At 38.3% G+C, this 144,179-nt stretch overlaps 1 protein-coding gene across 1 annotated transcript; it reads right to left on the bottom strand.

Moving 5' to 3' along the window:
• Nucleotides 1–41,521: 41,521 nt before the first annotated feature.
• Nucleotides 41,522–114,381, bottom strand: LOC149143404 (photosynthetic NDH subunit of subcomplex B 3, chloroplastic-like). Its single transcript, XM_089449592.1, has 4 exons — nucleotides 114,329–114,381; nucleotides 49,400–49,462; nucleotides 49,014–49,076; nucleotides 41,522–41,622 (listed from the first exon to the last, which is right to left on the bottom strand). Exons 1-4 carry the CDS (start codon nucleotides 114,371–114,373, stop codon nucleotides 41,584–41,586), a joined length of 210 nt encoding a protein of 69 aa, XP_089305718.1. The 5' UTR covers nucleotides 114,374–114,381; the 3' UTR covers nucleotides 41,522–41,583.
• Between the last annotated feature and the right edge of the window lie 29,798 nt (nucleotides 114,382–144,179).

Genomic DNA, 144,179 nt, shown 5'->3' with positions numbered 1-144,179 from the left:
GTAAAATTCCTTATGTTTGGCAAAGCGGACATAACTCATTATCTTCCTCATACGAACTCGTTTTTTAGTGAAATGAGTTGCGTTGGTATCATTTCGTTGAGACAGATGGGGTTGTTCAGGTTTTGAGCGATTCCTCCCCACTAAAATCCTTTTGGACCCCAAAAGATACCATCAATTGTTTAGCAGGTGAGGGTACAACTCCCTCAACTTCTTGATCTACAACCATTTGGATTTAGAAGGATATTGTCCCTTGAGTCTCACTCTAAGGTATTTGACATTCCCTCTGTTCGAAGTTTTGGTTCCTCTGTCAAGTATGAGATCTTGCTGAAGTTCATCAAGATATTCTGGCGAGAAATCATCTATTGATGGCAGCTAAACATGCTCTCCTTGATCATCAATCAAAGGAGACTCAAACAATCTCAAATTCTCAACATTAACAACAGAGTATATTTGAATATAAGGAGGCAAATCTAGCTTAAATGCATTGTTACCAATCTTTTCCAGAATTTTAAAAGGACCATAATGGATTGGCTTAAGATTTTTACCTTCCCCTTGAAGTCTCTCTTTTCTAATATATAACCAAACTTCATTGCCAACTTCAAATTTATGATCGACACGGTGTTTGTCATGCCTTGCCTTGTAGTTGTTTTGACTTCTTTCAAGTTGTTCCTGTATTGTGTGATGTATCAACTGAATTTGCTCAATGAACTTCCTTTCCTTATCGATGTCGCTATGACCATCGATGGTGACATATTTCTCAAAGATGAAGTCCAATGGAGATTTTGGCAAGTACCCAAAACATGCCTCAAATAGCAATGTGTTTGTGGACGATTGCTTTGCCCCATTGTATGCATGATGTATGTAATGCAACTATTCATCCCACAACTTGGGATGTTTGCTGAAATATCCTCTAAGAAGATGAATGATTGTCTTATTGACCACCTTGGTTTTTCCATCTGTTTGTGGATGAAAGGTTGTACTCTTCTTCAACTTAGTGTCCATCATGTCCCACAAATTTGACCAAAAATTCCCAACAAATCGAGAATCTCGATCACTTACAATGGAAGTAAGAAGACCAAAATGAACCCAAATATTTTGGAAGAAAGGATGAGTTGTTTGTTCAGCTGTAATTTTATTTTTACATGGCGTTAGAATACACATCTTTCTAAACCTATCTACAACTACATACAAGTAATCATGACCTTTCCTTGACAATGGAAGACCTCCTACAAAATCCATTGAGATACTCTCCCATGGACGTGAAGGTATCAGAAGTGGAGTGTACAATCCTAGTTTCCTATTGCTAGGCTTACTTGTTGCACATAAATAACATCCTCTAATGAAATGAGATACATTATCAAACATGTGTGGCCAATAACAATACCTTTGGAGATTCGCTACTATCTTGCCTACACCAAAGTGTCCAGCAATCAATGAAGTGTGTGCCTCCCTTATGATATTGTTTCTTTCTCCCTGTGGAATACATAACTTGCCCAAGTGATACAACAAACTGTTATGTACATGGTAATATAACTCTTCAATTTGGTTTCCTTGCCTCAAGCTTGCATACACATCTCGAAAGTCATTATCATATGCATATTGCTCAATGTAACTTTCATGCAAAATAGAATTGTGCTTGATTATAGCAAATGAATTTCCAATAGGCCTAGAAAGCATATCAACTACCTTATTGTAGATTCCCTTTTTGTACTTGATAACCAAATGAAAATGTTGTAGAAAACCCATCCATCTGAAGTGTCATGATTGTTGTAACTTTGACTGTGACTGTAAGTACTGCAATGGTCGATGGTCGATATGGATAATGGTCTCCTTCCCCATCAAGTAGTGTTTCCATTTTTTGACACTTTGTACCAATGCGTAAAGTTCTTTGTCATAAATGGAATAGTTAGTCACATCTCCATTAAAAATTTCAGAATGAAATGAAATGGGCTTACGACGATGCATAAGAACTGCTCCCATGGTGTAATCACTAGCATCATTTTGAATCTCAAATGGATGTCTAAGATCCGGAAGAGCCAATACCAATGTTGAACTGATCTTTTTCTTTAAAGCATCAAATTCTTTCTGTTGTACATCTCCCCAATGGAAGACTTTCTTGACACTAGTCAATGCATGTAGTGGTGCTGCAATGGAAGAAAAATTAGCAATAAATTTCCTCCAATATTGTGCTGCCCCTAGAAAGCTTCTTACCTCTGTAACTGTATTGGGCTTGGGCCAATTCAGAATTACCTCAACCTTAGAGGGGTCTATCTTCAGCTCACCTCCTCCAACAATGTGTCCCAAATACACTAAAGAAGTCTTTCCAAATTCACACTTCGACATCTTTAAAAACAATTGTTATTTTCTCAAGACATCAAGTACTTTGTTCACATGCATGACATGTTCATCTCTAGATTTGTTGAATATGAGAATATCATCTAATTAAACAATCACAAAGTCATTTAGAAATGGTATCAATACATCATTCATTAAACTCTCATAAAAGTAGCTGGAGCATTTGTAATACCGAAAGGCATAACAAGCCACTCAAACAATCCTTGTTTAGTTTTAAATGCAGTTTTCCAAATGTCCTCTTCAGTTATTCTAACTTAATGATAACAACTTCGTAAGTCTAACTTAGTGAAATACTTTGCATACCTCAATTGATCAAGAAAATCATCAATTCTTGGGAGTGGATAACGATTCTTTACCGTGATTTTGTTCAGTGCACAAAAATCCACACACATGCGCCAAGTCTCATCCTTCTTTGACATCAAGACAATGGGTGAACCACATGGCGAAGTAGATGGGCGTATGATACCTTTGTTCAACAATGCTTGAATTTTCTTCTTGATTTCCATGCTCTCCATAATCAACATGCGATACATGCCTTTGTTTGAAAGTGGAACATCCTGTTGCAGTTGTATCTCATCTTGAATTCCCCTCTTGGGAGGTAACCCCTTTGGTTCCTGAAACATCTCGACATGCTTTCTTACCACATCAAACAACTCAGATTTTAATTTTTCATCAAAACATTCAAAAGATTCATAATAAATATCGTTATTTTTCTTGATCATGAGAAGCAAATTTTTTTTACTTACATTCACCAGTCTCTTCATCTGTCTTGCATTAACCAAAGAAATGTTTAACTTTTTGCGATGGTCTCTCACAATGTACTCCACCCCATTCTTGAGCAACAAATATTTTTTTTTCATGACGATAAAATACTACTTTCCTATCATACAAATAAGGACTTCCCAAAATGATTCCTGATATGTCAAGTGGAACTACATCTAACTCAACTTCATCAATGAACTTTTCAGTAATGGCAAACTTGAATAAGCATTTCCTTGTAACCTGTAAATTTGCATTATTGACTATCCAACCCAATGGATATGGATTATGATGAGGTACAGTTTCAAGGTTAATCTTTTTGACCAAGTCTTCTGAAATTAAGTTTGATTGTGACCCACTATCAAATAATACATCAATATTTGTATGATTTGAAATTACCCTTACATGGAACAATTCTATTCTTGATTCTTCATTTGGAGTGTTGTTCTGACTATGTGAGGAACTAGTGCTTGCAACAACTTCTTTTCCTTTTGTAACCATGGCTGAAATCTTGGTCTCATCACCAGAATTTGATCCAAGATCATGTTGTGTGGTAGCAGTCATCTTTTGTTTTCCCTTATTGTTTGGTTTCTTAGGCCTTAGTTTGGGATGTAATTTCCAACAATGTGTTTCATCATGCCCAGATTTGGAACAATGTTGGCATATAGCTTTTTCCCTTTCTTTCTTCACACTTGCATTCTTATTTCCCTTCCATTTTCCTCCCTTCTCTTTCTCCTTACCTTTGAATGGATTCCTCTTACTACCCTCCTCTTGAATGTTCTTTCCCCTTGCTTCAAGGTGTGTGGCTTTCACACACACCTCATCCAAATTTCTTGGATTGAACATAAGGATAGTATGTTTTAAGTAGGAATGTAAACCCCCAATATATTTCAACAGTGTATCTTGGGAATTCAAGTTTACTCCTAACAACAAATCCCTCTTTCTAAACTCCTGGGTATAGTCTTGAACTATTTGGCCCTTGAGTTGCCTAAATATTTTCCAACTCATAATGGTCTTTTGCATATAGGCTAAAGGATAAAATTGTCTTTCAATTGCAGAAACAAATTCAACCCAAGAAATGGATATCTTACCATGAATTCACATTCCCTCGTGAGTATTTGCTTCCCACCAAACTAATGTTGCTCCTTCTAACCTCAGTGACTGGATTTTTATGTCATCTTCTTGAAGTTTCTAAATTCTGCAATAAACCTCCAATTTTCGAATCCAATTGTCTAACTTTTCTGCATTCACCTCACCATTGTACATGGGAAGTTCAAATTTGATGTCCAATTTGAGTAAGGGAGTTTTTCCTTTTGGGGTTTGTGAATGAGTATGAGCAGTTTTGGTGGTGGAAGTGGAAGATGATGTTGTCTGATGATGAAGATGATGAGGAATATGATGAAGATGGTGGAGATGGAGGAGGCTTTCCTCCATTACCCTTTGAATCCTTCTTGTCATCTTTTTTTTTATCTTCTAAGCTTCCCTCTCCATGTGGAGGCTTAGAACTCTCTCCAACCATTCTAGTATTCATCTCTTCATAGAAGACTCTAAACATGTCAGTTAAGTCATATAAATATTTCTTGAATGCTTCCTCTTATGAAAGACCTTCTATCTCTCCTGCTTCAGACATGATGGCTTTGGATTCAAGCTCAACTTCTGGTACTGCTTATACCTCCTCAATCTCAATTGAAGGTAAAAATTGAGGTTTTTCAAGTGCAGATGGAATTGGAACTTTGGGTGGAGATTGTGGCCTTGTGGCTCTCCTTCTTCTAGGCATTACCTCAGGAATTGCAACCAATAGTTTCCCTTCTCTTCTCTGCAACTTTAACCTTGTAAGCATCACAAATTTGCAACCATTAAAACCCTACTTGCACAAAACTCAAGCAATCAAGAAAATAACATTTTCTTTGATACCAACTTGATTTGTTGTTGAATGTTAGTTTTGTTGTGCTAATTTCAACTTCATATTTATAGACAAATGCTTGACAATTGCTTCATGTGCATAAGTTCCCTTATGGTGTTTGTGAATGAAAACAGGTAAATTTTATCATGTTTTATGCTAAGTTCATGAGCAAAATAACATGAAAAACAAGTGTTGAACAACAACAATCAAATGTACAGCAAACCATCAATTTGAACACTTAACACAGTGTTTTGATGAAGGAGTTCACCCCTCCTGGGCTACATCTCCTTGGTTTAGCTTCCATGGCTTAGGCCTCTGTATTAGCTCAATAATGGAAAATTTGTTGTTTACAATGCTCTACTGCTTCTAAAACCTACTTCAATGTGTTCAGAATATCCAAATTAGCTAGGAACACCTTTTCCTAACCTCAATTTGGTCGAATTTTTCTCCAGTTATGGTCAAAATTGTTTTCCCTAGTAAACCTCCTCTAAAATTGGGGGAACTCCAATTAGCCCCGCTAAAACTGGAGGAATCTACGAATTTGGAGGGACCACCAAAGGTCCGTTGAATTAAACTAGAGGTTAATTAATCGTTAACTACAAATTAATTAAGCACTAATCTGGGATTAGCACAAATCCCCGCAGTCATGTAAAACTGTTAGCTGGCAGCTCAAGCAGAGGAGGCCACATGTGGCATTGAATGTCATGGTTATGGTCTTCGTAGCTGCTAGTGGTTTCTACTAACCGTTAAAATTGGCGGTTATGTTATGTGTGTTCACATGGAGGGGGATGGCTCCCTCCTAACCCCCAAACTGTTGGCAATTACAAAATAAATATATGTTGAAACCATTATGTTGTAAGAACCACTAGTGTGGCTCAACGGTAAGACTTGGAGTTTGTTGGGGTGAGGTCTTAGGTTTGACCCCACTGACCTACCCATCATTTTTCCATACTGCATGCCGATAGCCAGCCTTTGGGGAGGGACGCGTGGTGGCCTCTGGGCTTGCCACTTGTCCCCTCCTCATTGGTCCACCTTTGACGAATTAAAACATGCCACATCACATCCAAAAACCAACCACAATATAACACTTGGTGAAACCTGATAGGAAGTTAACCAAGCTGACCCTACCCAGTCACCTTCCACATCAGCAGTACGGACTGCTGAATGTGTAGTGACTGTACATTTTTTTGCAAAATTTCTTCTGTTTGGCAAAGCAGACAAAACTCATTATCTTCCTCATACGAACTCGGTTTTCAGTGAAACAATTTGCATTGGGATCATTTCGTCGAGACAGACATGGTAGTTCAGGTTTCGAGCGATTCTGGGAAATTTGATTTTTTGAGTTAAATACTAAGCACCTAATCACCTGTTCGAGTAGCTTTCATCTACTTCGAGAGAGATCACTTCCCATTTTGATTAAGATGTTACCCACCATTTTGGGTGATATCCTTAGGAGAAAAATATTCTCCAAGATGTTCCTCAACCAACAACCAACAACCCCTTGCAGCCACTAACTAGCTCATTGTGTCGTTTCTCTACCACTTGAGCCGACCATGTGATCCCTCACCCATCTATCGTAATCATATGTTTGAAGGTGGGCCTCCCAAACATAAAGGTATGCCTTGTCATTAGTTAGTTGAGTATAGTAGTTTGCTTGTCATGGACACTTCTAGGCATGGATTAATGGGGGGATTTAATGGAAAGAGTGGGCTTGGTCTGTGTTGTAGTCCCCTATACCTCTTTTGGATGTTAACCTTGGACCCCGGTCTCGTGGGATATATTTTATTGACCCTTGGGCTTTAGGGATGGTACTACATGGGAAAGCCTCATTTTGGTTGTTTGGTCCCACTCCCTCATCCATATATATTATCCCCCTTCAACTCTTTATAACCCCATTCATCATTTCTCCCACCTAGGTCCACATAGGGTTAACATGCCCTTCCCCTTTCCTGCACCTTGGGTCAGGCCTAGAATGATGCCCCAGAGGTTGATGCACCTGAAAATAAAGCTAAATGCATAATTGGCCACATTCAACAAGAAGATCTACCACAAAATGCAAAATATTGTCGGGACAAACACATTTAGCATGTGGGCAAAATCCAATACATGAGCTCTACCCCATCATCATGGTCATCACCCTGGTTCCTATGAGCCCTAGATGAGCCTCATTTATCATTCAGGAAACCATGATTGTCCCAACCCCTATTGGGAAATGAAATGCCCTACCTTAAAGGGGATGCCCACTGCTATATCTCACACATCATGCTCTTATCCCTTAAGCCCCAAGCAGTCGATGAAAGAAAAATCATAAAATGCAAAGGGCATATAAAGAAGGGTGGAAAAATCAAGGTTGGGGCACCTCATGTACCACGATTGCTCCCTCCTATACATTATATACCCAAGTGTGGGCTTCCCTTGTATTAGCTACCCTTGTACCCCAACATGTCACCTAGGCCTAACCCTTTTATTCCCTAACTCATTCATCTATTTATCACATGCCACAACCTTTTAAGAGATGTACCTTGGACCAAGGCTATGGGGGAGCCCCCCCCCCCCCCCTCGAACCCACTCCCGAAGTGTGCTCCCTTTAGGAGAGACCAAAGGATTGAAATTTCCGCTCCCTAGCCTTTTTTGCAAAAAATAAATTGCAAAAACATTCCAAATGTAATTTTTTTCAAAGAAACAATAAGTTTTTAGTGGGGCAGCCTAATGATCAAGCCTATGGCCATAGTATTGATATGCGATTCATGGTAATGTTAAAGTGACATTCTCCTTAATATTCATTTTCATCATTTTACTTATTTTTTTAACATTACCATGAAATGATTCAGGGTGTTTGAGAGTGGTTCTGACCTCATTAGATTTCATATGGAGAAAGTAGAATTTTAGATCTAATTCAAAATCCAACATACTTATCAGTTTTTCAGGATTTCAAGATTTGTGGGGCTCGCAATGTTTCCATTGAATTTTGGCATGTATTAGGGTATCGAACTTGTATTTAATCAAAAGCACCAATCCCTTTATGTACCTTAATGTTAGTGACATTGGTTGTCGAACTCCTCTATCATGACCCTACTAAAAATTCACCCATCACTCAAACAAAATATTGACATGACATGTTATGTTTTTTCTATCTTATGTTAATGCTGAGAGGGTGACATTAATGAGAAAGATCCCTATACAGATCCAGAGGTAATGAAAAAGAGATATCAATGCCTAGAGAGTGATATTAATGACAAAGATCTTGATTTTCCAATAAGACTAAAAAATTAGACATTTCTTGTGGTGGCAAGAGGCCCAAGCATTAGCAATAGATAATAGATTTACTTGTCTTTTCTAGTTTCTAGTAGTTTTTATAACTATTGACTCTTTCATATTTATTATGATATTTTTCATAAACAATATATGACAATTTAAGTTTGAAGTTTGAAGTTGGCAATTATAACTCATTGGTAATGAATTATGAATACAATGCTTCGAGAAATTTGAAAGTTGTTTCATTTCATTTCATTTTATAAAATTTCATTTCATGTTAGAATTTTTATATAATTTTGGTAATCAATGATGATAAATGTTATGCATTGAATTTTGAAATCTTGAAACTTTAAGATTGATGAATCATGAGACTTGATATGTTGTATGTTACTAACTTAGGGACGTGGTTGATGAAGATTATAGCTTCTAGATGATTGATATTGTATGGTTGAATCTAAGTTTTTATGATTTTTATATCTAATTCATCATTATACATGCTTTTTTTGAAATATATGCATCAAAATATATAAACATATATATTATATAAAAATTCGCTCTTGAACCAGGAGATTTTGAAAATGTCGCTCCTCGCTCCCACTCCCTCTCCCAACTTTTTGTCATACTATCCCTTTTAGAAGTAGAAACCAGCTAATAGGAGTGACTTGGTTAACCTCATTCGGAGCTTGGAGAAATTAGCACATGCCAAAGCCCACTATGGAAGGGCATGCTATTATGAAGTCCCCAACTCATGTCCATGGTTTGTAAGCTCTTTAACTCAATTTCCTTTGTGACGTGTTGTACTGGAAGGCTAGGATACACATTGGATCTTATGTGGGATTGAAGATGGTCTCCATTTTGGGTTTGGTCTCCCTATACGGGGTCCTAACCTTCCATAGGGCTACATTGGGACATATAAGGTGTGTGTTGAGAGCTACGAGCCTTCACAACAATAGACAACACTCCATGGATCCCCAGAGATGTTCATAGATTGCTTAAGATTCACTTATTGGACGAGGAAGATGCACATAGTTCACCTTTTCCTATCCAGCCCCACATTTGTACCATGCACTTGGTAGATGAACCAAGACTTGTATGTTGATGTGGCATCACCTACACCATCATCTGAGCCCTTACATATGGGCTATAGGCATCTTCGACTTCCTTGGATACCCATGAGGTCACTTGTGTGCCCTCACACCCATTGGGAGCACCATAGGTTTAGTATGTGGAAAACAAGGAGCCAACTCCTTGTCAATCACTTTTGGAAGTCTTATTCATCATTATGGCACTTATGGACTTCAGCATGCTTCTTATAGAGCCTAACAATATGTATTATTGATCATTCGACCTCTTGAGAGGCTTGTTATTTTGTTTATGAGCCATTTTGGTGGGTTTGTCACCAAAAGTTAGTTATTTGCACATTTTTTTATTTTTATTTTAGGGGCTCATGTAGGCTGAAATAACTAAATCGAATTCATTAGGAGTGTATAAATACAAACGGTGAGAGTTGATTTTTCATCATCACTTGGTTTGGACTTGTATCTCTCTTGACATTTTCGTTATTCCTTCTTAGTGGACAAAATTTTGGAGCGTGGATGAATTTTGATGTATGGATTGTCCTTTCTTGTCCTGGAGCTTCTTGATTGGAAATTTTATTGGTGGTTGGATATATTCTCTTACATATAAGTAGAAATTTAATGTTATTTATTCTTTTACTTTGTTACATACATTATTGATGAGAATTTCGCTATACTAGGGCTTGTTTTTGCATGCATTTACTGCGAAATTGTGGAATTATGTTTCTATATATCATATATCTATGTATGTGCCATGTATGTTAAACGAATCCTCCTAGGGATAATTATATTGTTGAATTTATCTTGACAAGCCACTTCACCTTGCTAAACAAAGTATAAAAGCTTTTAATGTCACTCTCCTTTTTCCCTAATGACAAGCGAAGTTGATCTTAGAACCTCCTTGACCTAGAAACAAAGTTTATCTTCATATTCTTCTTGACTCCAATCTCCCCAAAGGATTAGGCAATGGTCTACCATAAGGTGATCACTTAAAGAAACATTTTTCTTCACCTCTCCTTATTTACTTTAGGTCTAGCCACATTAGGGTGCCTAGGGAATCATTTTCCTAACAAACCACCCATAGAAAAACTTCAATCTCTCAGCCTCAACTGCATTGGTGTCTCTCCTGGGCCTCCTCCAAATTTGAGGAAATTTTGATGGTGGGGTTGTGAGATATTTTAAGCCCTAGCCTCGAGATTGGTTTTTGTCCTAAGTTTCCCTAGGCTAGTTCCTCATAGGGATCATGTTGCACCTTTGAGTGAAAATCACTTCTTTGATCCCTTTCTCCTCCTTGTTTAGGTCAAGTCTATCATTGGTTGCTAGAATCCTTCCACTGGGTCCCATGTGGTCCCATACCTTTGAAAAGTCAACTCTTCAAAAAGCACTTGGAAAATCAAGTTCAACAAGGATTTTAGGGATTTCGAAGCTCCTATACCATTCACACTCCTTAAACCTAGCCCTTAAATCCTCATCCCCTTCTCCTAGAAAGTCATGTACCTTGCTTAAAATGCAAGCAAGTCACATTCTTGAACCTCCCCTAGGAAAGGGTCCTTGAGATCATTTCACACCCATCTTAGTTTATCTACCCTTTACAAGTGATTATTCATACATCGAGTCTCCTCTCATCGATGAAATTTTGTAAAGAGTAGGAAGCTTTAGCTGTGGTGATAGTGGGCTTCAGTTTCATTGGTTCTCTTGACCTAGCAAGTGCCTCTAGGACCCCTTGCTAGTTTGAGTAGTAACAAGCCCTAAAGCTAATGGTCGTTAAAGGAGATCCCACAAGACTAGGATACAAGGCTAACCACTGAATTGAGTATAGGAGACAAGGGTACAAACCTATCCCACTCTTTCTGCCAAGCCCCACCAACAATCCATGTCGACAAGGGTTCATGATAAGAAAAAAAGCTACTCAACTAAACCAATTAAAAGTCATACCTTTGGGGTCGAGAGGCCCACCTTCAAACATATGATCATAACAGATGGGCGAAGGTCCACATGGTTGGCTCATGTGGCGGAGATAGTGGCACATCCATCTATCTGGTGGCTGCAAGGGGTTGATGGATGTCAGCTGAGGACCATCTTGGAGAAAAAAATTCTCCTAGGGATATCACCCACAAAGTGGTGGGTAATAGTATCGCCCTGAATATGGCCACTAGAAAATGATAATGGTAGACAATGATGTATGCTTTCCTATTTGATGAAACCTTTTCTTTAGAGAATTTTTTCAACTTGAGAACATCTATGACAGTCATTATGAATACCTCCCTATTTAAGAGGGAGTGTTGACTTTGTAAATATGGTCGGTCTTCATAATGTATATTTTACCACTTCTTGTTCTTGTATCTATTATTTTAAAACATATTTTAAATGCTAGAATCAAAAGAAAATGTATTTTGAGTCAAAGTCAAATTGCAAATTTTAAAAGAAGAAAATTTGAATTTTTGAATCATAATTTTTGGCTCTAAAAGTTGTTAAGTCGGCCAAAAACATGCCCATTTGACCATTTGACCCAAAAAATCACTATATAAAGGAAGCTTGACATCATTTCTCCACAACCAATTTGCATCTCTTTCATAAGAAAGTTTCTGGGAAAGTAAGCAAAGGACATGGAGGAATAAGAGGATGAAAAAGGACGAATTCATCTATGTTATCTCTCTCTTCTAGCTCACAAATGTGGATATTCTCTCTTTATAGTTCGCATAATTCTAGGTAATTATATTGCAGGGGGTCGAAATTTTGGGTAGTTGCAGGGGTCAAGATTTTGGGGTGATTAGTAGCTGCAGGAGGGATAAAATTCTAGATCGGATTAGGCAGAGCGAAGTTTTGGATCGGGTTGGGAGGATTGACATGGAGGGATCAACCAGGTGTGACTATAGTTCTATGTGTGTCTCTTGTTGAAAAGAATAATTTATCTATTCAAAAGGAGGGTTTTCCATTTAGTGGGTTTTCCCAAGGAAAATCTTGTCTCCTATAAGTGCATTTTGATCTCTATTGTTCTTGTATGGTTGAATTTCTGAAGTATAATTACTAAATAATATATTGAAATAATTTAAAAGAAGTTCAACATCAAAATTAATTATCAGTATTTCAAAAATATTGTGCTAGTCTATCTTGCACTTAGAAAATTAATAGAGAACAGGTTGGGTTTTCCAACAAATACTCAATGTCTTCTCTATGAAGGTAAGTACCTTCAAGACCTTTCCTAGCTGTAAAACTAATGTATTTCAAGAAACTCCTCTATAGTCTTGAATCTGAGGTTGTGTGGGGGCGCCTCAGGATCAAGGAACCCTGGAAGTTTTGTATCCTATAATGATGTGGTGCATGGCTCAAACCCAACAAATGCGCCACAGTACAACCTAGGACCTTACATCGTGAATAAATTCCAATAAGCACCTCCCATAGAAGTAAATTTAAAAGAGTTTAATCAACTTTTTTCTTTTCTCCAATCTTGAGTTGTGATATGCATATTCAATGGGTTTTGACCTAGATCTAATGCTTTACATTAGTGTGTTTTCACAAATTGGACCTACAACTATGATATCTACCTGTGCTCCAAAGGATTCTTTATTGTTCAATTCGATACTCGAGAAGATCGGGAGAGAGTATTGAAAGATGGGCTCTAGTTTTGGGGAAGAGTTGGGCTCTTCATCACCCCTTGGTTCCCTAATTTTGACTCCACAACAATGACGGTAACAACAATGCCAGTATGGGTGAGGATTTCAAATCTCCCCTTTCCTTTTTGGCACCATAAATTTCTTGAAGATATTGGAAATACTTTGGGTTTTTTTTAAAAACACTCTAAAAGAATAGAAAAGGGATTTTTTACCTTCGCCAAGATTTGTGGGAAATAGGCCTAAGAAAAGGTATTCCAGATCATATACAATTGAAATATAAAACCTTTCAATGGACCCAAATGTTGGATTATGAAAATACGACATTTAGATGTCACTCATGCTACCAATCAAGACACCTATAGGACACATGCCCCTAGGCAAAAAAATACCCAAAAAGGAAAAGAGGGCAGACTTGCAAAACAAAAGGATGGTAGCCTTTTGATCCCTATCACAAGGAGGATGAAGGGGAAACAACCGAGAACCCACCTAACCAAGAAGAAGGGAGAACAAGGGTTGGAAATGCCACTCATCCGCAATTAGGCACAAAATCAACAACGATCCATGAACCATGACAACGGGAAATTGTGGCACACAAAGAGGAAGGGATGGCAGGCTCAAAGAGAGTGCATGTGTCAAAAATCTCTAATTTAGATAAATAATCCCCTCAAGAGACAATAGTGAGTGATCTAGAAGTGGTTCCAGTGGAAACCCACCTAGGTGGATGACAAAAGGTGCAGAGAAAGAAGGGGAAGAAAGAGAATTTAAGCGACTACTATAACGCATAACCTATCTTGGTCTCTTGTATTATTATTATTAGTTTTTAGTTTTTAGTTCTACATATGCTCAACAACTGAGAGGTTGCTCTTATTGATTGTGGATAACATCTAAAATGTAATTTTGTTCTTTTTTTAAAAGTTGAATAAAATCACAGGTTTTTTTTCTTAGGAAAAAAAATTAACTATAATATGTAATTTATACTAACTAACTAAAAAAAACTTTGATTGATGTCACCATTCCAACCAATTTTTGATATTTTCAAATAAAAAAAGTATGATTCCAGCACCCTGTCGGGATGCGATAAAGGATGCATGTGGCCCAGGAGTGTTGGCAACCATTGAGTGCGGCGAGGCAGCGAACTGAGTTAGAATACGACAATGACAAATGGACGCAAACAAGCAAGCTAGGCAGATACAAACAACAACAACAAATGGACGTAGACAAGCGAGGTAGGTAGATACAAACGACAACAACAGGATAGGAGGTTCATGCAATGGTGGAAATGATTGGCAAGGTCAGCAAGGAACTGATGCGATGACAACTAGGTACGAGACAATGGATTTACGGCAGTTGGAGAATCAGGAAGTAGCACAGAAGGTGGTAGGTGAGGGACGCTATTACCTATGCGCCCTCCCCTCCACCTTAGCTACTATCACGTGGCTGCCACTCCCGCTTGTACGACACCTGCCCGACGTGTTGCGCCATGTGTTGTGGTGGGTGTCAACCTTCATAAATCTAATTTGGACTCATTCCTCCGCTTGCTTCCGCCTGTTTTCCACGATGTCTGTTCTGCTCCGTGTGTTTTTGTTCAGGTCTGGTGTTTGGGCGAAGCGCTCCGCCGACGATGGTGCTAGACAACTCCATTACCTGTGCGCCTTGCCTGCCACTGTTGACCTGCTAACCCGACTAGTTTACTTGCACGCCCTCGTTAACTGAAGAGGGTTTCTACTGTTCTTGTTTCGTTTTGCTTACCAGTGTTGTTCGCTCTGGACCATCGAGGGTTTACAGATACCTTGGTGGTTGTTTCATTCGCGCAACCTGTTGTTTGGGAAGGAGCCAGTACCAATTTCTAGCCAATTTGAGGTCGAATGTAAATTTACAGGTTTTTATGGTTTTGTTTCACATTGTCTTTGAATATTGATGCCATTGCCTAATTTCCTACTTTTTTCATGTTTTCCAAGTCGGTTGCAGGTCTGGAAAGCTCTGGAGAAGTTTTGGAGATGGAATACGCTTGGACATGGCTTCAACGTCTATCTGGTAGGAAAAATCCTACCAGCCAATGCCACTGTGTTTTTCAACACCTCACCTTTCTGTTGGAATTTTTGTTATTTTTTCTCTTGGAGTTTCAGTCGCTTTGCATTCGGTCAGTCTCTCATTGCATTTCAAAGGTTTTTGTAGCTTTTGCAGGTTTAGGGTTTTGAGGGTTTTGTAGATTTTGCAGGTTTATAATTTTGTGTGTCTTTAGGTGTTTTCTTAACTTTCAATTATTTTCATTATGGTTTTGTGTGCATTGGCTTTCCTGCAAAAAGTTGAAGGTCTTGTTTTTGGAGGTTAGTTTGTATGCTGAAATTGTCATACTATGGATTAATCTGGTGTTTATTATCAATTCATTTAAGGTTTTATGATGAAACCTTTTATTCGAGAGTGGTTACAAGTTTGTGTCTCTGAAGTTTTTTGAAGAAACATGCATTTTATTCTCTTATTATAGCCTATATGGAGTATGATTATTATTGAATATGTATATCTATGAGTGACAAATAAGAAAGTTTCAGGATTGATGGAGGACTAAAGCAATGGATGATTTTATGTTGGTTGTATGTTGTAGTGTCCCTTAGGGTTGAAAAGAGCACATGACAAAAATTGTATTCCAACTAGTATCACAGTATTCTTTCAATTTCTGCGACAGAGATGATATTGAATTCAACAAACAGTGTAACCAATATTGATTCTACCAACGGCTCATACATATTACAAACAAACCAAGTCAACAATTACAAGTCCATGATCCCTTACAATAGGATACTATAGTTAATTCACCATCAGTTCCTGGCACCTGCTGCCCCTATACTACTGATCTAACCTTACAGCCAGCTAGGGTCCTGCCTTGGATTTGACCTTCTTGTTTTAGCCCCACTCAGCTGGTTCCTCCAATTTGATGCAGCCTCTTTTTGTTCTGCTAACAGCACCTTGACATTGGCTGCCACAGGCCTATAGGTTCCTTTGTGGCCTAAGTGCTCCATTGTTGTCTCCAACGGTGTTTCCAATTGCGCTACTATAGGGAATATTTCCCATGCTTCATTGCTTCTCAGATATACCGACTTGTTGCCTCTCAAAGGGGAATTTCGGTCCTTAGGAGTACTATGCTGCCCATACCAGAACTTAGGAGGTCTTGCTGCCACTATTTCATCTTCAGACAGATCTGTGATCCTCAACAAAACTAAGAAATGATTTCACTACCTCATATTTGACCTTAGGTGTGAGCGACTGCCATTAAGAACCCTTCAGAGGTGGCCTGTTGTCACAATGGGGTTTATTCAAGCTCTTACTATCACAAAGGGATAAAATAGACTTAGACCTAACCTCAGGGAACTTCACTGCCAAAGATTTAACCTTATAAACAATTGCGCTGCCACAATAAAGACTCCTTCAAGGTGGGTTGTTGCCTCAGGTAGGGTTTCAGGGCTATTTCGCTGTCCAGTTTTCACTTGTTGTCCCTCGCTGCCCCTGGAAAAACCTTGAACAGGCCTACACTGTGACAGATTAGCCCTTCGCTGCCCAAACTTTCCTTTGTTGTCCCGCATTGTCCCAAAAGAGCCTTGAACTTTTTAATGGATTTGAACTTGCAAGCAACACACTCATCAGATTGATTATGCTTACACAATTGTGTTTATGCATCTCAATTAGATAACTGTTACATGATGTGGTAGAGAACGTGCTTGCAGCAAACTACCTTTAGCCATAGAATACTTTTTCCGTCCTAACCTTGGGGAGTTCATTCTAGTGATCTCTAGCCATCTTAGATGCCATTAAATAGATTGGTGTGGATCTGCTTTCTTTTTATGGTTAGAAATGTTGGGGTATGTAGGGTTTATGGTGCCAATTATTTTCAATGACAGTGTATGCATGGATGTATAGAGGGCCATTTTGGCCCCTCTTATGGACAATATTATAATGAACACTTGTTCATTTTTTCTCATGTTCACTATTGGAGCCATTTCTTGTGGCCTTGTGTTTTTGTCTGCAGGGGATGAATGTTGACCATTTCCTGCGTATTTCTATTTCAGTGGCTCTGAATCTTTGTTTTTCTACACTTTTGGTCTATGCTATGAGTAACAAATGACCAATTTAATTGAAAATTTGTGTTGAATTTACATCAAGGAGGTAGTCCATTCAGGCTTTTACACTTGTTATGTTTTGTTAGGTCTGTTAGTTTTAATTTTTTCTAGTATATTTGGGTTTTCAAATGCTATGTATATTTTCTGTGGTAATTTTGCATTCAAATATTTTGATTTCTTTCACTCGTATTTCTGGTATTGGTTAATTTTTTCAATGATCTTACTATATTGTAAATAATGAAGTTGATTGACTTGTTTCAGATTTTTTCTCAACAGAAATCAGGGTTTTTTTGTGTGTACTATTTGAAGAGACGCAAGATTTTTCCAAAGGAAAAAACTACAATTTTCATTCACTTGTAATGGTTCAAACTTACTTTTTGTAGACACATTTCTGTTGTGTCTTCTTGATGTTTATGATTATCAATTCAGTGATATTTTTTCATAGCTTCCAGAGAGGATTTTTATACAATGTTCAGCCAAAAAAGACGAGTGAATAGACTCCTTTCATAATGCTGTGTGCAACCAAACAGCATATGGAGAGTTCAAAATGTATAGTAGAAAATGAAAGGGATGCAAGTAGTCAATTATCTTCCTTCCCGTGCAAGGAAACCCCTGTAAGGTCTGTGATAATACTTGTAGTTGTTGGCTTCTCTCTGTTCCAAGATATGCCATGTCCCTTGGTCCAAAATGCAATGTTTCTACTAGATTTCTCCATGATTTTATCTTAGATGGTTATTGCTCTGGACATGCTAAGTTATGTGTTTCCTTCCTAAAATTTAAGTTCTATACCTTTAACTTTGATCATTTGTTGTATTTTGTGAAGTATGCAGTTTCTAATGGTATCAATAGGGGTTTAGGGGGTTTTATTAAATTGTTGCATGGATAATTGTTTTATTTTTGGTACTTTTCTAAGTGAGTTATTTCCGATTAGGTAATTATCTCATTTGTGCAATGTGTTTATAATTGTCTTTGTGCTTGCAAATGTGAAATTCTGGTATTGTTATCTCGCTTACTGATTTTACTAAGCAATGTTTCTACAATGTTTATTGTAGCCATGTGTCTCTTTTATCTTAAAGTAATCTGCATTTGTAACTTAGTTAATCAATCAATAGATTTCTCAGAGGTTGGCTGGGTGCATTAGTTGTATTACCCATTTGTATTATGTTTTAATTATAGGTATTATGTGCATTATTTGTTGTTTCATCATGAAGTATTGCTACAATCTCATGAAATGTAAACTAAAAATGTTGTCATTGTTTCACTTGTGTAAATCATTTGGTGTGTAGATGCATAACAGAAAATCCCATTTGCATTCTCAGGTAAGATTTCTACATTATAATAGACTATAGATGTTCCTTCTAAAATGGATTTTGGTTACAATGTTGCACACAATATGAAATAAAACAACCTAGGTTGTAAGCCAAAATGTTTCTGTGACAAGAAAAAGATACAATCCATCCAAAATCCACATCATAATGTGGTTACAACCAAAAACATATGACACCCCTATTCTTTATGGCCTTGAGAATCTTGAGTGCCAAAACTCCCCGAGTTACCTTCTTGAGCCAGGTAGGTTGGCCTACCTAAAAAGGGTTGATTAGGAAATGGTTGATTTCTTCCATATGATTGAGTCCAATTTTCAGCTTCCAACCATGGAGGAATTGAGTACCCATACCTCACATTTGCACTACTAACCCTTGCCTTAAGTGGAGGTGTGTAATGAGCATACATATAATTGACACCTCCTTTGGTAGGAATAAGGCAAGTGGGTAAACCCTCAGTGTGATAGTAAGGCACTTGAATGTTTATGAGGTCTTGGAATAATGGTGTATTATCTGCAATATGGTCCAATGAGTTTGAAATAATCCCAGTTTCATCAGCTATGCTTGCATCATTGTCAACCATACTGATCATCCCTCATTCCATTTCAAGCATTTGTTGTGTCTTTCTTGATTCCTTTTCCTGTCTTGCCATTTATTTTTGTTGGTCCTTAACTTGCCTTGCTTTATGTCTTTCAAGCCTTTCATCTGCTCGACATTGTGCTGCAACAATCCTTGCTGCCTTCTTCTCCTTGACTAGATCCTTCTTTTTCTGTTTTAATTCCTGCATTTCAAATTTCTTTTTTTTTTCAGACTCAACTAACAGGTTTATATAGTTCTTTGAGGTGAGTAACTGTGAGCTTCAGGCCAAACGAAGACTACTCGGTGTACCTTGCCTTTTTTTTCATTGATACTCTCTCTATTGGTAGCTTTAGGAACCGACCAAGTATCTTCTCCACCCCTCCCACCTGCATGTCATTGCTTGGTACTTCCCTTTCATTATCTGAGACAATTGATTGAACTATATCATTATCTTCATTTGATGCCTCATTATGTGCTACATATTCTTCCATTGATCTTTTCTCCACAAGAAAATGAACAATTTAACTGTTCAATTCTGCTGGTTGTGAGGGCATGTTCATGATTTGTTCATTAGTTGTTGAGATACTATGTGCATTCATATTATTCATTTCTTCTGCCAGCCATGACGGTGGGGTTACTTGGCTTGGCAATGTCAATTGGTCATTGTCAACTACATGTTCAACAATGTCATTAACAATATCAACAGAAGGAGTTTCATGTTCTTAAGTTGGTGGAACGATCTCCATGTTATTCGAATTCAAGCTTCTGTGATCCATATCATATTGTATAAGAATTTTTCGGAAGAAATCACATTGAAGATTTTGGTCGATGAGTTTCGAACCAGCGAGTGTGGTTCATCTTCGGGACACGATGAAGAATAGCTCTAGGAAGAGGATTAAATAGATAAACAAGTCAACCTAACAGCTAGAAGATAACGGCTCCCTACACCTCTTCAGAAAAGCAAGATATGTCTTCATCTTAGCAACCTGCATGCACGCTCGTTCAGATAAATGAACTTTAGTATTAATGGCCCTTCCATGCAGGGTATTGATATTCGAATTCAAGCTTCTGTGATCCATATCATACTGTATAAGAATTTTTCGGAAGAAATCACATTGAAGATCATGTTACTGCGAAATTTTTCATGATTATACTATGTTTCACATACAGTTTCATCATATTCATCATATAAGTTTCCTTGAGAGAGGAAATCATATTACCAACTGCAACCACATCATCTTGGTCATCTACTTCTTGCACTTCAAGACCTATTTGGGCATTCCCTTCTTCCTGGCCATCCACACAAAACGCTTGGCTACAACTAGTATCATGCATAAGAGCACCATAATTCAGTTGCCATATTCATGTCCTCCTAAAGCTAACCTTGATATTTGATGGTGTCAAATCCCTTTTAAAAGCTTTACTTGCAAGCTCTGCTAGCTCGAACCTTTTCACCTCAACCCCTAGATTCTTTTCCATCCATGCAGCACGCTCCGACCTGAAATAGTGCTTGAAAGGGCCAAACACACTAACATCAAGGGGTTGTAATATGTGAGTGGTATGAGCGGGAAATGTCAACAGGTCGATGCCTAAATTGTTTGCTTCCTCAATTGTTTGTACAGCCATGTGTCTCCCATGGCCATCTAATATCAATAGGTATCTATTATTAGGCGAGACATCACCTGGTACCGATGCAGCAAAGTGAAAAAGCTAACTTAAAAACAGTTCTTTAGTCATCCATGCATGGGGATGTGCAGCGATGCATGCACCTGGTTCACAGTTCTGTATATAGTTTTTCAGTTGATTTTTACCTTTGAATAGATAAAATCCTGGGATTGAAGTACCAATTGCATTGACACAACATAAAATAGTTATCCACTCCTTACTCTTAGGAAAAACCTTTGGCACATTTCGGCTCCCTCTCTTGGCAATTACCTACATGCCACAATTCCTCCCTACCTGTAAACATGTTTCATCACAGTTCTATATATGGTCTGCTCCATAAGAATGTTTATCGTAAGCACTAGAAAGTATGTCATAGAACTTCTGCACAACTGCAGGGCACAAATTTAATGCTTTGTCTCTATCAAGGCCCTCAGCAATACACAATACAAGTTCTGGATGCCTTTTCTTAAACCCAAACCACCATGATTTACTAGGAAACCCATCTTTGAATGGGTTTGGCCTCCCTTGACAGATTCGAGTTGTATCAACTCTAGCCCATGTCCCAATTGGGCCATCTCTTTACACCACTCAACCACCTCGGCCTCCTCCTCCTTAGTCATAACTGTAAGAGGCCCTCTACGTTTTGTATGAGTCGGTCCAATTAATGTATTGATGAGGGAGGAATACCATGTTTTTTTGCAGATGCTTGAACTGAGTATCCATTAAACTCTATGTCGTCAATTGCAACTAAAATTTCTTGTTTTTTCCATCCTCTTATAGCGCTGATATTTTTAGTTGAACTTTCCCCTTGGACTGTTGTTGACGGTGGTTCTATGGGTGATGTTGTGATAACATCAGTTTTAGTCACATGGTCATCCTCAACAACATTCCTTGGGGCATTGTTGACATTGACATCACCTGTCCTATCCTCATCAGACGATGGGCATCGCAGTTGTGCACCCCTTGTCACTCTCCTGCCACTTCTCCTTGTACGAGCAACATAACTAACTTTTGCCATAGATGCAACAACCTGTAGAATTATTGCATGCATTTAGATAAGAATATTTGTAAATTATGCTTTCATACAAGGCAAAAATACTTCTGCTTTATTATAGGAAATTATCAACATGTATGTTAGTATCCTTGAAAAATCAAATATACATAATCATTTTGTTGTATGTCTTCAAAATTATCAGCGATTGTTGTTTTGATAACTTGTCTTTACACTTAAAATACCATGACTGTATTGATTGGTTTTGTTATGCATTTCCCAACAGTGCCTCTTGTTCGGTTTGACTACTTAAAATATCATTTTGTTGTTTTGATAACTTGTCTTTACAGTTAAGATACCATGAGAAGATCTGGTAGTTACTGTTGTTTGAATTAATTTGTTTAGACTCATGTTTGTTATCGCAATTGAATTCATTCACGGCCCCCGTTGTCTCACCAAGTGGACTTGCATAATGCCTTCTAGGTCTGTTCTAGGTCTGTTCTTCGATCTTCAAGAAGACTCTTTGTGGGTTCACAAAATACATAGAGAGACTCTTTGTTGTTACTAACTCCTTGATTAGGATTTCAGCTTTCATGCCCAGCATTTGAGTTAATGTCTTAAGGAGCTTGGTCCTGGGAATGCTTATGATTTTTGAAGAAATGAAGCCAAAGCAGGACTTCTCCTTGATCAGGATTTCGACTTTCATGCCAGCATTTGATTTAATGTCTCAAGGAGCTTGGTCCTGGGAATAGCCATGATTTTTTGATGTGTTATGCTTATGATTTTTTGATGTGTTACACTGCTCTAGTATTGATTTGATATTTCAAACATATATATTTCATTCAGAGCAACTTTAATCTCTTTGTCAATTGCAGAATAATTGTTTTATGCATCTTCCCATGTTCGTGAAATAAACTAGGTGATTTCTTATTTAGGCTTAGCATTTTTATTTCTCACATGTTTTAGTACTACTCCCCATCCAATATTGCTTGCATATATTTCCACAAGTTTGGGTAAACCATCATCTACGATATGTAAAATTGGAAGTTTTTTAACCTTTGTTTTGATGTTTTACACCACTCTGGTATGTACAAGAGTCCATGGAGGAGGATCCTTTTTGAGCCTATCATTTAAAAAAATTCTATCATTATCATAGTCCTTGTAGAAGTGGCCCACATAGTTCAAACTACCTAGAAATTTTTGGATTTGTGTTTTGTTTGTGATCTTGTTAGGGAAATTGTCAGTAAATTCTCCAGCATGTTGTAGTATCAATTGACCATTTAAGATTGTATGACCAAGAAACCTGATTGAGGTTTTAAATTATTCCATCTTCTTTTTTGAGACAACCAATCCATCAACCTAAAATCTTGAATTTATTCCATTATTAATTTAATGTCTCATAGATAGTTCACACGGGGTGGACTATTGTTGTATTGTCTTGACAATGAGACACTTCTTCCATTCTCTTGTGTATTCAAGCCTCTAACAATGCTTCTAGCTAACATGTGGATTTTATACAATGCACTCAAATTTTCTTCATTAATTTCGATTGTTTGGACATGCATGCCACCAATAAGCAATGCTCACTGCATGCCTTACATTTATCACTAGCCTCAAATTTCCTCCCACTACAACCTATCCCTCTTAACATTCATTATCTAATTTTTTTTCTATAAGGATGCACTTCTCCATAAATGGATCTCTGGTCCTCAAGGAGTTATCATTGGCCAAACCAAGCATGGCATTTAATTTGACCAAGGCTCCAACTTGAGACCCCTTGAAGCACTCTTGATCACAAATTGGCACCATAACAATTTTTTCCTCATGTCACTTACAGTTGAAATTTCTAGTCATGTAAACATTCATTTCAACTACAACTCTTATTTGTATCTTGTCTCCATATATAAGAGAGGCCATGCCTTTTTCTCAAATCAGGAAAGCATATTATCAATTTGTAAAGTTTTGAGTAATTATTGACCTCATATATCAAATTAGATAAAGTGAATAGGAGTAATGAGGGTGCAGTTAGATAGAAATATAGGTTGTTGTTTGGTAGAGGGTGCATGCATGTGTCACCTTCAGTGAACTAGAGTGTTGCTTTTGTAGGTCTTCAGATCAGCCTCCCATTCAGTTCAACATCTAGTTAAGTTCTAAGTTCAATTCAGTTCTAGTTCACCATGTGTGATCTATCAAGGGGAGGGTGCTGCTATCTATTTTATTAGATTGTGCTTGTATAATAGTTTCCAATTATGCATGCTTGACTTCTTCCAGTTGAGGTGCGCTTATTTGGTGTTTAGAATAGGGTTAGGGCTTGACCAGGTCACCTTCAGTTCTTCATGCATGTGAGTAACTGCATTGTACCTTCCCTCATATTCTCATTCTCTAAGATGTAGGGCACATTACTTTGTTGTTGGGATGTTTTATGTTTTGAGCTATACTATTATAATTTACTACTTTTCAGATCTAATAAAACAACCAAGCAGATTTGATAGATTTGTCTTCCATGTATTTTCTGTTAGCAACATGTGCTTGTAGATTAGCATATTTGAAGATTGTTATTTTGATAGGGTTTTAGTTTTAAAGTTAACAGAGGATCTAGTTATCATTTTAGGATCTAAACAATGTAAACTTTGAAATAGGAACTATAAACTCAAAACGGGAACTCTGACTAAAAAAACCCCGTAAAAACATAAAAAACAATGCTAAAAACGAAAAGTGTTGATGCTGGAATAACACCTTTTTTTCTAGGGTAAATTTTCAACATATTTTAAAAATGGTGGTGAAAAACAATTTTTTGTGCAAAAATTGTCCAAAAAACACCCTCAAAACGAAAAGTGTTGATGTTCGAATAACAATTTTTTTCAATGGTAAATTTTCTACAAAAAACACCCTCAAAACGAAAAGTATTGACGTTGGAGTAACACTTTTTTTCAAGGGTAAAATTTCAACATTTCTAATGGTGTAAAAGATTTTATCATGACTCCGAAAAACATTAAAAGTTCAAAAGAATAATGAAAACATAAAATAAAATAAAAAATTAAAACAATGAAAGAAAACAAAACAAAACAAAAAGTTAAAAAAATTAACAAAACATAAATTAAAATATATACTAAAAACAAAGCATAATATATATATATATATATATATATATATGAGAAAATAAATAAATAAATCATAAAATGTTAAAAAAAACAAAATTAACCTATAAAATATAAGAATTAAAAAACTTAAAAATTATAAACAAATAAATAGTAAGAAAAAACATATTAAAAAAAATGGATAAAAAAATTATCTGGTAAACCATTAAAAAAAAAAAAAATGGAAAAAAAAAACCAAAAATATGAATAAAAAAAAAATTAAAAACAAACTAGATTAAAATAAAATAAAATAAATAAATAAAAAATTAACAACAACAACAACAAAATTAAAAACTACTAAAATTAAGATTAAAAAAATTTAGAAAAAAACCTAAAAACAGAAATATATACTCAAATTAACCAAAAAAAAAAAAATTATAATATTATATATATATATAGATATATATATTTAAAACAAAATATATAGTTTTTTATTTAAAAAAATAAAAACATTTAAAAATTTTATTAAAGAAAAACAATTTTAAAAATAAATATTTTTTATTTAAAACAAAATAAATAAATTATTAACCCTATTTTTTAAAATAAAATTTATTTTTTTTAAACATTTTTTTATTTTAAAAAGAAGAAGAAGAAAGTTAACCTTTGCTACGGCCTAGGCGCCTCTAGTAGCGCGGCCTTGGATGGAGGAGGTTGCATGCAGCCCCTCCACCCAGGGTCGCGCCACCATGGGCGGCCAGGCGGGGCAATTCCCGAAATCGCCTCATCGCCGCCCGATCGCCTGTGGTGGCACGGCCTGGGCGGAGGGCTACATGCGCAGCCCTGGGCGATCGGGCGACGATCCAGAATCGCCTCGCCGCCTGTGGTGGCACGGCCCTAGGTGGAGGGGGTTGCACGCGGACCCTCCGCCCAAAGTCACGCCACCACAAGCAGTGAGGCGATTCCAAGAATCGCCTCACTGTCGCCCGACCGCCCATGCTGGTGCAGCCGTGGGCGGAGAGCCATATATTTTAATAAAAAAAATTGTTTAATTTTTTTTTTTAAGTTTATTTTGAAAAAATAAAAATAAAAATGTGTATAAATTGATTATAGTTTAATTTTTTTTTTTTTTTTTAATATTTAAATTAAAAAGTTTTATTTAAAAAACTAAAAATATGCATATATATATATATGATGATGATGATGGTTAACGTCCACTAAGACCAAATAATGGTCTATCAGACCTAAAGAAACAAATTATCTATTTTGATTTAAGATTTTATTCCTTGTTTCGTAGAGATAGTAAAAAAGCGACCCGATTTTGAAAAGAGGTGATGGAGAACACACATTTTTTTAAAGCATAGTTTTTGGCACTTTAAATAACTGATTTTTATCTTTACTTTATATAAATAAAATAAAAATAAAAATCATTTATTAAAAATTTATATATATATATATGATAAACCATTTTTTAATTTTTAATCTTTTTGTCTTTAAATAAAAACTATAGAGCTTAATAAAAAATAAAAAAGTTCTTGTTTTGTTTTTTTTTTTAATCAAAAATACATATTTCTTTTTAAACTTTATATATATATATATATATATCTTATTTTTTATTTTTATTTTTTTTAATTTGAGTTTATTTTTGCTTTTTTAGTTTTTTTATAGGTTTTTAATCTTAATTTTACTAGTTTTTAATTTATTTATTTTTTGGGTTAAGTTTTTATTTTTTTTTAGTCTAGTTTCTTTTTATTTTTATTTTTTTTCTAGTTTTTGTTAATGTTTTTTTTAATTTTTAATTTTTACTTATTTAATTTTATATTTTTTTAATATTTATTTTCTTAATTTTTTTTTCCAAATTCTTTTATGGTTTATGAGATAATTTTTTTTTTAACATTTTTTTTAAGTGATCAACATTTAAAAAAAAAGAAAAATAAAACAATTTGAAAATTCCATAAGTAATCATGATCTCAAAAAAAATTGGACATAACAAATTTTAAAGTGTGAAAAATAAATCCTCTTAACAAAAAGGTATGCTGCATCAATGTTTTGACAAAATAGCATGAAAATCACTAACATTTAAAAACAAATATTTATATTTGATATATAAGAAAATTTAAAGTGTCAAAAATATGCTCCGAAAAAGAAGAAGTGTGTTTTGCATCACCACTTTTCAAAATCGGGTCACTTTTTTGTTACCTCTACGAAACAGGGAATCGTATCAGTTATTTAAAGTGCCAAAAACTATGCTTTAAAAAAATGTGTGTTCTCCATCACCTCTTTTCAAAATCGGGTCGCTTTTTTACTATCTCTACGAAACAAGTAACAGTATCAGTGCCCATTTCAAAGTTTATGTTGTTTTTAGTTATCATTTTATGGTGGAGGAATCTACGCAAGCTACACTTTTTTTGAAATTTCCATTGAGATTTGTTTATCACTAGTGAAGTATGACAAAGGGGCCTACTATGAACTCCTTCTGTAGTTGGACTACATAGATCCGATGGCATCTATTCAGATCTTTGTCCAATCTCTGGTGAATAACTCAATATGTGATTTGGGTCCATGGGCATATATGAATGATGTTGTGCTCTTACTCATTTTATAGATCTCACTTTTATGCAACTAGTTGATGGAGCAAGAAGATGAAACTTGAAGCAGATACGCCCCAGATCCACAATATGGACCCCTTTTTATTCAGACCAGAGCCATGATTTTGAGGCTCCATATTTGGATTGTGAGGAAGGGTGTGGTTTTATGATCCATTTTCAGCCTAGATCTCATATTTGGTCACTCCCTCTCTCTGATCAAAAGCATCTTCCATGTATTTTCTGTTAGCAGCATGTGCTTGTAGATTAGCATATTTGAGGATTGCTATTTACTAAGTGTCTTCACCAACAGTTATAGAAAAATAGAAAAATATTTATTTTCATGAAACTGACATTGTAAGAACTAAAACTGAAATTGTAAGAACTGAAATTGAAAGTGTAACTAACACTAAAACTATAAGAACTGTGAGAAATGAAAATAGCACTGTAAGAAAAATGTGTTGTAATTGATATAACTAACTTGGATATACTGGCAATTGTTCTGTGATGTTTTGTCTCCAAGGTTGGTGAATAGTTTGAAAGTATAACATGCAACTTCAGTAGTGGTTGAACTTTTTTTATAGTTTTTTGGCACTTGAATTTAATTGGTGGTAAGGATGGACATGGATTGCAATGGCTTCATTTTGAATGTATGATCTGGATTTAATTTGATGTGATCCAATGGTTGGGAATTTGTTATTTGTTGATCCATGTGCTTTAATCTGTTTTAATGAGAAATAGAATGGGTTGGGTGTCATTTATTGAAGTTATAGGGTTGGGGGTCATTTATTGAACAAAATGGGTTTAAATGTTATTCGGTTGGGTGTCATTTATTGAATATAGGGGGTTTAAATATTGAACAACACAGCAGTTATGGTTGACATACATTCACTTTTATTATGTGCAGGTATGGATATTTATTTGGGATACATAGCTTCAGTTCTGATGACTAGGGGTTGAAGTGACTGCTACTTTGTACTTTTGGAATAGACCATTTTGGAAGGATTTATGGTTTTATCTCTTTTCTAGTTGGGTCAATATGGTTTGCACTCTTAAGTATTAAGATACTATTTATGGACAGTTGTGGACCTAGGCAATGTTTTGGGAAATTTTGGACATAAATTAATACTTATTTACACTTAATGTTATTTATCTATGTTAAAATATTGGTTGCAAAAGTCTCAATTTTTGGTGGTTTGGTGGGACCAGTACTATATCAATTACTGGTCCCTGCACAACATTAGACATCTATCCCCTAGTAGAAGGCGGTTGATGGAAATGGATGAGTACGGACACGAAAAATGGCAAAGCAGGCAGTTGAGTACAGACGTTTACGAATGCAGAGTAGACAAATGAGTGTGGACATTTCATTGTCAGGGAAGCAGGTTGGCTCTGACACTAGTGTTAAGTACATGAAATTCCCAATCAACAATATATATATATATATATATATATATATCCAATTTTAAGGTCACGTCCAAGCCAGACACCACATTGGTGTATGAGACCTCCTTGTTTGTGGGACAAGAGACCCACCTCTGCGCAGTGATTTGACTGCAAAGTCTACGAAGGCATACATACTCTACCCCCTCCAGTTTTGAACTTGTGACCTCTTAGGAGGAAACACATGCTCTTAACCATTAGGCCCACTCAAGTTGTATATGTAATTGAAAATGAATCTGATAGGTTGTGCACAAATCCAGGCCCTTGCTTAATATACTAGCTAAGGTGCCTCTTCATGAACATTTGTGATGTTTAATGGAAACTTACTAATTTTATTCATAATAATGTTCATTACAATCAACAAACCCTCTAGCAACTCTTAGCAAGTCCACATAACAAAACAAAACAAACACCAGCTTGCAATGAAACAATTTCATTTACAACAAAATGCTTAATAAAAAAAGCACACTTATAAGTTTGCTTCCATACACAATGTTTCACCATGCTTACATAGCTCAATTATTTTCCCTTTATCAGGAAATCTACCTTTGAATCTCAAAAAGGATAAGAAAAGGAATGTGATTATCTTCATAGGCACATCTTCAAATATTTTGTTAAACTTAGTAATTGGACCATTAAAGTTCGTATTTTTTAGAACCTAAGTCCTTTATATTACTATACATTTTTTTAACTAAACAATCTATAGCTCCTTTTACTTATTAAATAAACGATGACCATACTTCGGGTAATGCTATTCACATAAACCACTTACTAGAAATTAGTGCATACCACATTGATTTCTTATAATACTATATGCTACACACTTCATGTGTTATCTATTCTTTCAAGTGTTTGGGACACCATGGTCTATGGCATGTCTGATCACCTCTCCACATAGGGTGTATCCAAACTCTAGCTAAGTTGATAAGGGAGGATCCAACTCTTACATTGTTGCATATTCCACTCTCCTTTATGGGAGGAATGAAGGTCTGAAACTTTTGAGACATTTAATGCTTGAGGTCATATGGTAGGCATGCAGTGTTGTAGTGTTATTTATGATGTCTTATCGTAGAAGCAATGAGGAAGAAGTGATGAGCCATGGATTCAATATTAGGGTACAACGAAAAGGATTGGCAGTTGCCCATATGATTTTCCCATCTGATGTGAGAATATCCTTTACATAGTCAATGCATAAATTTATTTAACCTTTCCATGTAACCATGCACATATTAAGGATCTATAAATCATGAGTGTGCAAGAGAGAGATAATACACTACAGCACATCCATACCATGAATTGTTGCTCCAAACGATGGTGTTATCAAATGGAACATTTAGGACGTACTGCTATCCAACACACAATATTGAATAATAATGTTCGAGCATAGCAATAACTAAGCTACATTGAGAGTGTTTTCCATGGATGTAATGTTCAAGGGTGTAAAGACTATACAGCCATTGTAAAAACAGTAAAGGGTTTCTTAAAAAAATCATCATGAGCCTGTGATAAAATTTCCTAAAATTTTACAAATTTAACTAACAGAATTGATGAGAGTACCTACCTGTATTCCTGTGGTTGATGATGCCTCAAGTTGCTCCTGCTTCAGTTACCAAAAGACCGAAACCACCCAGCCAAACTGAGTAGAACCTTGCTACTTAGTCCAACAAGCTTCTCAGTTGAAGCAGACAGTTCCCCCGTGCCCAGAAACCTCAGAACAACCAGCCCTCCTTCTGTTGGTAACTCAGGTTTATAAATTTCCGCCCCTCTTCAGTATCTCTTTCCTTCGTTCTTTCTTCTTCTTCCCGATGCCCACCCAAAACTGTTCTCTCGTGCTTTATAAGTTGTTTCTTGGCGGTGGTCGTCCTTCCACCAGCAATCCACCGCTTCTCCTCATCGTGACACCCTTCCCATGTCACGTAATATATATTTCTTTTTAAAAGGTATATTGACTGTATTATGAATTTTGGTTTAATATTTTTTGTTTGTTTTTAATATAAAGGTCCTAGGTTTATACTAGGGACCTTGCCTTTAATTTATTTATTTTTTTAATCATTTTATTAATTTATTAATATAATTTATTCTATAATTATATAACCATCTTTTAAGATTAGTTTAATTTTTAACATCTATCTTTTATAATTATTTTTACGTTATACATTTTAAATTTATATCCTTAGTATTTGCCCATTAATCATGATGCATTAAGCAATATGGGCGTTGATGGATGAATATAACTTCTATTTGAAGAAGTGTCATGATATTTAACATTTATAGTTAATTTAGTATATAAATACTAGTGGGGTGCATGCGACACATGCATATGTAGCTATCATTTGCATGCATTGTATGCATGTTATTATTCTTGTGTTCTCTAGATTATAGATAGGTCGTTACATACACCTCCTCTTCAAAAAACTTTGTCCCGCAGTTAGAGTTTTTATCTTATATGAATACTTTGATAGCAATTAGTACATTCTTCTTAGGATTGTGTATCGCGGTTAAATTATTACTTAATGTGAAGACACTATAAAATTGATGTTTTGAATACTTCTAGGTTTATAACTTTAATGAACATGCCTTACTTCAATCAAGTTCCCAAGCTATTACAAAATCATCCTATGCTTCATAATCTCTTCCGCCCCATCCTATGCGTCCTCTACTGGAGTATGGCATGGCGTCAATTATACTGACCTAACCATTCATAAACTCTAAAGATGGCAGCGTCGGCTATACCGACCTGATTCCCAATAAGCATTCAGCAGTCATCAGCACACGTCTTGGGAAGCGTGATTCGCACAATCCTCCCATGACTCCAGGGTTTAGAGGATAAACAATGGGCAACACCTCCACCCCTCCCAGTAGAATCAGGGTTAATACCCTATCATGGAATCTCTTTGAGCCTTAATTGTTCTGAGGTTTCTGTTATCACGTGGTCATTTTGGTAACGGATATTATTTTCAATCATAAATACTTGTCCATGCATTTATAAAATGTGCATTAACATATTCAAAAACAAATAACTTATGTATAATTCATACATGTCAACTACAATATAACATACTTTTCCATATCCTATTCATGTCATTAACTTTCATATTAAAATGTAATCATTCTTTGATTTCTATTTCATCAATCATATTGATATGCATAAATAAAACAAAATTATAATATCTTAATTCCCATCAAAAGCAAAATTACTCAAATATTTAAACTTTACTTTGATAACTATACTTTAGTAAGATCAATAACATATTCTGTCTTGGTATCCATGTACTAGTGGAATTAAACAGATATTATGTCATAAAAATTCACGTTTATATATGATCATTTCAGAATGGTTCTGAATCTCTAATTTAAATTAAAGCAAATATATACAAAACATGGTTTAAAGTTCTTCAAAATTGACACAAGTTGGGGTATTTTTGACATATGATCTCGGTATCTTCCCAAGTAGCTGATCCAATACTATACTTGTCCCACTGGACCTTAACTTGGTCTACCAGATGATTTCTGAGCTGTCAAACCCTACGTTCCAGTGTACGTAATGGTTCGACCGATATGATTCCTTCGTCCGATACCTGCAGTTCCTTCCATTGAAGGTTATGAGATCGGTTAGCTATGTAATGCCTTAATACATATACATGAAATACATTATGAACTTTATGCAAGTGAGGTGGCAGTGCAAGACGATAGGCGACAGGTCCAACTCTTTCCATGACTTTAAATGGTCCAATAAATCGGGGTGATAACTTTGTCCCTTTTCCGAATCGAATAGTACTTTTATTCAGTTTGATGCAGATGAAAACCTGATCCCCTACCTCATACTTCCTATCAGTTCTATGAGCATCAGCATAACTCTTTTGTCTATCTTGTGCTTCCTTTAACCATTGTCTAATTTGTTTTACTTTCTCTTCCATTTCTTGGATTAATTCTGGTCCTATTATCACTCGACTTCTAACCTATCCCAACTTAACGGTGTTCTACAAGGTCTGCCGTATAGTGCTTCAAATGAAGGCATTCCGATGAACTGTGGTAACTGTTATTGTATGCAAATTCAACTAATGATAAGTACTTTTCCCAATGTGATTGCTGATCCATAACATACATCATCAACATATTTTCAAGTACTTGATTTAACTTTTTTGTTTGCCCATCAGTTTCAGGATGATAAGCTGTGCTTAAATTTAATTGAGTTCCTAAGCCTGACTGCATGCAAGTCCAGAATCTTGAAGTAAATCGTGAATCTCTATCTAATATAATCTTCTCAGGTACTCCATGAAATCTGATAATTTCATGTATGAATACTCGAGCTACGTCAGCAACTTCATAAGTATCTCTTACAGGAATGAAATGGGCGTTTTTTTTTAATTTATCCACTACTACCAGAATGGCATTGTGTCTTTAAGAAATAAGAGGTAGTGCAGTGATAAAATCCATAGAAATGATCTCCCATTTGGTCATAGGAATGTCATGAGGTTGTAAGAGACCCGCTGGATGACAATGATCTACTTTTATTTTTTGACATTCCAAACATCTCGTAACAAATTGAACGATATTACGTTTCATGTCCGACCAGAAGAAGAGTTTCTTGGTATCCGTATACATTTTCTTTATTCCAGGATGTGCACAATATACTGCTCTGTGCGCTTCCTTAAGGATGGTGTCTCGAAGATCCCTATTATCAGGAATATACATTCTTCCATGAAATCGTAAGATTCCATCATCTTCTAGTTCATATCCTTCAAACTTAGATTCTTTTGGCTTTTTACTATCAAGACTAGATCTTACCTCTAAATACTAGCTATATTTTATGAGATGTTCTAGTACTTGTTGCTTTAAGTCTATTTTGATAGGTATGAGGGAGAATATTCGGAGTCTTCTGCTTAAAACATCTGCCACTACATTTTCTTTTCCTTTAATATATGATATTCCAAAGTCATATTCTCTTAGGAATTCACTCCATCGTCTTTGTATAGCATTTAAGTCTCTTTAGGTGAACAAATATTGAAGACTTTGATGGTCGCTTTTAAGCGTAAAACTTCGCCCTACTAGATAATGTCTCCAAATCTTTAAAGTTAATACGACAACAACTAACTCTAAATCGTGAGTAGCATAGAGTTCTTCATGAGGCTTTAACTTTCTGGAGACATATGCTATTACTCCTCTATCCTGCATTATTACTGCACCTAATCCATGTTTGGATGCATCAGTACATACCATAAAATCTTTGTCCATATTAGGGGCTCTTAAGATTGGCACACTGGTTAGTAGTCTTTTGAGTTCAGAGAATGCTTTATTACATTCCTCAGTCCATTCATACTTAACACCTTTACGCTGAAGGGTTGTAATCGCCTTTGCAATTTTGGATAATCCTTCCACAAATATTATGTAGTAACCGGCTAAACCCATAAATCTTCGTACTTCATGTGCATTTTTCTGTATTGGCCATTCCATGATTGATTTTACCTTCTCAGGGTCTACTGAGATCCCTTCACTTGATATGATATGACCTAAGTAATGAATCTTTCCTGGAAGAACGAACACTTGGATAATTTTCCATACAACTGATGTTTTCTGAGGCAGGAAAACACTATCCATAAATGATCTTCATACTCTTTCTCATTCTTGGAATAGATGAGTATATCATCTAAAAAGACTTGTACAAATTGATCAAGATATTTGCGGAAAATACTGTTCATAATATTTATGAATATTGTTGGTGCATTTGTTAACCCAAATGGTACCACAGTAAATTCATAATATCCAAAGCGTGTCCGGAATGCGGTCTTAGAAATATCGCTTTCAGGAATCATTAGCTGATGATAGCCTGATCGAAAATCAATTTTTGAAAAGACAACAGCTCCTTTCATTTGATCGAAAAGATCATCAATTCGAGGCATAGGATATCGATTCTTCACTATAGCTCGATTCAACTCGATAATCTATGCATAATATTAAGGATCCATCTTTTTTCTTGACAAAAATTATATGAGCACCCCAAGGTGATATATTGGGTCGAATATGTCCTATATCAAATAGTTCCTTCAATTGAATTTGTAATTCTTGAAGTTCTGGAGCTGTCATTCTATAAGGTGTTTTAGAGATTGGTTGAGTACCAGGTTTCAATTCTATTGTGAGATCTAGCTCTCTTTCAGGGGGTAATCCTGGTAGTTCCTTTGGAAATACATCCGAAAATTCAGCTAACACCGGATATTATTCTAAGGATGGTCATTTTTCTTTACTTACTTCTTGAATTACATATGCCTGACAACCTTTTCTTAAGCAACGCTTCATTTTCATTGCTGATATGTAGCGTAAAGATATTTTTCTCCTGATTCCTTGAATTTGGATCGTTTCTCCTTTATCATTTATACCTAGAATTCTTTTCTCATAACAATCTACCCAAGCTTAATGAGCTTTTAGCCAATCCATACCTATGACAAGATCATAAGTCCCTAAGGTTGTGACATAAACTTTCAATTTAATCGAACAAACCCCTAAGTCAATTTTGCATTAATCCACACTTAAGTCTATGGATTGGAGTTCCCCTGAGGCCATTTCTAACTGTTTGAAATCATTTTATCTACGAGCTGCCAACCCACATTTGTTTAATGCATATGACGAAATGAAACTATCTGTAGCATCGATATCAAATAAGATTTTGAGTTTTATACCATTAATAGTACCTGAAGATTCCACTACAGTGGATTGATGTGATGCTTGATTGTTGTTGAATAATGCATGAATTCTATGATTGCCTTGGTTATTTGATATTGGTTCCTTTCCAGTCCTATGTAATATACTTGATGAAGCTTCTGGACAATCACGTTGAAAATGCGGTCCTCCACATCCCCAACAATTAACCTGTGTTGGTCCTCTTGAATCAGGACGTGAATTTCTAGATAAAGAGCTTTGTCCTCTCATGTTGCTTCCTCTCGAATTTCTTCCTCTATTAGCAGTTCCACGAGATTTCCATGGACTTGTGTTTGATGATTCAACGGCTATAGTATTAACTGCCATGGGAGCTCTTGTTCCTACATTTCTTGGGATAAATCTATTACCATAAGGTGGTCTTGAGCTACCTCCCCTGAAGAAATTTCGGGGAGTCTTTCCTGAAAACCCTGATTGTAAAGGTTCTGTTGGCCCTACATCCTTTTTGATTCCTAGATGTTCTTCTGCATAATGGCCACATTCTACCGCCTCAACCATTGATGATGGTTTCCACATCCTCACCAAGGCCCTGATGCGAGGATTTAACCCAAATATGAAGCGTTTAGCCTGACGTTCATCAGAATCTAAGTAGTGAATGTATTTCACAAGCTCCATAAACCTTATCTTGTATTCCTCCACTGTTTTATTACCTTGGACTAATGTATGAAAGGCTCTGGCTTGTTGTTCTTGAAAATATGGAAGTAAATACTTCGTGCGGAATCTTTCCTCGAACAATTCCCGAAGGACATTATCCGTTGTGAGCTGTAGTTGTTTTTCCAGATTTCCCCACCAAATCAAAGCACTCTCCTTTAATTGAAATACATCAATTTTTGTTTTTGCAGAAGAAAAGTATTCCCTTAATTAAACATCTGTTCATTCCTTCTACCCATGCCTCAGCACGTTCTCCTACTCGACCTACTGAAAATTCTGGGAGTTTAATTTTCTGAAGCTGCCTAGAAATATCTTATTTTGATCTTTTATACTCAAAATTCTTTGGTTCCGCTGAATTGGTTGCTAAGGGTTGAAGTTCTTCTTTGGTCTTAGCCATGTTTGACCCTTTTAATGTTTCTAATAAGGCTTCCAATGAGTTCATTATCACGGTCAACTCTAGTGCTGGAGCGATTGATGTTGATGATGGTCTCGATGGAGACGATGATGGTGGTGGTGGTGATGGAGATGGTGATGATGACGGTGGTGGCATTAACGACGGCGATGCTGCCTGATCATGTCGTCGTCACTCATATGTCCTTACCATTGTAACGTTTCCTGTATACGTAATAAAATTTAGAAGAATTTGAGGTATACATTCGAATTTAACATACAGTTTTTTGCAATTGCACATTTATAAACGGGTATAGGTTTTTTGCTATTTTTACTTGCTAGGCAGGTCTTACTGGTACCGAGATCAAGGAGGGTGGTCTCACGACCTCCTTGTCCTAATGCAAGGAATCCTATCTTAATGTTTAACAATACTTTTCTAATGCATGAGTCTTTATAAATCCTCTTTTAACATTGTAACATAGCCTAACTATGTAATATAATCATTTTATTATTTGTGGACTAATTTTAATCTATTTTCTTTTAAATGTAATATTTATAGTAAACGATATACATATTATCATTACTTTACATTACTGATTAATTTAATATATATAACCGATTTTAAATTATGAAAATAACATATAACAATTTAATGATACATATTAACGAAATGATACAATAATTCTAAGTACATATATAAAATCAAATCAAAATTAATAATTTCAATTAATAATATTAACTAAATAATTAAAAACTTCAATCATTTTAAAACTAAATAAAGCCCTTAAAATATATGACTTAAAATTATCAAAACCATTTTGTTAAGTACTCACTATCATTTTAAAGTCAAAACACTTCACATTCTCAAAACTACACTTTGATACAAAATAATAAAAAATCTTGCTGATTTGATTTTAACTCTAAAATCACTGTATTAAATAATATTTTCAATATTATATATATATATATATATATAATTTAAATTAAAGTCAAAATATCAATTTTAAAAATTAAATAAATGATACTATTAAAACATTAATTTTTAAATAAAACTAAATAAATGAAAATCCATACAGCGCCCGCCTCAAATATTTATACTACCATTTATGTAGGAAAGAGTTAATCCTTAAAGTTACATTAATATGCTAAAATGTTTATGGATCCAAAGGTTCATCATTGAAGTTAATTTGGAGTTGTCCTTAAACGGTATTTATATTTGTAGACATTAAAAACAGTGACCCAATCTCTTCATTATAAAACATTCATTGATTCATTTATACGATGGCTTTATATTATGTATTATAGTCTTTAACCTAAGAGCCCACGGAGTATGCATACCCTTACGCGTCGATAAGCTATAAAACTCACGCCATATCCTAGCACGCGGTTGATTAACTGGGCGGGTGTCGGATATAAGCTTGGCCTCGTGTTTACAGAGATGGGTCGAACACGTATATATGGTGGGGAGGTCGGCGGGTCGAAACCCCCGCCCAACATCTCGGTCGTAATTACCATATATTTCATATGATATTACATTGCGGCATATGTTAATGTTTGCGGGATATGATATATGGTTTGATCGCATATATATTGTGACCATAGGATATCCTCCAAGCTCAAACAAAGATTGCCAAATCATTATTTCAGTTTCTCACAAATTTGTCATCGGATTTTCCAAGTATGATTTCTAACAGCAATACGTTGCCTTCTTACATTAGGGTTTGATTTTGTGGAATGAATCGAATGAAGTTTAAAACATAATTATTATATTTCATCTCTTCACCAAGATAATTTTTACCGACTTCATTACTTATCCCTGTAACCGAATGAATATTGAGATTTACAGATCTAGGGTGTTGGTTATCATCCCCAATCATGTTTTGACTCTATTCAGATGCCATTGATAACTTTAATTTGGTACAAAGATTTGCCTCAATCAGAAAATGACATTATGTTGCGCAATTGTCACATCTTGTTCTGAATTTGTTATGAGAATTTCTCAGGGCAATGGGAAAATATAAATATTCAACGGAAAGGGTGCATAATTTATGTAGCTTAGAAAGATAGACCCAAATCGAAGCATAGATTTGCGGTGATGAATATGGTACAAGAAGGATTTCCAATTCCCTCTATTAAAACAATTCAATGTTAATGCTGAGACAAACATTTGTGTCCATAGCTACAGTTCGTACTTTTATTTAGAAAATGAAGACAAGGTAAAACTATTTCTACAGTTGTGGAGCTATGCCAACAAAATTCCAGTCTACCTGAAAATCTAGAAAAAAACAAATATAAGAGGGCAAAAACCGCACGTGGGTGTAAGACTTGTAAGGTCAAAGGGTTTTACCGAAGCTCTGATACCAAATGTAAAGACTATACAGCCATTGTAAAAACAGTAAAGGGTTTCTTAAAAAAATCATCATGACCCTGTGATAAAATTTCCTGAAATTTTACAAATTTAACTAACATAATTGATGAGACTACCTACCTGTATTCCTGCGGTTGATGATGCCTCAAGCTGCTCCTGCTTCGGTTACCAAAAGACCGAAACCACCCAACCAAACTAAGCAAAACCTTGCTACTCAGTCCAGTAAGCTTCTCATTTGAAGCAACCTGTTCCCTCGTGCCCAGAAACCTCAGAACAACCAGCCCTCCTTCTGTTGGTAACTCAGGTTTATAAATTTCCACCCCTCTTCAGTGTCTCTTTCCTTCGTTCTTTCTTCTTCTTCCCAATGCCCTCCCAAAATTGTTCTCTCGTGCTTTATAAGTTGTTTCTTAGCGGTGGCCGCCCTTCCACCAGCGATCCACTGCTTCTCCTCATCATGACACCCTTCCCATGTCACGTAATATATTTTTCTTTTTAAAAGGTATATTGACTATATTATGAATTTTGGTTTAATATTTTTTGTTTGTTTTTAATATAAAGGTCCTAGGTTTATACTAGGTACCTTGTCTTAAATTTATTTATTTATTTTAATCATTTTATTAATTTATTAATATAATTTATTCTATAATTATATAACCATCTTTTAAGATTAGCTTAATTTTTAACATCTATCTTTTATAATTATTTTTACGTTATACATTTTAAATTTATATCCTTAGTATTTGCCCATCAATCATGATGCATTAAGCAATATGGGCGTTGATGGATGAATATAACTCTATGTTGCCAAGAAACATGGGTTCGGGGACGGATACGGGTGTGGGGACGGGAACAGGTACGCTATTTTTCGAAACAGGGTGCATGGGTTCGTCGGGGTATATATATATATATATATATGAATTTGTATATTTTTCAACTTTAAACAAGAAAACTAAAATATTTATGATTTAAACTTTAAATATTTAAACATGTACATCATTGAACATTCAACATTCACAATGAAATTTCAAAATTACTAGTCTGATATTAAGTGCAAATTGGAGTTTACATATTAATAAGAATCATGATATATGTCCATTGTCATACTACATTGAAAATTTGTCTTAAATCATCTCCAGACAAGAACTAGGAAATTTTAAAATACTAAAATAAAAATATCTAATAGTGAACAATGGCTTCCTCAAGCCATGTCATCAGCATCACTCAGATCTTCAGTTAACATGCTCTCCAGGTAGGGATCACTCTCATCTTGAGTCTCTCGCTCATCCATAACCGCTGGAGGTAGCTCAATAAGGCCATCTGGTTATATCTCCTCGTCCACACACATAGCATCGTTTGTGTATTGGTCCCATCTCTTGAAAAGACCCTCCTTATATCCAGGGTCTTTTCGAGATATGAGACGAAGTGTGCTATGAACATACACTAAGTTCTCTGCCTTCTTTGAGCCCAACATATTTCTCTTTACTAAATGGATAAAGGCATAGGTACTCCAATTCCTCTCGCAAGATGAAGAACTAACTACCTAGAATATTAGAGGAAGCCCATTAAATTAATTAAAAATTAAAAATTAAAAACTAAAATAAACCCCAAAGAACCTGATTTTTCGGGTTTCAAGTACCATCATTAGGGTTCTCCGTACCCATCAAGACAAAAGAACCCAATTTTTTTTAATGAAGAACCCGGTTCTTATGGGTTCTTCTCAGAAGCACCCGAACCCGAATCTGGTACTTGGGGAAGAGAACCTAGGACTAGTTCGAGAACCCCACCCCCAGGTTCAGAAACCCATGCAACATAGATATAACTTCTATTTGAAGAAATGTCGTGATATTAATATTTATAGTTAATTTAGTATATAAATACTAGTGCGGTGCATGCGACACATGCATATGTAGCTAGCATATGCATGCATCGTATGCATACTATTATTCTTGTGTTCTCTATATTATAGATAGGTCGTTACAAAGGGCCTTGTATAACTTTTACCTGTTAATTTCAACTGTTGATTATATCTCAATGTGATCGAAATTCATTCATTGTAAACTTGTTAATTATTCATATCCGAATAAAAATTGCCTCTAATAAAGAGTGTAGAAGCCTAACTAAAATAAATAATCAATATGTGTAACTAGCAAGGCAATTCTTAATTTTATGTCTAATAGAACAGGCACGAAGTAGCATAGTAAATAATCACATTATGCTGCAGACAAAATTTATCATGCACTTTACCAATCCATATATCAACGCAACAAATTAATCGGCTTAATTTTCAACTAAACATTTCATAGGCAGAGAAGAAGAAAGTATAGGTATCCCTGAATTTACACATTTACTCACCTTATTAGGTATCCATGATTTTTTAATCTAAGAGCATCAATTGATGCAAAATTATCAAGGAAAATAATCACTCAAGGCACCGTTTTCGTGGTCTTTGAATAGATAGAGGCATCACCTCACCTATACTTTGCACAAGATCATAATCCATGCACCCGTTTGTGGAAAAAATTCTATACCCAATTTTACCATCGATATCTACAAATCTATAGAAAATCATTTTTGTGCACACATATTCTTTGAGATCTGCCTTATCTCCAAACAAGAGAATTTTATTTTCACGCTTGCAAGGATGTCCTAAACTGTTTATTTCTGCAATTAAGTAATGCAGCAAAACGTCAATATGAACAAAAAAACTTCTCTTACAAAATAGTTCTGCATCTACTTTTTCTTCCATTGTGGCTGCCTTTGCACAACTACCTGAGATAAGAGTAAAAACAGAATTAAATATTAAAAAAAAAAAACCTACATAGATGAGAATTGTAAGTAGAACCAAACAGTTGATATTCAAAATTCCCTCAGGAATATAGAATGGCAATGCTCAACAAGTTTTTCATGTGAACAAAACAATCCCTTGAAAGGTTAGCTACATTGTAAAGTTATACCAAAAGTCCTTAGGCTGCACCAATCCTATCTTCTAGACCACCACCAGGTGTATAACATCATGATTTTAGAACATAAAAGTTGACTGCCTCTTCCTCTAACCTTTTTGACTTATAAGACAAGTAACTAAAACTGAGAAATATAACATTCAAATAAGGCTATGTCGGGCAAGTCTCAGCTCCCAAATGCAAAATCAAAGCAGCAGTATTCAGAAAGGCACCGACTTATCATAGAGTATTGCTGACATGTTACAGTGTGAGAAAATTAGGTAAAGCTACTGTCAAAGAAAAGCCTATTTTACTCCCTTGAGTTCACTGACAGTTTTGGCAACAAGTATCACGTGACAATTCAGGCTTAATCATTTCCTTACACACAACATCATATGCAACCATCACAGTCACAAAGATAGTAGCCGGGTATTTCACTTCACACGGGAAAATAGGAACACAGTCACGATCAACCTCACAGTTTTCCACTAGACATGTAGTTTGTAGGTCCAGACACCAACATATATCAAATTTCCGCACTTGCAGTCAGCCCAGAAACAAATTTGACACACATCATGCACATGGCAGCAGGTATCGCTTGTTTTGATACTACATTAGAAAAATGGTTAAACCCAAGAAAAATATAATCAACACAATACACGGGAAATCACAAGATATTTTACATGTACAGGTACAATTATACCCTAAACAGATGCCATTACAAGAATGAATGATTGTGGCCAATGAACAAATAATGATTGTAATGATCAATAATCTATCTTAGATGATTACAAATAAAGTTGTGTCACGGTATTATAATAAAGTTGAGTTTGAGTTGCCGCAATTTTATTGGTTTTCAGGGTTTTATTGTAAAATCTGATCCATTTCCTGGTAACGTTATTCGTGTAAAATTCTGCAAATTGTATGGTGTTTTGAATGTATTCTATGGAGTAATATCGAAAAATAAAATCTCTGTGAATTTGTGACGAAAATATCCATTCGGGATACTACAACGAGACAAGTAGAGTTGTGTTTCAAAATGTCAAGGATGCCATCACTCAGGCTCCAATTTTGGTAATAAGGAATTCATCATCTTTTCGTTTTCTTCGAATGACAGCATTGTTGGAGTCCTTCAAAAGAATGACGAAGGATATGAACAGCCTGTAGCCAGATGCTCAGGGATGCCAAGTTTAATTACACTATAATAGAAAAATAAGCTTACACCTTAGTCAAATCATTGGAGCATTTTCATACAAATGTTGGCTATGTTAGTCCCAATTAAAATAAGGAATTCGTCATCTTTTCGTTTTCTTCGAATGACAGCATTGTTGGAGTCCTTCAAAAGAATGACGAAGGATATGAACAGCCTGTAGCCAGATGCTGAGGGATGCCAAGTTTAATTACACTATAATAGAAAAATAAGCTTACGCCTTAGTCAAATCATTGGAGCATTTTCATACAAATGTTGGCTATTTGAAGGTAGTGGCATCCATTCCCCATCCTGCAGTCAAAGAGATCTTATCACAACAGCATTGCCTGGGAACAAGAGAAAAGTGTGTAGCAAGGATTCAAGAGTATGACCTCGAAATTAAACCCATTAAAGCGATCAAGGGTCAACGATTTTCAAAACTCATGGTTGAAGGAAAAGTGGAAGCCCTTGGGTTTAAGGGTCAAATGCGTTCCATGATTAACATAGTCACTCAAGAGTTAGAGAATATTAACTATATATAAGGATATTATATATTATCTCAAACTCTTGAGCAATCCTCGACACTTTATGGAGCATTAACATAGATTGTTGAGGCTAAAGGCCTCTAAGCACTGTTTTATCAATCAAGGCTTAGGATGGAGAAGTCCTAAGGGGCTAATACTAAGGTGTGTAAATATGGAGGAAGCCCATACCTTGATCAAAGCATTTCATCAAGAACTATGCAATGGTTCATCACGCAGCTAGGACTAATATGCAAAAGATCCTTAGGGGTGGCTACTATTGGCCATCTATTTTTACAGATGTTCATAAATTTGTCGAAGAATGTCAATCGTTCTAGTTATTCATAAGAAAACAAAAATTGGTGGCATTACCTCTACAACTGGTGGTAGTGGAGGCACCAATCAAGCAATGGGACCTTCACTTCATCGAAAAAATCAAGGAAAACTCAAGTAACAGTCACAAATGGATTTTAACCGCTATTGACTATTTCACAAGATGGGTGGAGGCCATACCCTCTAAGAAGGCAACTAACGAGGTCATTGTTAACTTTCTAGAAGACAAGATATCACTTGTTTCAGTGTCCTTGTTACGCATCAAAAGTGGGTAACATGTTACCCCTATGTTAGTTAGGGTACATAGATTTCTTCAGGGCATCATTCACCACCATTGTAAGCCCATGTCACAAGTTAGAGCCATCTAAAAACCATGTGAGGCCATGTATTAGGTCTCCTACACCTGTGCCTTGTCAGTGTGAGTCTATATCCATTTTGCTTTGTCGAACCATGCCCAGTCGCTTGAAAGCTTCATCTACGCAATCTCGTCCCTAATCATATTGGAGAACCTTGGTAGGATTCTCATGAAGGCTCATGGTTTTATGGATCATGAATTTGTAAAGGAGATCACCATTGTATGGGCTAGTCCAACCCACATCAGGGTGCACCTATGTCATTCCACATGGTTGGCATTTATAGATTCTATATGTGACCTCGGCCTTGTTGCAATAAAACTCATGACAATTTTCGCAACATAGCAATCTCATGTGACAACTTTCATGTTTCCCAAGGTAGTTCATGCTTCTCAATGCAAAATGGTCCAGGTTGTCAAAAAGTCAACCCAATCTTAGATTGCAAAGCAAGACTAGAAGACTCCATGCCACATGGAATTTTCAATGCAAAATGGTCCAGGTGGTCAAAAAGTCAACCCAATCTTAGATTGCAAAGCAAGACTAGAAGACTCCATGCCACATGGAATTTTCCAATCAAAGCATTTGGTAAAAGGTTATGCCTTGGTCAAACTTGGTAAACAGAACAGGAATATTCCAAGTGGATTTCTCGGTAGAGCATTGGGCATAATCTTGCATGTATTATGTCAAAAGTGATCAACATGATGAGACGATTAGGACCCAAGTGTCAAAATTTTGAGATCATGAAAGGGGTTGGAGATTAGGCACAGGGGAAAGATGATGTGGCAATGCCATAGAGGATAAGGCAAAACAAAGACAAACTCAGTACAGATTAGGCCCTGAGCAACAAAACCCATATTCCGGATTTGCTAGGGGGGCAAGGGCGTTGGAGATGTAACTTCTGGCGCCCAAGTCAAATTGCACAAGAGAAAGTCAACGTGGAATTAAGTCAAAATATTAGTTGTTATGTCAAGACTAGCCATTAGAAAGCAGTCTATTAGTTGTTGCAACTACCTTGGATCGAGGAAGTACAAGAATGCGTTATAAATTGAATAAACGTTTCGATGATAAGTGATAAGGTCCTATTGATTTGGGGTAGCATTGGATGTTCTCTAACCACGAAATTTGGTGGAGATGTTGGGGCACATGAGATCTCCAATACCCAAAAAGAGTTTGGGTAGATTCAAAACAATTTAGGAGATATTAAAATAATTAATATTTTTAATGGAGTCCCTAAGTCTAAACTTAGGGAAAATAAAATATTAATATTAGACTTAGGGAAAATAAAATATTAATGTGTATTAATATGAAATTGTGTTAGAATAGTCCAAAAGACATGGATCAAGCTAGATTTAATCTTAATCGTTGATTAGTGACTTAATCTCAGTCGTTGATTTGTCAATGAGAAAAGTATAAGAGGAGGCTTGAGGGTCACTTGGAGAACACACTGAGGGAGACTAGTCAGTTCAATTTCTAGAGCGGGGTTAGCTGAGAAATTGAACCAGTGGTCTGGAGAGAAGTCAGGAGGCAGCAAGAACGGAACATAGAGACAGGAGATCAGCGCAAAGGCAGACGCAGGGCCAGAGGAAGCCACGCAGAGGCAACAGAGACTACGCAGAGCTAGCAACGCCTACGTCATCCACGCAGAGGCTACAGGAGTGATGCTAAAGGCCAGAGAGGTTGCGCAGAGCCTTAGTAGGCTGACGCAGAGGGTTTCAGGTTGACGCAAAGGGTTTCAGGTTGACGTAGAGGTCAATAGGGCCTACGCTGGGTTCGGAAGAAGTGCTGGAGAATTTGTCTATCTGTGGGTAAGCCAATTTGGCACCCTGTTGTACTAGAAAATTGCTGAATAATAACATCCTCCCTTGCTGCACCGGTTTTCCCACATTGGGTTTTTCTGGGGACATTAATCCAAAATAACTGTGTCAATGTGTTAATTCTTGTGCATATGTTTGTTTCTGTATTACAGTGTGATATCTACAGCAGTATTTATTTTAATGTTTGTTGAAGTAATTTCATGAATAACTTATGGTGAAATAAGTAGGAAAAGTAAATTAGTTGCTGCAGTGATAGAATTTTCACAGGGTATCAGAGCGAGTAATCAGAAACAGAAAGGGAAAATCAGTTATGGGTTGAGACCACAATGCAGAGGCATCTACCTCAAGGGACTCGTGCAGATTTTCAGTAGATTGCACAAGAGAAAGAGATTTCGATTTCTCTTTGTTGGCTTCCAAGTTGGAAGAAGTGGCGTGTATGACTAGTGCTGCATCATCAGAAGTATGGTATATAGACAGTGGAGCCTCGTGGCATATGACAGGAATCAGGGAGTGTTTCTCAGAATATCGAGAAGAGAGGATGAACTTTCAAATCACCATGGGGAACAAGGCAAAGTGTACTCTAGTAGGAAAGAGTACAAGGATGTCAATCCCACCCTATACCAACAGCGCATAGGGTCCCTGATGTATTTGGTGAATACCAGGCCAGATATTTGCTACGTTGTCAACACCCTTAGTCAGTTCATGGTGGAACCAAAGAGGGCACACTGGGCAACAACCAAACACATTCTCAGGTATTTACAGGGAACAGTTGATTATGGGCTCTTATACACCAAGGGGAAGGATATCAGGTTGAGTGGATTTACTGATGCAGATTGGGCAGGAAGTTCAGTGGATCGAAAAAGTACCTCTGGGTACTGTTTCAACATTGGATCAGGAATGACCTCCTGGTGCAGTAGGAAACAGAAGTCTGTGGCTCTGAGCTCATCTGAGGCAGAATATATGGCAGCAAGCACAACTTCGTGTGAGGCCATATGGCTTAGAAAACTGTTGGTGAACCTATTCAAATGAAATATGGAGGTGACCAAGATCATGTGTGATAATTAGAGTTGCATCAAACTCTCTGAGAATCCAATATTTCATGATAAGTCGAAGCATATTGATATCCGATGTCACTTTGTCAAAGACTGTGTCCAACGAGGAGTTGTACAGTTGAGCTACACTCTACAGGAGAACAAGTGGCAAATATTCTCACCAAGACCCTTGGAAAGTCAAAATTTGACTACTTCAGGGAAAAGATGGGGATGGTAAAGAACCCCTTTCAGAAGTAGTGTGTTAGCAGCATGAATGAAGAGGGAGTTGCAGTGTTGGGAGAAAGGACCAGCAGCAACACAGATGCAGAGGGAGTTGCAGTGCGGATGCAGTGTTGGGAGAAAGGACCAGCAACAGAACGAATGTAGAGGGAGTTGTCGTACAGATGCAGCGGTGGCAATAGCAGAGTCATGGGCAGCAGTACAGGATGCAATAATGCAGAGGATGTTGGGCAGGGAGGCTTAACATCAGCACAGGCACCGATGTCCGATGAGCAGGGTGATACTAGGTGAGGAGTATTACTAAAACACAGTCCTCGCTAAGAGGAAGTGTTGAGTTGGGGTAGCATCGGATGTGCTCTAGCCACGAAATTTAGTGGAGAGGTTGGAGCACATAAGATCTCCAATACCCAGAAAGGGTTAGGGCAGATTCTAAACAGTTCATGAGATATTAAAATAATTAATAGAGTCTAGAGAAAATAAAATATTAATGTGTATTAATATGAACCTGTGTTAGAATGGTCCAAAAGACATGGATCAAGCCACTGCCAGATCTAATCTTAGTCGTTAATTAGGGACTTAATCTCAGTCATTGATTTGTCAACGAGAAAAATATAAGAGGAGGCTTGAGGGTCACTTGGAGAACACACTGAGGGAAACTAGTCAGTTCAATTTCTAGAGCAGGGTTAGCTGAGAAATTGAACCAGTGGTCTAGAGAGCAGTCAGGAGGCAGCAAGTATGGAACAAGGAGACGGGAGATCAGCGCAGAGACAGAAGAGGCAAACGCAGGGCCAAAGGAAGCCATGCAGAGGTAGCAGAGACTGCGTAGAGCCAACAAGGCCCACGTCATCCAGGCAGAGGCTACAGGAGTGATGCAAAAGGCCAGAGAGGTTGCGTAGAGCCTTAGTAGGCTGAAGCAAAGGGTTTCAGGCTAACACAAAGGGTTTCAAGCTAACACAAAGGTCAGTAGAGCCTACGCTAGGTTCGAAAGAAGTGCTAGAGAATTTTTCTATCTGTGGGTAAGCCAGTTTGGCACCCTATTGTACTAGAAAATTGCTGAATAATAAAATCCTCCCTTGTTGCACCAGTTTTCCCACATTGGGTTTTTCCGAGGACATTGGTCCAAAATAACTGTGTCAATGTGTTGATTCTTATGCATATGTCTGTTTCTGTATTACGGTGTGATATCTGCAGCAGTATTTATTTTAATGTTTGTTGAAGTAATTTCATGAATAACTTATGGTGAAATAAGTAGGAAAAGTAAATCAGTTGCTGCAGTGATAACATTTTCATAGGTCCACCCAAGAAACTTGTAGATAAGATAAGATAATTTTTTTAATGTCTAACAAATGACCACAAAATTGAGTCAATGGAATTGAAGAGTGCAACTAGTATGAATACAATGTGGGAGTGCCAGCACAACTACTAGAAAAGCCAAAAATAATACAAAGAAAGAAACCTGCATAAGTATACCATCTCCAAATGAAAATATGTTAAAACTGCATCCAGGGGCATTACTTCATTAGGAGCCATTTAAAAGAAAGGGAAATACTCAAAAGAGAGGAAAAAAAGAAAAAACATTAAGCTTCAAAAGTGAACATGATCTACTTCACTTTACTACTAAGTTTAGAGAAATCAAAAGAAATGCATGGTTGAAACTTGAAAGAGAATCAATCTGAGTAGAATAAGAGAAATTAAAAGATGTATAGTAAAAGAACATTAAATAAAGGTTTTGTGATCAACCGTGCCACTATTTTCCTTGTCCCCCACAATCGTCTGGCAAGCAAGCCTCCAAGTCTCAGGTTTCTGCACTTGCAACAGCAAATGGTTAAAATTTTAAAAATTGAATGCAAAGGAAATGGTTTGAAAACAAGCAATTCAAATTTAAAACAAATAACACCACACGTGCATGAACTTAAATTTTTAGATGATTATAAAAATAAAGAAAGAATGAAAATGACCAATGAATGACAAGTTAAACCATTCATGTCTCTACTTTTGAATTACCATTAAAATAACCAACCTAGCTTAATGCTTTGACTTTTCTCTAGAAGTTTTCTCATTCATTACAGGGATGTATCTGATTCACGTAATTTACTGAATCATTTCAAAGGAGAATAAGTGCATACCTTCTTAAGGTAACGTTGCTCTGTGGTTGTTCGTTCATTCAGTAACTCCTTGCCTTGTACAATCTGATAGTACAAATGAAAACATTGTTAACATGACTAACTCAACATAAAGATTGCATATTTGTAAACTAAACATGCAACTAAAGAATTTCAAATAGTATTTTGATCTCTTTAACAGCATCTTCAGTTGCAACAGCATAAAAAATTTATTGAAGAAAAAAAATCAAACTCTAGTATAAATGGTTGCTTCAATAGTAAAACTCCAAACAAGCATATTGTAAACCAAAGTTTTTACTTTTTAAAATTCTGAAAACATATATTATATGCAAGAAAAAAAATTGATCAACAGGAGGACTCTCTTTCCAGTGTTAGAAGCTGTGATCCAACTTAAGCAGGCACGACCTCTTTAAAAATACCCATGGCCTTTCAAACCTAGTTAACCTCTATTATAGCATTCAATAAGAAACATTTACTCACAAAAATACCTTTACAACAGCACTCCCACTGCAAATTCAATCTCTAAATACAAGACTCATTTATAAAAGATCCCTCAATGACAAAGCAAATTCAGAAAATATTGTTCACATAGAATAGGAGTTGTTTGATAACACATTCCTGCTTCTTTAAAGCATTTCATAAAGATTGCGTTTTGGTCTGGGTGACTCTCCATCAGAGCCTGGTAGTTGACAATATACTTCATTCAATAGGATGTTTGGACGGACTCTGTACAGTTCACCAAAAGGACAGAACAGTGAAGCATTCCTCTGGAAGCTACAACATGGCCCATAGTTTCTCAAAGTAAACAGAATATGCAGTACTGATTATAGGCCACCAAAAGGACAGAACAGTGAAGCATTCCTCTGGAAGCTACAACATGGCCAATAGTTTCTCAAAGTAAACAGAATATGCAGTACTGATTATAGGCCCTTTCCCATGGAAAGGAGTGATATTAGAGACTGTTGAATGACTAGATTGCAACATGATACATCACTTGTTGATTTTTTGTGGCATTGGGAAGTATTCCTGCTTGCCTAAGTCGGCCTAGTAAAATTATAAAAAAAAATTAATTAAAAATTTGACTTTTGGAGCATCAAGCCGGCCCAAGAAGACAAGTCAGCCCAGCTCATGAAGGGATGTGTCCTTTGGGGTATTTCACGGTTCACCCCATTTGACTTGTATAAAAGGCATTATGACCTCTCATTTTCTCCATCAAGCATGCGCAAGTCTGAACAAGGAGAAATTGGATTTTTCTGAGGTCTATCTCTCTTCATTGGACAGCCACACGTGTAATGCAGTGCCGAGATTCACTGTTATTGACCAAGCTACTTAAGTGAGATTTGACCAAGCCGTTGGAGTTGACCACAGCCTCATGGTTGACTGCGGCCACAGGGGTTGACTGCAGCCGCAGGAAGTGGCCACAAACCACAAGAGTTGACCGCAGGCCATAATTGATCACAGGCCATCGGGTTGACCATAGGACTGAACTTTAACCATGAGGCTGAATTTGACCATAGGATGATTGTTTGACCAGTGTTGAATTTTGGTGGTTTGACCAGTGTTGACTTGGAGTTTGACCAATTTTGACTGGTATTTTTTACTTGGACATTGGCACAAATTTCTAGACAAATTGGATTTGTGAACCTTGCTGAAGAATAATATCTCCTAAAAAAAATTTGTTGGATTTTCTCCCAAGGCTGGGTTTCCTAGGGTAAAAATATTGTCTCTATTGTGCATAGTTAGTGTCTTTCTATGATCATTTACTGTTGATATTTTCTGAAGTGCAATTGCTCAATGATATCAGTGGGATAAGAATACTGTGTAAAATCATTAGGAAGTAATTATCTGATAGAAATTAGAATTCTACTATGTACCTTGTAGAAAATTCAAAATGGCATCAGAGCTTTGTTGAAAGAGCAACCATTGAAGTCAGCGTAAGAGACAAGTGTTCAGCAGCTTGACGGGATTTTAGATCTCTTACCAAATGGTGTCAAGTCTCAAAATGGAAGAAGGAAGTTCTTTTATGGTCATTAGAAAGTCTCTGTATCTGCTCTTTCAAATTCTATTACAAATAATGATATTTGTTTGGTGGACAGTGGTGCTTCTAGACACGTGATAGGTTTTCAAGATTCTCTCACCTATCTGACTAAGAGGGACGACTGTGCAAATTATTAGGAAAGCCAGCCCAGGCATCGGTGCCCAAGGAGAAGAAGAAGGATATGTCAAAGGTCAAGTGCTTCATTTGTCATAATTTTGGACACTATGCCTCCCAGTGTCCTAAGAAGAAAAGGAAGAGAAAGCAACATGCATCAGTGGTCAATGTTGATGATGATGACGATGAGCATCCACCTCAATAGAAGTCACAGATTTGTTAAAAAGGGAGTTGACAATCCTCACCAGTTTCTTCCCAAATCAAAAGACAAGTACTTCCAATCATATTTTTTCTCACTTGATTATTTTACTATTTTCATTTTTGGTCAGCCTATTGTCCTTGTATTCTTTACTTAGTTATAATTTTTTCCTTTCATCACCTCCTGAATGGAGTTTGCAGAAAGGAAGAATAGATCCATAGTGGAGACTACCAAGGCGATGATTCATGCTGTAGATGGCAGCATAGAAGCGAGTTTTGTGGCAAGTGGGTTCTCCCAAAAAGAGGGAGTGGACTACGAGGATATTTTTGCTCTAGACGCCAAATGGTCAAGTTCTTGAGCTCGAGCATAGACTCAACATGAAGGATTGATGTTCGAGAGGGAGGATTGTACAAACATCTAGGATCCTGCCATACGACTGAAAGAGCTTCCAATTCCGAGGGCGAAAACAAACAAGCGGGGTGGAAGGAGCAACCTTCCAAGAGGATGTCATGGTTTGAGATTGTTAGACAAGAAGTCTCTAGCAGTTGTATGCCTTCTATGAAGGGACCATGCCAGACAGTCGAGTATGCTTCAGTGATAAAGGGAGTAGCAATGGTAGGAGGATTTCTTTCTATGAAAAAGGTAGCAGCAAGGATTGCCACAAGAGGATCTGCTCCAGTGTCAGAGGGAACACCCAATCAGAATAAACCAAAAATCAACTGCGGTGATGGATCCAATGAAGGAATTTGGTCAGTTTATGGTTGAGTTAAGGTATGCAACAAAACATGTGTTGAAGTACCAACATGGTACGGTTGGATATGATCTGAGATAGGTGGTTAAGTGAGGCTATAGGGATATACAAATTCAGATTGGGCTGGGAATGCAGAGGAAAAAAATAGCACCTCGAGGTGCTGCTTCAACTTGGGATCAGCTATGATGTCCTGGTTTAAAAGGAAGTAAACTTTTTTCACACTCAGTATAACAGAGGCAGAGTATATCACAGCGAGAGCCGCAAGTCAGGAAGCAGTGTGGTTTCATAAACTACTTGTGGGGATATTTGATCAAGTGCTAGAGATGACCTTGATATATTGTGATAATCAAAGTTGTGTCAAGCTTTCGGACAATCCAATTTTTCATGACAATTTGAAGCATATTGAGATCAAATATCACTTCATCCAAGACATGGTGCAGAAAGAATCAATGAAGCTCCAATACATATCCACAAACAAGTAGATTACAGACATTCTCACCAATCTTCTATCTAGAACGAAGTTTGTATACTTCAGAGACAAGCTTGGCGTGATGGCAGATGCAGAATGTCTCCCTTATTGATAGGGAGTGTTCATATCTTTGCAGGATCGGGCAAACCATCTCCTAAGAAGCTAGACAAACTTGGTTGGGTCATGTTGATATGACTAGGGGAGATGGATACATTCCCCTGAGTAGCCATAAAAGACTTGTTGATTTTGGGTAGCATCAGATGTTCTCTAGCTCCGAAATTTTGTGGAGGGGCTAGAACACATGAGATCTCCAAAACCCAGAAATCGTTTGGAGGAATTCCACCCGGATGAGAAGTTATTAAAATAATTAATATTTTTAATGGGTTCCTAAGTCTAAAATTAGGAAAATAAAAATATTGGTGGGTATTAGTAGGAATATGGGTGAAAAACTTATAAGTAACAAGGATCAAGTCCGTTTTAATCTTAATCGTTGATTAGGGACTTAATCTCGGTCATTGATTCATCAACAGGAAAAGTATAAGAGGAGGCTTGAGGGTCAGCTGGAGACGCACTTGAGAGATCAAAGAGTTTGATTTTTCTAGAGCAAGGTTTGCTGATCTAAAAATCACTCGTGAGTGATCTCAATTAATAAATAATGAATGGAGGTATTACAGACTCATGTGCTGGTGTGTTTCTATGTTATTTTAGGCAACAGATCGATCAGATTGCAAAATAAACAGACACTGAAAGAATGGAAAACAATAAGAGAAACACAGTAAGCAAATGCAAGAACACAACAGATTTAATAAGGAGTTCACCCTATTCTCCAGGGCTACGTCTCCAGTCCAGCTTTCAGTGGTGGCCTTCTTTTATTGTGAGTTTAAAGCAGAGATTTACAATGAGGAGCTCAATTTGAGTCTCTTGAACAGATAATGATTGGTAGGGTGGTTCTTGGATTCCCCAAGCCACTAAAGTGCACAGACTCTTTTCCTTTCCAAGTCTTGACCTCTTTGGTCTTTGATAGGAGGAGCCCAATGTGGTGCTCAATTCCCGACAGATCCTCACAGGGATTTGCTTGAACCTCTCAAGCCTTTTGTCTGCTCGATGTTACCTTAGGTCAGCTCGGCTCTCTGTTTTTTGCTTCTCGCTTCACCGTCTTTTCTTTGCTCTCGCTCTCTCTGTCTTCGTTCTCTTCTTCTCTGTTCGTGTTCTGTTCTCTGTTTGTTCATGGCTTAAAGCCAATTTGTCCTTGACCGTTCACTTCCTCTTCCACCCCTTCGGATCGCCTGATGTTGTTCGCTTGGAGTTCCCTGCCTCTGCGTCATCACCATCGTCCACAGGGAAGTGGTCGCTTGTCCTCTCACGAACTGCGCCAGCTCTTCCTCGACGATTCGGTAATTCAGTTACACTGTGGAATGACTCATCCGTCAACTCAGCGGTCAAATCAGACTTCAAACTCTTATGGGTCGCGGCTTAATCCCCTGTCAAATCCGGTTTCTCCATCGGGCGTGATCTCCGTCGTCAGATCTGGATCCCCCAAATCCTACAATATTCGCTCATTTCGGATGGTTGACTTGCTCGACCGTTAGTGCGCAATGAGAGGCAATTTTCTCTCTCATCCACTGGACACGCATCGTGTGATGAATGGAATTGCTCATTTTCTGCCAAATCCACTTATCACCCAAGGATGCCCTCGATATACCACCGGTTTTGGAGCGCGGGACCCACCTTTCACCTTAGCGCTTTCCCCACGGTTTCCCAACTTCCCATGCGACTGAGTGCTTGGGGCCTTTCCTTCTCAAGGGGTTTTGCCCAGCGATGCGCGATTAAGCGCTAATCACGCATCAGAAATGGCCTCTGTTTCCCGATCTGAGCTTCCCAACTACCAGTTTTGCCTCCTGCGCAGTCTCCATGGGCCTCGGTCAACGCGCTTTGACCGAGGTCCTCGTCGTTCCTTGCTGGCTGCAAACTGCCACTATCCAGAGGTTTTCCTGATCGCTCTTTGTTCATGAATTTTGAAGTTTGTCCTGATTTGATACAGTCATGGCATTTGATAATTTTCATGGATCCAATTCGGATCACGGCCTTCCCACTGAAAAGCTTTTGGACCACCAAAAGTTGGTTTTCAAGCTTCGACTAAGTGAGGGTACAATTGTCTCACTTGTCCAATCTCTATCCACTTTGCACTGCTTGGCTTTGAACCCTTGAGCCCTACTCTGAGGTACTCAACTTCTCCCCTGCGCGCCGTCCTCACCTTCCTGTCCAGAACTGTGTCTTCCTGCAATTCATTAAGATATTCAGGTACCAGGTCATCAATACAAGGCAATTGACTCTGCTCTTCGAGATCCTCAATTAGTGAAGGTTCAAACAGCCTCAAGCAATCTGCATTTACGACTGAGTAGATGTGCATGTAAGCTAGTAGATCAAGGCGAAAAGCATTCTCACCAATCTTCTCAAGTATCTTGAAGAGTCCATACCTAATAGGCTTTAGCTTTTTACCTTCACCTTGCATCCTGTCCTTGCTGATATACAACCAGACTTGGTCACCAACTTGGAAACTATGCTCCATCCGATGCGTGTCATGCCTTGCCTCATATTTGGCTTGGCTCTTTTCCAGCTGTTCCTGTACTGCCTGGTGGATCTCTTGGATCTTTTCAATGAACCTAGTTGCCCTATCCACATCACTATGTCCGTCAACTGTGGTACCTTTACCAAAGACAAAATCCAAAGGAGACCTTGGTGTGAAACCAAAACAGGTCTCAAAAGGAGATCTCTGTGTAGAAGAATGTTTTTCTCTGTTGTAAGCATGTTGCACATAACACAAATGTTCATCCCAAAGCTTAGGATGCTTGCTGCAATATCCTCTGAGTAACTGGATCACTGTCCTATTAACTACTTCTGTCTGGCCATCAGTTTGTGGATGAAAAGTTGTGCTTTTCTTCAGTTTAGTGTCCATTAGTTCCCACAGACTTGACCAAAACTTCCCCACAAATCGGGTGTCTCGATCAGATACAATGGAAGTGGGTAATCCAAAATGAACCCATACATGTTCAAAGAACAGTTTTGCAGTTTGTTCAGCTGTAATCTGTTTATTACAAGGTATCAAAATACACATTTTGCTGAACCTATCCACAACAACATATAGATAATCATGACCTTTCCTAGATTTAGGCAGTCCTCCAACAAAATCCATGGAAACACTTTCCCAAGGGTGAGAAGGAACTGGTAATGGAGTGTACAAGCCTAGTTTTCTATTGCTGGGCTTGCTTTTAGCACACATAGTACACCCTCTTACATATCTAGAAACTATCTCGTTCATTTTTGGCCAATAGCAAAATCTTTGCAACTATGCAACTATTTTACTTACCCCAAAGTGACCTGATATCAGAGAAGTGTGTGCTTCTCTAATTATCTTTACTCTTTCAGTTGTGGAATGCATAACTTCCCACAATGGTATAAGAGTCGGTTCTTTACATGATAATCCAATTCTTCTACTCGTTTGCCTTGAATTAAAGTTGCATATACATCTTTAAAGTCTATATCTTGAGCATATTGTTCAATGTAGCTTTCATGTAGCACAAAATTATGCTTAAGTATAGTAGATGCATTTATAATGGGTCTAGATAACATGTCTGCAGCTTTATTATGTATGCCATTTTTATATCTGATGACTAAATGAAACTGTTGTAGAAAACCCATCCATCTATAGTGCCTTGATTGCTGCAACTTAGTTTGGGAGTGTAGATATTGAAGTGGTTGATGATTAGTATGTATTACTGTCTCTTTGCCCATTAAGTAATGTTTCCACTTTTTCACACTCTAAACTAATGCATACAATTCTTTATCATATGTAGGATAGTTAACTACTGCAGGATTAAAATTCTCAAAATGATAACATATGGGTTTACCGTGTTGTGTCAACATTGCTCCCATGGCATAGTCACTGGCATCTGTTTGATCTCAAATGGTCTTCGAAGATCAGGCAGTGCTAGTACATGTGTTGTACTAATCTTTTCTTTCAAGGTGTCTAAGGATTTCTGTTGTTTGCCTCCCCAAAGAAACACCTTGTTCAATCTTGTTAAAGCATGTAAGGGAGCTGCAATTAAGGACAAGTTAGAAATGGACTTCCTCCAATATTGTGCTGCTCCTAAGAAGCTTCTAACTTTTGTAGCAAATTTGGGTTTAGGCCAGTTTACAGTGACTGCCACCTTAGAGGGATCTATCTTCAATTCACCACCCCCTACTATATGACCCAAATAATTCAGAGATGTTTTTCCAAATTCACATTTTGAGAGTTTAACATGAAGTTTTTCTCTTTTCAAAACATCTAGTGTCTGCTTAACATGCTTTAAGTGTTGTTCCCACGTTTTGCTAAAAATCAGAATGTCATCCAGATACACAATAACAAAATCATCAAGAAAAGGTCTGAGCACGTCATTCATTAATCTCATGAAAGTCACAAGAGCATTAGTTAATCCAAAAGGCATAACCAGCCACTCATACAATCCCTGCTTAGTTTTGAAAGCAGTCTTCCATGCATCTTGTTCTGCAACTCTGACTTGATGGTATCCACTGTGCAAATCTAGCTTGGAGAAATAAACAGCTTCTTTCAATTGATCTAAAAGATCATCTATGCAAGGAAGGGGATAACGATTTTTGATTGTTATCTTATTCAGTGCTCGGCAGTCAATGCACATTCTCCACGAGCCATCTTTCTTTCTCACCAAAACGATTGGTGACACACATGGTGATGTGCTAGGTCTGATGAACCCTTTCTCGAGCAAACTCCTGCACCTGCTTCTTGATTTCAGCATTCTCTAAAGCGGACAACCTGTACATTCCAATGTTAGGCAATGGAGCATCTTGCTACAAATTAATATCATGTACTATTTCCTTTTTGGGTGGCAGACCTTTAGGTTCTTGAAACAAGATATCATACTCTGAAACAACCTTTTCTAAATCAGCTTGTTGTTTAGCATTACAGCCCTCAAATACATTATCAAGTTTCTTTTCCTTTACAACCATCAGTAAGAATTGTTTGCATGAATTTATCATTACTTTCATCTACCCTGATTTTATGAGAGTATAATTATTCTTGAGCTTATGAGCTCTTACAAAGTATTTGATTCCATCTTTAACAAGTAGATACTTGTTCCCAGCTCTATAGAAAATAGTTTTCCTATCATACAAGTAAGGACTTCTTACAACAATTCCACATATATCCAAAGGAATTATGTCTAACTCAACCTCATCTACAAATGCTGACCCAAAAGAAAACTTGAGTTTGCACTGTCTAGTCACTTGTTGTGCTTTATCATTTAACCATCCTAATGGGTATGGTTTCTTGTGAGGTGTAGTTGCTAATCCCAACTTCTTTACAATTGCTTCAGAAATTAAATTTATTGTGAGCCACTATCAAACAAAGTATCAATCTTTTGATGTTTGGAAATAACTCGAATATGGAAAAGCTCATGTCTTTTTCTCTCATTTTCTTCATCAATAGTAGATTGTGCATAATTACTAGTAGATGCTTCAGAATTCTTACCTCTTATACCTGTGGCTGCAATGGTTGTTTCATCTCCTGAGTCTGACCCCAAATCTTTTGAATAGCTGCAGCAATCTTCTTCTTCTTGCCCTCAAACTTCTTAGGTCTCAACTCTGGATGCAGAATCCAACAATGCTCATCATCATGCCCATCCTTTTTACAGTGAGTGCATGAAGCCTTGCTTTTCTGTGCAGTGTTAGCCTTCCTTGCTTTCCATTTCTGCTTTCTTTTCTCCTTATTCTTGCTTGCAGTGGGTTGGGATGACCCCCCAACTTCTTGACTTCTATTCATTCCTCTAGCTTCTAGATGAGAAGCTTGTACAGATACCTCATCTATACTAGTGGGATTAAACATGAGGATAGTGTGCCTCATGTAGCTGTGTAGACCACCAATGTACTTCAACAGAGTCTCAGGTGAGTCTAGTGAGATTCCTAAAATCAATGCTCTCTTTCTAAATTCTTGAGTGTATCCTTGCACACTTTGCCCTTTCAACTGTCGAAGAGTTTGCCAACTCATCATGGCTTGCTGCATGTAGGCCAATGGATAGAACTGCTTTTTGATTGCAGAAACAAATTCACTCCAGACAGAGATAGTCTTACCATGTCTTTTCATGTCAGCTTGGGTTCTGCCTTCCCACCAAACCAAGGCAGTGCCTCCAAGGCGTAGGCTTGCCAACTGAATCTTGCTCTTGTCTGAGTCGATATTCTGCACTCTGCAATAAACATCAATTTGTCTAATCCAATTGTCCAGCTTTTCTGCATTCAACTCTCCATCATATATAGGTAAATCAAATTTAACATCTAGTTTGATCAAAGATGCTTTCTTTTTAGGGCTATCAGGAGGTGTGAGAAAGCTTTCCTCTTTCCCTTTGCCTTTTGAGTGGTCATGGGAATGTGACTCATCTTCTCCTTTGTCTTGCTTAGAGCCTGATGAATCTTCATCCTTACGTTTTCTAAAGTCCCTATACATTTCTTCTACCATGGACTTTATGGATAGGAAACTATCTATGAATTGAGGGTCTGGCCCCATAGAACCTTCTTCTGTCATTGTCTTTCGAGGATAGACTCTCCCAATTTCAGGATTAGTTTCAACCAACTCTTCTTCTTCTAATTTGATCTTTGATCTAGTATTCAACAACTAAACCAACACAAGCTAGTCTAACCTTAATAGCCTAAAGCTTTGATACCACTTGATCTGAAAATCACTCGTGAGTGATCTCAGTTAAATAAATAATGAATGGAGGTATTACAGACTCATGTGCTGGTGTGTGTCTATGTTATTTTAGGCAATGGATCGATCAGATTGCAAAATACACAGACACTGAAAGAATGGAAAACAATAAGAGAAACACAGTAAGCAAATGCAAGAACACAACAGATTTAATAAGGAGTTCACCCTATTCTCTAGGGCTACATCTCCAGTCCAGCTTTCTATGGTGGCCTTCTTTTATTATGTCTTTAAAGCAGAGATTTACAATGAGGAGCTCAATTTGAGTCTCCTGAAACAGAAAATGCTTGATAGGGTGGTTCTTGGATTCCCCAAGCCACTAGAGTGCACAGACTCTTTTCCTTTCCAAGTCTTGACCTCTCTGGTCTTTGATAGGAGGAGCCCAATGTGGTGCTCAATTCCCGACAGATCCTCACAGGGATTTGCTTGAACCTCTCAAGCCTTCTGTCTACTCGATGCTGCCTTAGGTCAACTCGGCTCTCTGTTTTTTGCTTCTTGCTTCACTGTCTTTTCTTTGCTCTCGCTCTCTCTATCTTCATTCTCTTCTTCTCTCTTTGTGTTCTATTCTCTGTCTGTTCATGGCTTAAAGCCAATTTGTCCTTGACTGTTCGCTTCCTCTTCCGCCCCTTCGGATCGCCTGCTGTTGTTCGCTTGGAGTTCCCTGCCTCTGCATCATCGCCATCGTCCACAGGGAAGTGGCCACTTGTCCTCTCATGAACTGCGCCAGCTCTTCCTCGACGGTTCGGTAATTCAGTTACACTATGGAATGACTCATCTGCCAACTCAGCGGTCAAATCAGACTTCAAACTCTTATGTGTCGCGGCTTAATCCCCTGTCAAATCCGGTTTCTCCATCGAGCGCGATCTCCGTCGTCAAATCTGGAGCCCCCAGATCCTATGATATTCGCTCATTTCGTGCGGTTGACTTGCTCAACCGTTAGCGTGCGATGAGAGGCGATTTTCTCTCTCATCCGCTAGACACGTGTCGTGTGATGAATGGAATCGCTCGTTTTCTGCCAAATCCGCTTACCGCCTAAGGATGCCCCCGATATACCGCCGGTTTTGGAGCGCGAGAACCGCCTTTCGCCTTAGCGCTTTCCCCACGGTTTCCCGACTTCCCACGCGACCGAGCACTCGAGGCCTTTCCTTCTCGAGGGGTTTTGCTCAGCGATGCGTGATTAGCGCTAATCGTGCATTAGAAATGGCCTCCGTTCCCCGATCCGGGCTTCCCAACTGCCAGTTTTGCCTCTTGCGCGATCTCCATAGGCCTCGATCAGTGCACTTTGACCAAGGTCCTTGTCATTCCTTGCTAGCTACAAACTGCCACTGTCCAGAGGTTTTCCCGATTGCTCTTTGTTCATGAATTTTGAAGTTTGTCCTGATTTGATATAGTCATGGCATTTGATAATTTTCATGGATCCAATTCGGATCATTTGCTGAGAAAGTCGAGCTAGTGATCTGAGTTGTAGTGAGGGGCAGTTCGGCAGAGGGACTTCAGTCCAAGGCCGAGAATACATAACAAAGAGGTAGAGCAGTACCAAGAGAGACAACACAGCTCCAGAGAGGGTGGCGCAAAAGCCAGAGGGGCTGAACACATCAATCCAGGGCTCACAGGAGAACACATCAATCTTGCTACATTCGCCATGGAGAACACATCAATCCAGGACGCCATGGAGAACTAATCATCCTGCTACACAGGAGAGCGAATCATCCTATTCCACAAGAGAGCGAATTATCTTGTCCCACAAGAGAGCGAATCATCTTGTTCCAGTGCGCACCACCAAGGGAGGGTGAGTCACCCTGTGGTCGTATGTTGCTCCAGTAAGAACCACAAGCCCTCAGAGCTCCCAGAGCTCAATGTATGCAACATGCAGGACCCTTGTACAAGGGTTTCTTGATGACTCCAAGTCGTTTGGGAAAATCACAGATTAGATATTTCCTCGGGGCTTTAACAAGGTGTATCGACCTGTACATCATCTTAATGCGATGGAGCCTCCTTGCTCATCGACTTACCATATCCCAAATGATGTCTATCTGCTGGAGCAATCTAAGAATACAGGATTCCTCAGTAATTGAATCCCATCTCTGGTTGTTATAGAGAATCACAGTGGTATGTGTTCAAACAGCTCACTGAAGAGCTTTCTCAACCAGGCAGCTACATATGAGATCTTACTCGTAGATATGTATCTGGTCTCGGCGATGCTTATGGCAACCGACTTCTGCTTCCTGCTCATCCATTATATCGACGCAGAATCCAAAGAGAAACAGCACTAAAAGTGCTCCAGTGATCCTCCACACGACCTGCCTAATCAGCATTCGAATAATCATGCAATTTCATATTTCCGGTAGTGTATCTCAATCCATGAGAGATTGTGTCCTGAAGACATCTCAGAAGATTCTTGGCACCAATCTAGTGAGGCTCAACCAAATATGAGCTCACAATGCTAACTGCAAAACATAAGTTCAGACAAAGGTTCACCAAGAACATCAACGCGAATGAGTTTTTGAAACTCAGAGGCATGTAGAATTTTCTCATTTCCCACCCCGGTTTTCAGTTTCTCCTTATTTCTCCCACATAGTTAAATGCCCTTTCCCATAACCATACATTTAACAAGCTGGAAAAAATAAATTTGCTGAAAACACAAATTCTGGAAATTTTACAGAATGCTGGAAATTGCAGAAATAAAAATCAGCAGTAATAAACAGCCATTAAAACACATTTAAACACTGAGATTTTTGGTCAATGTGACCCTGGAAAAACCCCCTACAACTCTTGGGGAAAACCAATTTGAGAGCTCTTCTTTATTTCTGGAAAATGCCTTTTTACAGTAAGAGAAATATTCAGCAAAGATCAACAAGCAAACTTTTACAACTTATCTCAGCCTTGCTGAAACTCTGCCCTGCTGAAACTCCGCTATATAGACTTGCTGAAACTCCGCGCTGCTGAAACTCCGCTGCTGAAACTCTGCTCTACTGAAACTCCGCTGCTGAAACTCCGCTCTGCTGAAACTCCGTTGCTGAAACTCCGCAGCTCACTATCCAAAAATCTCCTTTGCTCTCATGCTCTCCTTCTCTCAATCTGCTCATGAAAGAATTAATGACCTTTTCCTTCTTTTCCTCCTTTAATCTAACCCCAAGAGACTTTTAGGTGATCCAAGTGACTTTTGGGTGATCCCTAAATCCAATGGCTGAAATAGATTGAGATCTAAGGCTAAGATTAAATGCTCATTTAAATCTCACTTTTTATTTTTTAATTCACCCCACTTTAATAAAGACCCACTTAGTCATTTATTTCCAAAGTCACTTTTCCTTTCTAATTTTTCATTGACTTTATACAAGTCACTTTAAAATTAGACTTAGTAACTTTATCACTTAAAGTCACTTTTAAATTAGATTTAACTTTATAAAATTATAAAGTCACTTTAGGAGAAAAATTAAATTTTTTTGGACACTTTTCCCTAGGCCAATGATCAAAGCCTAAGGGAACCACCTGTCCTCCGGTACCAAATTTCAACACTCCCTCTTACCGAGGAAGGTGTTCCTCACCACACTCATCTTGTCTCTGAAGTAGACATGCTTGCCCTGTGGTAAGGCTTTGGTAAGAATATCTGCAACCTGTTCATCAATGGAAATATACTCAAGCTTCACAGCTCCCTTTTGAACATAGTCTCTGATGAAATGATATATGATCCTGATATGCTTTGACCTGTCATGAAATACTGGATTCTCCGTGAGTTTAATGCAACTCTGATTATCACAGTAAATCAATGAAGGTCTCAACGGCTGACCAAATAAGCCAAACAACATCTTGCGAAGCCAGATAGCCTCACAACTAGCTAGACTGGCTGCCATATACTCTGCTTCCGCTAAACTCAGTGCTACTGATTGTTGCTTCTGGATGAACCATGACACTACTGCTGAACCCAACCCAAAACAGCACCCTAAAGTGCTCTTCCTATCAGAAGCACAACCTGCCCAATCAGAATCAGTGTATCTTGCCAATCTCACTCCATCTCCCTGCCTGTAGTCCAGACCATAATCCACTGTCCCCTGCAAGTACCGCAAAATGTGTTTTGCAGCCACCCAGTTAACCTTCCTAGGCTCACACATAAACTGACTCATCGTGTTGACTGCAAAACAGATATTTGGTCTAGTGTTGGCCAAATACATCAAGGAACCAATCAGCTGCCTGTACAATGTGGGATCCACCAACTCGGAATCTGAAGCATGAAGCTTCTTCCAGTTGGTGATCATCGGTGTCAACATGGGTCTACAATCCTCCATGTGGAATCCGCTAAGGATGTCCACAATATACTTCCCCTGCCCTAGGAAGAAATGCCCCTCCTCCTACCACACCTCCAAGCCCAAAAAGTAATGCATCAAGCCGATGTCCTTCATCTCAAACTCCGTCGCAAGATCTCTCTTGCAGTGCTCTATGAGTCTCTCTGCACCTGTAATGACCAAGTCATCCACATACAGCACCAGAATGAGAGGCTCCTCACCAATCACAATAAAGTAAAGGTTCGGATCTGCCTCACTCTTTGTGAAACACATCCCCTGCAAATATGTATCTATCCTGGAGTACCAAGCTCTGGGAGCTTGCTTCAGGCCATAAAGGGCCTTCTTCAGTCTGCACACATGGGACTCCTTCCCATGCACCTCAAAGCCCTGTGGCTGCTCAATGTACACCTCCTCCTGTATGAAGCCATTGAGAAATGCAGTCTTCACATCCATCTGGTGGATCTTCTAACCCATCTCTGCTGCGATCGATATAATGGAGCGGATCGAAGTATATCGAGCCACGGGAGTGAAGGTCTCCTCATAATCAACTCCCTCTACCTGGGAGAACCCTCTAGCCACAAACCTTGCTTTGAATTTCTCAATGCTGCCATCTGCAGCATGTTTTACCTTGTAAAGCCATCTGGAAGTAACCACGAATTTGCCCTCAGGCCTCGGCACCACCTCCCAAACATCATTCTTCATGATAAAAGAATACTCCTCCTGCATGGCCTCTCTCCAGACCTGCTGGCTAACTGCCTCCTCATAGCTAGAAGGCTCAGAATCAAGGATGCTGGTAACCATCACCATATAGCTACAAAACCTCTCAAGTGGTCTACTCTCTCTGACCGGCCTCTTCGGCTCAGCAACAGATGAGGCATCTCTCAAGGTGTCCTGAAGCCACTTGGGCTTCCTCTTCCCTGAGCGCACTTCTCCCACCGGAGAATGAAGCTCCTCCTCATCACCATCAGGAGCCTGAACTCCTGACTGTCTGTCTGTTGTCCTCCTGCCTGCACCTGAACCTGTAGAAGTTGAGGTACCGTGTGAACTGTCCATCAGTGGACTCCCTAGTGAACTGCTCTGTGAACTGCTCTGCATGCTGCCCGGAGCACCACCCCTCTGGCTCGGTGAACCACTGCTCACTGACGGACCTGACATCCTCATAGATGTACCTCCTGATCATCATGATCCTCCTGATCCCTGCCCACTGGATCCCTGCGACTGACTCAACTGCTGCTGAGGGTCTGGCTGATCCAGATACTCTAACTCCCGTGACCTCCTAAAGGCCCTGTCCTCCTCGAACTTCACATCCCGTCTGACAACAACTCTCCTTTGTGCAGGAATGTAAATCCGAAAGGCCTTTGAGGTCTCACTGTAGCCCAAAAAGATACCCTTCTCTGCGGTGGGCTCTAGTTTGGTCCTCTTCTCCTTGGGTATATAGGAGTATGTAATGCATCCAAAGATATGAAGATGACCAATATCAGGCGTCTTCCTAGAGAAAGCCTCCTCCGGAGTCATGTGCCCCAAGGCACGATGCGGACTCCTGTTCTGCAAGTAAACAGTTGTGTTGCAGGCCTCTGCCCACAAGAGCAATGGCAACCCCTGATCAAGTACCTCATATCCTCTGTCCTCCAAAGCTGAGATGGATATGAGGTTCTTCCTCATCCCTGGCACATAAAGAACATCTGACACCTTCAAGGGAGGACTGGACTCCCTCTGAAATGTCAGTGTCCCCACCCCAACTGCTCTAACAACTCTATCATCACCGAGTACTACCTCTATATCAGTGCCACTCTCTGAAAGCTCTGAGAAGTACTCACGGACTCCTGTCATGTGACGTGAAGCCCCACTGTCCACATACCAGATACCTGAAGATGCTCCGCTAATCGAGGGAAAAGCATGCTCCCTCTGAACCTATGTGGCAGATGATCCTGCACTAGAGGACTCACACGTAGTGAACGCAAACTCCTGGTCAAAACGACCTAAAAGTCCTCAATCTCTGCTGAAGCTGCCACGTCCTGGTTCTTCCCCTTCTTCTTCTTCTTCTCCGGACACACAACTGCATAGTGTCCCATCTTTTGACAATTCCAACACTTCACCTTGGAATAGTCCTTCTGTGTGTTCCCCTGTTTACCTTTACCTTTGCCTTTTCCCCCACCACTGCTTGTGGAAGCCTGCTTCTTCCCTTTGCCTTTCTTGCCCTCCTACCACCAGTGTTACAACCTCATCCTGCTCAACTGGCTTGGCTGCACCAAGCTGACCTTTCTTGATCTCTGTCTGAATGCAATCATCCCAAAACTTCTCCCATGTGGGAAGGGTCTCACGTGCACAAACCCCATCAGCAAAGTTCAACCATGAACGGGGGAGGCCATTTACTGCAATCCGCACCAACTCAGTGGGTGGAATGGCCTCTCCAATCGCTGCCAACTCATCTCTCACATTAGTAATCTTTGTGAGATATCGAGCTGCACTATCATTACCCATCTTAATGTTCTTCAGCTTCTCCTTCAGGACCATCTTCCAGTTCTCATTGGTACTCTGGTAGAGATTGGACAATGTTGTCCACATCTCATGGGCATTGCTCTTTCCTCTCACATGAGGAATGCAATGGTCTTGATTCCGTCTAGAATCAGCCTCTTACCCTTGTTGTTGTTTTTATTATAAGCTGTCAACTGAGTAGCATCAGTAGGCACAACAACAGGGTTCTGTGTGGTATGCACCATGATATCCCAGACTTCTGCCTCCTCAAAGATACTCTGCATTTTCTCCTTCCAAACGCTGTAATTTGTATGCCCATCCAGCCTATCCTCCACCCTCAATCCCAATGACATCCTGTTGTCCTAAAACTGAAAAATAGCACTGTTGTAGTAAAGATAAAACTGTTGTTTATGAAAAAATCAGCTTGCTGGAATTTTCTGAGTGAAAAATCAGCAGCTGTAATTTTTCCTTTTGCTATCCCAAACTGCCCTTCAGCACTCGAGCTCTGATACCATGTATAAATTTCTCATTTCCCACCCCGGTTTTCATTTTCTCCTTATTTCTCCCATATAGTTAAATTCTCTTTCCCATAACCATACATTTAACAAGCTGGAAAAAATAAATTTGCTGAAAACACAAATTCTGGAAATTTTACAGAATGCTGGAAATTGTAGAAATAAAAATCAGCAGTAATAAACAGCCATTAAAACACATTTAAACACTGAGATTTTTGGTCAATGTGACCCTGGAAAAACCCCCTACAACTCTTGGGGAAAACCAGTTTGAGAGCTCTTCTTTATTTCTGGAAAATGCCTTTTTATAGTAAGAGAAATATTCAGCAAAAATCAGCAAGCAAACTTTTACAACTTATCTCAGCCTTGCTGAAACTCCACCCTGCTGAAACTCCGCTGTACAGACTTGCTGAAACTCCGCCCTGCTGAAACTCCGCTGCTGAAACTCCGCTCTGCTGAAACTCCGCACTGCTGAAACTCCGCTGCTAAAACTCCGCAGCTCACTGTCCAGAAATCTCTCTTGTTCTCCTTCTCTCAATCTGCTCATGAAAGAATTAATGACCTTTTCCTCCTTTTCCTCCTTTAATCTAACCCCAAGTGACTTTTAGGTGATCCAAGTGACTTTTGGGTGATCCCTAAATCCAATGGCTGAAATAGATTGAGATCTAAGGCTAAGATTAAATGCTCATTTAAATCTCACTTTTTATTTTTTAATTCACCCCACTTTAATAAAGACCCATTTAGTCATTTATTTCCAAAGTCACTTTTCCTTTCTAATTTTTCATTGACTTTATAAAAGTCACTTTAAAATTAAACTTAGTAACTTTATCACTTAAAGTCACTTTTAAATTAGATTTAACTTTATAAAATTATAAAGTCACTTTAGGAGAAAAATTAAATTCTTTTGGACACTTTTCCCTAGGCCAAAGATCAAAGCCTAAGGGAACCACCTGTCCTCCGGTACCAAATTTCAACAAGGCATTTCCCAAATCTGGTCCGACATCACTACCATATAACTTCTAAAAGTTAAGATCCTCGAGGTAGTCATAGGCTTGCAGTCCATCATACCAAATCTTTTCAGAATCTTCACCACATATTTCCCTTAAGATAAGAAAATTTCCCTTGGCTTCTGCCACACTTCAAGTCCTTGGTCTTTCATTTCAAATTCAAAAGCCAACTCCCTCTTACATTTTTGAATGAGGGTGTGCACCTGTTAAAAAGAGGTCATCCACATACAACACCAGTATGAGAGGCATGTCATCTTCAACCTTAAAGTAAAGGTTAGGATCGGCTTCACTCCTAGTGAATCCCAGCTTCATCAAGTAGCTATCAATCCTCTCATACCATGCTTGGGGTGCTTGCTTAAGCTCATAGAGAGCCTTCTTCAACCTGCATACATGAGATTTTCAATAATAAATCTCAAATCCTTCAGGTTGCTCCACATAGACTTCTTCTTTGATCGAACCGTGCAAGAACGCGGTCTTGACATCCATCTGATGTAGGTTCCATCCTTGTGAAGCCGCAAGGGCTATGATCAAGCGAATGGTCGTATATCTAGCAACAAGTGCAAATATCATAGTCTATACCTTCCTGCTGGGAGAAACCACGAGCAACAAAATGAGCCTTATACTTTTCCGTACTTCCATCTGCCTCAAGCTTTATCTTGTAAAGCCATTTGGAAGTAACAACTGTCTTGTCCTAGGGTCTGGGAACTACTTCCCAGACATCATTCTTCATAATAGACTCATATTCTTTGGTCATAGCATCCTTCCATACTTGATGCTTGACGGCATCTGAGAATGATGAAGGCTCATTTTGTATGATCGTGCTCATGATAGTCAGGTATCCCTGATACCTGTTAGGTTTCTTACTTTCACGAAAGGTTCCTCAGGGTGCAGCATGTCCTTCAGCATCATCAAGTATCCCCCTAAGCCATGAAGGCCTCTTCTTAGAAGAGGAAGGCTCAGGTGGATAAATAGGATCCATGGGTTCCTCCACATCAGGCATTGTTACATTATCTACCCATAGAAACTTCGGAAGTCTCTGGACAACTTCCACAATCAAACGGTTCTTCCTTTCCGCCACACCATTCTACTCAGGAGTATGTGGAGTAGTAGTCTCCCTCTTAATACCAACCTCAGGTATGCCTGAGTGAACCAACTGTAATATATCAGAGGTCTTGCTTAGGCTTGAGGGGAATGGTCCCCTTTTGAGCTTTCCTTCGGCACATCCTGGACATACACCTTCTTTCTCTACTCAGAATTTGGGCATCCCTGTCACCATTTGTCTTACACCAAGTAGAGCTTTATGATGAAGGGGGCAAACCTCCGATGCCAAAGTTCGGACTGAAGAGATGTGTCATAAGACATGACACCTAGCGGACTTCCGCTGACCTGATATAAAGAATCAACTCGAAACCCAAGAGTGAAGCATCTTTAACATTATTTTTCGATACACACCTTGCCATCGCTGAAGGTTACCTTGTAGCCTTTGTTTTCCATTGCCGAGATGGATACCAGGTTCTTTTGGAGGTCAGGTGCATTTAATACATCTTGGAATTTCTAGCCTTTTTGAATGGTTGTCCTCTTCCTTGATTCCCAACTCTCCTCTTACCTTTGCTATTGAATTTTCCATCCCTTCGATTACCATGAGAGGGATTTTGATCATCATCGTGGTGAGAGTCCTTTCTATCAGAGCATTCCCTCGCATAGTGACCTACTTTATTGCAAATGTAACATCGTCCTTTTCTTCCACCCTTAGGTCCAGCCTTTCCTTTTGATTTAGTCCCGAAATTATTTATTTTCTTAGCATGGGAAGAAAAGGCAGCATGAGGACCTTTAGGCATGGGCATTTCTTGCTCTTCTACCCTTGTTTCTTCTTGAATGCATCTAGCCATTAATTCCTCGAAACCAGGAATTACATTATGGTTCAGAAGAGTAGTCTTGAACACGTACCATTCGGATGGTAATCCTCCAAGAGTCACGAGTACCATTTCCCTATCAGTAATAGTCTCCCCAATAGATAGGAGATCGTTCTTGATCTCGGTGATTCTTAAGAAGTATGCTTGCATACTCTCATCTTTACCCTTCTTGATTTTCCTTAGTTTATTTCTAAGAAACAAAACTTGATTTGCATCATTAACTTTAAATATACTCACCAGTGTATCGTAGATTTCCTTGGAGGTGTTCAGGTCAGAGATGTAGGCCACCAAGTGTTTGTCGATAGAGTCCTGGATGATCTTCTTTGTTTTGACTTCTCCGTTTTTCCATTTGTTCCAGGCAGCAGCAAATGCATTTGATGGAGGCTCAACAATATTGCCTCTTACATGATCCAACACTCCTTGATCCTCAAGGGTTAGATAGATAGACATCTTGCATCCGTGATAGTCAGCTTCTCACGGAGCTTATCCTCAGCAGGAAAGAGTGATGAGGACCCCATAGTTCTTTTAGGATAGCCTTGCCAATCTTCTCTTCGGTGATTGCTCTTGCTCAAGCTTTGTCTTCACCTCACCTCTGATACCATGTTAAGTTATGGTATGTTCTATGCTTATAACAGTTTACTTCTTTTTCTTATTATATTCCACAAATTAGCAATCACATGAACATAAAGTAAAGTGCAGATAGAACATTAAAATATTGACAAAAAACAAGCCAAGACAAGAGACACAAGATGTGGCTGCTAGCCAGGAACAAACCCCACAATGTGTGGGGAAACCCTTTGATCAAATCTTCTTATATTCAATAATTCAACAGAGAGAAATAGTACAATAAATCTGATTTATATCAGTAGTAGCAAACCCTAGATCAGCGGTACCAGCATTAGCGGCTTCATCATCAAACTAGGGTAGACGATATCTCACAAACCGACCGTCGGATCAGCTTGATTCCAGCACCAAAAGTTGCGGCTTCCAAAGGAGGTTCAGATGAACCTACAACACAGTTCAGATGAGGAGATCTTCTAGTCCACGCAGGTCAAGCTTCACTTCTACAGTTGCAGCTTCAGTTTCAGCAACTTCTTTCAAACTAGGGCAGTCGATATCTTGCAAACCGTCAGTCGGATTGACTTGATTCCATCACCAAAAGTTGTGGCTTTCATAGGAGGTTCAGATGAACCTACAACACAGTTCAGATGAGGGGCTCTTCTAGTCCACGCAGGTCAAACTTTACTTCTGCAGTTGCAGCTTCAGTTTCAACATCTTCCTTCAAACTAGGGCAGTCGATATCTTGCAAACCGTCCGTCGAATTGACTTGATTCCACCACCAAAAGTTGCGCTTTCAGAGGAGGTTTAGATGAACCTATAGCGCAGATCAGAAGAGGAGGTTTGATGGTCCACGCTGGTCAAAGTTTGGATTTGCAGTTACAGCTTCAGTTTCAGCAGCTTCCGGCTTCACGTGTGAGAGAGACCCTTTTTTGCGCAGTAGAGAAGAGACTCTTTTCTACGCAGTAGAGAAGAGACTCTTTTCTACGCAATAGAGAGAGAGAGAGATGTGATGAGATGAGTGAGTGCAAATGAGGAAAAGTCCTCCTGTATTTATACACAACGTTGGTGTTTGAATAGATGCGTCTATTGGGCTTCTGAGCCTACATGAGTTGTAAGTCGGCTTGATAATAATTCCATAAAATAAATTCATATCTCCATGAATACTTATCGGAATCGGATAATCTTTATATCAATCCTACACCTCTCGATGAGAGGAATCTAATAAAAAAATTATCAGCCATGAATAAGATGACCCACATGAAGTTTTGCCCTAGTTGCCAATTTTAACATAGAGAGCTTAATGGAGTAGGGATTGAAAGGGGCAGCGCCGGACCACATGTTGGGGTATAATGGTAGCTAATAAAAGGGAAGCCCATACTTGGGTATATAATGCTCCAACACCCTACAGTGCATCATCGTTCTTCGCTATACACAAACACATGCCCTTACACTCCTCAACATAGCACTGAGCTTTGTGGTTAAAACCTGCACCCCACTGGATTCCAACGCTCACTGTTGTATCACCCTGTACCATCTGGTATCCTATAAGCGCCAATGCACCCATCACTCTAATAGTAGACTCTCCATGATGTGAGCTACATCTCCTCATCTGCCCTGATAGATGTGAGTAGCCTAACTCCTCCGATGTTAACGAAAATTACACTACTATGTTTATCCTCAGTAGCTCTTGCTTCCAAAATACCAATGGGAGAGCACCATCTCCCTGCAATGCCCTGTCTGGTGGTCTATCAATGCAACCTCCTTCTCCGAGCTCCTGCCAAAGTAGGCTAATCACCCTGTGACCCCATGCACAACCAACATGCAAAGACAACCCATGGAGTCTACTCACAAGTCACCTGCCCATTAGACCTGACTAAAACTCCCCTAAGGAACATATGCGCTCAATCATTGGGTCAACTATCTCAGTGATGCCATATCCATCCCTCATCCCTGGTACCTGATAGGGAACCGCACCTGGATCCCAATGCCAACCCAGGCCTCCCATATCCTTAATGTCTGAGAGCTTATGCTAAGCTTCACTTTGGACTAAGATCATCTCCATAATTCTAGCCCACGATTCTCAGTACCAACTCAAAATCTTTCGCCATCCAACCCTAATGGAAAGATCGAATGCACATGTACCTGCATGAGCAACAACCTCAACATGCAGATGTTGCGCCCTACACAACTCACGTCGCCCAATCTCACTGTCATGGTCAACACAAGAGATTTGATTAGGTAACTCTACTTCTCTCTCTCCACTGTATAGAGGTAACCGATCAATGTTGCAAACCCCATCTATGTATGCCTGAAGAGAGCTACTATCTGAACGTATTGCAGCTCCGTTGGTTGCTTGTGCATCTGTCTGTGCCCTATCACTGGCTAGCCCATAAGATGACTGTTCATCCTCATCCGTCACAGCCTTAATATGAGTCACTAGTTGCCCCTCCACAAGTAGTTCATGATGCATAACATCCTCATCAAGCTCATGACCCTCTATGTGCTCAAATCTCCTCTGGTGCCTCTCATTTGGCAGCCTTGGGTTTGTTACCACTCAAACTAGCAGGGGACCTAAAGGGGGGTCCTAAGAGGGCAACTGCTAGGTCAAGGGTAACAGTGGAGGCTTAGCCCACTGTCACCACAACTAAGTCTCCTTGCTCTTTACGGACTTTCACCGATGGGAGGAGTCCCAGTAGTGTAGGGATCACTTTATAAAGTAAATGTCAATGGATATGTGAGAAGTGACCTTGAAAACCCTTTACCAAGGATGGAATGAAAAATGGAACTTGCTTGCTCTTTAAGCAAGGGACTTGGTCCACCAGGTGTAAGGGTTGAGGATTGGAGGGTTGAGGGAGAAAGAATAGGCTTATAAAGGGGTTTCTCAATCCCTATAATCCTTGGAAACTTGGACTCCCAAATGGCTTTTGCCAAATAGTCTTTATTGAGACGTGGGACCACACGGGGCCAAGTGGACCCAGCCCAAGTTCGAGGATGGAATATAGCAACCAATGATGTTCCTATCCTGGACAAGGTGAGAGGAAAGGACGAAACAAGAATATTTACTTCAAAAGGTTATATTCATCCTATTAGTGTCTAGCCTTGGGGATACCTAGGCAAAATTTGGTCCTAGAGCTCGGGCTTGGGATTCCTGAAGATTCCACTGTCAAAAATGGCCTCAAATTTGGAGGAGAGGGAGGGGACCCACCAGCGCAGTAGCCTAGAGGAATTTGAAATTTTTCCTTGGCCTAATTATGGTAAATTGATGCCCCAAGAGACCCAATGGGGCTAGACTTGGAAAAAGGGGAAAAATGGTAAAATGAAGGTTGAGATGATCACCCTTTTATGGAACCAATGCCTAATTCACTTGGTGATATGGAGTCAAGGATGGTAATGAGTAAGAACTTGGATTCTTGATCAAGGAGGCCCAAAAAGTCAACTTCATCCAATGTAGATAGTAAGAAAAGAAAAGCGACTTTCAAGCAATTATACTTTAAAGCAAATGATGCAAGCTTCTTGAGATAAATAATCTCTAGGACATTTCATTCATATAACATTGGCCCATACATTTAATAGCTAAAACATTGCTCAATTCCACATTACAATAATGCAGCAACTAGCCCTAATTTTAGCAGTATGCAGCAACAAGAATAACAACGATAAAAATCACTTACAACATTATAGAGTATATCCAACCAACAATTTTTTTGCATAGAAAAGCTCCAAGATAAAATAAATAGCCCAAATCCATACATCAAAATTCAAATATATCCAACAAATATCCTCCAAGGAAAAAGTGTGAAAATTCTCTATGAGTAAAGAGATCCCAAGTCAAGTGATGATACAAATGAATGTATCTAACATCAATATATAGCCTCCTAAGGAGTTTGAATTAGCCTATGGGCCCCTGATGATAAAATAATGTGCAAATAATAACCCCTAATGGTGACAAGCCCACCATACTAGCTCATAATGTAAAAACAAGCGTCACTAGGGGCCAAATAATGATGTATGCATGTTGTAGCGCCCTCCAAAGGATCAATAACATCCTGAAGTACCATATTGAGGAATAAATTCCTCGGAATATGATGGACAAGGGGGTGGCCCCTTGTTCTCCAAGTAGTAGACCTGTGGTGCTCTCAGTGGGTCTGAGGGCACATCAATGACCCCATGGGTCTCCATATGAATCGGAGATGTCTGTAGATCCTCTGCAATGGTCCAGGTGGTGGAATGAATGTTTCCATGACATCGTACAAGTGTTGGGACACCTGCCAAGAGTGTGGGGCTCCTGTGGGGGCCTGTTGGGCATAGTGTACCAATCATGTCACCATCATCCCAAAAGTGGATCGCTAGTAGTCTCTGAACATCCATGAATATTTTTGGAGTGTTGTCTATCGTTGTGGAGGCCCATGGCTCTCTATGCACGCCTACATGTGCCAATGTGTTCCTTTGGAGGTCAGGATCCCATATAGGGAAGCCAAACCCAAATGGAAACCACATGCAATCCTGCATAAGATCCAATGTGTCCCCTAGGCTTCCAGTACAATCAATCATTAGAATAATCGAGTAGAGGAGCTTAAAAACCATGGATAACAAAGAGGCACTTCATAATGGCATGCCCTTCTGTAGTGGGCTTTGGCATGTGTTAGTGTCTCCAAACTTCAAAGGTGTTAGCCAAGTACTTTATTAGGTGGTTTCAACCCTTAGAGGAGATAGTATGTCTAAGGTACACCCTTCTAATGGGGGTGGCAAGTGACAAATAGGTGAGATGGAATAGGGAATGAGAGGGGCAGCCCTGGGCCACATAATGGGGCATAGGTGTAGCTAGATAAGGGAAAGCCCACACCTAGGTATATAATGTATAGGAGGGAGCAGTCATGGTACATGAGGTGCCCTAGCGTTGATTTTTCCACCCTTCTTTATATACCTTTTTCCTTTTATGAATTTTCTTTAATAAACTGCGGGGGGCTCAAAGGAAAAGAGCATGATGTGTATAATATAGCAATGATTACCCCTTTCGAGGTAGGGTGGTTCATTGCCCTCTAGGGGTTGGGACAATCACGTGTTCTTGAATGATAGAGGAGGCTCATCAAGGGCCTATGGAACTAGGGTGATGGCCAATGATTAGGGCAGAGCTCATGTAATGGATTTTGCCCACGTGTTGATTATTTTTTGTCCCGCCCATCTTTTGCATTTTGTGGTACAATTTCCTGTTAAATGTTGCCAATTATGCGTTTCAATTTTTTCTTTTAATTGCTTCAACCTCTGGGGTATCATTCTAGGCCTGAACCAAGGTGGGGGCAAGGGGATAGGGAGACTAGCCCTATGTGGACCTAAAATGGGAATGTGGTCCCAGGTGGGAGAAAAGATGAATGGGGGTATAGTGAGTGAAAAGGGAGTAATATGTGCGAGTAAAGGAGTAGGACCATGCACCCAAAGTCGAGGTTTCCCAAGTAGTACCACCCTAGAACCAAATGGTCACTAAAGGAGATCCCACGGGACTAAGATCCAATGGTAACAACCAAAAGAGATCAAAGAGACAGGAGCACAAACTAAGCCCACTCTTTCCGCCAAATCCCCCCATCAATCAGTACCCAAAAACAACCATGATAAGTAAACCCAATACTCAATTACCAAATGACAAGACATACCTTTAGATTCGAGAGGCCCACCTTCAAAGTTCAAACATACGATCAATACAAGTGGGCGAGGGACCACATGGCTGGCTCAGGTGGCAGAGAAATGGCACAACGAGCTAGAAGGAGGCATCAAGGGGTTGTTGGCCGTCAGCTGAGGCTCATCATGGGGAAAAATTTCTCCTGGGGATATCACCCACAAAGTGGTCGGTAACAAGGCCCAAGCTAGATGATTTGGTACCCACTTCTACCTCATCGATGACTAGTCCCAAAGAAGAATGCTCACTCGTCTTAACTATCTCTATCTCTTGAGCCTTGAGAGGGCTCTCTAAGGATGGAAGTTTATAGTCCTCATGATGTAGATCTGAACCATGATTCTCCTCGTGATCATGCAAGTTAATGGGCACCTCATGTGTCTCCTTGCTAACCATGGCCCCTTCAACAACTTTTTCATCTTTTGCCTTGATCCACCTCATCATCTTTGCATAATTCTAATGAATTCCCATTGATTTGTGCATGTCTCTTAATTGACAGAACTCTAAAAAGGAGAGGGACGCCTGAATATCATGTCCCAATGATTGGTATGTCTCTCAATTTGTTGTCAATGACTCCACATCAATTGTAATCATGTCTCGCCATCTTGATGCATCACCACAATTTTGTGCATATTGGATTTATTGCATAACTGAGAATGGTCCCGGTTCCCAATTATGGTATGAATTAGTTGCTTCCCCAAATCAATCATCATTTGTTGTATTCTGAGCACCTCATTCAAGGTTATTGCCATGTTGTTTCATTTTAACCCTGCCGCCTACACCTACCTACTATTGAAGAAAGTGTAAATAGGTTCAGTCTTCATAAATGTAATTTTGACATTTGTATTTATTCAAGAAAAGAGAAATTATTTTTATATTATTTGTCAATGAGTTTCTTGCTCATTGAAGTAGGTCAAGCACATGTTTAAGTGCTTCTAGGAAGTCAAAGTGTCAATGTATTTATGTAAGACCCTTAGAGGGCATGTTACACTATGTAGAATATTGTATAAGGTCAAAGGAATACCTCCAAGCAAAGTCCAAGTCCTCTCCATGCAGCAACATCCTCCAAAAAGAAGCAAAACGATGAAAATAATGAAGATATGGTCAAGTCGGCCTAATGTCGGCCTAGAGGAGGGACAGTCCTCTATATATAGAGGTTGTCCACTCCCTCATAAGGTCAACAAAGCAAGCTCTGAAATTAGCGAAGAGACAAGCCGAGAAAAGGAAGGAGAAGAAAGTATAAAGGGTCCCCAAAAGTGCAGCGAAGGAAGGAGGAAGCTCAGCGAAGGTAGAGGATTGTTTCTAGGGCTAGAAATAGTCACACGTGCAAAGAGAAGGAGGACAGATTGTGGGTACAACAACAGTTGTTAATTTTAGGTATGTTCTATGCTAGAGCAATTTATTTAATTTCTTTTCCATAATCACATTAGCATAAAGTAAACTGCGGATAGAACATAAATATAAATCGTAGAAGACAAGCCAAGACAAGAGGACATAAGATGTGGCGCAAGCCAGGGACAAACCCCACAATGTGTGGGGAAACCCTTGATCAATTCTTCATTTATGTTCTTCAAAGTTCAGCAGAGAAAGAGAGAGAGAGAGATAGTACATTTACAACAGAAGTCAACACTTTGACTTATCTAGATCTGAGCATAGATCATCTCCTATAACGATGATACATGAGATCAGTTGAAGACATTCTGCTTCAACTGATTCTCCTAGGTGATGACTTCACCTATCCATTTCGTTCATCTGCTGCACCTTACTGTGTAGCACCATCATGCTGCATCATGTATGATCACTGTGCTGCCCATACATCAAGTTGTCAATGACCGCATATTTCATGCTGCCCATGTGTCGTGTTGCTTCATTATTTCATCATACTACCTATTTATCATGACACTGTCCGTGCTCCATGTATCATACATCATGTTGTTCATAAGGCTACCCATCATGCTGCTCATAATGCTGATGTTATCCTTTTGTTACTTCATAATGGAGTTCATACACATATCAGCCTTAGCTGTTTGCTATGGCTTGCAGCGGAGCAAAGCAGCTAGGCTATATTATTTCCATATAGGGTTTGCTCAGGGATATGACTGTATCCCATACGTTGAACTGGACAACGTATTCCTTACACTTGCTGTCTTGACTGCACTCCATATATATATATATATATATATATATATATGACGTCTATATGACTCCATGATGAACAACGTATTCCTTCTTACCTGTGAGCCTTGACTGCCCAATGTATCCATGACTGCAGCGTATATATGACTACATAGCTTATCCATGACTGTGTTCCATGTAGAAGACTGCATTCCAATGACTGTGTTTACATGCATATATATGACTACGTTCTAATATATATTGCGTTGACTACGTGGCATTATATTACCTACGTTCCAATATATATTGTCTTTCCATTATTTATGCCCAGCGTATATATTCCTATGACCAGCGTTTCTATGCCCAGCGTATATATATCTGGACTGTAATATCAGCGTGAAATCCATGTAATATTGCATGTAATATCTTCTGTCGATGCGTATGTATATGTTTCCACTACACTGCTAGATATATGTCTTCATTACGCTGCCAGAAATGCGTGTTAGATCTTTTGTTGATGCGTATATATATGTCCACGTTACGTTGCCAGACCTGCGTGTTAGGTCTTTGATGATGTGTATATATGTGTCCACGTTACGCTGCCAGACCTGCGTGTTAGGTCTTTGATGAGCGCGTATTTTATGACTGCATATAGCTTCATAGATGAACGTGGCTTCATGGTCCTTCATGACTGCGAATATATGTACGTGGTTCCATATTCCTTTATGACTGCATAGATGAACATGGCTTCTCCTCCTTAGTTGTGCTTAGATTTAGGGCAAACTTTAGGACAGCGTAGATCATTCTCTAAAAACACAAGACATGGAGAGGAGAACACATGAAAAATGTGTATATTCAGATGACCTCAAGTCCTATTCAATTTATACTAAAACGTAGGAGATGAATAGGCATGTCTTTTGGGCTTCTAAGCCTACTCAAGTTGCTGGTCAGCTAGATGATAAATCCATGATCAAAATAGATTCATATCTCCATAAATACTTATCGGAATCAGATGATCTTTGGATCAATCCTACACCTCTCGAGGAGAGGGATCCAATAAAAATATCAGCTGCCATAAATAAGCTAACCCACATGGAATTTGGCCCTAGTTGCCGATTTAACACTCCCTCTCAACTAGGGAGAACTCCATCCGCTGATCCATATGTCTGGTCGTACTATCTCAGTGATCAGTGCTCTGCTCTGCTCTGCTAAGCTCTGCTGGCTCTGCTCTGCTGGCTCTGCTTTGCTCTGCTCTGCTGGCTATGCTCTGCTCTGCTCAGCTCTGCTGGCTCTGCTCTGCTCAGCTCAGCTCTATTGGCTCTACTCTGCTCAACTTAGCTCTGTTGAACCATGAAGAAGAAGAATTGATCGAGAATGTCTCATACTATTCTCCACTGACCCGAAGTCAGTCACAGAGTGCATACCACTGGTCCCAGACCAGTAACAACCGACCCGAAGTCAGTGTCATAGAATGTAGCACTCCTACCACTGGTCCCAGACCAGTATCATTGATCCCAGATCAATGGAGGTCATCCTAGCGTAGGGAGTACGGTAGATACAACGATGCGTCCATCGATACTACTATGGTCCCTAACTTCATTTACCTGCCCATTGATCAAATAAGAGGTACTTCCCATGAGTCACAGATTGCATTGGTAGGATGCCTCGACAGGAGAACTAATCAATCCTGTCCTCACAGAAGAACACATCAATCCTGCGACGATCGCCATGGAGAACACATCAATCCAGGCCTCACAAGAGAACAAATCAATCCTGCTACAATCGCCATGGAGCACACATCAATCCAAGCCTCACAGGAGAACACACCAATCCTGCTACAATCGCCATGGAGAACACATCAATCCAGGCCTCACTGGAGAACACATCAATCCTACTACAATCGCCATGGAGAACACATCAATCCAGGCCTCACAGGAGAACACATCAATCCTGCTACAATCGCCATGGAGAACACATCAATCTTGCTACAATCGCCATGGAGAACACATCAATCTAGGCCTCACAGGAGAACTAATCATCTTGCTACACAGGAGAGTGAATCATCCTATTCCACAAGAGAGCGAATCATCATGTCCCACAAGAGAGCGAATCATCTTGTTCCAGTGCGCACCACCAGAGGAGGGTGAGTCACCTTGTGGTCGTATGTTGCTCCAATAAGAACCGCAAGCCCTCGAAGCTTCCAGAGCTCAATGTATGCAACATGCAGGACCCTTGTACAAGGGTTTCTTGACGACTCCAAGTCGTTTGGGAAAATCACTGATTAGATCTTTCCTCGGGGCTTTGACAAGGTGTATCGACCTGTACATCATCTTAACGCAATGGAGCCTCCTTGCTTATCGACTTACCATATCCCAGATGATGTCTATCTGCTGGAGCAATCGACGAATACGGGATTCCTCAATAATCGAATCCCACCTCTGGTTGTTACAAAGAATCACAGTGGTATGTAATCAAACAACTCACTGAAGAGCTTCCCCAACCAGGCAACTTCATACGAGATCATACTCGTAGATATGTATCCGGTCTCGGCGGTGCTTATGGCAACCGACTTCTACTTCCTGCTCATCCATTATGTCGAAGCAGAATCCAAAGAGAAATAACACTAAGAAGTGCTCCAGTGATCCTCCACACTACCTGCCTAATCAGCGTTCGAATAATCATGCGGTTTCATATTTCCGGCAGTGTATCTCAATCCATGAGAGATTGTGTCCTGAAGACATCTCAGAAGATTCTTGGCACTAATCTAGTGAGGCTCAACCAAATATGAGCTCACAATGCTAACTGCAAAACATATGTTCAGACGGAGGTTCACCAAGAACATCAACGCGAATGAGTTTTTTTGAAACTCAGAGGTATTTCCCAAATCTGGTCCAACATCACTACCATATAACTTCTGAAAGTTAAGATCCTCGAGGTAGTCACAGGCTAGCAATTTATCTTTCCACATTCGGAATCCAACTCCCTCTGTTTTCTACAAATGACAGGGTCTGCACCCATCAGACATAGGTGTCGGTATGAGAGGTCTGTCATCCACAACCTTGGGATGGTTTGGATCGATTTCACCCCTAGTGAATCTCAGCTTCATCAGACAGCTGTTGATCCTCTCATACTATGCTCGGGGTGTCTTGTTTCAAGCCATAGAGGGCTCTACATTCATGAGATTCCCGATCATGAATCAAATTCCTTGGGTTGTTCCAAACCTGTGGTCCTGTGGCATGAGGGGGATGGTCCCCATATAAGATTTTCCTTCGGTACAACTCAGACATGTACCTTCATGCTCCTTTTGAATTTAGGCTTCCCTATCACCATCTGAATCACAGACCTCCGGTGCTATGTGTCAATGGACTTCTTGTAACTTAGTACAACCCTGAACTCAAAAGCATCTTTGAAAATTCTATTTTTTAAACACGTACCTTTCCATCAACGAATGCCACCTTAAAACCTTCGACTTCCATTCCTAGGGTTCCTTGCTTCCTTGAGAGTCGGTCATGTCCTTGATGACCTGCATCTCTGCCATTCAGACACTCCTTCGCATAAGGGCCGAACTCATAACCAAGACATCTACCTTTCCTTCCACCCTTAGATCCGAGCTTCCCAATGAAGTGATCTTTAGGTATGCCATCAGAAGTTCGGCTGCGCCATTCTGATAATATGCTCTACTTCAACTTCACCCTAAGTGAATTGTGAAGAACCCATTGATCCGTTTGTCTTGTCCCAACTGTCTTTGGTGGTTGCTCCTTAACTCTTGTTTGGACATTGACTTCACCTCAGCTATGATTCCATGTTAATTTTAGGTATGTTCTATGCTAGAGCAATTTATTTAATTTCTTTTCCATAATCACATCAGCATAAAGTAAACTGTAGATAGAACATAAATATAAATCGCAGAAGACAAGCCAAGGCAAGAGGACATAAGATGTGGCGCAAGCTAGGGACAAACCCCACAATGTGTGGGGAAACCCTTGATCAATTCTTCATTTATGTTCTTCAAAGTTCAGCAGAGAAAGAGAGAGAGAGAGAGAGAGATAATACATTTACAACAGAAATCAACACTTTGACTTATCTAGATCTGAGCATAGATCATCTCCTATAACGATGATACATGAGATCAGTTGAAGACATTCTGCTTCAACTGATTCTCCTAGATGACGACTTCACCTATCCATTTCGTTCATCTGCTGCACCTTACTGTGTAGCACCATCATGTTGCATCATGTATGATCACTGTGCTGCCCATACATCAAGTTGTCCATGACCGCATATTTCATGCTGCCCATGTGTCGTGTTGCTTCATGATTTCATCATACTGCCTATTTATCATGATACTATCCATGCTCCATGTATCATACATCATGTTGTTCATAAGGCTGCCCATCATGCTGCTCATAATGCTGCCCATGTTATCCTTCTTTTGCTTCATAATGGAGTTCATACACATATCAGCCTTAGCTGCTTGCTATGGCTTGCAGCCTAGCAAAGCAGCTAGGCTATATTATTTCCATATAGGGTTTGCTCAGGGATATGACTGTATCCCATACGTTGAACTAGACAGCGTATTCCTTACACTTGTTGTCTTGACTGCACTCCATATATATATATATATGACGTCTATATGACTCCATGATGAACAGCGTATTCCTTCTTACCTGTGAGCCTTGACTGCCCAGCGTATCCATGACTGCAGCGTATATATGACTGCACAACTTATCCATGACTGCGTTCCATGTAGAAGACTGCGTTCCAATGACTGCGTTTACATGCATATATGTGACTGCGTTCTAATATATATTGTGTTGACTGCGTGGCACTACGTTCCAATATATATTGTCTTTCCATTATTTATGCCCAGCGTATATATTCCTATGACCAGCGTTTCTATGCCCAGCGTATATATTCCTATGACCAGTGTTTCTATGCCCAGTGTATATATATGTGGACTGTAATATCAGCGTGAAATCCATGTAATATTGCGTGTAATATCTTCTGTTGATGCGTATGTATATGTTTCCACTACACTGCCAGATATATGTCTTCATTACGCTGCCAGAAATGCGTGTTAGATCTTTTGTTGATGCGTATATATATGTCCACGTTACGCTGCCAGACCTGCATGTTAGGTCTTTGATGATGGGTATATATGTGTCCACGTCACACTGCCAGACCTGCGTGTTAGGTCTTTGATGAGCACGTATTTTATGACTGCATATAGCTTCATAGATGAACGTGGCTTCATGGTCCTTCATGACTACGAATATATGTACATGGTTCCATATTCCTTTATGACTGCGTATAGATGAACATGGCTTCTCCTCCTTAGTTGTGCTTAGATTTAGGGCAAACTTTAGGACAGCGTAGATCATAGTGTATCTCCTTCTCCGAAAACCCAAGACTTGGAGAGGAGAACACATGAAGAATGTGTATATTCAAATGACCTCAAGTCCTCTTCAATTTATACTAAAACGTAGGAGATGAATAGGCATGTCTTTTGGGCTTCCGAGCCTACTCAAGTTGCTGGTTGGCTAGATGATAAATCCATAATCAAAATAAATTCATATCTCCATAAATACTTATCGGAATCGGATGATCTTTGGATCAATCCTACACTGCTTGACGAGAGGGATCCAATAAAAATATCAGCTGCCATAAATAAGCTGACCCACATAGAGTTTGGCCCTAGTTGCCAATTTAACAACAGTAGTATCGCAGTTCAAGTTTCGTTGGTGTTTGGGCTAGTTACTAGGCCTACAAGGCCTCTCAAGTCAAGCGAAGAAGTCCCTCTCTCTATCGAAGATAAAAAGATCCTTATTCTCCAAGGGAACCATCTACACGTAGGAAAATTAGGGCTACTGTACAGTCACTTCAGTGTGAAGACATATCTCAAGAAGTATCTCATAGAATCAGGAGAAGGGTGTCTCCTTAATTAGAGAACATCTCTAAGAGAAGAAGAAACATATCTCATCAAGAAACTCACATAAGCAAGGTCTATCTCTAGACAAGCAGCAAAGAAGGAGGACGAAGTGTTGGGGAGCAAAGTGTTGGAAAGAGGAAGTCTATGTGTCGAGGATTAAAGTGCAGAATAGAGGAAGGACTTGTGCTTGAAGGACATCCTAGCCAAGGGTCTAGGGTTTGGCATTGATCAATAAGAAGCTTCAATAAAAGAATCTTCCCAAAGGGTTTTCCTCTCTAAGAGAGAGAGGTTTTGGCCCTCGCAGAGAGAGAACATCTGTGTTCTTGTCTTTCTTATTTTGGTAGCAGTTTGACGAAACACACTATATAATAATAAGAAAAAGATCAAACTAAGATAATTGTAAAAGTGCATCACAAATTGTTACTAAGAAGAGAGGAATCCTAATATACATCCTTGCCCTTCATTCTTCAACATGGTATCAAAGCTAAGGTGACACATCAAGGAAAGGGCATCTCAAGAACACTCATCAAGGAAGGACATCTACAAAAGTTGAAGCATCAAGCCAAGAAGTCTCAATCACTTCAAGGACAAGAAGGTCTACCATCTATCATTCATCAAGGAAGACTACAAAGCAAGAAGAAGAGCCTTATATAAAGGCACCTACAAGAAGAGCAAATCAAAGAAGGACCTACATCATCTACAAGCCATCAAGCACATCTCATCATCAAGCAAGTCCACTTGGAGAAAGCAACTTGAAGAACATCAAGATCTAAGGAAGGCAAGCCATCAAGTCTTCAAGGAGAAAGCAAGTCCACTACATCTCAAAATCTATCAAGTAAGTATATGTCCCCTTTTCAATATACATCAATGTCTTTTTGCAAGGAAAGCAACAAATTAGTAGGTACCAATAACTTTCTTGCATGGAAGAAGAGGACTGATTTACTTCTCAAGGAGAATGAACTTCTAGAACACATCAAAGGGAATATCACTATCCTTGCTAAGGAACAAACTCAAGCCTTAGCCAAGTACAATAAGGATGAAACAAGCGCTCAAAGGATTCTAATAGAATCCATCAAAGACTCTCATTTCTTATGTCTCCAAACTTGAAACATGAAAAGAAATCTATGATAAACTAGTAGAACTATTCTCGGTAAGCACAGCTGGAGAAGTGATATCTCTACGAAATGAATTGTACAAGATGAAGATATTAAAGGAAAGAATAACTCCCTACTTCATGAAGATCTCTAAGATGAGGGATCAACTTCAAGAGCTAGGGGAAGTCATGTCTAACAGAGAAATGACAATTGTAGTACTCATGCTCTACCTGAGGATTGGGGCAACTTCACATCAAGCATATATGCAAAGAAGGAAGCCACCCCACTAAGTGAATGTGGTCTCTATGCAAGATAAAGGAAACAAGACTCAAAGCAAAAGAGGATGTGGGATCAAAGGAGCAAGCATTTGCTACCATGAACAAGGAAAATGGAAAATTTGGTCCACGAAGAACAAACAACAAAAATATGTCCAAAATCCAATGCTATGGATGCCAAGAATATGGAAACTACAAAAGGAATTGTTCTAAATGAAAGGACAACAACAACAAAAGAAAAGGGGAAGAAGCTCACATGACTCAAGAGGTGAAAGAAGAAGAAAAGAAGCAAAAGAAGAAAGATCCTCCGGATCTCTACTATGACTAAGTCAAACTCTTTCCTTAAAGTCTTGTTTCAAAGTTTTGAGTAGGATAGGAGCATGTAGGAATAGAATAAAAGTGCATAGCTAGAAACATCTTCTAGAATCTAAAAGCATGAATTACATAGAGTTATAAATACTCATGTAGAAAGAGCATTTATAAATGAGAACAAAATGCATGGTTAGAAATATCTTCTAGAATATAGGAGCATGGTAGATATAGCTCAAGATATTCATGTGGAAGGAGCATACCTAGTATAGGACCTCATCCACAATGAAATAAAATTGATCATGATTAAGAATCTTAGAAGACCCCCATATCAAAAGAAAGAAACATTTGCCGAGTAAGGGTCTTCAAGATCCTATGATGGAATCTTCAAAAGAAGATTCATAAACAAAAGCAAATGTCTCATTGGGAATCCCATTCATGAGATTCAATAAAAGGATTATATGCAGGCAAGCTAAGATGAAGCAAGAAGAGCCACACCAAGGACAACTAAATGAAAGCTAAGATGATCAAAGGAGAATCAAGATGAGGCATGTATGCATCAAAGTTTAGTTATGTTATCATTTGTATAATGTTGAGTCATGGGAATAGTTCTATAACATGATCAAGTAGGAAAGAATCTCTTTCACCAATGACATGCTCAAAGGCATGTACTACAATGCAATGAAGGTCAACAAAAGAAAATAATCACATGAGTATAAGATTGCTAACTAAGAAGCAAGTAAAGAAGAAATGCTAACTAGTCCTAGAAGCACGCAATGAAAAAGTGCTTTCACAAGGAGCAGAAAGTGGTTGACCAATCTATCCAAGAAGAAGCAAATGAAAAAAGAGATCAAGCGTGTGAAGAACACCATAATCACCAAGAATCACTATCTGACAAGATATTTTGAAGACATCTCCCAAAAGAAGGCATGACAACTCTGACAATGGAAGAAAAAGATCAAAGGACCCTTGACACCGATGAAGGCCTTGGAAATATGAAAGGTGCAGATAACTGATTCTACTCTACAAAGTTGTCATGATGAAGAAGCAATCCAACAAAAGCACCATTTAATGTTGAAGCAATATCAAGATGAAGTCATGAAGGGCTACTAGATCAAAGCATGGGAACAAGCAAGTACAAAGAAGCATCCATGTGAAGAGTAGTCCATGTGAGCTCTTACCAAAAGATAAAAAATCGTGGTGACTATAAAAAAATAGGGGGGGAGGGCAGGGAGCTGTCATTAAGAATACCCGTCCCCTGAGTCTTACAAGTCAGCGTGTGCCTTCGTTCCTACGAGGGGACAAGCCACCTTGTCACACAACCCTTTTACCTTACTGCATACCAAATGGAAGAACTTTCCAAGAAAGTCTTTTTCACTATACTTTCTATCAACCAAGCTTATGCTTGGAAGTTAATTGAGTTAAAATGCAAACTATGTTAGAATTTGTAAATGATATGCAAGTAAGTTTTCGCAAGGAGATTTGTAATGCCTTAAAATAATGGAAATGAGATAATACTCAATGTAAATTGCAAATGTAACTTCAATTGGAAAAAGGAAATTAGCTTGTAAGTGAATTAAAGTGATTCAAGTAAGTTTGCTTTGCAAAAAAGGAAATTGTCTCAAGTATATGGAAATGTTCGATGTAACTTGAAAATTTTCTCTCAAAATTGTATAAGATATGTAAACATAAGCTTCATAAATAAATGGAATTGTAAATTGCTCCAAGTAAATGTCACAAACCATAAACTTATAGCGATTGAAAATGAGATGAAGCGAAAAAGTGAATGCTTGCTCGTAAAGTATGCTTTGAAAGTAAATGAGTAAAACCACAAATGAGCCTATAGTGGGGCAAATCATAAAGAGAGCAAATGTTAGACAACTAAATTAAACTTGCTACACAAATTGAGATGCATGTATGAAATGAGTTGCTCTAAAGCAAAATATCAAATTATACTTCAAAGCAAAAGGAATGAAAGGCAAAGCATCAAATGAAACTTGTAGCAAAATTTAACTTAAAAATTGAAAGGTGATGGTGAGGTTGTGCAAATTTTAAAGCATGCAAAATGAGCTAAAAAGAAAAGTTAGAAAAGATGAGATGCCAAAATTAATCCACTCACACAAAATCCTCCTTCTAAATAAGAAGAAAGGATGCCTTGGGTAAACCCAAGCTCCCACAAAAAAAAAACTTTTATTAAGATATTACAATGGTGTAAAGGCTTCTTAAACAACTGCCCAAAAGATGAAGGATATTTGTACAAGATGAGAGCTAGAAATAGCTAGAATAGCCCTCCAAACTATAGCAACCTCAAAGAGTAATGAAGTCCTTCTAAAATCAGAAAATTACAAGCTTCCAAAGGCCCACAGTCTAGCCTTCTTTGACGCTCCTTCTAGTGTCCACGGCTTCCTTAGAATAGATCTTGGGTGCTTGAGAGGTCCTTCAATAAAGATAGAGTTTTCAATGGTCTTTCTTCAAAGCACTTGTTGTCAAAAATCCAACTATGGGCTGCAAAACCAAATACAAAACTAGTGTAGAACGCATATAAAATGAACAAGTATGATACAAAATAATGTACAAAACCAAATCAAGTGATAGGAATGAAGTTTGAACCCCATCACTTGCCTAGCTTGGAAAATGCTCTTAAATAGCTAAATAAATCAATTAAAGCACAATTTTTTAAAAGAGATTTAAAATTAGAAGTGTTTGCTTGTACACAAGTTATGTCCAAGAAAATATCTGCAAGAAACCACTTTATATGATAAAACTACGGAAATTCAAAGAACCAATGAGAGCTCTTTGGAGAATGTGTCAATAGTGGGTTGGTCTCTTTAAAGACTTCCCCTCACGCTTGATATTTGAATCCCAACAAGATTTCCTCTACAAAACTTCAATCAAACATTAGTCCCATATAGATTTAGCAGATAAGCAATGATAAGAAAACTCTAGAAATTTATTGGAAAATAACTAGAAATTTCCACACCTAAAGTATACTCCTAAATCAATTGTCAATGCAAGATAGTTTTACATTAACAAAGCTACAAGAGCATATGGCAATAAAATAAATCAAAGCATGAGCAAAGGAAATTATACCAATAGTGAGTCAATCATATTACTCCAAAAAAACAACATTTCATGAATGAACCTCAAAGTCTTTTATTGCAAATGAGAACAAGTGTACATAAGAGTAGAGCATTCCCAAGCACAATAGCTCATAACATCATTCAATATAAGAGCCCATAGCTCTATTATATAGAGAGTTGGGAGCAAATCCTAATGAAGAATGACAATGACAAATGGCATTGGAGCCAATCCCAAGGTAGAGAGATTAAACAAGTGGCATGAGTAACAATTGCAAAGAGAAATTCAAATTGTTGAATCGAGCTCCAATGCCAAGTGTAAAAATCAAATTCTAGCAAGTGGACATCATTTTCCTCTTCCCTTATGTGATAAATTCGAATTTTATGATGGAATGACAAGTGTAGATGGGTGGTAACCCATGTGGGGACAATTTCCCACAAAAATCTCCACCAAATATTCTCCCAAAGCCTCCCAAATGTGCATTAACTTCACAAATTCGAAATTTCCAAGTAAGCAACATTCTCATTTAATGCCAAAAATTCGATTTTATTTGAGCACATGTCCTTTGCTTGATTTTAGAAGTACACGTCACCTTAGGGCTTCACTTTAACTCCTCCATAATTTTCCACCTCATATCCAAAACATTTAGCATGTGTGGATATTTATTTTTCTCCATTTATTTAATTTATGGCTTAATTAATTGTCAGATTTCCCAATAAACTTTTAAAAAGTGGGTTTTGAGGGTTCAAAACACATTTTTAACCCCTCAAAGTGTGTCATAGTAGAAAGTTGAGGGTGAGAGGTGCACATTTTATTACTCATACCCCATACAAATTCTCTAGACATCACTTATTACATTACAAATACAATTTTTATTGCAATTTTCGCAGTGCGGAAAATATAAAAAAAAAAACTAAAAAATGACTACCTAGACCTAACCAAATTCCACGAAATTTTTTGTGTGATCTAGTATGGTAATATACATCAACTTTAGACACTAAGATGTGTGAGGGGCTCAACCGTTAAACTGTCACCCCGACTTTGGGGTAAAAAGTGAGTGAAAAAACCCAAAAAATTATCCGCCTCTAAAAAAGAAGGGATAATTTGTTGAAGAATATAGGGCAATTAGATATAGTAGGATTCTTCTATACTTGATAACAATTTTTGAAGCACTTTTTCAATTTAGCTTGTTACCTTGGTCGTCTTCTCTTATTATTATTGTATGTGTGTTTACTTCATCAAACTACTACCAAAAACAAAAGAAACAAGAACACAAGATATTGGCTCTCTGCCAGGGCAAAACCCCTCTCTCTTAGAGAGGAAAACCCTTTTGTAAATTTGTCTTATTGAAGCTTGTTATTAATCAATGCCAAACCCTAAACCCTTGACAAGAATATCCTCCAAGCACAAGTCAAGTCCTTCCTTCTTCCGGCACTTTGTCCTCCTCCTTCCGGTACTTCGTTCCCCGACACTTTGTCCTCCTTCTTCCTTCTGGTGATAGACCTTGTTTATCTGAGCTTTAAAAGAGATACTTATCTTTGATACTTAGTGATATCCTTCAACTATGAAGATACCTTCTTTGCCTTGTCCAACTGAGCTATTCTTGATGTGTAGTTGTAGACTTGATATGACAACACTACAATGCTAGTTTCTCGCATGTGTGGGAGGTTTCCTTGTATATTTGACTCCTTTTACCTTCGCTTGGGAGAGCCTCTTCTTCGCTCTGGTGGGAGGCCTTATAGGCCTAAATTTCTAGCCCAAACAATGAGAGATATGAGACTGTTATGTTGTTGTTGTTATGACCGCAAAGAGACCTCCTTTTCTCGCACGTGTGACTATGATTTACCTTAGAACAACCCTCTAAACTTCGGTTTTGTCTTCTCCTTCTTCGTTGCACTAAAGGCTCCTTTTACTTTGACTTTCTTCACCCTTTTTGGGTCTTCCTTTGCTCGTTGATTCAGAGGTATGATTTCTTGTCGTTGGAGTGGATAGCGTCTATATATAGAGGTTTGTCCCTCCTTTAGGCTGACTTGTTGGTGACTTTAGGCCGACTTCATTTTTCTTCTTTGGATTAGCTTCTTTTGGCAATGTCGTTGCATGGAGGACTTGTGACTTTGCTTGGAGGGATATCTTTGACTCTAACACATAAAATAAATGGTGTAACATGCCCTTAACGGTCTTCAACATTTTCTTTTGACTCTTTGACTTACCTATAGCACTTTGACATGTGCTAGACCTATTTCAATGAGTAAGAAACTCATTGATAAATATAACAAAAAGAATATTTATTTTCTTGTATAAATTCAAATATCAAAATTACATTTATGAAGACCGAACGTGGTTACACTTTCTTCAACACTCCCTCTTAACTAGGAAGGTATTCATAGATCATTACAAGATGTTTGGCTATTTTTCAATCTTGAAGAATGCACATAAGAGAAACCAGATTGGCAATCCATTTGCTATAGCATCATAGTAACCGACATTGTTTATAGCAAGGCCTTGACTAACATCTCTATCTCTCATAAGATCAGAGCACAATGTTTGCGAGACCAATGACATATAGACACCTTAATCATTGTCTCTCAAGGTACATACCCACCCGGGTGTTTACCTAGCATGACCTTCTAGGACTATTCTTTTCTTGGGTTCCCATCCCTCAAAGAATATCGGTCCTCTTGCCAACTCTTATCTTGGATGCCCAACACATCCTCAAAGAGTATCAAATGCAGGATGATTACCCAATCCTTCCATTCTTTCTTCCCAAGTGAAGACAAGAATGTTGTGTCTATCTCTTCCTCTTAATTGAGGAAGACATGTCCAAGTTTCCTCTAACCAGAAACTTGATCAAGCTCCTTTGCAATTGGGACCTTTGTAATTGGGAACTTGTTAGAACTCCCTCTTAGCTAGGGGCTTGTCCATTCATCAGAAACTTCTTCTTTGTGGGTCCTTCAGCTGCTTGATCTCATTCTTTTTTTGATGTCATGAAGTCTTTGTTTGAACCTCTTCTTGGTAGGGCATCAGCCATCAATCACTTTCCTTCCTAGATTGTCATGTCATTTCTTTCTTCGTGGAAAGTGGCCTTCTTGGTGTATGTCAGGATCTTTCGTCATCTAGCTACTCCTTTATCATTTGACTATACTTCTGAATATTTATCATAGGGATGCTTAGTTGTACTTGCTTGTTCCCATACTTCGATTTAGTAGCCCTTCATGACTTCATCCTGATATTGCTTCAACATTGAATAGTGCTTTTGCTGGATGGTTTCTTCATCATGACATCTTTGTAGAGTTGAATCAGTTATCTGCATCTTAATATCTCCAAGGCCTTCATGGGTGTCAAGGGTCCTTTGATCTTTTTCTTCCTTTGTCAAAATTGTCATGCCTTCTTTCGGGAGATGTCTTTAATGTATCTTGTCAGATAGTGATTTTTTGTGACCATGGTGTTCTTCACATGCCTGATCTCTTTCTTCATTTGTTTATTCATGTATGTTTAGTCAACCACCTCATGCTCCTTATGAGGGCACATCTTCATGTTGACCTTCACTGGATTGTAGTGCATGCTTTCGAGCATGTCATCGGTGAAAGAGATCCTTTTATACTTGATCATGTTTTAGAACTATTCCCATTATTCAATAATACATATGATGACATGACTAAACTTTGATGCATACATACCTCATCTTGATTCTGCTTTGATCATCTTGGCTTCATTTGATAGTTCTTCTTGATTGGTGTAGCCTTTCTTGCTTCAGCTTCTCTTGCCTGCATATCATCCTTTCTTGAATCCCATGAATGGGACTCCCAATGAGACATTTGCTCTTATTTATCAACCTTCTTTTGAAGATTCTATTAGAGGATCTTGAATACCCTTATCCTGCAAATGTTTCTTCCTTTTGATGATAGAGACCTTCTAATATTCTTAATCATGATCAATTATTCTTTCATTGTGGATGAGGTCCGATGATAGGTATGCTCCTTCTATATGAATATCTTGAGCTATATCTACACCATGCTCCTATATTCTAGAAGATACTACTTAACCATGCATTCTATCATATCTCTATATGCTCATATGCTACTCAAAACTTTGAAAGAAAACTCAAGTAAAGAGGTTGACTTAGTCATAGTAGAGATCTCGAGGACCTTCCTCCTTTTGCTTCTTGTCTTCTTCTTTCACTTCTTGAGTTATGTGAGCTTCTTCCCTTTTTCTATTGTTGTTGTTGTCCTTCTTAATTTTGGGACAATCCCTTTTGTAGTGTCCAAATTCTTGGCATCCAAAGCATTGGACTTTGGACATATCTCTATTGCTTGTTCTTCATGGACCAAATTTGCCAAATTTCCCCTTTCTCTTAGCCATGGTAGCAAATTCTTGCTCCTTTGATCCCACATCATCCTTTGCTTTGAGTCTAGTTTCCTCTATCTTGCATAGAGACCATAGTTCACTTAGTTGGGTAGCTTCCTTCTTGGCATATATGCTTGATGTGGAGTTGCCCCAATCCTCGGGTAGAGCATCGAGTACTAGAGTTGTCATTTCTCTGCCATACATGACTTCTCCTAGTTCTTTAAGTTGATCTCTCAGCTCAGAGATCTTCATGAAGTAGGGAGTTATTCCTTCCTTTGATATCTTCATCTCGTACAAATCATTTCGTAGAGATATCACTTCTCCAGTTGTGCTTACCAAGAATAGCTCAATTAGTTTATCATAGATTTCTTTTGATGTTTCAAATTTGGAGACATAAGGAATGAGAGAGTCCTTGATGGACTCTATTAGAATCCTTTGAGCTCTTGTCTCATCCTTATTGTACTTGGCTAAGGCTTGAGTTTGTTCCTTAGCAAGAATAGTGGTTCTCCTTTGATGAGGTCTAGAAGTTCATTCTCCTTGAGAAGTAAATCAGTCCTCTTCTTCCATGCAAGGAATTTAGTGGTCCCAACCAATTTGTTGCTTTCCTTGCAAAAAGACATTGAGGTATATTCAGGAGGGGACATATACTTACTTGATAGAGTTTTGTGATGTAGTAGTCTTGCTTTCTTCTTGAAGACTTGATGGCTTGCCTTCCTGGATCTTCAAATTGCTTCCTTCAAATAGACTTGCTTGATGATGATATTTTCTTGGAGAGTAAGACTTGACTTGTAGTGCTTCTTCCCTTGAAGATGGTGTAGCTTGATGTAGGTCCTTCTTTGACTTGATCTTCTTGTAGGTGTCTTTGTATGAAAGGCTTCTTGCTTTGTAGTCCGGGATGAATAGTAGATGGTAGACCTTCTTGTCCTTGATGTGTTTGAGACTTCTTGGCTTGAAGCTTCAACCTTGTAGTTGTTCTTGAGATGTCCTTCCTTGATGAATCACCTATGAGTGTTCTTGAGATGCCCTTTCCTTGATGTGTCACCTTAGCTATAATACCATGTTGAAGAATCTAGGGCAATTAGATATAGTAGGATTCTTCTATACTTGATAACAATTTGTGAAGAACCTTCTCAATTTAACTTGTTAGCTTGGTATTCTTCTCTTATTATTATTGTATGTGTTTTTACTTCATCAAACTGCTACCAAAAACACAAGAACACAAGATATTGGCTCTCTGCCAGGGCAAAACCTCTCTCTCTTAGAGAGGAAAACCCTTTCGTAAATTTCTCTTATTGAAGCTTCTTATTAATCAATGCCAAACCCTAGACCCTTGACAAGAATATCCTCCAAGCACAAGTCAAGTCCTTCCTTCTTCTGGAACTTTGTTTCTTGGCACTTTATCCTCCTCTTTCGGCACTTCGTCCTCCTTCTTCCTTCTAATGATAGACCTTGTTTATCTGAGCTCTAGAAGAGATACTTAGTGAGATCCTTCAACATGAAGATACCTTCCTTCTCCTGTCCAACAGAGCTTCTTCTTGATGTGTAGTTGTAGACTTGATATGACAGCACTATAGCCCTAGTTTCTCGCACATGTGGGAGGTTTCCTTGTATATTTGACTCCTTTTACCTTCGCTTGGGAGAGCCTCTTCTTCGGTCTAGTGGGAGGCCTTATAGGCCTAAGTTTTTAGACCAAACAATGAGAGATATGAGACTATTATGTTGTAAATGTTATGACCGCAGAGAGACCTCCTTTTCTCACACGTGTGATTGTGATTTACCCTTAGAACAACCCTCTAAACTTTGGTTTTGTCTTCTTCTTCGCTGCACTAGAGGCTCCTTTTACTTTTACTTTCTTCACCCTTTTTGGTCTTCCTTTGCTCGTTGATTTCAGAGGTATGATTACTTGTCGTTGGAGGAGTGGAAAGCCTCTATATATAGAGGTTTGTCCCTCCTTTAGGCCGACTTGGTGACTTTAGTTTGACTTTATTTTTCTTCTTTGGTAGCTTCTTTTGGTGATGTAGTTGCATGGAGGACTTGTGACTTTGCTTGGAAAGACATCTTTGACTCTAGAGTACATAAATATACATGGTGTAACATGCCCTTAAGGGTCTCCAACATTTGCTTTTGACTCTTTGACTTAGCTATAGCACTTTGACATGTGCTAAACCTATTTCAATGAGCAAGATACTCATTGATAAATATAACAAAAATATTTCTTTTCTTGTATAAATACAAATATCAAAATTACATTTATGAAGATTGAACCTAGTTACACTTTCTTCAACATAATTAACTAGATTAAAAAAAATACTCCAAGGTGTAATTGTTTGTTGATCAAGTTCCAACATCCTAGGCCCGATATAGACTCAAAACTCATAATTACTAGTATCACTTATTACAATTCCCCACACGGTGTGGAATTTGGATACAAGAAAAATGACGAGAAATAGTAGAGTTTAAAAACTCTGTTTATTGATGATATCTGATGGAACAAGTGTCCTTCGGATCATCCTTGGACATGGAGTCTTCATATAATCATCGGATGCCACTCCAATGATCAACATTTGGCTCCATATGGGGATGCATGCAAGATGTGAAAAGATAGTGTGCAAGAACCTGGAATCTACATCCACTGACAAAAGACATATATCAGCAGTATCCATTCAAAATATCATCAAATGAAATCAAATACAGAAATGAGGAAATGGAAATTTATTCTAAGAGCATAAATGACAATTTATTCATGAAATAAAACTAATTAAACAAAAATTACAAGGGATAAGGTTAGAAATATGATACAAAAAGATGTCCCATGGCATCAGATGTCTTCGGTGAAATCCATCTTGAGAACCTGCCTACTCACAGGCAAGTCCATAGGTTATTTCTTTGATGTGCCTTGTCTAATTCTGACTATCTTGGGACTATGACTTGCCCCAATATTAACCTGTTTGTGGCCATCAGATACACCAAACCTCTTCCTTTTCCTTTTTCGATTATTGATGCATTGAGGCTTGGTCCTGCTCAAAACTAGTGGTTCGTTTTTTATATCTTTTTTTGTTCTTTTATTTTCTCTTTGGTTAGTTGCGATGGTGATGATGATGCAATTATTGTCAATCCTATTGCTTTGTCTTGAAAATGCTCTAATGGGAGATTTGAAGTACCCAAGCTTTTTGAGCTATGCCTAATTTCTTCGTTTTGAATCTGTTCTGTTAGAGGGGGAAGAAAATTTGTCAACACTGCATCACTTCATGTCTGGCATGATCTATAGATAATCTCATTGTTTGTTTTCATTGGATACTCAACATGATATTTTTTCTCTAACTCCTGATCAAGTCTGACAAAGATATTATCAGGCGTCGGGATGGTGGCATATGATAAGTCCATTTGAAGGCTACCACCTAAATATGATGCCCATTTTCTTGATAGGAGCATTCCCCATGAATCAGGAACGTCTATCACAACAATATCCATAGTCATTATTTTATCTGGGTATGCAGCTAGTAAAACTCGTAAATCTTTAATTATCCCATACACTTCAATTCTTTTAGAATCCAATGAACATATGTTGTGAAGGGCCTAGATACCCTTAAATTCAGCTGCTCCGTGACTTTCTTACTTATTTTATGTCCTTTGTTTAATAGATGTTGTGGTTGATGTAAACCAGGAAATAGAATTGGATCCTTCTATGGCAAAGGCATACTTTCCTAAGGGGTAAACATTTTGTTCTAAGTTCAAATTGTGACATATTTCTCTTTCAGGGTTTTGTGGTGTGAAAATGCAATCACTGATCCACAGCCACACATGTTTATAGATGAAATAAGGGTTAATACAAATTTGTCAACAAATTTCATTGTAATTTAATTTATCCTTTTACCTTATATTATTGTGTTCTTTTCTCTGGAGGAATCTCAAACAACTATGGTTGCATTTAAGGTAGGATATGTTCTTTTAGAATCCACTGAACATATGTTGTGATAAGGCCTAGATACCCTTAAATTCAGTTGCTCCGTGACTTTCTTGGCCATGACATTTGATGAAGCCCCTGAATCAAGCATGCAGTTGTGTAAAAGACGATCATTCACTATCAAAGAAACATAAAATGGTAGATGATCTCCATTCCTCACATAACATTTCATACTTTTCAATACAATTTCCTCATCTTCCCTTTGAGTAACTTCAATGGGACTTAGTAACTTGGCTCTTTGAGATGGTATCTTTAAAAGTTTTGTCACTAGAATAGAAACCTTTACATTATTCACCCAATTTCCTAAGTCAAAATTTAATTCTGAAGTAGGAGGAGAAAAATTTGTGATTATTTCAGTCTTGGATATCCCTTCTCTAATAAGTCATCCCTTTGTGTTTTTCCATAGCAAGAATCTGTCCAGATGTAGACTTTTCCCCAAAACTCTCAGTGACTTTGTCAAAATTTGCAATCATAGTGTCAACCCGAAGATTATTAGGCCTATGGTCAATCTCTTGATTTCTTTCAATGGTGTATATCTGATCTTCCATGGAGAAAATATTGATTTGACCACTTGTCCCTACATGTTCATCTCCTAACATGCCACTTTCCATGATTCTCTTCAAATATGGGCATGTGGCATCTTCATGGAACTCATTAAATGGCCTAAAAAAAGGGGGAATTTGATCTACCATGTTGGTGGATTCCAATGGATTAGGAGGCTTATAATCTTCTAGAGGACCTTTACTCTTTGCCATCTATCATTTGGCCTAGGTTGGAATCTTTACACTTGTGATCTTTCCATGGCCACCAACCTATTTTGCATGGCTTGCATTTCTTTAATGTGATTTGCTTCCATGCTCTTGATGAGTTGAGTTAATTCTTTGATAGGATCATGTGTAGTCTCTTCCTTGACCTTGCCTTTGGAATCATTAGATTTTGATGGCGCTCTATTGAAACTAGGAATTTCATATTTTCCTGATTGCTTTCTAACCCTTTCTATCTTCAAGGCTTCAAATTGAGCTACACTTAAATTCGTAGGCTCCTTCCTCCTCAACTCATAGGCAACGTCAACACCAAAAGCATCTAGATATGAGCATAAAAGAAATTCATCAGGAGGTTTAAAAGTAGCAGGCATGCTTTTTACTAATTCATTGAATCTCTTGTTAAACTCCTCCATGGTTTCATTCTCATTTTTCTTCATGTTGCTAATGGCATTGATCAAATGCCTATTTCCCTTCTTCTCTCCAAACTTATCTAAAAATGCAATTAGAATGGCTTGTAAAGAGTTATATGAGTTAGCAAGTTGCTCAGTGAACCAAACAAGAGCATCCTCTTTTAAAGATAAAACAAAGGGTCTCATATTCATATCCTCATAATTAGCAGTGTTACACCATTTAAAGTTACAAACATTAAAGTTTTTCACATGTGATGTAGCACTAATGGCAGTGTTACCTTGAAAGGAAGGCAACTTTTCAATAGCCTTGTCAGGCATATTGTGAGGATAGCCATTTATGTTAGTGAAGTCACAAAGAGCAAAAAGACCATTCATGATGTTAGGCTCTACTTATTCTTGAAAAAACAAATGAATATCAAAAATAGCCTCTTGCCCAAGATTAGCAAGAGCTCTACTATGAGAGAGTCTTTTCAACCTCTCTCTAAAAACCCTTTCAGGATCAAGAGAGGGACTAACTAGACCACTTGAATTTCTCCTAGTAGAGACTTTTACAAAATTTAGATTGAGTGGAGTAGTCACTTGAGCAAGAATCTAAATCTAAAGTTCAAAAATGCTAAAACCAAAAGGTTATTCGATTTCCCAAGTACAAGAAAGCTTGTCCCCAGCAACAGCGCCAAAGATGTTGACCTTGCCGCCTACACCTACCTACAAGTCAGTGAGGAAAGTCTTCAACCCCACAAGGTGTGGTTGCTAGCAAACAACTAAGAGAAGGGGTTGTCACACTAAATACTCTCTCTCTCCGTTTAAGCTATCTCCTAGGTTAGCTATGGGGGATGGTCCCTAATATGGAAAACTAAGATAAAAGAAATATGAGGTTCTAGGAGAGATGTTAAAGTGAAAGTGGATTACTTTTAAGATTTATGAGCAAAATATGATATGAGCAATAAAAGTCATTTACATAACAAAACCATCAAATCAGAGCCTTAAGATAAATTGCTCAATAGGAATGAAAGATACATTTGCTCAAAACAAAAGTAGAATGCTTCCAACAATGAAAGCAAAGCAATCCTGAAATGGAAACAAAGATGTTAGCACGATAATTGATACAAGATATAAAATGCTTTCAAAATATAATCAATGTCTAAATCAAAGCATATAGAAATATCTTGCAAAAAGAAAAACAATTAATGTTCTACTTGCAAAAGGAAAATGAAACAATGCTTGTCAAAATAAAATATTCAATAATGATCAGTAAAATGGACAAATGCAATTGAAATCATAAGATGTATTAGCATGAGATGCACCTATACTTGATTTGAATGCAATTAGTCTTGGTTTTTTTAATCTAAAATGCATAATCTAAATGAGAAATCCTCCTCTTGAGCTCTTACCAAAGGGTAAAAATTGGGGTGACTGTAAAAAAATAGGGGGGAGGGCACGGAGCTGTCATTAAGGATACCCATCCCCTGAGTCTTACAATTCAACGTGTGCCTTCGTTCCTATGAGGGGACAAGCCACCTTGTCACACAACCCTTTTACCTTACTTCATACCAAATGGATGAACTTTCTAAGAAAGTCTTTTTCTCTATACTTTCTATCAACCAAGCTTATGCTTGGAAGTTAATTGAGTTAAAATGCAAACTATGTTAGAATTTGTAAATGATATGCAAGTAAGTTTTCCCATGGATATTTGCAATGCTTCAAAATAATGGAAATGAGATAATGTTCAAAGTAAATTGCAAATGTAACTTCAATTGGAAAAAGGAAATTAGCTTGTAAGTGAATTAAAGTGATGTAAGTAAGTTTTCTTTGCAAAAAAGAAAATTACCTCAAGTAGATGGAAATGCTCACAATGATGTAACTTGAAAATTTTCTCTCAAAGTTGTACAAGACATGTAAACATAAGCTTCATAAATAAATGGAATTGTAAATTGCTCCAAGTAAATGTCACAAACCATAAACTTATAGCAATTGAAAATTTGATGAAGCTAAAAAGTGAATGTTTGCTTGTAAAGTATGATTTGAAAGTAAATGAGCAAAACCACAAATGAACCTATAGTGAGGCAAATTGTATAGAGAGAAAATGTTAGACAACTAAATTAAACTTGCTACACAAATTGAGATACTTGCATGTATGAAATGAGTTGCTCTAAAAAAAAATATCAACTTATACTTCAAAACAAAGGGAATGAAAGGCAAAGCATCAAAGAACCTTGTAGCAAAATTTAACTTAGAGATTGAAATGCGATGGTGAAGTTGTGTTCATTTTAGAGCATGCAAAATGAATTAAAAATGAAAGTTTGAAAAGATGAGATGCCAAAATTAATCCACCCACACAAAATCCTCCTTCTAAATAAGGAGAAAGGATGCCTTGGCTAAACCCAAGCTCCTACAAAAAAAGAAAAAGAAAAAAAGATATTTAATTAAGATGTTACAATGGTGTAAAAGCCTCTTAAAGGTCTGCCCAAAAGATGAAGGAGATTTGTACAAGATGAGAGCTAGAAATAACTAGAATATCCCTCCAAACTATAGCAACCTCAAAGGGCAATGAAGTCCTAAAATCAGAAAATTACAAGCTCCCAAAGGCCCACAGTCCAACCTTCTTTGCAGCTCCTTCTAGTGTCCACGGCCTCTTTAGAATATATCTAGGGTGCTTGAGAGGTCCTACAAGAAAGATAGTGTTTTCAATGGTCTTTCCTCAAGGTACTTGTTGTCAAAACTCCAACTATGTGCTGCAAAACCAAGACAAAATTAGTGTAGAACGCATATAAAATGAACAAGTATGATACAAAATAACGTACAAAACCAAATCAAGTGATGGGAGTGCAGTTTGAACCCCATCACTTGCCTAGCTTGGAAAATGCTCTTAAATAGCTAAATAACTCAATGAAAGCACAATTTTTAAAAGAGATTTAAATTTAGAAGCATTTGCTTGTACACAAGCTATGTCCAAGAAAATCTCTGTAAGAAACCACTTTATAAGATAAAACTATGGAAATTCAAAAAACCAATGAGAACTCTTTGGAGAATGTGTGAAGAGTGGGTTGGTCTCTCCAAAGACTTCCCCTCACTCCTGATATTTGAATCCCAACAAGATTTCTTCTGCAAAACTTCAATCAAACATTAGTTCCATATAGATTTATCAAATAAGCAATGATAAGAAAAACTCTATAAATTTATTGGAAAATAACTAGAGATTTCCACACCTAGAGCATACTCTTAAATCAATTGTCAATGCAAGATAGTTTTACATTAACAAATCTACAAGAGCATATGAAAATAAAATAAATCAAAGCATGAGCAAAGGAAATTTACCGATAATGAGCCAATCATCATACTCCAAAAGAAAAACAACTCACAAATGAACCCCAAAGTCTTTTATTGCAATTGAAAACAAGTGTACATAAGAGCAGAGCATTCCCAAGCACAATAGCTCATAACATCATTCAATATGAGAGCCCATGGCTCTATTATATAGAGAGTTGGGAGCAAATTCCAATGAAAAATGACAATGACAAATGGCATTGGAGTTAATCCCAAGGTAAAGAGATTAAATAAATGGCATAAGGTGACAATCCCAAAAAGAAATTCAATTTTGTTGAACGGAGCTCCAACGCCAAGTGTAAAAACTGAATTCTGGCAAGTGGACATTTTCTTCTTCCCTTATGTACCAAATTCGAATTTTATGATGGAATGACTAATGTAGATGGGTGATAACCCATGTGGGGACAATTTCCCACAAAAATCTCCACCAAATATTCTCTCAAATCCTCCCAAATGTGCATTAATTTCACAAATTCGAATTTCCAAGTAAGCAGTTTTCTCATTTAATGCCAAAAATTCGATTTTATTTGAGCACGTCCTTTCCTTGATTTTAGGAGTCCACATCACCTTGGACTTCACTTTAACTCCTCCATAATTTTCCACCTCATTTCTACAACATTTAACATGTGTGGATATTTATTTTTCTCCATGTATATCATTTATGGCTTAATTAATTGCCAAATTTCCCACTAAACTTAGAAAAATGGGTTTTAATGGTTCAAAACACATTTTTAACCCCTCAAAGTGTGTCATAGTAGAAACTTGAGGGTGGGGTGCAAATTTTATTACTCATACCCCATACAAATTTTTTAGACATCGCTTATTACATTACAAATACAGTTTTTATTGCAATTTTCGCAGTACGGAAAATCTAAAAAATTAAAAAATGACTACCTAGACCTAACCAAATTCCACGAAAATTTTTGTGTGATCTAGTATGGTAATATACATCGACTCTAGACACTAAGATGTGTTAGAGGCTCAACCTTCAAACCATCACCCCGGCTTTGGGGTAAAAAGTGAGTGAAAAACCCAGAAAATTATCCGCCTCGGAAAAAAGGGATAATTAACCAGATTAAAAAAAACTCCAAGGTGTACTTGTTTGTTGATTGAGTCCCAACATCCTAAGCCTGTTACAGAATCAACACTCATCATTACTAGCATTACTTATTACAATTCCCCACAAGATGCGGAATCTGGGTACAAGAAAAATGATGAGAAATAGAAGTAGAGTTTAAAAACTTTGTTGATTGATAATATATGATGGTACAAGGGTCCTTTGGATCATCCTTAGGCATGGAGTCTTAATATAATCATCAGGTGTCACTCTAGTGGTCAACAAACTTCTCTCTGGATCCCATGATTTCTTAGCTTTTTATTCTGGTCCTGGAAGTCTTCTTCTTGTCATCACTTGGCTTAAGGTCCACAGCTAGCCAAGATCATGCTCTGATACCACTATAGTATTCCTAATGGAAATTCTCTAGAATGACCACTGAGTTTTCTAGTTTTTAACAAGTTTGTTTAGTGAGGAGTTTTGTGAAACAGTTTGTAGGTGCATGGCTGTAGGTGAATTTCCTTTGCAATTTATTTTGAACAGAGATACATAGTGCCCAAAGATACTCATAAAACCCTTTAAATCAAAGCATGAAACAGTAATATACTCAGAGATAAATCAGTTCACAAATATGATATTATAAAGCCATTAAACACAGTCCTTCATTTGACTTAATAACAAGAGTTACAATACTCAAAAATAAGAAGAACCTGGTGTGAACTTCTGCAATATATTCCTAGTATATCAGTCCTCTTTTTGGTGATATATGACAGCCCTGAATGAAGATTGTTGACTCAGGAAACCACTGTAGGATACCCCCTCAGGAATACCTTGAATACCCCATGAAATTTCCAAGTTTATACGGTTCTGTCAGTGTTATTTTGTCAAACAGTTTGTTGATATACTGCTGTAGCCTGTAGGTGAACTTCTTCTGGTTGTTGGTTCAAATGAATACACAATGCTGAAACAAACACTTATAAAAATTCTTTATAACAACACTGTGATGCTCATATTTTACACAGCAAGAGTAAACAATACTAATAACAATAATGGCAGCCATAATGACATCATTCTATAATGAGATATAACTCCAGAAATAACACAGCAGTCTTTAAGAGCATACAGCCATATCATTGCCTTGACAAATGAGGGAATAAAACCCAGAATACAAAGGAACCTAATATGTGCATATATGTTATCCAAGAAAGCTCTAACTCATAGTCAACTTCAGTGGTAGATATTCAGGAATTCGAACCAATTATAGGCGGATACTTGATCCCTTCCCCAGTGTATATTCAGCAGCGGAATGATGAGATACTCTGCCCCTACCAGCATATAAAATTTCCCCTTTGCAGGCCCAAACTCAGCCCAACAAATGATATGTATTCATTCTGCAACCAAGATATAACTCGACCTCCTTGAGAAAATTAAATAAACCAATTATGCCAAACTTGCAACAAGACTAGTACTAGTAAACCCAATAATGTAAAATACCCACATGCCTCCTGCAATGAAATCTCGTTAAATTTTCAGGCAGTAAATCAACAACAATGTCAATAAACCCCGAATGAAAGATCTGAAGTAATATTCCCTAAGGCTAACTAGGGTGGCACCCAAAGTCCACCGTGTTGAAGAATGTAACTAGGTTCGGTCTTCATAATTGTACTTGAAGTCAAAATGTAATATACTTGTCAAAAGAAAAGCATAAAGAATTTTATTATTATTGAAATTGACTTATTAAAGCATGGGTTTCAACTTGGGTAATTTGTCTTAGGTCAAGCCTCGATTGTAGGCTTTAGGTTATTGTCAAAGTCAATTTGTTTATTGGTCAAAGATTCCTCCATCAAAGTTTCCTTGATCATCATCAAGTCAGCCTCCTCAAAGTCTCCTTCAAGTCAGCCTCAAAGGAATAGTCATCAAATGAACTCATGTCGTCCTATCTCTTCATAATATCATGTCGGCTCATTTATGATGGACAACCCACTATATATACCAACATAAGTACTTCGCATCAAACATAGAAAGGAACTCGGATTTCAGAGATGTATTTCGGTAATCTCAGATAGAATTTCGGTGAGAGTTTTTCGATGATCACAGAGAAGACAAGTTTGGATTTCAGTGAGACAAGTTTGGAATTCTAAGAGATATGTTCGGACTTCTGAGAAAAAGGTTTATGTGTTATTACTGTGAGACAAGATGATTTCGTTGCAATGATAAGATCTAAATGCTATCATAGTGAAGATGGTTTCTGTGCTGCCACAATGACAAGGTCTAGATGATGCAGTGAAGAAGGTTTCAATGCTGCCACAATGACAAGGTCTAGGTGCAGTGAAGAAGGTTTCGACGATGCCACAGTAATAAGGACTCGGTGCTCACACAGTTTCAAGGATGACTTGATGATGTCTTGGGTCTAGATTGTAAGGGTCTTGGTCATCTCATCTTGAATCTACTAAAGGAAGAATTTTTGACTGGATTTTCCCCTAGAATGGGTTTTTTCCCTGGCAGCATGCCTACATCTTGTGTTCTCGTCTACTTGTTTCTTGGCATTAATCTTGATGATAAAAGAAGATAATTAAAATATCTAATACTAATAATGAAAACATCACAAGTTAATGTCATAATAAGAGAAATCGTTTAACTGCCACCTCTTTAGATTTCTCAACATGGTATCAGAGATATGGTCAAGGTCAAAAAGGCTAGTTCTGGGCTAATGAAACTGATGGCGCTGAGATTACAGTGAGCATTTTAAAGGCACCAAGAATGAAGGAGTATTGGATCATTTCAGAATGGGTTTGTAGAAGGAAGGCTACAAGTTCAAGGATATAACTCCGCTCTATAGGACAGTACCATAAGTCACAAGCAACAAGTAAAGTTTGGAAATGTTTCAGAATAATGAACTCGTAGAATCTCAAAGACTAATCACAGGTATTGATTTGGTCTAAATTTTCAGAAGGAAGTTCAATATTGTTGTGATAAAATTTTGGTATACTACAGTGAAAAGAAGTCGGATCATTCCAGAGAATGAGCTTGTAAAATTTCAGTGAATACACAGTACATCAAAGGAGTAACTTCGCTATAAATTGTGGAAAGATTCTTGGCATACAAGTAATAGTGAAAACAAGAAACAAAGTTTAGGTTTATTACAGTGAAGAAAACTCGAACCATGAACTGAGTCATCACATGACCGAAGGTTTGTGTATGAATAATCATTGCTTGGGCTATATCTACAACACCATAATGTATTCCATTACTAAAGGACTGGGTTACTATCTCTATAATGACGAAGACAGTGATGACACTACAGGTATATATAAATAACTTTGTCATAAGACTAAATTGTGTCATCACATCTGAAGTTTGTCCTATGCCTTAAGGATCTGAATTGATAAGTCCGAGCACAAGGTACGAGTTCAAGAGAAGTCAAGTAAGTATTGTCAAGATGCACATGCAAGTCTAATGAGTCATCAAATCAGCAGTATGTAACCCCAAGGTACGTAGGTACATAAGTTTTTAGATTTTCAAATGATCCTTGTTTATAGCTAGACTGGGATAAAGATAGTACTCCCTAGATATCATATGAAAACCTCTTATTAGAACCTTAATACTTGTTTTCTAGAATAATCTAAGATATCAAGTAAAAATTCCTACTGTCGAATGAACAGCTTATCATGGGATTCCATCCTCCATGATTATGATCCAACTTGAGAAATTAAATCATGATTCTTGGTATCACATGTTTTTCTTGAGAGTTGTATTACAGATCATGGCTAAATACAAGAACAATAATTCAAGGAATACTTACAAGGTTTGACCATCTTACGTCTTAATCTATACACCTTACAAATTCTCTTAAAAGGTATGTTCATCTTATTTTGAAATTTGCTTTACATTACTAATACCGTTATGTCTAGCTGTCTTGAATCATAATGATTCTTGTTTTGGGTGATTCATCACTTGATAAATCTACCCCCTCATATTCTTAATTGACTTTAAAGAACCCTAGATAGGTTGTCTGGAAAACCCTAACTTAGGGGTATGCTAATGTTAATGTCTGAAACCCTAAAACTGCTTAGGGTTATTGGAAAAAGTTATTTGAATTTTTTGTTGATAATGTCATGTTTGGGGTTTTGATATGATTATGAAAACCCTAACTTGTTAGGGTTGAAATAATGTTATCTGAAATCCCGAACCTTTGAAGTTCTAGTAAAGTAGGGTTTACTATGTTATGAATTGAAACCCTAGATCCTTGGAGTTTGGTTGGGTCTATAAGCAAGCTGCAAAACCCTTGTTATGTATTTAGAGTCCTAGGAATGAAACCCTAGGTGTGTGTCCATTTGATTAAAACCCTAGCCTGTTCTAGGTCGGTATATGTCTAGAATATTAATATTACCTGACATATGATGAGCTTATGATATGCTGATGAATTCTTAGATATGTGTTCACCTAAGTGTTAATGGTCATGAGTCCTAGAGTTTGGAAACAAGCCCTAGTCAAAGTTTGATGTTCTAAGATGATGATGTTTGGTAAATCTAGGGTTTTGCAGCTAAACCCTAGTAGTAGTTAAAATTCTCTAGTATGTGTGATATGACAATCTGGAATCTATGAATCTATATAGTGATTGCTGAGAAATTATAGATGGAAATCTAGGGTTTACATCAAACCTAGTGGATGATATTCATGATGTTGATTAAGCTGTGATTGGTTTTGATTGTCGAAGCTCATGTATAAAATCTAGGGTTTACATGAAAATCCTAGTAGGAAGTCTAACATATGAAATTTGAAAATTGTTAGATGCATTAATCTGATTTGTTTCTAGGGTTTGCTATATGAAATATTGTGTCATGTCATTAAAAGAATATTGAAACCCTAGATATAATGAGCTTGATATCTTGATGAGTTGTGGATGTGATTTAGGGTTTGTAACAAAACCTGGGCAAGAAGTTGAAGTATTGAAGTATAGTCTCTTGCTGATTATGTTTGTAAATGCTTCCGTTATTATAATATTTTGATATGGCTAACTTCATGCTTCTATAGATTTGGTTGTACTTGCTATCTAAGTTGTGTAGGTACACAATCTTCAAGATGGTGAAGATGTTTGTTGATGTGATAAGCATGATGTGAATAGTGATGGTAATGATAACTCTGATGAGATAGTTGGAAGCCACGAAAGATTCTTCGATGACGAAAAGAAGAAGTTGATCTCCCTGAGTTAAGAGGGAGCTTGGATAGAAGAAATCTCCCTGAGTTAAGAGGGAGCCTGGATAAAGGAAATCTCCCTAGTTGAGAGGGAGAGCATAGTTTTGATTGGAGAATGAATTTTGAAGAATATGTTGTTGCATGTGAAGTAGGAAAGGAAAGTGTATGATTAAGGAATCTTTTGTCAAAGATTCGGTTGATAGTCTTGTTGTGTTGAGAAGCAACATCTATTGTCTGAAAGACCTTGAAGGTTTGTGTTTGTTTATGAATATGTGAAAGTAAATTATTGATTGGGGTTGTGTTTGTACAGGTAAATCTCTCGAAGTTTTTGATAGCATGTTGGTTATCAATCAGTTTGATCGAGAGAGATTTGTTGTCCTTGATCTGTCGGATCAAAGGGCGTTTGAGGCTGTGAGCAAAGCATTGCCTGGGAGGACACTTTGTGTTAATTTTGGTATGTTCTATGCTTAAGAGCAATTTATGTCAATTTCTTAACTAGCCCAATATCAATATCCAGTTTAGCAATCACATCAGCATGATAGTAAAATGCAGATAGAACATAAACATAAATGGTAGAAGACAAACCAAGACAAGAGAACACAAGATGTGGCACCAGCCAGGGACAAACCCCAATGTGGGGAAACCCTTGATCAATTCTTCTTATATTCTTCAATAGTTTAACAAAGAGAGATATTACAAAATTTACAAATCTAATCATTTATGAAAGCAGTAGTAAAGCCTTGACCAGAAAAGTCAAGGCTAGTCAAACATGGCAGAATCCTTCCTCTAAGAGTGAACTTCGGCCTCTAACAATTAGCTCAATCAGCCCAAACACTGCTCATAATTCTGATTTCATTATGTTGATGATTATTGTTCTAGTTAGGGCACTTGCAGCAGCCCTAAACTCCCTTGACAATTTCCAAACAATCCCTAAGAGATTTGTAGCATACCCTTGAGGAGTTCATCAATCCAACAGCCCTCCACAAAATACTGCTGCAATATTGTTGTTTGTTGTACTCCTGGTTAGGGCATGTCCTGCAGCCCTAGTTCCATCGCACAGTCAGCAAACAAGCCCTTGTAGGGTTATGGTTCACCTTGGAGACCCTCCTCTCATACCACGCTACCTCATAAAGGTGTTTTCCAACCATGACAACCCTTGACACAACCTCCGGCTGTGTGCTATGGCTTGTGGCCTAGCACAACTTGTCACCCAAACAATCCCAAACAGCAGCGTTGTCTTCCTCATGAACTCGGCCTGGCTGATTTCACTTGCCAACACCCAACTGCATGCATATCCAACCTATGTTGACCTATCTTCAACGAATTTCTACTCCTTGTGGCTGCGGCTTTCCTGCCTTGCAAATAGTCCTTAATTCATGCCCTAGAACTACCTTATTCACCACGCTGCCACCTACAGCACACAGAGATTTCCACGTTGTCCTTCTAGGCTCCTTTCACGCTGTCTTAGGGCTCCTTCTTGCTGCGGCTAGGGCTTCTCATTTGCTGCGGCTAGGGCCTCTTCTTACTGCGGCTAGGGCTTCTCCTTTGTTGCGGCTAGGGCATCTTCTTGCTGCGGCTAGGGCTTGAGACCCTTCTCTCCACCAAGTCCTCCTTTTAAGAAGACTTAACCAAACAAGTGGAGAGAGAGATCATCAAATGATGTGCACCTAAAATGACTTGAGGTCTCCTCTATTTATATGCAACGTTGAGGATGAGCTGGGAGTTAAGTGCTTGTTTTGCTTGTTGGCCGACCTTGACAATTTGTCAATAATACAAATAAATTCGTAGCTTTATTTTTACATGTCGAAATCGGATGATCTTTAGATCAATCCTACACCTCTCGAAGAGAGGAACCCAAGAAAAATATCAGTTGTCATAAATAAGGTGACCCACATGGAGTTTAGCCCTAGTTGCCAAATTTAACACTTTGTGTTGATGTCTAGATCCCGAAATTGAAAGGGTCGAGTTGTTCATTGAGCTCTGACACGCACCTGGATCTCTAGGTCGATGGTTAGAAAGTAAGCCTCATGGTACCTAGAGAGGCTAAAAGCTTGAGTCCATCTTAGTCCCACTCGGATAGATTGCCCTGGTCAGGAATCTAGTCTATATCATTGTGGTGCCTAAAGTATTGAGAGACCAATGGATAGATTTCCCTTGTCAGGAATCTAGTCCATGGCATTGCGGTGCCGAAACTTCTTCATAGATGATGTGTTTTGAGATCTTCCATGTACCTCTTTGGTTATATGTATATATGAATACTTCCCTAGTTAAGTGGGAGTGTTGAAGAATGTAAATAGGTTCAATCTTCATAATTGTACTTGAAGTCAAAATGTAAGATACTTGTCAAAAGAAAAGCAAAAAGAATTTTATTATTATTGAAATTGACTTATTAAAGCATGGGTTTCATGCTTGGGTCATTTGTCTTAGGTCAAGCCTCCATTGTAGGCTTTAGGTTATTGTCAAAATCAATTTGTTTATTGGTCAAAGACTCCTCCATCAAAGTCTCCTTGATCATCATCAAGTCAACCTCCTCAAAGTCTCCTTCAAGTTGGCCTCAAAGGAATAGTCATCAAATGAACTCATGTCGGCCTATGTGAAAGACAAATCTCTTCATAATATCATGTCGGCTCATTTATGATGGACAAACCGCTATATATACGAACATAAGTACTTCACATAAAACACTGAAAGGAACTCGGATTTCAGAGATGTATTTCGGTAATCTCAGATAGAATTTCAGTGAGAGTTTTTCAATGATCACAAAGAAGACGAGTTCAGATTTCAGTGAGACAAGTTTGGATTTCAAAGAGACATGTTCAAATTTCAAAGAAAAAGGTTTTGTGCTATTACTGTGAGACAAGATGATTTTGGTGCAGTGACAAGATCTAAATGCTATCACAGAGAAGATGGTTTCGGTGTTGCCACAGTGACAAGGTCTAGATGATGCAGTGAAGAAGGTTTTAGTGTTGCAACATTGACAAGGTCTAGGTGCAGTGAAGAAGGTTTCAATGTTGCCACAGTAATAAGGACTTGATGCTCACACAGTTTCAAGAATGACTTGATGGAGGATGTCTTGAGTCTAGATTGTAAGGGTTGGTCGTCTCATCTTGAATCTACTAAAGGAAGAATTTTTCACTGGGTTTTCCCCTAGAGTGGGGTTTTGCCCTGGAAGCATGCCTACATCTTGTGTTCTCCTCTATTTGTTTCTTGGCATTAATCTTGATGATAAGAAAAAATTAAAAGATCTAATACTGTTAATTTTAGATAACAATGGTATGTTCTATGCTTAGAGCAATTTTACTTCAACTTCTTTATTAGCCCAATACCAATATCCAGTTTAGCAATCACATCAACTTGATAGTAAAATGCAGATAGAACATAAACAATAACAATAGAAGACAAGCCAAGACAAGAGGACACAAGATATGGCACCAGCTAGGGACAAACAGAGAGAGAGTACAATATATAATATTCACTTTCGCAATCACAGTGAAATCTGATCAGTCAAATAGCAGAAAGAAAAAGCCCTAACCAGAAAGTCAACGTTGGTCAACAAGGCAGAATTTGACCTCTAAAATAGCTTGGTCAAACTCGGTCAACTTGGCTTCCAACAGCAAGTCAAATCAGCCCAAAGTAGCCTAAAAAAGTCCAGTCAACAAAAGTCAATGCAACTGCAAGCCCTAACGCAGTGAATGCTAGTCAAACTGCCTCAGATTTTGTGACCAAAACTGTGGCCTTCCCAAACAAAAATCCTCCACCCAAAACCGCACTCAAAATAGGGCAACGCTGGTCAACGTAAGTCAAATCAGCCTCCTGCAAAATCGGTCCGGCTAGAACAATAAACCCTTCTCTTCTTTGCACGTGTGGAGAGTTGGCTCTGAAATTCGCACCCAATCAATGAAGGAGAGAGAAGAATGTGATTGACTGAAGTGTCCAAATGAGGAGAAGGCACCTCGTATTTATATGCAAACATTAAGGATGAATAGATGTGATTGTGGGGCTTCTGAGCCTACATTAGTTTGTTGGCCAACCTTGACAATATATCCATAATCAAAATAAATTCATAATTCCATTTTTACATGTCAAAACGGGATGATCTTTAGATCAATCTTACACCTCCCGGAGAGAGGAATCCAATAAAAATATGAGCTGCCTCATATGAGTTGTCCAAGGTGAAGTTTGGCCCTAGTTGCCAAAATTAACAAACACTAATAATGAAAACATCACAAGTTAATGTCATAATAAGAGAAATCGTTTAACTACCACCTCTTTATATTTCTCAACACACCGAAGATAGCTTTGAGTTTCACTTGAAACTCTAGAAGCTCTCTAGAGCTTCTTCACAATGTCAAATAAAAATGATAGAATTGAATGATTTGCAATTAAGTTCCCCTTCCATTTATAATCTTTTAGGGAGCCTCCCTCTAGCTTCTAGATCCTCCTTATTCCTATTATTTTATTGGTGGGGCCCAATTTCCACTAGGAGACTTTTTGCTGCCATTTTGAATAAAATAATAATTTTCCTCATTTTTAAATAAAATATTATTTCGCCACCATTCTCCGATAAAATAATATTTTTTCTCCATTCTCCAATAAAATATTATTTGCCACCAATTCCCATATTTTTCCTTCCTCCAATAAAATATTGTTTTGCCGCCAACCCATTAAAATAATAATTTCTCCCTTCTCTCACAAAATGATATTTCCCCTTTTTAATAATTCCAAAATTTTGCAAAACTCCTAAATGATTTTTGCATGCACAAAATTTGGGAACATCACACATTTCTATCTTCATTAATGCATAAATATGTGTGCTTTCATATATTTTTCAACTAAATTGGCATTCTGAATATGTCTGCGTGTGTGTAATAGACGCTCCTAGGATGCTCCACTCCCAAGGATTTTTGGAAAATGACACTCCCACGCTGCACTCTATCAACCTTGGTCTGTTCCATCATGCACCTATTCCCTTTATGAAGTAATGTATGCAGCATTTTCAAAAAAGTATAATTTATAGTTTATAAAAAAAAAAAACTATTTCCTCTAAGCTTTTACGCATTTACATATGATATATAATAAAAACATTACCAAACACCCTCATTAACAACTCATTTGGAAAGCCATTAACTTCGCTTACAAATTCAATTCAAGAGGGCATGCCAATGTTTACCCTAAAAAAGAATACAAATTTATCTTCAAAAGCCATATATGACATAGTAAGAAGCTCCTAAAAATAATCTACAAGTATGTTCGTAGGTGTGATCAATGGCACATACAAGTTTGCAAAATCCCAAGCAGAAATGTGCACAAAAAGATGGCTTTTAAGGGCTCCTAATCACCGTTCAAATCAAAAAATGATAGACAAAGACACTGCAGCACTGACAAAATTGGAGTATGGACTTAGAAGTTTAGAACTGGGAAGATTTCAAGCAAAAGAATTCTGAATCAAGCTATGACAATTATAAAATAGCTTCAATGATGAAACTATTCTTGGTTGATTGGGACCACTCACCACTTGCAAGTATTCCCTCTGTGACCTGCATTGTTTTATCATGCTGAACTAACCTGTTTTACCTTGCTTGTGAGGACAGGTGAATGGGAAAATGTGCGACAAGTTTCCAACATGTTTGGAGGATAGATCCAATTTTAGGGTACACTGGTACAATGAGGAAAGCAGCACAGCATGAAATGGAAAGTGAATATGTACATGAAGTATGAAAAGAAATTATACAAACAGAAATAGAACACGCATTAATTGAATTTATCTATATAATTTTCAAAGTTACACCTAGTCATCATAAAAATGTCTATTTCAGTTTTTCAACTGTAACTTAGTTTTAATTCTATTTGTGACAGCATTGTGTGGCATAATACAGACGCCTATTTGCCCTTCAAATGCAAGAGACCTTTCCTAAGCATCCTTAAGACACTTGAAATGAGCCACCCATGCTGGGCATGTCTTTAAGGCAAATTACATTCCTACGTTGCCATCTGGGTGAGGATGTAAGGGACACATCCCCAAGGTGTGGGAACAAAACCCTAGGTTGCATGCCAAACAACAAACACATTCCAATACCAGTGTAACTAGCCAATAAATGACTCCAAAAAAAAATCATCCCTTTCAAAAATCAAAAATTATGATCGAATAGCTAACTTAGAAAGTTAGAGATTGGAGATATAGTGATTCATCCAAAATATATCTTTCCAACTTGACATACCTCATCAGTTGCTTCAGTAGAACTTGCACCAGTTTTCCACATATTTTAATATGTATTGGATATCTATTTAGAGTGAAACAGTAATGTTCAAGAGTTTACCTCAACAAGACATGTGCCACAACTTCCACCACCTCCACAATTCATCACCTTTCCCTGTCAACAAATATTTTATGACGGTCCTTGTTATGCAGTTGGTTTCTCATATGACAACAATTTTCTAAAAGTTTCTTAGGTCTCCTTCCCATGAAAAACAGACAAAAAAAAAGAGCAGAAGGATGGACATATATCATCAGGTAAATATGAAATATCAAATACAAATTTAAAATTGTTTGTTGCATAAGAGTGACAAATTTAGGATTTAATAATTTCTCCAAAGTATATCTTCTTGTTGCTAATAGAAAACTTTAGATAATCACAGTACAAACAATTTTAGTCCGTGCTAAAAATCAACTATCAACAAGCAATGGAAATTATCAAACTAATCTTTGTATTAGTAAACTTATACACACCTGAGTGAGTGCCAAAGGGAGACAGAGAGAGAGTAGAATCTCGATTATATGATAGTTCAAACTAACAGCATAGTTTAAAGTTTGAACATAAAAGAACCATCACAACTAGGCCCACCTTTTTGTCTCACAACCCTTTTTTTATCTATTTTGTCACTTGGACTAGGAGGGTGCACTTATTGCATAAAAAGTGGTGCATAAAATATGCACGTTAGATTTGGCACCTGTGGGTGCATACTTGTGGGCATGTGCTTACCTACTTGGCACATGTAGAATGCTCCACTTGTGGACCCATTCTCTATTTGTAGACCGAGTCTACAGTTAGGGTTTCACCATACTCAGAGGAGCACATCATAATATTATCAGCTTGCTTGATGAGAGATAGAGTAGAGTAGATGAGAACAATTGCTGGAGATTAGAGGTTTTTTAACTATTTGCTTGTTTTGCTTCATCAGCTTGAGCGACGTTGATTTTGAATTGTAAACTTCCAAGAAGTTGATTTGTAGTTTGGGTTTTGTAGTTGCAGCCAGGGAGAAGCTGATTTGTTGTAATGTGATCATCTCTAATATGTAATAGAAAGAGATAGGTTGGCTGTACCAAATTTGCATGCACATCTGATTTTATAGATCTGATTTCTAGGCATTTTAGTTGCTCATTTATTATGCTGATGTAATGAACCACCAGGCATGCTAAGCTGATTCAGTATGCTTTAATTTATATTTTTAGATCTGATTTATGTTGGGATGTTGCTGAGCAAATGTGAGTTTCAAATCTGATTTCTTTGTTAGATCTAGCCCTAGCAGTTGCAGTTGCTGAAATGATCTAGCTTGTGAAATATTTTGCTGATACTTTTGCAGTTTGCCTCCAACAGTGTTGTTGTTGCAGATATGGAGTTTTGACAGGAGTTTCCAGAGATTTTAGGGAGGTTATGGAAAGATTTCAAGGATGTTCTGGGTAGATTCCAGATATTTTATGGGCATATATCTTTAGTTTTCACAATCATAGACATTGGTGATTGGATAATGATCATTTTTCCCATCCATTATTTTTGTATTGCATCAAATGTAAATCTGTTATACAAGCTGCACCTTAAAATATAGGTTTTCTATGACAGGTTTCAATTTAGGTTTTTGGTGATTCAAGTATTATATTTTCAACAACAAATTACAAGCAAAGCCTCCATGTCAGAAAACAAAAAAATACAGCATTTGAAAGGAATGATCCTTGCAGTTATTGTGAAAATTTCTCAATAGAACTTCTACTGCAGTGATTAATATTATTTCTTCTACTTATTACCTCAGGAATAAGTTATCTACAGTAATCTTAAAGCAAATATCGAAATATATTCTATTGCAGCCTTCACAATTAAAACATTTCAGAAAGTAAACGTAAGGAAATACACTAGCACAAATACAAGCACAATCACACAGTTATTTTTGGACAATTGTCCCCGGAAAAACCCTAATGCGGGAAAACCGGTGCAGCAAATGAGAGTTTCTTTATTATTCTTCAGCAAAAATCTCATGTACAATTTACAATTAGAAGAAGAGAAAAGTTACAGACGTTTCCTGACAAGTTTCTGATCCAGGAGAAGTTCTCTTCTTCCCTCTGTGTCTCACTGTGTCCCAGCGTCAAACTTTCCCATGCTATCCCAGCGTCAGACTGGCTTACGCAGTTCCAGCGTCAAGCTGCCCCTGCACTATCTCTGCCTGCATCACACCTTCTGCGTTGTCCTCCCTCTGCTTTGCGTCTTCTTCCCTTGCACTCCTGACTGATGTTGATCACCCTCTCTCTCTCTTCCACCTGCAACTCTCCCTCTGATTCAATTTTCTCTTGCCGAACTTCGACCAATGAGAAAATCGATCTTACTCGGGCAACTGAGTATTTGCCTTTAGTGTGTTTTCCAAGTGACCCTCAAGTCCCTTCTTATATCTTTCTATTGGACAACCGACAACCTAGATTAACTCCTAATCAAAGGCTCAGATCATTTTGACTTGATCTTCGCCTTTATTTAGAAGATTCACCCACAATTAGATTAATACCAATTAATATTTTAATTTTCGTAAGTTTAGACTTAGGAACCCCATTAAAAATATTAATTACTTTAATATAATCGTCTCTGGGTGGAATTTCCCAAAATGATTTCTGGGTTCTTTGGAGTGCATGTGCCCAAGCCTCCCTGCAAAATTTGAGGCCTAGAACTGATGCTACCCTAAATCAACACTGCGATGTGCTACCCTAAATCAACACCTGCTGTGGTGCGAGGAATGTGTGCTCTTGCCAGCTTAGTATATGCACTCTTGGTGTTATAGTGGCAGCAATGCATTAAACTTGCTTCACCATGTGTTACTGTTGTTGCATACTGCTCTGACTCTGAAGCATCATCCTCTGCGTTGATGTTGTCTGACATGTTGTCCACCAACTACTGCGTTGTTGTTATAACTGTGCTGCTGCCTTTGACACTGCCACTGCCAATGCTACATTTGTACTACAGCTCCCTCTGAATGTCTGCATATGTGTTGCTGCTGGCACTGCCACTGCCAATTGTCCTTGCACTGCAAATTGTTACTACTACTGAAACAGCTTTTCAACCACACCCATTTGCTCTTTGAACTAAGTGAACTTAGCTCTTCCGAGAGCCTTTGTGAGTATATCGGCCACCTGCTCTCCTGTGGGGACATACTATAGCTATACTACCCCACGTTGAACAAAATCTCTGATAAAGTGACAACAGATATCTATATGTTTCGACCAATCAGGAAATACTAGATTCTCGGAGAGTTTAATACAACTATGATTATCACAGTAAACCTTGGTCGCTTCCATTCTTTTTCTGAATAAGCTCACAAGCAATTTTTTTGAGCCATATGGCTTCGCATGTAGTTGTGATAGTTGCCATATATTTTGCTTCTACTGAACTTAGTGCTACTGATTTCTGCTTCCTGTTGCATCAAGATATCATCCCTAATCCAACACTGAAGCAGTACCCTAAGGTACTTTTTTGGTCTACTAAATTACCGGCCCAATCTGCATCAGTGAAACCATTCAAACTTATGTCCTCCCTTTGGAGTACTTCAACCCATATCCAATTGTTCCACGTAAATACCTAAGAATGTGTCTTGCTATTGCCCAATGCACCCTTTTGGGTTCCACCATGAACTGACTAAGAGTGTTGACAGCAAAACAAATGTCTAGCCTAGTGTTGACCAGATACATAAGCGACCCATTGAGTTGCCTGTATAAGGTGGGATCTACTTCTTGTCTTTTGATGCATCTATTTTCTTCGACTTGGTGATCATGGGAGTAGCCATGGGTTGGCAATCCTGCAATCTGAATCTCTTCAGAATTTCTCTAGCGTACCTTCCTTGTCCAAGGAAGATCTCCCCATTCTTCTGCCAAACTTCCAACCCGAGAAAATAATGCATCAATCCCAAGTCCTTCATGTCGAATTCAGCTTCATGATTCTTCTTGCAATCCTGGATGAGCCTGGATAACCTAGTTAGGAACAGGTCATCTACATATAGCACCAGAATAAGTGGCTCATTGTCTACCAATAAATAGTAGAGATTGGGATCAACATCACTCTTAACAAATCCCAATTGCTGCAAGTAATTATCAATCCGACCATAACATGCTCTGGATGCTTGCTTGAGCCCGTACAGGGCTTTCTTTAACCTGCAACCATGAGTTTTCTTCTCATGCCTTTCAAAGCCTTCGGGCTATTCTATATACACCTCCTCTTCTATCACTATGTTCAAGAATGTTGTCTTGACATCCATCTCGTGAATCTTCCATCCCATTTGAGCTGCTAGGGATATAACATATTTGATAGATCATAGAGGTGTATCGAGCAACTGGGGCGATGGTCTCTTCATAGCCTATTCGTTCTTTCTCAGCATACCCCTTTGCCATGAACCTTGCCTTGTACTTCTCTATGTTGTCGTTTGCAGTATACTTGATCTTGTAGATCCATCGTGATCCTACAACTGATCTATCTTCTGGTCTAGGTACTACTTCCCAAACATCATTCGTCATGATGGAGTTGTATTCCTCTACCATGGCATCCACCCATACATGGTGTTGAACAACTTCTTGAAAGCTAGAGGGTTCTTCAACCTGAGCTACCAATGCTTGGTATCTGTCTAGTTGTCTACGCTACCTCATCTCGGCTCTAGGAGCTCCAACAAAGTCCTTTGCATCCCTCAGTGCCTATCATACTTCTCTGCTAGTTCTACCACTGGTGGTGGGAGGCTCAACCAACTCTTCCTCCTGATCCTGTCGTTCTGTCTGTTGAGAATCATCTGCATTTCCTCCTTCTAAAAGGATACTAGTGCTGGTCACTGTACTTGATCCAGGTTTATGTCCTTCTTGCTGCCCCTACTGCTCTTGGACTAACGTAACATCTCCTAACTGATCTTCTACAAGCATCTCACGAGATTTCCCGAAAGCTCTATCTTCCATGAACTTTGCATCCCGTCTTACTACAATCTTCTTGCTACCAGGAATGTAGATTCTATATGCCTTTGAGGTCTCGCTATATCCTACGTGATACCCTTTTTCTACAGTTTGATCCAGTTTAATGCACTACTCGTCTGGAATGTGACAATAAGCCACGCTTTTGAATATCCTGAGATGACTAACTTATGGCTTCTTCCCTGTGAAAACTCCCTCGAGTGTTCTCTTCCCCAATGCTCTATGAGTTCTATTATGGATATATATTGTTGTGTTGCAAGCTTCTGCCCATAGATACCTAGGTAGATCCTGATCATACAACATAGCTTTGGCTGCCCCAACAAAAATTTTGTTCTTCCATTTTGCTACTCCATTCTGCTCCGGATTATATGGAGTTGTCCACTCTCTTTTGATGCCCTCCTTTGCGCAGGAATCTGTGAAGTCTTTGTCTATATATTATCCACCATTATCTAAACACAATACCTTTATCTTTTTCCCTATCATATTTTCAACAAGAGCCTTAAACTATTGGAAACGATCAAAGACCTCATCCTTGGTCTTTAAGAAATAGATCCAGGTTTTTTTGGAGTAATCATCGATAAAGGTGACGAAGTATTCGCCACCATTAAGAGCCCTTGTGGACATAGGACCACAGATATCTCAGTGTATTAATCCTAATACACACTCTGCTCTATCGTTACTTCTTGAAAAAGCTGCTTTAGCGTACTTTCTAGCACACATCCTTTGCATAAGTCATCATGTTCACTACTAAGGATTGGTACCCCTGTAACAGTCTCTTTGAGCATCCTCAGCGCTCCATGGTGTAAGTGCCCCATTCGCCTGTGCCATGATTCATTTTGCTCCTCACCATTACAATTACTGCCTATCAATGCCATTAGTGATTCAAGCTGCAACCTATACAACTTGTTGCTTCAAACCCCAATTTGCTTTTTCTTCTCCTAGCTTGGATGCTTGACGTATACCTTCTTTCCTATGAAGTATACATCATATCCCTTGTCCTGTAACTGGGACACTGAAATTAAGTTCCTTCCAAATCCTGGCACAAGCAAAACATTGGTGGCTCGGATGTTGGTCCCTGCTTCCGTCTGAAACTCTATGGTGCCTCTCCCTACTGGAGTACATTTCGTTCTGTTTCCCATAGTTATTTGGAAGTCCATTTGTTCTTCTTGATAGCTCAAGAAATGTTCTCGTACTCCAGTCATATGAGTTGAAGCCCCGCTATCAATGTACCAAACATTCGGTGATGTTGAATTTGCTAGGCATGTGAATTCTTCATCTAATCTGGTAGATAAACCTGAGACATTTTCAGTATCCATATTGTGCCAATTTCTGATGCTAACCTGTCCCAGCAACTGCTGCAGGAAAAAACTGCGTCGTCCCACCTGAGACAACCCTCCTTGCTGAATCTTTTGTTGCGTTAAACTTTCTACCACTGATAAATTTCGATTGGAAAGACTTACCTCTCTGTCAACTTACTCGGAGAGAGTTTTTGTTATGAACTTAAAATCATAACAATTAAATAAAATATTTAAATATTATTTAAATAAATAAATTATTAATTATAATCAATTAATTAGCAAATAATTAGTTAAATGAAGAGACATCAATCCCCAAGGGACATGTCTCTCTGATTAGGCATGGCCAATCAACTCCTATTTAAGGACCACCGCCTCAACCTTGTAAACATCATTCAATTTTTTATTAATATATATATACATATATTACATTCAGAATTACCTGGTGTTTCATTATCATTTTACAGCAAATTAGAAATAAAATTTCTAACAATGGTATCAGAGTTGAAACTATCTGGTGACGCCCAAGACCGTCTGTTGGCCGTCAGGCGTCACAGCCTCTAATCCTCGAGCTGCTCTGCGTTTGTTGCTGCAAGAACCAAAATCCCTGTGCTTTGCGGCATGGATGAAAAATAGCGTGAGGGAGAAACTTACTGTTGCCAATTAAGCATACGAACTAGAACCACCAACCACGTGTCGTCGTAGGTTTTCTAAACCGCTGTCGAATTTGCTGCAGTCGTGGTGGTTTGACCTGCGACTGCCATCGATAGTTGTGGCCGAGTTGGCTGCCGTCGTGGTGATATCCGCACGGAGGGTAGGGTCAACCATCGAACCTGGCAACGTGATCGCTCAGCGGTGTCGAATTTGTTGCAGTCGTGGTGGTTTGACTTGCGACTGCCATCGATAGTTGTGGCTGAGTTGGCTGCCGTCGTGGTGATATCCGCACGGAGGGTAGGGTCAACCGTCGAACCTAGCAACGTGATCGTTCAGCGGTGAGGTGACCATCGAGCAGGTGAGTTAATTAAAATTATAGATATAACACACACACACACACATATAATTAAAATTATATATATATATATATATATACGTAACTGTAATTTAATTAACTAATATCCTTTAATTAATTAAACAAAAAAAATATTATTATTAAAAACACTTAATTTAAAAAAAAAAAATGGGTCTTCCAAAAGAAAATCGGAACAAAATGACGAGCAACAACAATGAAAATATATGAAGAAGGTTCAAGAGGACATCAGCAAGCTGAATAAACGCCTGGATAATGTCGAGAAGTCAGTTAGTAAGCAGGACCAGATGGCCGACAATATCTCTTTCTTAAAAAACTTAATGAGCTGGCGTTTCAGAGTGTTGATTTGGAGTAGCATCGAATGTGCTCTAGCCACGAAATTTGGTGGAGAGGTTAGGGCATATGAGATCTCCAATACCTAGAAAGGGTTTGGGCAGATTCTAAACAAATCAGGAGATATTAAAATAGTTAGTATTTTTAATGGAGTCCCTAAGTCTAAACTTAGGAGAAATAAAATATTAATGTGTATTAATATGAATCTATGTTATAATGGTCCAAAAGACATGGATCAAGTCAGATCTAATCTTAGCCATTGATTATGGACTTAATCTCGACCGTTGAGATGTCAATAGAAAAAGTATAAGAGGAGGCTTGAGGGGCACTTGGAGAATAGACTGAGGGAGACCAGTCAGTTCAATTTCTGGAGCGGGGTTTGCTGAGAAATTGAACCAGTGGTCTGGAGAGCAATTAGGAGGTAGCAAGTACAAAACAGAGAGACAGGCAGAAGAGGCAGACGCAGAGCTAGAGGAAGCCACAAAGAGGTAGCAGAGACTGCGCAGAGTCAGAAGGGCCAACGTCATCCACGCAAAGGCTGCAAGAGTGACGCAGAGGCCCAGAGAGGCTACGTAGAGCCTCAGTAGACTGACATAGAGGGTTTCAAGCTGTAGCAGAGGTCAGTAGGGCCTATGCTGGGTTTAGGAAAGTGCTAGAAGTTTGTCTATCTGTGGGTAAGCCAGTTTGGCACCCTGTTGTACAAGAAAATTGTTGAATAATAAAATCCTCCCTTGTTGCGCCGGTTTTCCCACATTGGGATTTTCCAGGGACATTAGTCCAAAATAACTGTGTCAATGTGTGCATATTTTTGTTTTTGTATTACGATGTGATATCTGCAGCAGTATTTATTTTAATGTTTGTTGAAGTAATTTCGTGAATAACTTATGATGAAATAAGTAGGAAAAGTAAATCATTTGCTGCAGTGATAGAACTTTCACATGGAGAGACCGATCCACCTTCAGCTACACAGAGTCCCAAAACTCCAGAAGGGGATACTTCTCTAGGGCATGACTTCCTGAGGCATGAGAAGCAACAAATACCCCAAATTCACTTCCAAGGGATCCAATATTATACTCATTCTTCCGGAAAGAACCATCTTAAAATCAAAAATGAATTACCGAAGTATGATGGTAAGAACTTTAAAGGCGTTGTTGTATGGGTAAATAAGATGGATGCAATTTTTTTAGCAAACCTTCCCCTCGGCGAACAAGAAAAAGTCCTGACTGTATCCAACTACTTAGAAGAAGAAGCGTACGATTGGTTTTTCTGGTGGTCATCTAAATGCACAGGATGCTCGTTCAATTGAAAAAACCTTATAAATGCTTTGTTAAAAAGGTTTCATGACGAGGAGGATGATGTCTACGAGAGATTCGTTCACCTAAAGCAAAAAAGGATTAGTGAGTGAATACACTCATGAATGGGAAGTATTAGCAGTAAGGCAGAGAGGGTTTTCAGATAAGGAGTTGTTAAAATTGTTCTGTTGTGGCCTTAAAGATTACATTCATGAAGAATTAAAATTGCATAAACCTAAAACTATTGAGGAGGCCAGACATGCAGCCATAATTATTGAGCGAGAATATAAACTTCACAAACCACCATATGTCAGTAACGACAAGAGTAACAACCATTTCAAGGGAAAGGCAGGTAAACCCTCATCAGAAAATACTAGTAAGTATGTTCCACCACCATTGCCAAGTGAAGAAAAACAACAATCTAATGTCGAAACAAAAAAGGATGGAAAATGCTAGAAGTGTGGGGACAAGTATTATGCAGGACACAAATGCGCAACACAAAAATTGTACAACTGTGAAGCTAAACAAGAAGAGGAATCCTCAGAAGACAGCTTTGACGAAGAGGACAATGAAGAAAATGCAAACCCTAGTCCAGAATCAGAAGACGATATGCCACAAATTTCCATAGCAACCATCACAGGGATAGCTCAACCACAGACACTGAAGCTTAAAGGTTACATCAAGTAGCAAAGCGTTATTGTTATGGTGGACTCAAGAAGTACACAACTTTGTAGATGTCAATGTTGCAAAAAGACTGAACATCTTTTCTTACCCAGTAGCAGACTTAAAAGTTATGGTAGCAGATGGTAAGTGTATAGATGGAGTTGGCAATTGCCATAAAGTTAAGTTGCAATTAAGCGACTATGCAATGGAGTCCAGTTTTTATACGGTTCCCCTAGAAGGAGTAGATGTTGTTTTAGGTGTGCAATGGTTAAAAACACTAGGCACTTATTTAGCAAATCACATAAAACAAGTCATTAGATTCAAATGGGATGGACGGAAATACCAGTTGTTCAGGTTTCAGGCACCACCAACACAAGTCATCTCCGCTCAACAGATGAAGAGGCTTATTCGCAAGGGAGCACCAGCATTTGTTGCACAATGTCAGCACTTGAGACAAACCTACACATTCAGCATTTGGAGTGTAGTGGATGTAGCCTTACTTGCTACATCCACTACACATTCCAACTGCGTCCCACCTGAGACAACCCTCCTTGTTGAATCTTTTGTTGCGTTATACTTTCTACCACTGATAAATTTCGATTGGAAATACTTACCTCTCTGTCAACTTACTCAGAGAGAGTTTTCCCACGAAATCCAATCTCCTTGGCTTGAACTGCGGAATCCTCTAGGAGATTCGAATTTCTGCCCCTGCAAGAATTTCGAATTCCCTTCTCCTTTCAATAATGGGTCCTCCAGCTTCTCTCTTCTGCTTCCCTGTACCTCTGATACCATGTGAAAATTTGTAAATAAAAATTCGACTGCAATGATTAATATTATTTCTTCTACTTATTATCTCAAGAATAAGTTATCTACAGTAATCTTACAGCAAATATCGAAATATATTCTACTGCAGCCTTCACAATTAAAACATTGCAGAAAGTAAATGTAAGGAAAAAAACTAGCACAAATACAACCACAATGACAGTTATTTTTGGACAATCATCCATGGAAAAACCCTAATGCAGGAAAACCGATGCAGCAGATGAGGGTTTCTTTATTATTCTTCAGCAAAAATCTCATGTACAATTTACAATCAGAAGAAGAGAAAAGTTACAGACGTTTCTTCCCTCTACGTCTCACTGTGTCCCAGCGTCAAACTTTCCCACAGTATCCCAGCGTCAGACTAGCTTATGTAGTTCCAGCATCAAGCTGCCCCTGCGCTGTCTCTGCCTACGTCACACCTTCTACGTTGTCCTCCCTCTGCTTTGCGTCTTCTTCCCTTGCACTCCTGACTGATGCTGATCACCCTCTCTCTCTCTTCCACCTGCAACTCTCCCTCTGATTCGATTTTCTCTTACCGAACTTCAACCTATGATAAAATCGATCTTACTCGGGCAACTGAGTACATGCCTCTGGAGTGTTTTCCAAATGACCCTCAAGTCCCTTCTTATATCTTTCTGTTGGGACAAACAACAACCTAGATTAACTCCTGATCAAAGGCTCAGATCGTTTTGACTTGATCTTCGTCTTTATCTAGAAGATTCACCCACAATTAGATTAATACACATTAGTATTTTAATTTTCCTAAGTTTAGACTTAGGAACCCCATTAAAAATATTAATTATTTTAATATAATAGTCTTTGGGTGGAATTTCCCAAAACGATTTCTAGGTTCTTTGGAATGCATGTGCCCAAGCCTCACTACAAAATTTGAGGCCTAGAGCACATCTGATGCTACCCTAAATCAACAGTTGTTTCCCTTGTTCTTCTCATTTTTCGGGTCATCTTAGCTTTAAATATTGTACATGGCTTTCTACAAGTCATTCAAGTTTAGTGCATCCACTATCTCGACCTCAAGCATTTTTAAAAGTTAAAACAATCAGATAATAGTGACTTTAGGTATAAAATGTTTGAATAAATTCTTATTCAATCACCTTATTAATCTAAAATATGAATCTAATATCTTTACAAAACCAAAGTATTTATAGTGGTTTAGCTGTAAAAGTATTTAAAACCTATTGAGAACATAATGTCTTTTACATTTTAACATAATCATCATTAACAAGAAATATGAGGAAGACAAACTACTATAGATGTGGTTCTCTATCTCATAGACCTTTCACGGACCTTACTGCAAATTGAAAATGTTGATAGGTGCTTGTCATTGATGCCAACCCAAGTAGCACCAAGAGCTACTCTGATCTTTGTCGACAAATTTGGCATGAAAATTTGTGGTTTCTTGTCTCCTAATCAATCTTGTCAGATTCTCCTCGAAAAGATCTTTCTGATAATATCTGGTACCCCACACAGTTTTTTACGCTTTGAAAGTTATTTACATTCTAAGTTGAAGATCCAATTTTGTGGGCTAAAACCCCAAGGGTAGTGCCATGACACCTTATTCACCTATGGTTGTCAATATATGACATTGTTTATCACCGTAATCTCACCATGTGTAAGTTACATAACTTCAAGAACCAAAGACAATAAACCAATCACTGACTTCACAACCTAGGTAGGACCATATGCACATTTTAGTGGAATTAAAAAAAATTCTAGACAATTTTTAATTAGGTATAGGAATTAATTAAATTAAGGGTCACTTAGCATTTTTGCACATCATAAGATATCATTCTTAGGTTGCAAAGCCAGCAATTAAATCACATTCCCTCCATTAATTAATCTAAAAACTCTTCTATGGTCAAATGGTCAAAATATAGTCAAAAATATATGAACATCAATATAATTCAAGGGACGTGGATCTTTCTTCAATCATAAGGTAATTAATTCCTCCAACGTTTATGAAGCCCCTCTTACAATGTTCGTTGAAACCTCCTAATCTATAAATGTATGACCTTGGCCCTCTCACAAGGATATGGAATGAACAAATATTTTTAATGAAACCTTCAGCCACCTCAGAAGAACTTTAACGCATATATTTTTAGGTGATTAACGGTCCGTTTTGAGCAAAGAATGATATTACAGGTCTGCATTTTTTAGAAAAGGTTATTACAAGTCTAGCCAAGGGTAATACAGGGTCTCGGTCCTTCAACAGGACTGTAACTTTGAATGAAGAACAATATGGACTGCAGTTTAAGCGAAAGGCATCATTCTTGAGCCAGATATCATAGTGTAGATCCATTCATTCAAGAGGCAAATTACTGTCTATACAAAAGCTCTTGTGTTCTAAATACCCCTCGGTCCTGAAAGCACACAATTTGGAAGGCATTATCAATCTTGGTCCTGTGGTGGCTACACCCCTGGTTAGAACTTTGTTACAAGACCAGCGAAGAAGTGGTAAGGGATCCAACAAGTGAGGTTACCTGTCTAAGGTTGGACTTCAACAACTACAGGATGAGCAAGGCCTTAGCTTGCTGCAATCTGTTGCTGATTAGGTATGTCATTATTGTTTAAGAGTTATCACATTATTAGTCTTTGAAGCAACACAGTTCTGCAGTAAACCAAGGATACAAACCTAATCATTACACAATTCTGGAATGTTGCATGCTTGAAGTCAAGTTAGGTTTGCAGTAAGAGTAGCATGGTCATTGTATAACACTGTAGACTGGTTGTGACAGCTAGCAGATAGTTCAATTAGAGTTCAAGATAAGGCCTGTATGAAGTTTAAAGTTAAGAACAGTATTGAAATTTGTAATCAAGGTATAAGTGATTAGGGTCTAGCATAGATTTAGACTCTTGTATAGCCTACTTTTGGTTTGTTGTTAGGTCTTGGTAGTATGTAAAATATCCTTCAAGTCTGTCTTAGTCAACTGTCAGTCCAGTCCTTGGTTGATGACAAAGTTTGGTGAACAAGTAAAGAACATAAGGACAATACACAAGGCACAAGCTCACTTCAGGTACGTATTATTGTTATTTAATTCATAAATCTTGTATTTCCATTGTTTTGTACTTACACGTGTATTGAAGGCAGAAGTAACTTAGTAAGTATCATTGAAGGGTATTTTGTTTTATTTTTGGGATTGGGTTTTGTCTTGGAAATCTTTTTGTGCGGGTGGAAGAAGGCCCCAGGGTATATGAAAAAGGGCCTTCTTGTTTCTTCTCCTTTGAAAAAGGGTTTTCTCTATTTTTTTATTGCAGGTGACCAATCATTCCTCCTCTGCAGTCTAACTGAATTATTCTCTGCAGCCTAGACAGAGGAAGATCATACGAGAGGATTGCATCAATTTATTTCTGAGTTGAGGTTTTCACTGGATTTTCTCCATAGTTTCTCTCTTCAGACCAAGCAAAGGAGTCTAACTGTCGCAGCTGTGCAAATTTAATGACTCAATGTCTGCGGCTTAATATTCTCTAATTGTGTAGTCAAACCTCCACTTTTGTTGCATCTTCTACAGTCAATATTGATGATCTAAAGTCTGAGGCTTGTTTACTAACAAATGTTTGAGACAGTTCTCATAGAAGTTCTCAGATATGTGTCTCAGAACCAGCAAAGAGTTGTTCTTCCTTGTAAATTACTTACACACTCATATGAATTGTTTGTGTTCTAATCACTGAAGCTCAATTGGCTTGATAAGTCTTGATCAATCTTCCCCTGACCTAGCAGGCTTTAAGGAACTAAAATTGTAGAGACATATTCAAGCTCAAACATAAGGTAGTTTGAGGTTTCCTCTGTTCTAAGGATGATGAAAGGAAAGGGACAGTACTGACCATATTGATCACTGAAACCTCATTAGCCAGCAAGCATCCAGTACAATGTCATCAGAAGTTTGACCAAAGACTGAAGGAATTTTGGCAAAAATTCTAATCCAGCTCTCAAAGCACTTTATTTGAAAGCGGCATTGCAATCCTCATAAAACAATAATTCATCCTAAATACGGAATCACTACTGGACTGGTGTTTCAAGTAACACAAATTTACTCTTGAATTGATTGTTCCTTGTATGGTTTGTTTCAAGGATCTGCAAATAGAGCAATGCAATAAGTATTGTATTAATCAGAAATCTGGCTTTGATTTGTCCACAACACAGCATTTCATGTCCTGAACAGTGGTGCATGGTGATGGCAGCAAAATAATTGAAGAGTGTTGAGACTTTTCTAACTTGTATATCTACCAGTCTTGCAACCTGTGGTTGTATGCATAAAACAACAGTGCCCAATTCTGAACATTGCAATTCTCAGGGGGTAATCAAATCTGAAGCACAGTAATAAGTTTTTGTGTGATAATGACATGACAGTAAGAGAGAATCGCTGATTGAGCTACAACTCACACATATATGGAATTGTGCCTTAGCTGACAGCTGCTTGGGTATGTTGTAGTTTGCAATTTGGAAAAATGGATATAGTTGAGCAGCACTTGTGAATTTGGTGACAGAGATTATGGGCTCAGGTATTTAAGCTGCATAAGGGTTGAAATAAGTGCATTTTGAATTTTGACCTAAATACAGAGATCTTCTTGATTGTAACTCATGAACCTTGTATTGATCCTCTATATGACTATAGTGTATGACAGTGCCCATTTCTATGACTTATGACAACAGTGATAATGTTGGGACCTTGATGATCATGAGAGTTATGCATGTCGATCTTCTTGAGAATATGATAGTGACCAAAGGGTATGATAACATAATGACCTGATATTATTGATATGAAAGTATGATGACAGTGTCGTACTCTTAGCAGTGGGCAAAGAAGATTCTGAAAGAGAACCAGTTGGCAAGTTAATGTCGCTCATTACTATTTCTTAAAGATTGTGAAAAATCTCCACTCCAAGCAATAAGCATCCAGGGAATTTCATTACCAGTAGACAACGGTGGCAAAAGCAGATTTATGACTTGACTTGACAGCCTTGATGACAGTATGTGCAGCTATGCAATGATGACAGTGATAACAATGTGTTGATGACAACCTTGATGATGATGGCATAATGACTTCATCTATGGCAGTGTGTGGTAGCATGTGTCTATAGGTGGGACAACAGTATAATGCAGCAGACGCTGTTGTGGATCAGAGGAATCACTGAGGAGGATTTGATGAATGGCAGCAGCAGTAGTAGATGATGGCAAAACTGATAGTTGTAGTATGGTGGAAGTAAAAGTTGCAGAAGTTACATTGGTTGGATGTTGTACTGGAGGTTGAAAACTCCAGCAGATTCTCTTCAGACATTGGAAGCAGTAGCTTCTCTAAGGAATCTTGCACTTCCTTCCAGATTCTTCTGGTAAATTGTTGTATGTATATCATACATAACTGAGCTTTTATTGAGCCAAAAATTGTGTATTTTTTATTAGATGTGATGGTTTTCTGGTTCATATTGATGCTCTAAATATCTATGTTAATAAAGTTAACCAATTGATTAAAAGAGAGAAATACTGATTCACCCCCCTCTCAGTATTTCTAACAATTGGAATCAGAGCAGGTCCTTCATAAAGACCTAACCGCTTGAAGGCAGATCCATAGCATTCAGCAATGGTTGTTGATTTGAACGAAGATGTCAATTCCCTCAAGGACCAGCTTTGAGCAATGACATTGGACAGGGATAGGACCACGAGAATGTATAACAGTCTCTACAGAGAACATGAAGACCTGAAGGCTGAAAAGACAGTACGATAGCTGGAGATTTCCCATACTTGATATCAAGCGGCTTGAAGCTCAAATTAAAGAACTACAAACATCAGGAAAAGATCAGGAACTTGATGAAACAAAGAAGGAAGTAGAGCATCTCAAATGCATGCTGGAAGAGGCAAACAAGAGAGAAAGCACGCTGACAAGCCAACTCAAGGAAAAGGATAAAGAAAAGCCAAACAAATGGAACAAGCAGGATAAAGGAAGCAGATCACCTCCTTGAAGAGGGAACTTGAAGAAGCCAAAAGACTTGAGGATGTCTTAAGAAATCAGATGAAGCAGAAGGAAGAAGACTATGTAAACCATGAGCAGGAAATTGTCACATTGCGAGCAGAAGCGAACAAGCTAAAAGAAAAATTGAGGATTTCACAGGTATTGGATGACATTATCAACTACCAGAGATCATCAAGACAGGTCTTGGATATGTTGATGAGTTCTCATGCTCCAATAATGATGAGCAGCCACATGAAGAGAAATCTCATCTCAAAGATGAAGAGCAACCGCATGTCAAGGAAGAGAAAGAGTCTCATGAGAGGAAGCCTCACGCCAAAAATAGAGAAAAGCCCAAAGTCAAAGTGTTGCACAAATCAACCAACACAAAAAGCTGGAAGATCAATGCCTCAAGAAATCAGGATGATTCATACAAGACACCAATTCATAATAGAGCATTCAGAAGTGGAGAGCAGCAAATATACTCTCAGGGCAAGACACCTTCAGCAGATAATCACCCTATACACCCAGGTATACAGGCGCATTTTATGGTTATTGTTATACATGTTCTAACTATGGACACTGAGCTAGAGATTGCAGGGCTATGGATAGAGGGTTTTATCAAAACCCTAGAGGCAGCTTCACTAGAAGGCATGACAGAGTCACTCATACTCTTGATAGCAGAAATTATAACACTTTCACTCCATTATTCGGATCAGATACTGAGTGCTACATATGTCACAATCTTGGCCATCTTACATGAGATTGTAAATCCAGCTTGAAGTGGACCCTGCGGAACTAGGAAGGAAGGAATGCAAAATGTTATCTATGTCACAACATTGGTCATTTTGCATGAGATTGTAGAAGTGGTTTGACGTGGACCCCACAGAATCAGGAAGGAAGGTCATTCACCGGGAAGGAAGACAAGACCACCAGGGTCTGGCAGAGAAAATTGGTTTTTCCATGATCTCTCACATGATTGGTAGAAGCACATAGATAGGGGGAGTTTATAGGAGAAGCATATTTTTCAAGGAGCATCAGCACAGGATCCGATGATGTTACATGATGCAGCAGGAAAGCATGTTGACAGGGGAATTTTGTCAGGGGAAGTTAGATAACAGGTCCGCAAGATCAAGCAAATTGTTAGGGGGATTCAACCTTTACCATTGATGTCAAAGGGGAAGAGAAACTTGGAAGAATCAAGGGAGAGAGAGAAATGCATAATACAACATGCCTTGTCATGCTAGGTGTGTTGACATCAATGACAAAGGGGGAGATTGTTGAGTATGTTGTCATTGATGTCAAAGCGGGAGCAGGAGTAGGTGTGCAAGATGTCATTGATGTCAAAGCAGGAGTAAGAGCAGGTATGCAGGGGATGATGCAACTTGATGAAACCCTAGCTCTAGGGTTTGATTCCTTGGTTGATGGGTATAGCTTGCACTCGATGAGGATTTTGAAGGAACAGATCACGGAATTTGTCTTCTTTATCCTCGCCATTGGATTCTCCTCATCGAGGTGATTCCAATGGTATGTGGAGCGCCTCCTCAACCTTCACGATTTGAGAGAAACACTCAATCAAAATCAAAGACCCAGTCTATGGCTCAAAACCCCCAAGGGCTGATTTATGTTGACCTCAAAGCATGGATGATGTGGCATCACATTTTTGGTTGATCAAGTGGCATAAAGGACTCCGCATGTTGGTGACATGGAAGTATATAAGTGTTAGAAGGAATGGTCCAAAGATTTTTTTTACGATTAACTTGTGGTCAATAACAAATTGTGAAACTCTTATTTAACATTTAAAAAGGGGAGGGTTTGTGGACCCAAAATTCAAAAGTGAAATAAAACAATGGAGATCGATTTTATTTGGCTCATACAATTTGAAATTTCTAACTTCAAATTCCCTCCAATATTATTCATGTCGGCTACCCAAGTTGCTCATCCAAAATCTATTTAAAGTACCCCGCTTCCTCTTCAAGTGTTATGTATGGTACCACAAATTGTGTAATGCTTGTGCGGCCCAGCAGAGAGGTTCTAACAAGATGAGCGAACTTCTTCATGTGGTTTGAAAAAATTGACGTGAAGACTATCTAAGGAGTGCTTTATGGTTTTTGGACCTTTTTGTTTCTTCTCTTTTGAAAAGGGTTTTCACTATTTTTTTTAATTGCAGGTGACCAAGCATTCCTCCTCTGCAGTCTAACTGAATTATTCTCTGCGGCCTAGACAGAGGAACCTAATGAAGATTTGAGGAAGATCATATGAGAGGATTGCATCAATTTATTTCTAAGTTAAGGTTTTCGCTGGATTTTCTCCATAGTTTCTCTCTTTAGACCAAGAGAAGGAGTCTAGCTATTGCAGTTGTGCAAATTTAATGACTCAATGTCTGCGGCTTAAAATTCTCTAAATTTGTGGTCAAATTCCTTCACTTTTGTTGTATCTTCTATGGTCAAGATTGATGATCTAAATTTTGAGGCTTGTTTACTAACGAATTTGAGACAGTTCTCCTCATAGAAGTTCTAAGCTATGTGTCTCAGAACCAGCAAAGAGTTGTTCTTCCTTGTAAATTACTCAAGCACTCATATGAATTGTTTGTGTTCTAATCACCGAAGCTCGATTGGCTTGATAAGTCTTGATCAATCTGCTCCAGATCCAGCAGGCTTTAAGGAACTAAAATTTCAGACACATATTCAAGCTCAAACATAAGGTAGTTTGAGGTATGTTCTGTTCTAAGGATGATGAAAGGAAAGGGACAATACTAACCATATTGATCACTGAAACCTCATTAGCCAGCAAGCATCCAGTACAATGTCATCAAAATTTTGACCAAAGACTGAAGGAATTTAGGCAAATTTTCTAATCCAGTTCTCAAAGCACTTTATTTGAAAGCGTCATTGCAATCCTCATAAAACAATAATTCATCCTAAATGTGGAATCACTACTGGACTGGTGTTTCAAGTAACACAAATGTACTCTTGAATTGATTGTTCCTTGTATGGCTTGTTTCAAGGATCCGCAAATAGAGCAATGTGATGAGTATTGCATTAATCAGAAATCTGGGCTTTGATTTGTCCACAACACAGCATTTCATATCCTGAACAGTGGTGCATGGTGATGGCAGCAAAATAATTGAAGAGCGTTGAGACCTTCCTAACTTGTATATCTACCAGTCTTGTGACCTGTGGTTGTAGGCATAAAACAACAGTGCCAAATTATGAACATTGCATTTCTATTGGAGTGATTAAATCTGAGGCACAGTAATAAGCTTTTGTGTGATAATGACATGAAAGTAACAGAGAATGGTTGATTGAGCTAGTACTCTCACATATTTGGAATTGTGCCTTAGCTGAGACCTGATCAGGTATGTTGTAGTTTGCAATTTGGACAGATGGATATAGTTGAGCAGTGCTTGTGAATTTGGTGACAGAGATTGTGGGCTCAAGTATTTGCCCTGCATAAGGGTTGACATAAGTGAATTTTAGATTTTGACCTAAATACAGAGATCTTCTTGAATGTAACTCATGAATCTTGTATTGATCGTCATAATGACTGTAGTGTATAACAATGCCCATTTCTATGACTTATGACAACAGTGATAATGTTGTGACCTTGATGATGATGAGAGTTATGCATGTCACAATGATCTTCTTGATAATATGATAGTGATCAAAGGATATGATAACATAATGACCTAATATTATTGATACGAAAGTATGATGATAGTGTTGTACTCTTAGCTATGGGCACAGAAGAGTATGAAAGAGAACCAGTTAGCAAGCTAATGTCGCTCATTACTATTGTTTAAGGATTGTGATAAATCTCTTCACTCGAAGCAGTAAGCATCCAGGGCATTTCATTAGCAATAGAAGACAGTGGCAAAAGCATATTTGTGACTTGACTCGACAGCCTTGATGACAGTATGTGCAGCTATGCGATGATGACAGTGATAACAATGTGTTGATGACAACCTTGATGATGATGGCATAATGACTTCATCTATGGCAGTGTGTAGTAGCATGTGTCTATAGGTGGGACAACAGTATAATGCAGCAGATGCTAGTGTGGATCAGAGGAAGCAGTGAGGAGGATTTGATGAATGGCAGCAGCAGTAGTATATGATGGCAAAACTGATCGTTGTTGTATGGTGGAAGTAAAGTTGCAGAAGTGACATTGGTTGGATGTTGTACTGGACGCTGAAGACTCCAGCAAATTTTGTCTGCAAACATCTTCAGACATTGGAAGCATTAGATTCTCTAGGGAGTCTTGCTTCCTTCCAGATTGTTCTGGTAAATTATTGTATTTACATCATACATAACTGAGCTTTTATTGAGCTAAACATTGTGTATTGTTTATTTGATGTGATGGTTTTCAGGTTCATATTGATGCTCTGAATATCTGAGTTAATAAAGTTAACCAATTGATTAAAAGAGGTAAATACTGATTCACCCCCTCAGTATTTTTAACAAAGGAGCTGACTTGGAATGCTAAGTAAGCCCACGAATTTGGGAAAATATTGGTTGCCACATAGGGGGCAAATTGCCCCTTTGAACAGCGAAAAAGAGTGACCAAATCCCACATTTTTAGGGTAATTAACAGCTAAAAAAGGGGGCTTATTTACGACTAATATGACAGCAGATTTGGGGTTGATTATGACAGCCATACTCAGCCAGATTTTGGGACTGATATGCAGCAAATTAAGGGGTTGTACACCCAGCCAAATAGAGGCAATTTGTTGCCACTTGACAAACCATCAAATCAGCATTCTTCAACAAATTCATTGGGCCTCTTATGCCTCTCCTTATCTCTATATATTGTAGTCATATGCTCTCATTTGGAGAAGTTGGAAGCTTGAGAGCAAGGGTGAACTATGTTGTAATTTTTTTTCATTATTAATACAAAAGATTTTGGAGGTCCATGATCTTGTGATTTTGGGTGGTTTGCTTGGTGTTCCATGAGGTAACATTGTTGGTTTTCATTTCATTGTTTCAAATTTGTAGCTTAGGTCTTGATAGAGACATTGTTGTCCAAAGGAGAAGATAGCAATTGCTTGCTATGTTCTTGCTGGTTTGCGTCCTAGAATTTAATATTACATGTATTTTTTGGTTGAATAGCATGTGTATTTCTTTCATTATGCAGGCTATACCTATGCTACTAATTATTTTGGCATGATCTTAAGTGTTTTACAGGTTCCTCTTGTTTGAAGTTGGGGAAATCCTAGGTTGGATCAGCCATCTTCAAGCACATATGTGAAGCATTATTGCCACCTGGATCATTTGACTTTCAAAGGGATTCTAAAGGGACTTTCAAAGGGATACCAAAGTGCTTTCAAAGAACCCAACATCTCTTATTTCCTTCTCATAAAATTCTATCAATTCTTGGTTCCACTTTCAAGTGCTTTACTAAATATCTAGCAGACCATACAAGCTTGAACTTGTGGCTGTCCTAACAGTCACAAATCAGCCAAAAAGGGTTGATTCAATTTAGCCCCTTTTGGCTATCTAAGAGCAAAAAAATTCATATTTACTAATAAAATTTGCTCAAGGTTTAGCATTGATATTGTAGATATCCAAGATTCCAAAGTTTGCTTTGGTATCTATCACTTCGTATTGTTTGTTGGTTTATTTTGCAAACTATAAGTTCTAAAAGGAGTAGCTTTAATGGATTGAACCAAGCATTGAATATCAGATCCATCAAGACTCACTCTCATCTCCTTTACCTGCAAACCTTAAACTTCTTTATCTTTTCGTTAAATTTTCATTAAAAAATCAGGCACATAGGCTTAAATTTGGATTGTTGTTCTAACAGCAATTTGTTTTTGCCAAGAAGGACCAAGTTTTCTTGGTCATTCATTAGCAAAACACCATAAAAATCTGATCTTTTAGACTTACACTTTTTCCTTTTATAAGATAGCAATTTTTAGGCTTAGATCATCTTTCTTTGAGTAATTTCCTAACTAATTTGCTTGCTGAAGTTTTTTGGGCAGACTTTTGACTACTCAAAAGGAGTGCCTGTAGAAGAACAAAAAACTCAAAAAAGGTCACCTTTGGACAACCGATAGAAAACTTCCTTTTGCAATTTATAAGACCCAAAAGGTCACCTTTGGACAACCGATAGAAAACTTCCTTTTGCAATTTATAAGACCCAAAAGGTCACCTTTGGACAACCGATAGAAAACTTCCTTTTGCAATTTATAAGACCCCTTTAAAGGGTTTCTTCCACCCAAAGATCATTTCAAGGAAACCTTTTGAAATTTGTAGAAAAAGGCTCTCTATTGGGACTGCCAAAAGAGCCTCTTGTAATCCATTGTAAATTTGTAAAGAAACTTTTCTCTCATTATCGGGATTTGCCCAAAAGGGGCCAATTGTAACATTTTTCTTAGATTGCTTCTAACTTGCTATAAGTCTTTGGAAAAGAGTATTTTATCCCCTTAAAGGGTGCCATTGTAAACTCTCCAAAGCATCTCTAAAAATCCCTTTCTTGAAAGGATCCATTGTAAATTATCTCTCTATCCCTCATTCCTATAAGGGGGATCTAATAAAGAATTCATTTTTCTTGGGAGTTATGGGATTTTTCCCCTAGGCATCCCCCCCCCACTTCCCCATTTGGGGAAGTTCTTTTTGTGGTGCTTGAATAATTTCCATTGTTGGCTGAACTAAATAGTGTAGCATAATCATCATTAGAGTAGTTGGGTTAAATTTTTACCTCATACAATCTACTCTCACTTGCAATTTACTTGTGTCTTGCAATTGCTACCTAGTTTAGTCATTTACTTTACACTTCAAGCAATTTTGTACATTTAATTTAAATCTTTTAAGTTTGTCTTTGCAATAATCAAATTTACCTCCATCTTTGTTGGTTGAAGTAGTAATTTAGGGACCCTTCATCCCCTATTGACTCCTTATTCTAAGATCGGGGCCTCAGCAAGGATAAGTCTGGGGAAGAAGTTCAATTGAAACTTGTTCAATTTGCAACCTAACATGATTTAGAATAAACCAAGATTGCATTCCAATACATTCATCTTGCAACATTGGCACCTGGAATTTCATTTCATTTTGCTTCCTAGTTCATAAATCTTGTCTATCTTTGTGAAGAAATTGTCAATTATTCAAGTACACACATTTTGTTTAACAAAGTATCTTCCGTACTCTTTTTTCTAAGTATTTCACATTAAACATTATTGTACGTTCCTATCTCTATTGCCACATTTACTTTCCAAGCATTACTTTCAAGACATCTCTTTACTTGGAATATTTACTTTTGCAAGTATCTTAATTTTTGGCACTGGTCTACTTTGATCCACCTTGTCTATTATTACAATATCTCAGCTTGTGGATGATTATTGTTATTGTGATGTTTTGAATTCATTTGTTGCAATTTATATATTGATTTAATTTGGATGTATCTTTGATCATTTAATTTTAACTCCTAGAACTTAACTTATTTAGTTTTAGATTAGTTGAGCCTTAGTTATTTTTATAGGGTCCACCCCACTTGGCTTCGCTAGGAGTTAGCCTAAACAAAGGAGTTGAGATTTGAGTGAAAGCCACTCAACTCGAGACTTGCCCCCAAGGCCACACCAAATAGAGTTAAATATTTTCTCTGCAATAATCCCATGTGTGGATTTAGGCAACAACAACTACCAATCATCTTCTTTTTTATTTCCTGAGATTTTTGCTATTAAAATTCTTGTTGTGGGTTCATAGATGGATTATACTTCTTAAGAGCTTTCCAACAACTACTTGCTTGCTCAATTATGAGCTCCAAGTAGAAAGTCATGGCCTTTTGATGTTGTCATTTCTACTCAATTGTGCCACTTTTTCACTAGTACAATCTAGCTGAAATGCCAGCGTTTGACACTCACAAGAGGAAATATAGTGAGAAAAAGGAAAAAAATTATATCGAGCATGGATAGTATTTATAATGATGAGTACAAAACAACTTTTGAATCTGTGGTTTGATGCTTTAGTCAAATTCTGCAACAATCTAGAATAGCCAGCTTTCCCATTTTAACATTTTCCTTAGATTTAGAACTTTTAACTGCTCCCTCAAGCTCAACAAGAGTAAAACTAGGAAAACTTCAATCAGACAAAGTTGATTGGGTTTTTGAGGAGGTAGAATATCAAGCAAATAACTTTTTCTAGATTTATGATCTAGGGTCTCTTTTCCTCCTCTGAAGATCTCAAAAATCTCAAAAAAAATGTTTTGAAATAGTAGATTTTGGCTTGATTTTGTGTCTCCATTCCAAACCCCTTGGAATTTTGCCAAACATTACACCGAATTTCATTATGTTTGCATCAAGGTTACACGAAACGAGGAAACGGGTATGAGTTTCCGAAATGGGAAGCGATACGAAATGCAACCTCCGCAAATTTTGGAAACGGGGAAACGCGAATATATATATATTATATATATATATATATATATATATATATATTAGGACATTTAAGAAATATGTGCAATCATAAAGCATATATGATACATTCTAATTTATGACATTATGATAAAATTGTCAATTGTCAATGCATAAACTATAAGTCTCTAAATTTACATCACATTTACTCATGAATGATCACATAATGAAAATAGAAATATCCAAAATCAACCACGAGAAATTTCTAATTTCTTGTCTCGTGCTTGATTGGGAGTCTCCTCCTACATAGCCGAACGACCTTAGTGCTCTTGATTAAATACAAGTTTCATACCCTAGTACCCTACATGCTCTTGATTATTGGGAGTCTCCCCTGCATAGAGGGCTTGTTTCTCTTGATTAAATACAAGTTCTATACCCTAGTACATGATAAAATCCAATGGAAACATTACAATCCCCCCAATCCTGAAATCCTGAAAAGTAGACAAGTCTGCTGGATTTTGAGTGACATCTAAAATTGTACTTTCTCCATATGAAATCCAATGAGGGCGAAACCACTCTCAAACATCCTGAGTCATTTCATGGTAGTGTTAAAAATTTAAGTAAAAGGATGAAAATGAATATCACTTTTACTTTAAGAATTTAACATTACCATGAACTACATATGCCTCAAACTTCCTGATGAACTGCATATCAACACTAGGGCAAAAGTTCACTTTTATAACTTTAGACAGGCATCTAGAAGCAACTAGAAGTCACTAAAATAACCTAAAAATAAATTAGAAAACAAATTAAAAATAAAATAAAAAAACACAAGTAAAAAGCTAAAACGTGAGTCGTACGGCCGTGAAACGCGTTTCCAGCCGTACTGGCCACGTTTCAGTTTCGTGAAACGTGGCAGTACGGCCTGAAATGCATTTCACGGCCGTACCACACGCGTTTCAGCGTTTCGTACTCATTTCTGTACGGAAACAGCCTCCTGCCCTACATTTCCTGCAACTTAGGTTTGCATCATTGCTTATTGTGAAACTTTCATCAACAATAATGTTAAAATTTGATGTTCTATGTGTAACAATCACTTATTACAAAACTTCTTTACGTTGCAATATTAGTTAAGCAATTGTAGACAAAACATAAACCAAATGCACAATTGAAGACAGCCAAGAACATAATGAGACATAGAGAATTTAGGTCCAATGACTAGGGAAAAACCCACAAGGAGAAAACCCAACCATATTCTTCTTATATTAGATATCAATTGTTCAACAGAAATACAAAGTACAACATGAAAACAAGAGAATGAATAAGTTCACCCAAATCTGAACAAATTGTAGCATGAAGATCACTGATAGCAGCGGTTGATGCAAACATTGAATCAACCTTCAACTTCTACACTTACTCTCCAAGTCTCTCTTCCTCACAATCTTCATCAAGTCTCTCCAACTCTCTCTCTCAGTTTCGAATCCTTCTTTCACATTGCATAAGTAGTGAGGGGAGAAGATATGAGGCACATATATATAGGAGTAGCAATGGATTCATGCCATAAAGGAGAAGCATGCCTTAGAATAACTTGAATGCCAAATAGGGAAAAGTAACTTAAGCCATTATGGAGAGAGACAATGCATGCCTTCAAAGGAGGAACCTCGCATGCCTTGAGGAGAGTAACTCATGTCCTTTTAGGAAGTGTAACTCATGTCATTAAGGAGAGGGTAACGAATGTCATTTAAGGAGAGTTATGCATGCCTTTGTAACTTATGTATTTAAGAGAGAGTGTAACATATGCTTTAAAGAGTGTGTAAGAGGAATCTTTTATGACATGCCTTCCATGAGTGTGTAAGAGGCATATGCCAAGTCCTTAATAAGAGAGTAAGATAGAGTGTAATGTAGATTCATGTGAGACATTAAGGAGAGAGGGGTGCCAAGTATGAAGGGGTGTCATAGTATCATAATGTTAAAACTGGCAACTAGGGCCAAACTCCATGTGGGTCATTTTATTTATGACAGCTTATATTTTTCTTGGACTCCTTTCATCGAGAGGTCTAGGATTGATCTAAAGATCATCCAATTCCGATAAGTATTCATGGATATATGAATTTATTTGTGTTATGGAACAATCGTCAAGGTCAGCCAACAACCAAATAACCCCCACATGTGCTCAATGTTTTAATATAAAAGGAGGTGACTTGATAGTCATTTGTACACACACCTCTCTCTTGATTTCTCTCCAATCGCTTTGGGTTTTAGTGGAAGAGAGATCTAGGAGGAGGATGCCCTAGCCGCAGTCTACCCTAACCTAGAGGATGCAGTCAAGTTAGGAAGAAGAGAAGCCCTAAAGCTATCAAGGAGGACAACCCTAACCTATACGCTGGTCTCTACGCAGTCTAGAAGGAAGCCTATAGTCCTATACGCTGGTCTTTATGCCCTAGATAGTGTGGAAGGGTTGTATGGATAGCATAGGCTTTGAACCGTGGTTAGGTTTCCCTAGACAGCGTGAAAGCGCTGTATGGATAGAGTCTTAGCCATAGTTTGAAGGGCTAAGGGACAACGTGGGGAAGCTTAAGGAGCAGCATGGAGGGTTGTGGTAGGAACAACTATTGTAGGTGACAGCAGATCTGTTAAGGACAAGTTTAGAGATGTTTCTAGGTACAGTTAAGAGCAGGAAGGGCAAGCAGCCAGGCCGAGGAGAATAGGAGCAATACGTCATTGTTTTGGGCACCATTCTGTGGAGGCGAGAGCTATAGGATTGATGTTGTGCTTGGCCGCAAGCCTAAGGACACAGCTGTGACTGTGTTAAGGGTGTTAAGGGCTGATACACATCCTAAGGAGGCAACGTTGCTAGGGAAGAAGCTTGCCAAGGTGGGTTGTAGTCCTTAAGGGGCTGTTTGTGAACTGATAGATGGGTATGTAAGGTCTGCCAGATGCCCTAACCAGTCACAATATAAGCAGCAGTGAAGAGCAGTGTTGAAGGGACAGCAGTGCTAGTAAATGGGACAGCAAAGGAATGCTAACAATAGGACAACAGCTATGACATGGTAGCAAAGGCACAATAGGACAGTAGTAATGACATGGCAGCAAAGGCACAATTTGGACAGCAGTTATGACATGGCAGCAAAGGCTACAATAGGACAGCAGCAAAAGAATGGTGTTGCAAACTCATTGGACAGTAGCAAGGTACAGCTATGGCACATGGGACAGTTGTGGTAGCATGGTGCAGCAATGGCACATGGGACAGTTGTGGCAGCATGGTGCAGCCATGGCACATGGGTCAACAGTGGCAGCATAAGGTGCAGCAGTATGATGAGTGCAGTATGGTCATGAGGTCCAACATAGTGATGATGGGTGCAGCATGGTGCAGCACGGTGCAGCATGATGATGAGGTGCAGCATAGTGATAGGTGAAGGAGTCACCTTGGAGAATCAGTTGAAGCAATATGTCTTCAACTAAGTTCAGCTACTACCTCATGTATCATCTTCTTAGAGATGCTTTATGCTCCTATTTAGATAAGTCAAAGTGTTGACTTCTGTTGTAAATGTACTATCTCTCTCTCTGTTGAACTATTGAAGAACATATAAGAAGAATTGATCAAGGGTTTCCCCACATTGGGGTTTGTCCCTGGCTAGCGCCACATCTTGTGTCCTCTTGTCTTGGCTTGTCTTCTGCGATCTATGTTTATGTTCTATCTGCAACTTACTTTAATGCTGATGTGATTGTTAATCTGGAAAAGATATTGAGCTAACAATGAAAATTGAAATAAATTGCTCTAAGCATAGAACATACCTAAAATTAACATGGTATCAGAGCTAAGGTGAAGACAAAAAAGCCCAAGCAAGAGTGAAAGAGAAATCACCGAAGACAGTTGGGAAAGGACAAAAGAATCAATGGATTCCTCATCCCTCTTCTAATTTACCAAGGGCGAAGTCGAAGCAAAGAATATTATCAAAATGGCGCAGCGGAAGGTTCTAATGGCCTACCTAAAGATCACTTCATTGGGAAGTCCGAATCTAAGGGTGGAAGGAAAGGCAGATGCCTTGTTTGTAATAAGTTTGTCTAGCATGCAAAGGAGTGTCTGAATGGCAGGGACACATCACTTGATGATGATAACAATCATTCCAGGGACATCTTCAATGATCGAAGGAATGACAGATAATGCAAGTCAACAAGGAAATAGTCGACTCTTCAAAGAAAACAAGGAACTCCAGGTATGAAGAATCAAATGTTGTAAGATAAAGCAGCATTATCTTATATTGGCCCTCTCCTCCAGACTCTTTGGGAATCTGGCTTATTGATTATAGTGCTTCAAGGCACTTCATCGGACAAAAGGGTGCTCTCTCTAATTTGGTAGAGATGGAAACAATCGTGGGATTATACTTGGATTCAAATGCCACCTATGCCGAAAACGGTGTAGGGAATGTTATCCCTCAATTGGATGAGGGTAACTCGATTCATTTACGAGAATCTCTTTATGTCCCTGATCGCAAGAAGATCCTGGTGTCGATTTCGGCAATGGAAATCAAAGGTTTCCGAGTGGCATTCATCAATGGAAAGGTACGTGTTTGAAAATAGAATTTTCAAAGATGCATTTGAGTTCAAGGTTGGCAATTTGTATCAAGTTGCAGGATGGTCCATTGGGGACCATGTCAGTTGACACATCTCATTTATAGCACCGGAGGTCTACTTATGGGGCCCTACCCGATATGAGTCAAATGGTGACAAAGATGCCTGAATTCAAGAAGAGCATGAAGGTACATGTCTGAGATGTACCGAAGGAAAATCTTACAAGGGGACCATTCCCCTCATTTAGCAAGTCCACAGGTTTGGAACAACCCGAGGGGTTTGAGATTCATGATCGGGAATGTCATGTATGCAGGTGGAAGAAAGCCCTTTATGGCTTGAAGCAAAACACCCCGAGCTTAATATGAGAGGATTGATAGCTGTCTAATGACGTTGAGATTCACTAGGAGTGAAGCCGATCCAAACCATTGCTTGAAGGTTGTGGATGATAGACCTCTCATAGGACGACCTCTTTCTAACAGGTGCAAACCCTCTCATTTGCAAAATTAAGAGGGAGTTGGAATGGTGAACTGCAAGCCTGTGACTACCTCGATGGAGCTTAACTTTCAGAAGTTATATGATAGTGATGCCAGACCAGATTTGGGAAATGCCTCTGAGTTTCATAAACTCATTCGCAATGATGTTCTTGGTGAACTTCCGTCC

This window comes from Pinus tabuliformis, chromosome X (assembly GCF_031772625.1).
Source record: "Pinus tabuliformis cultivar Carrire ecotype Pingquan chromosome X, CPIR1, whole genome shotgun sequence".
In the NCBI taxonomy this organism is placed as follows: Eukaryota; Viridiplantae; Streptophyta; class Pinopsida; order Pinales; family Pinaceae; genus Pinus; species Pinus tabuliformis.
Note: the sequence above shows the minus strand (reverse complement) of the source record. Positions and strands in the feature narration are given on the sequence as shown.

Coding starts and splice junctions, on each gene's coding strand:
- LOC149143404 (XM_089449592.1), bottom strand. CDS start 114,373: ATGAATTGTGGAGGTGGTGGAAGTTGTGGCACATGTCTTGTTGAG. Junction 49,463..114,328: donor GTGGCACATGTCTTGTTGAG/GTAAACTCTTGA, acceptor TTGTACTATCAG/ATTGTACAAGGCAAGGAGTT. Junction 41,623..49,013: donor ACAAGGAAAATAGTGGCACG/GTTGATCACAAA, acceptor CTCTTATCTCAG/GTAGTTGTGCAAAGGCAGCC.